The 144179-nt window shown below is 36.8% G+C and overlaps 1 long non-coding RNA gene across 1 annotated transcript; it reads left to right on the top strand.

Moving 5' to 3' along the window:
* Positions 1-30507: 30507 nt before the first annotated feature.
* On the top strand, positions 30508-110550 carry LOC117087895. Its single transcript, XR_004438940.1, has 3 exons — positions 30508-30554; positions 31557-31605; positions 110476-110550. It is a non-coding gene; the product is annotated as an uncharacterized LOC117087895 (long non-coding RNA).
* The last annotated feature ends 33629 nt before the right edge of the window (positions 110551-144179 follow it).

Here is a 144179-nt window from a genome sequence, read left to right on the forward strand (position 1 = left end):
TTGTGTAGATGACAAAATGCAGGACCTGCCTGCTCAGTAAAGGCAGCCATTTAAGAAATGCTGCAAGGTTCTTTTACTGGAGAGTGTGAGACTATGGATCAGAGTGTCCAAATTATCTGGTCAGTCATTTGAGGATGAAGCATGGAGGTGAGTAACAAGAAGATAATAGCATCAAATAGGGATTGATGAAGTAGGAAAAGACAGAAAGAGACAGTAGACAGAGCAGGAGCCTGGGAGGCCAGATTTCCTTTGCTGAAGTTGGGGATGTGATACAGAAACATCTTCAATTTGGTTTTGTAGATAACCAAGATGCACAAGAGTAGGCAGGCCAGGTGAATTGTGCAAGATAGATTTTTTTCCCCTTTTTTTCATGTCTCATCCATTTTACTGGGTAGGAAAATACTTGATAGGAGGGGATTGCAGGTGGGTTGTAACAATAGGCCACGAAATCACACAGACCAAAAATCAATGCAGGTTCCGAAATGTAGCGCCTTGGTAAATGTACTCAGCCGCTCTCTACCTTGGTTTCCTCATTTGTACAAAGATAGTTAAAAATTGTAGACACCTTAAAAGGTTATTGCAATTAATAATTACTGGACTTCAGTAGTGACTCAATAGCTATGGTAAAACAGCTGATAATAAGTCAGCAGACTCTCAAGAGTCCCTGTACCTTGATTATTGACAAATGCATTGTTTCACATCTTACTGAAGGACATGTGTATGGGGAGAAGATGGGGAACTGGTTCACAACATAATCTAAAGAAGATCAAACATCTGTAGGGACAGGTACCCAGTGATAATAATATATATGAAAACACAAGCCATTTTTATTCTTCATCCCAATTAACTTGAGATACTCTAATGATGAAGCACTCGATTGTACTATGACCTCCTTGAGTGAGGTATAGCTTGGTTCCTCTCTCAGGTTTTTTTTCTTTTTAATATGCAAATGTGAGTGTGCGATCTTCAGTGTGTCTGCATAAGCTAACTTAAAATGAATTTAAGTACAGTTTTCTGAAATATTTCTACCAAAATAAATTACTTAAAATTTTGAAAAAGGTTATTGTGAAAATAAGTCAGTAATATTTTCTATGTTCTTAACACTGAGTCCGGCACAAAATAAGTTCAAATAATGTAAATTGCTATGATCACCAGATGTATTATTTAGGTTCCTACCACTTTGCATAGCATCTTTATCACCTGGACTTATAGTGGATATTAAACAAATACATATATTTACATGTAGTTTTTTCTACATTAGGTCATTGTCTATATGTATATATGTCCAATAACTTACAATTTATGTAAAATACATTCATCACAACATTGCAAAAAGTTCATCAGAACAAATGAAATGCACTAGATTTTTATAAGTATAAATCTCATAATTCAAAATTGTAATATGAGTAGAAAACCATGTATTTACTCAGAGGACCATGAAAGGAATAAGTGAGAAATGGAAAAAGACTCAGTAGCTGGAGACTTGTTCATATGCAAATATTACTTTAATCCAGCATAATCAGAAAGCGCTGTTTTCCATTTATCAAAATGTATGTATTCAGATGTACACATTTGAGCTCAGCCAGTCATATGGCACACACTTTGTAAAACAATTGGTTTATGGTAAAGAGGAAGTCTAGGACCAAAGAACAATGCAAAGGACATGGGTATGTGACAATTTCAAAACTTTGAGAAAGAATCTTGCAGCTAAGCTGCTGCAAACCAATTTTACCTCAATAGGACACGCTAAATCATGGCTTATCACCACCTCCACTGTCACCTTCCTATTTAAAACACCTTCCTTGGACTAATTAAGATATTTAATCAGGTTATTTACCATGCCTAGTAAACCCTGGAAAAATATTTGTGCCATGAAGGTAATCACTCATCAACATTCTGAAATGTGTTGATCACAACAAGCAACAAAGAGAGGAAATGTGTATTAATGACTATTTCTAAGACAAAGGGATGGTGGTAGATTATTTGTAAATATGTCAGAAAATGTTATGTAGGTTTCCATCATTTTAACAAGAAGATAAATATGAATAAACTATATCTGCAAAAGACTTCTGCCAGTGGGGACAGTAGAAAATACATACATATCACAAAATTTTCCTGAATTAGTTAGCTTTATGTTGTGTTATTAGAGTTTAAATTTATAGGTAATCTTGTATACAAAATGCCAAATCCATTATAATAATATTAAATAACTTAGTGTTTTGGATTAAAGTTGAATACAAATTATATATATTTGAATTTTTGATTATCCTAAAATTATATCATAAATCTGATAATTTATAAAATTATCAGTATAGATTTTATAAATTTTGAATTGATCATTAAGTTTAAAGGCATAATTTTGCTTATTAGACCAGTGTGTAACTTCTTATAATACTTTTAAGTACAAAAGAGATCTTAATTTTCATTTACTTGTAGAGTACAAAAAGTACAACTATATTCTAACATTTTTCTTAGTCAGGAAATGAAAACAATAAACTTACATTATTTTTATTTCTGTCAAAGGGAAAACATGAACAAACAATACATTTATATCAGAGGAAAGACGATATAATCTCAGCTACTTTAGTGCCTTCATTATAATTTTATTCTCAATTATCCTATATTAGATTATGTTAAAACTTTAAGCGGAAGTCTCATTATTTTGGAGACAGGACATGAATCCTTTATCAATAATAAAATATAGGATATATTTGAGAATTTTCTTCCATTCAGAATGAACTGCAATATTTTTCCTACCATAAATATAAACAATACACATTGCAATGTGTCTTGCTTTAGTTTAGAAATAGCTATTTCGTTACAATATACAATTTTTTTGCTGTTTCATTTTTATTTTTATTTAAACTCTTTAGCACTCTAACATCTTGTTATAAAATTACAAATAGCAGTTTCAGATCTTTACTATATTAAGTAACTCTCAAAGACCCAATTGATCTGAAATATGAGTCTCAGGACTTGAGATTTTTACATGATTTACATTAATTGTACATGATTCATATTTACAGCAATTTAAACAAAGATTATAATGAATACACCACTATTATTTTATTTTTCATTCTTTATGTTTTATCATTGGACTTCTTATTTCTTATTAGTATGTAATATTTGCACATATTTTTGGTGAACATGTGATATTTTGGTACATGCATAATCTGTATAGTGATCCAGTCAGGGTACTTGAGGTGTCCATCACCTCGAGTATTTATCAGTTTGTGAGAACATTTCAAGTCCTCTCTTCTACCTATTTTGAATATACAATAAATTGTTGTTAACTCTGTCACCCTACTCTGCTATCAAGCATTATAACATATTCCTTCTATCTAACTGTATGGTTGTACCCATCAACCAACCTCTCTTTAGTCATTCTGTACAAATAAATACCCTTCCCAGGATCTGATATTAACCATTCTACATTCTACCTCCATGAGATCAACTTGGTTAGCTTCCATACATGAGTGAAAACATGGAATATTTGACCTTGTGTGCCTGGCTTACTTCACTTAACTCTAGATTCATTCATGTTGTGGCAAATGACATGATTTCCTTCTTTTTTATGGCTGAATAGTATTCCCGTGCGTGTGTATTCCTGTATGGTAATGTGTGTGTGTGTGTGTGTGTCACATTTTCTTTATTCATTTGTCCATTGATGGACATTTAGATTGTTTCCATATATTTCCCATTGTGAATAGTGCCACAATACACATGGGAGTGCGGATGTTTCTTTGATACATCAATTTGTTTTCCTTTAGATGAATACCCAATAGTGGGCTTGCTGGATCTACGGTATATCTATTTTTAGATTTATTTTTTCAGAAATCAAAATCCTTTTCGCAGTGACTGAACTAATTTACATTACCACCAACAATGTATAAGAATTCTTATTTATCCTACCTTCACCAGCACCTGTTTCTTTTTGCCTTTTTAATTATAGCCATTCTAACTAGGGTAAGATAATATCTCATTGTGGTTTTGATTCGCATTTCTGTGATGATTAGTGATGTTGAACATTTTTGTCATTTGTGTGTCTTCTTTTGAGAAAAGACTGTTCATGTATTTTATTCATTTGTTTAAAATTAGAATGATATACATAAATATACATAAATGTATATTTATGGGGTACAAGTGTAATTGTTTTTACATGTATAGACTTCATAGTGATGAAGTTAGGTCTTTTAGGCTATCCATCACCAGAATAATGTACATTGTACCCATTAAGTGATTTCTCATCATCTGTCCCCCTCCTACCCACTCTTCTGAGTTTTCACTGTCTGTCATTCCAAACTTTACATCTGTGTGTACAAAATATTAGCTCTCACTTATGAGAACAGGTGGCATTTGTCCTTCTGTGCCAAAGTTGTTATACTTAAGATCATTGTCTCCACTTCTCTTTATGTTGCTACAAATGACTTGATTTCACTTTTTATGCCTGAATAGTACTTCATTGTGTATACATCTCATAGTTTTTTAATCCATTTTTCTATGGATGGTCAGTTGGTTGATTCTATCTTTGTTATTGTAAGTAGTTTTGCGATAAACATGAGTGCAGGTAGCATTTTGCTAACATGATTTTTTTTTTCCTTGGGTAGATACCCAGCATAGCATTGCTGGATCAAATGATAGTTCTATTTGTAGCTCTTTGAGAAATCTCCTTACTGTTTTCAATACAGATTTTATTAATTTACATCCCTACCAAAAGTGTATAAGACTCACTTTTCTCCACAGGCTTGCCAACATCTGATAATTTCTTGTCTTTTTAATAATTACCATCGTGACTAGTGTAAAACGTTATTTCACTGTGGTTTTAATTTGAATTTCTCTGATGATTAGCAATGTTGAACATATTTTCATATGCTTGTTAGTAATTTGTATGTTTTCTTTTGCAAAACATTTATTCATGCCCCTTGCCCACTTTTTAATGGGATTATTTAGGGGTTTTTTTGTTTTTTTGTTGTTGTTTTTTTTTTGTTTTTTTTACAGTTGAGTTTCTTGTATATTCTGGATATTAGTCTTTTATGAAGTGAACAGTTCGCAAATATTTTGTCCCATTCAATAGGTTGATTCTTCATTTTGTTAATTTTTTTCATTGCTGTGCAGAATATTTTAGTTTAATATACTTCTATTTATCTATTTTTGTTTTTGTTTCTTATGCTTGTGAGGCATTAGCCAATAAATCTCCACCTAGACTAATTTCCTAAAGTGTTTCCCTGTGTCTTCTTCTTGTTTTATAGTTTTAGTTCTTACATTTAAGTCTTTATTCCATCTTCGCTTGATTTCTGTATATAATGAGCAATAGGGGTCCAGTTTCATTCTTCTGCATATAGTTATCAAATTTTCCAGGCACCATTTATTGAAGAGTGTGTCCTTTCCCTAGTGTAGGTTCTTGACACTTTTGTCAAAAGTCTATTGGCTATAAACACATCAATTTATTTCTGAGTTATCTATTCTTTTTCATTCGTGTAGGTTTCTGTTTTTATAGCACTACTATACTGTTTGGTTACTATAGCCTTGTAATATCTTTAAAGACAGGGAGTGTGAGGCCTCCAGTTTTGTTCTTTTTGCTTAAGATTCCTTTGCCTATTAGGGCTTTTTTGGTTTCATGTAAATTTTTGGATTTATTTTTTTTCTATTTCTTTGAAAAACTGCATTGGTATTTTGATAAGGATTGTATTGAGTCTATAGATTGCTTTGGGCAGTACAGCCATTTTAAAGATATTAATGAGCATGAGAAGTATTTCCATTTTTCATGTTCTTTACAATTTCTTCCATCAGTCTTTTGTCCATTTCCTTGTAGAACTCTTTCACCACTTCAGTTAAATTTATACCTAAGTATTTGTTTATAGCTATTGCAAATGAGATTTCCTTCTGGATTTCTTTCTCAGCTAATTCATTATAGGATTATAGAAACACTACTGATTTTTGTATGTTGATTTTGTATCCTGTAACTTTACTGAATTTATTTATCAAATCTAAGAATGCTTTGGTAATGTCTTTAGGTTTTTCTACATGTAGGAGAGGGATAATTTGACTTTCTCTTTTCTAATTTGAATGTGTTTTATTTTTTTCTCTTGCCTGATTGTTCTGACTAGGACTTCCAGTATTACACTGAATAGTAGTGGTGAAAGGAAGTATCCTTGTCTTGTGCCAATACTTAGAGGAAATGCTTTCACCTTTCCCATTCAGTATACTAGCCTTTATTGTGTTGAGGTATGTTCCTTCTATGCATAGTTTATTGAGAATTTCTGTTATATGGAAACACTGAATTTTATCACTTGCTTTTCTTTGTCTATCAAAATGATCATATGGTTTTTGTTTATCATTCTGTTAATGTGATATATCACATTTATTAATTTGCATTTGTTGATCCATCCCTGGAATTGCACATGATCATGGTGTATTATCTTTTTGATGTGTTATTAAGTTTGGTTTGCTAATATTCCACTGAGGATTTTTGCATCTATGTTCATTAAGAATATTGGTCTGTAGTTTCTATTTTGTTGTTGTTGTGTCTTTGTCTGATTTTGGTATCAGGATATTACTGGCCTCATAGAACAAGTTACGGAGAAATTCCTCCTCTTCAATTTTTTGGAATAGTTTGAGAAGAATTGGTGTTAGTTCTTTGTAAATTTGATAGAATTCAGCAGGGAAGCCGCCCAGTCCTGGACTTTTCTTTGTTGTAAGAGATTTTATCATTGAGTCAAACTAATTACTTGGTATTCATCTATTCAAGTTTTATTTTTTCCTGATTCAATCTGTGTAGAATGTATGTGTCCAGGAATTCATCTACTTTCTCTATATTTTCCAGTTTTTTGGTTTATAATTGTTCATAGTAGCCTTGATGACCTTCTGTGTTTCTGTGTTATCAGTCGTAATGTTTTCTTTTTCATTTTTGATTTTGTTTATTTGGATTTTTCTCTCTCTTTTTTTTTTGATTTGTCTATCTAGTGCTTTATCAATGTTGTTTATCATTTCAAAAAACCAACTTTTTAGTTGAGACAGTATTTTGCTGTGTTGGCTATGCTGATCTCGAACTCCTGACCTCAGGTGATCTGCCCACCTCGGCCTCCCAAAGTGCTAGGATTACAGGCATAAGCCACTGCACTGGTCTGTTTTTGTTTGTTTGTTTTTTATTAAATCTGATCATTGTAACAAAAGCAGATAAACCTAAAATATTATATTGTTTTCTTTTCTCATAATTTACTTAACAAAAGCGGGTAAACCTTTAGGTTTACTATATTGTTTTATCTTCTTATAATTTAGTTAAAAGAAAATTGTTCACTTAAAGCAAAAAGCATAACAATGTCAGTTAGGGTTTATAATGATAAGCAACTATTGCACAGAAGAGAAGGGAGTCTTGAATCGGTAATTATACTCTTAAAAGGTTATTACATTTGTGATGTGGGAAGTATCAAGATAAAGTCTAAAGCATTAGAAGGTACAATAGAGTCTAAAGAGTTAAAACTGCATTATTGCTAAGCCTAGCTAAGAAATCAATAGAGGAAATAAAATGGTCACTAAAACATTTTTTATGAATCCAAGCAATTCATTAAAGAAGCAACAGAAGAACAACGAAGAAGGGACAATTTGAAAGTATTTGGTTGGGTTAAAATCAGACATATCAATGATTTCATTAATAAAGTAAGTGTACTAAATGCCTTAAATAAAAGCAAAGATTGTCACACTGAAAAAAAAGGGCAAGATCTAACTCTTTCTGTCTACAAGAGATGCATTTTATCCTTAAATAACAGATGAATTTCAAGTAACAGGGTGGAAAAAACATATCATGCAAATATAGTAAGCATAAAAAATAATCTGGCATGGCTACATTAGTCAAAGCCAAAGTAGACTTAATGCAAAAAGTATTAAGGGAGACAAAGATAAAAATTACATAGTGATACAGGAAGCAATGCACCAGGAAGACAAGCCATTTCTAAATAGCCCTTCACCAGAAAAAAGGTAATCAAAATTCATTTGCTGAACTCTCAGAACTAAAGTAATAAATAGATAAATCATCAAAGATAGCCAGATATTTTAACATCCTTGTTTCAACAATTAATGCAATTAATTGACAAAAAATTAAGAAGTATATAAAAGAACTAAATAACATTATCAACTCACTAGATGCAATTGTCATGTATAGAACATCCCAATCAAATTCCACAAAATCCACATGCTTTTCAAGAACCCATTGAATGTTCTTCGATAGAGACCCTATGCCTGATGATAAAACAAATCTCCATAAATTTTAAGTTTGAAAACTTAGAAAATACTTTCTGAAAAAGTAAATTAATAATCAATAACATAAAAATAATTATCAAATCTTCAGACATTGCCAATCAAGTAAAAGTTTTTAAATGATCCATGAAGTCAAACAGAAAATTTCAGTGATGATGATCCATGAGTCAAACAGAAAATTTCAGTGGAAATGTGGAATATTTTAAATTAAATGAAAAGGAAAAAACAAGCATATCAAAATCTCTAAGTAGTAGATACAGTAGTCACAGCTTTAAAATGTCTATATTAGAAAAGACAAATGCTTCAAAGCAATAACCTATACTTTCACCTTAACTTCAAAGTCAAAAGAACCTACAGCAATTTCTGAAGTAGCACAATAGAAGTAATGAATAGCAAAAGACAATGCTATAGAAAGCAGAAATTATAAAAAAAAATTTTTTAAACTAGATTTTTTAAAAAGATACATAAAATTAATTAACATACAGAAAGAAAAACACAGAACAGCTTACGAACAACTAGAGTAAAAGTAAAAATATCAGTACTTATTCTACAATGTCAAAGAATAGTTAAAAAATGTTATAACCACTCTATGCTAATAAATTCTACAGAGCAGATGGAAGGAGAAATTCCTTAAAAACAAATTACTAAAATTGATGGCAGAAGAAATAAAAGCTCTGAATATCCTAAATTCATTATGTAAATCAAAGTTGTTTTTAACAAAATTACCAACAAATAAATATAAATGAATTTGAATGTTTTAAACAAAGAAGAATAAAATATCAGTTTACTCAAACTTTTCCAGAAAGTAGGGATAGACACTTTCCAACTATTTTATGAGGCCAACATCACCCTTACACGCCAAGTCTGACAATAACAATACAAAAAAAGAAAAATTAAAACCATTATTCTTTAAAAAGCTGTATGTAAAATCTAAAAAAAAATTAGTAATTAAAATCCATAAATAAGTAAATAAATATCTACATGTAGATATCTAGACATATAAAATGAACCATAACTTTTAGTGGAACTTACATCAAAAATAACAAAATTTTTCCAATATTCAAAAAGACATCAAGAGCCGGGCGCGGTGGCTCAAGCCTGTAATCCCAGCACTTTGGGAGGCCGAGACGGGCGGATCACGAGGTCAGGAGATCGAGACCATCCTGGCGAACACGGTGAAACCCCGTCTCTACTAAAAAATACAAAAAACTAGCCGGGCGACATGGCGGGCGCCTGTAGTCCCAGCTGTTTAGGAGGCTGAGGCAGGAAAATGGCGTAAACCCAGGAGGCGGAGCTTGCAGTGAGCTGAGACCCGCCCACTGCACTCCAGCCTGGGCGGCAGAGCGAGACTCCGTCTCAAAAAAAAAAAAAAAAAAAAAAAAAAAGACATCAAGAAAATATACTGTATTCTCAGAATAGAGGGAAAATGTTACTTTCGATCAATTTAATAATACTAAAAAAAAAAGCTCTTGACAAAATTCAGTATGCATACACTATCAAAAATATCAGCAAACTAGATAAACAAAGAAACTTTCTAAACCTGAACAAGGTCATTAAAAATAAGTCTACACCTAACACCATTCTTAAGGGTAAATGACTGAATTATTTCCCATGTGATTAGAAATAAAGTAATACGGCAAGGTGCAGTGCCTCACGCCTGTAATCCCAGCACTTTGGGAGGCCAAGGTGGGTGGATCACCTAAGGTCAGGCGTTCGAGACCAGCCTGACCAACATGGCGAATCCCCTTCTCTGCTAAAAATACAAGATTAGCTAGGTGTGGTGGCGCCTGTAATCCCAGCTACTCTGAAGGCTGAGACAGGAGAATTGCTTGAACCTGGGAGGTGAAGGTCTCAAAAAAAAAAAAAGAAAAAAGAGAAAGAAAGAAAGTAATACTATCTACTCTTACCATATCTATGCAATAAAGTAATAATAATAATAATAATATCATTATCATCATTTAAAATAAAGATGATTACTATGATTACTGTTAAAGGATTAAAGATTGAAAAGACAAAACTCTCAGCTTCTATTCTTGATAACTCCAAAACAATTCTTTAATGGAAAATCCTTGGGATTTTATAAAAAACCCTGAAACAAGCAAATGAATTTAGCATAGTCACAGAACATAAAGTGAATATTCAAGAGTGAATTTTATTTCTTTATATTAGAAGCAAATTTTCAAAATAACATTCATATATTATCCAAATATGAAATACTTAGAGATAAATTTAACAACATATGTGCATGACCAGTACAATAAAAAGGCATAAATCATTACTTAGATAAATAAATACAATCTAAATAAATATAAATGTATGTCATGTTCATAGATTAAAGACTTGAGTACATTTTCTCAATATTGATCTATAAATTCAGCTCAATACTAATTGAAATCTCAACAGGAATTTTTGTAGGAATTACAAAGTAGACTGTGAAATTCATGTGGAAACACAAAGGACTTCAAATAGTCAAAATAATTTTGTAATAGTATAAAAAGCCCAAGGATTGACACTATCTGACTTAAAGACTTATTGTAAATTATTAATGATCAATACAGAATAATATCAATATAAGAACTGACATGTAAATAATTGAAACAGAATAGAGTCCAGAAATAGACATCCAATATATAGGTAATTGATGTTTAGTTGGGTGACTAATTTAGTAGAAAATATTAGCAATTTCAACAAATTATATTGAAAAAATTGAATATTTCTAACTATATAAAATTGGCTTTAATTGACCTCTACCATATATCATATATACGACTGAACTCACATGCCTAAAATAAACAAAGGAGAAAAAATTTTCAACCTTTATTTGGACAAATACTTCTAATATGCTACACAAAAATTATATAACATTAAAAAATTAAGTTCAACTTGACCAAAAGTAAAATCTTCTATGTTTAAAAAGATGTGCCATCTAAGAATGAAAAGACTAAGTACTAGGTGACAAACATTCTTAGCATATATATCTGAAAAAATACTTAAGCCCTGAATATAGAAATAAATGGAAAAAACATAAAGTAATTGTAAAATGAGAAAACGTATTAAACAAACACTTCATTAAAGAAAATATGCAAATAATAAATACTACATAACAGGATGTTTAATAACATTAGTCATCTAGGAAGTGCAAATTAAGACCCAATGGGATACCATTTCATGCTTGCTAAACTGGCCACCATTAAAGTAGATATGGAACACCAATTCTAGACAGTATGTTCCAACTGCAATCTCATGTGCTATGGAAGGCGTGTAAAATAGCGTGACCACTTTTGAAAACATTTTCGACAGGTTTTCATAAAGTTAAACATACATTAAGCATAGTAGTAGGTCTTCTAGGTATTTACCCAAATGACATGAAAGCATGAATTCATAAAAACCTCGCATGTGAATGTAAATAACAGGTACATGTATAACAGTCCAAACTAACAGTAACCCAAATGTCCATTAAAAGTGAATGGATAAACAAACTGTGGTATATCCATTGAACTGATATTACTCAGCAAAACTAAGAAAAACTACTCACTGGATTAATCTCATAAATAACTATGCCTTTGATCAAAAGAATCTTCACACAAGATTCCAAATTGTATGGCTACATTTATATAAATTCCAGAGCAGGCAAAAGCAATCTATATTGATGGAAATCAGATCAATGCTTCCCTGGTTTGAGGGGTGAGGATGAGAAAGAATGAATAAATTTTCTACAGCAATTGAATTGTTCATTATCTTGATGGAGTTGCTGGTTACATCAGCATGTGCAACTATGAAAAGTACATTAGTTTATACAACTGTATACTAAATGTGTCTGAATTACATTTGTATATAAATTATACCTCAATAGATCACACTTACACATGCACACACATGCACACCATTAGGCTAGACTTGTGACATGGTGACACTTTCCCTACCTAAGACAAGAGCTAAAGTGAATCCAGTGTCTCACTTTTCTATAATCAAACTGATCTGTGTGTTTTTATCTTATTCCTATAGTTTAAAAAAGTCAGAAGCAAACCCTTAACCACTTAGTCTTCACGACCGTACAAATATGTTTTCATAGCTTCATGAGATGGCTGTGTTTGAGTTCGTTCATTTTTAATTGGCTTTATTTTCTGATTTTACATTCTGGATTGGGAAGAGACCTATCTGGAAAGTGGCATCTGCCCAAGGTTCAGGAAGTATGGATCTTCCATGGAGTAAGAAAAATCTTTTACCATGTGATTAGAAATAAAGTAATATGGCAGAGCACGGTGGCTCATGCCTGTAATCTCAGCACTTTGGGAGGCCGAGGCAGGTGTATCACCTAAGGTCAGGAGTTCCAGACCAGCCTGACCAACATGGTGAATCCCTGTCTCTACTAAAAATACAAAAAGCAGCCGGGCATGGTTGTGCCTGTAAATCTTTTCCTTGTCTTACTCCATAGGAGTAAGATTCCTGCATATATGGAGTGCAAGTTGATATGTAGCCTCTGAGCAATTTCCAACTTTTTTTTTTTTTTTTTTTGAGACGAAGTCTCGCTCTTGTCCCCCAGGCTGGAGTGCGATGGCCTGATCTCGGCTCACTGCAACCTCCGCCTCCCGGGTTCAAGCAATTCTCCCGCCTCGGCCGCCCGAGTAGCTGGGATTACAGGCGCCTGCCACCACGCCCAGCTAATTTTTGTATTTTTAGTAGAGACAGGGTTTCGCCATATTGGCCAAGTTGGTCTTGAACTCCTGATCTCAGATGATCCACACGCCTTGGCCTCCCAAAGTGCTGGGATTACAGGCATGAGCCACCATGCCTGGCCTGCAATTTCCAACTTCCTATAGAACATTACAATATCTGTATTTCTTGCCTTGGAATAGAAAATTTGATGCTCCTATTTATTTTCCAAACAAAAAGTATGCGGTAAAGCAGACATTTCTACCACGCTTCTTCATCTAGAGTTTTTAGTACATCATATGCAGGAACGTTTCCCTCCAGAAAGCAGAGGACTATTACCAAGATTTTTTGAGGGGGCGCTTTGTTAACAGTGTTCTTCCTGAAGTTACCTTATCTGACTTGATCTCAGGTAGCAAATCCTAATTTTTAAAAAGATACACAGATTTAAACTTTCAACAAACAGCAAGCATTAAAAACAAGGACCAGTTTTCAAGATGGTTCATAGTATTTGCTTTAAAAGCAAAAGTGAACTGCATGGTAGGGGAAAAGCCATGCTTTTCTTATTCTTTTTTTCTTTTTGAGACAGAGTCTTGCCCTGTTGCTCAGGCTGGAGAGCAGTGGAGCAATCTTGGTCACGGCAACCTCCGCCTCCCAGGTTCAAGTGATTCTCCTCCCTCAGCCTCCAGAGTAGGTGAGACTACAGGCGCCACCACCAAACATGGCTAATTTTTGCATTTTTAGTAGAGACGGGGTTTCACCATGTTGGCCAGGCTGGTCTCAAACTCTTGACTTCAAGTGATCCGCCCAACTTGGCCTCCCAAAGTGCAAAGATTACAGATATGAGCCATCGTGCCCCAGATGCTTTCCTTACTCTTTTAAGGATAGTGAATTTCTTCTGTTTGAGTAGGAAGTCTTTATGGATCAAGCACTGTCTTTTTCTTTCTGGTGTACCACATACGATTTTTCACTGTTATATAATAACAAAACCATCCATAAAGCACCTACTATGCAAAGAAGACAGGACCTTAGCCTGGGCACATGCCCCTCCATATTTTTACTTTTTTGAATAAGAATATTATTTAAAGATTCTGTGTTTTCAGGGATTCTGTGTGAGTCAGTTATGAGATTCAAACAAGTAAATGAAATTCTGCTGTGATGAAGTTCCACAATATTGCTACTAATAGCAACTCACAAGTATTGAACTTGAATTATATATGTTGCCACATTCCAGGCACTATTTTTCCATATCTAACTGATCCCACATAAAACCACAAAGATGATTTTCTGTTTTCTCTCCCTCTCTCATTCTGGGAAAGGGTCACATAGGGAAAGTAAATTTTGTCTCTGGTTTGCTTATGGAAATGCAATTTAAATGATAGGAAAGACATTAGAGAAACTCTGAAGATTTGGAGAAGTTAACCAAATTCCATTCTTATAAATTAAAGATGATAATTCCTACCCCACAGAGTTATCACAAAGAATACTTGAGATAAATTCTGTATGACATTTATTACACTAATTAGCAGTATGCACAGAACTACAAACATGATATTCTTTCCTATTTCTCCATTATTAACAGTAAAAATTATACTTGATAAATCCTGTTTACCATTATGATATAAAATTAAGAAAATATCCCTTTAAATCCAGAGATACTGATAGAAAAGTTATTTTATTTTCAATTTCTTCAGAAATAAAACATAGCGTCACTTTATTCAAATCACAGCCATCACTCATATCTTGGGAAGTAATCATCACAGCATAGACTCAGTTTATTCCCCCAATGGCACAGAGCTCCTCTGTAACTTTATGATATGTGAAAGTGAACTGTTTACACTGCCAGTTGCTAACATGTCCCACATTTGTGGACCCCTACGTGAATGGCTCTCTTTTGCTCTCACTGAAATGGAAAGACCCCCAACAAAGTAAACTATTGGCATATATGTCAAAAGCTGTGTCATTAAGAGTCTTAAAATGAAGGAATACTATGCAGTCATAAAAAAGAAGAAAATCATGTCCTTTGCAGGAACGTGGATGGAACTGGAGGCCATTATCCTTAGCAAACTCATGCAGGAAGAGAAAACCAAATATCACATGTTCTTACTTCTAAGTGGAAGCTAAATAATGAGAACACATGGACAGAAAGAGGGGAAAAACAGGTACTAGGGCCCACCTGAGGGAAGTGGGTGGGAGGAGCGAAAGGTTCAGGAAAAAAAAAAAAAATCTGTTGGATACCCAGGTGACAAATTAATCTATACAACAAACTGTTGAGTCATGAGTTCACCTATATAAGAAACCTGCACATGTACTCCTGAACCTAAAATCAAAGTTAAAATATTTATTTAAAAAAGAACACCCAGGCTGGGCATGTTGACTCATGCGTGTAATCCCAGCACTTTGGGAGGCCGAGGCAGGCGGATCACTTGATGTCACGAGTTCGAGGTCAGCATGGCCAACATGGCAAAATAACGTCTCTACTAAAACTGCAAAAAGCATGGTGGCACATGCGTGTAATTCCAGCTACTCAGAAGGTTGAGGCACAAGAATCGCTTGAGCCCAGGAGGTGGAGGTTGCAGTGAGTGGAGATTGCCCCACTGCACTCCAGCCTGGGTGCTCTGTCTCAAAAAAAAAAAAAAAAAAAAAAAACAGCCCAGTGTAGGCCCTATCTCATTTCTGCACGCTAACGGAAAATACCCTGTAATTTTCTTTATACAAGACCAACTTGGATCCTAGTTCTGATTGACACCAATATAATCATTGTAATACAAAAAAACACAAAGGGGATTCTAGTTTAGCCAGACTTGTATTATTGAGATACAAGAGATACAACTACGACTTATTTATTATAGTATTTCCAAAGTAAAAGTCAAGACTGATTACAAGTTATGGACGTGTTTCAGTAGAGTATGTGTCAATCTGGAGATAATTTCAATGTATTTACTTTTAAATATAAACCTATTATTAATGATGGAAGTGTAAATACTGTGTATTTATTACATGTCTTTATCTTCATTTATTTTAACTGCTATGCAACTCTGTACTTTTTCTTTCATTTTTATCCCTTCTATTAACTTCTCCTATGTAGATACAGAAAATATTTTATAGATGGTTTATCCTTTCAGTTATCGTTTTATTTGGTCTTGGCTGAGTGGGATATCCTAAGCCCTCAGTAAAGTATGTGGAAATGTTTCAGCCTCTCAAAGCATGAATTGAAATTGTTCCATCCTCTTCAGATATTCTGAGTGATGGCAACAAGTGTTATCATCCAGCACCATTGATTCAGTTCTATACTCATGTGATTTGAATGGACTGAAGGTATATTTTTATATTGTAAATATCCAGTCCTTGTCTTCTCCAGAACCAGGTAGGAACAAAACAAGATAATGATTAAAATGTTTCCTAGATGCAGATCTCTAAACCTATATATTAAGTGAACTTTTTTGAATGTTTTCCTGTTGGCCAAAATCTTAGAAAATGAAAGGAATATAATGTATCTGTAGAAAACAATAGGCATCTCCTAGGAGAGATGCATTTGAGAAATTCTCTCTCATAGCAGTATGATTTGAGAAAAATGACATTTAAGATTGATGGAATGTAAGTTTAGGCTTGTACAACATTATAAGTGAAATGGGAAAATGTTACCAATTTTAAAAAGTATATGTTTTGCTCTCAATTAGCAATATTAAGGAATGCTGCTAAAATAATAATTGCCAATTATTGAGTACTGAGTAATTTCTTAACCCAATTCTAATCACTCTTTATACATTCTCGTGTATGTATTTGTATGTATATACCTCTTTGTGTATAAACAAACAGATACATATATTTCTCAAAATCATGTAGCTGCTGTGTAACAGAGGAAGAACCAGAACTTACAACCAGATCTGTCTATACCAAACACCTATCACCAATAGATACTTGAGTCGTTATCTATAACATAGATTACAGGTAACAGACACCTCTGTTATAGGTAATGACTCAAGTATCCTCTACTCTTTCCACCAGGTAATTTATATCTTGTGCAGTTCAATTTCCATTATAGGTGTGGGATCTTGTTTGACTGATCTCTTAGATTTTTCAGAGATCCCCTTTAGTGTTGTGGTTGTCGGTGCCACACAGCGATTGCACATAGAAGCTGAGTGGACACTGGTGGTCCAGGCTTGGTATTAACAATGTGATGATTCTATTCAAAAGGAGACAGGAGAATTCTGCTCTGCCCTGGCTGCTTGTCAGTCTGATCAGTTTCCTCAAGGCAATCATCCATGGGGCCAGTCTCCTGGCATGTCTAGTGCCACTCCTGGACCCATTCTTTGGCTCTGGTCCACAAGTCTTCTACTGTATATAATAATACTGCAGTAAAAGTCTCCAGTCATGGTATCTTTCAAAATAACAAGGAAGGCTGAGGCAGGCGGATCACAAGATCAGGAGATCAAGACCATCCTGACTAACACAGTGAAACCCCATCTGTACTAAAAATACAAAAAATTAGCTGGGCATGGTGGCGGGTGCCTGCAGTCCCAGCTACTTGGGAGGCTGAGGCAGGAGAATGTCGTAAACCCAGGAGGCAGAGCTTGCAGTGAGCCGAGATTGCATGCACCACTGCACTCCTGCCTGGGTGACAGAGTGAGACTCCATCTCAAAAAAAAAAAAAAAAAGAAAGAAAATAACAAGGAATAGACTTAGATTTTGGTATGTTAGATAACTAACCTAATTTCTGGCAGGAAGAAGCTCTTCACGTTTCCATGAATTTGAGTGAATTTTAGTGGGACATCCACATAGGACAAATACTACTCCTGGAATCCTTGAATAACTCTGGGTGCTTTCGGATCCCTGGGGAGGCAGGCCCGACCAGTCACCACAAATGTGGTTGCAAATATATTAGGTTCCAATGATAGAAATGCAAAGAAATTTTGGTGACCAATTATACGTGTGATCCCCAGGTAGGTTACCCATATAACCTCTGTCTACTTAAGTAGTCATGTCTTCTACTTAATGCAGTTGCATCACATGCATTTGCATCATATGCACCTGCTATGCCTAGCATCTTCGGGGTAGGGTGCAAACAAATCATTGAAAAATCAAAGAAAAAAATGGAACAAGAAAGGTAATAAAGTTTTCTTTTGTTGATTAATTTGGGACAGTGTTCATGACTTCATTCATATATATATATATATATTTTTTTTTTTTTTTTTTTGAGACAGAAACTCCCTCTGTTGCCCAGGCTGGAGTGCAGTGTGGTGATCTCTGCTCACTACAAACTCCACCTCCTGGGTTCAAGCAATTCTTCTACCTCAGCCTCCCGAGTAACTAGGATTACAGGTGTGCACCACCACATCTGGCTTTTTTCTTTTTTTCTTTCTTTTTTTTGTTTTCCATTTTTAGTAGAGACATGGTTTCACCATGTTGCCCAGGCTGGTCTTGAACTCCTGACCTGAAGTGATCCACCTGCCTTGGCCTCGCAAAGTGCTGGAATTATAGGTGTGAGCCACTGTGCCTGGCCCATCCATACATGTTTTTATGGAAAATGATGGCATATTCAAACAGAGTAATTAAGTAAAGTTTAATGAAAGACTGTTTATTAAAGACTATTACTTTAATAAACATTAAAGTAAAGTTTAATGAAAGACTGTGAGGTTGGTAGAACTAGGGGTGGTGTGGTGCCAGGGACAATTAACATTGAGAAGCCCTTAACACCCTTCATTACACACAGGATCTGATTTTCCAACCATATTCCTGTCAACCAGAGATTTTCCCTAAATAATGTTGTAGAGACTGGCAAACATATCAAAAGACTTTGACTAAATAGAGATCTGGGAAGTCAGAGGTTTCTTCCCAGGTCCTTCCTTCCAGTGCTGTCTGTAGTAGACAATTTTAGTGTAATGTCATCCAAGTTTATCCATGTTGCCGCATTTGGAAGGATTTCCTTCTTTATAAAGCTACATAATATTTCATTATATTTTGTATATATCATAACTATCATAATTATATGATGAAACATATATTAATGACATAAAGCACCATTTCTTTATTAATTTATCCATGAATGGACACTTAAGCTGTTTATAAATCTTTGTTATTGTGAATAATAAATACCGCAATGAATTATAGCATCTTGTTAGTTTCCAATTCTGGATTGGAGATTGATTTAGCTTTCTATCTTTATCTCCTTGGTATCTACCACATTTGCTCTTAATGAACATTTGTTAATTACTGAACAAATATGGAAGCATCTGGAAGCTATTCCATGATTTTTCCAATGAATGTCAGACCCAGTATCACTCCCTTGAAATAGATTCTTACTCTGCAACTCTCCTCCCCTGCATTACCAGGGTGGTGGTGTAGTGAAGTTTGGGTCGCACCTTAGTTGTTTGGCTCATGGTCTGGTTTGCAAGATGAGAAAATAAAACATCCTTTTTCACTCTTACGCACTCTCTCTTGAGGTCTCCCTTAGTGGTTAATGTATTTCTTTCAGCTGAAAATATAAACATAAAAATAAATGATCTTATTAGCTTGTAATTTTCATCTCCTGGGGCTGCTTTTAGTGCCTAAGGGAGAATTTTTCCCTCTAAGAGAAGTCTAAATTGGTTCTGTTGCCCAATATGAGCCACATGCTCCAGCAAATATCTCTATCAATGACTAATAAGATAGCCCATCAGTAACTATATGGTGAGTGGAACATTCATTCATACATAGGTACCTTGTCTGTTTTGCCTGCAGTAAATTCCTCTTTTAGGGAATTTTTGAAATTACGCCTTTAAAGGAAAATAAGGTCTCTAAAGATAGCCAAGCATCAAGAAATATTGCAAAATAAAATTGTATTCTGTTAGATATATATTCTTACAATGGTCACATTTTATTTACTTTTCTAATATTCTTATTACCTATTCTGTCTGACAGGCAGGAATTCAAAGATGTCCTTGTCTCTTATCATTTGCTGAATGTAACATTTACCTGTTCTCCAGCAAACAGATACAAATAATTTATTTCTAAGTCAAATTTAATAACATGTGCAAAGTGCCAAGTCCTGTGTTCATATATAAAATCAGGGAAAATGTGCTAAGCACTTTAAGGCAGGTCGACAGAATTGTATGAGAGTTTGGAGGAAATCCTGCCTTGAATTGTAGAATAAATCGATGTTTTAAGTCAATAAGACACAGGTTTCAAGCCAGGATATGTATTTCCTAGTTGGTAACTTTGAGCAATATGATTGCTTTGCCTGTTTCCTGAACTTAATAATCAGAGACAATGTTTGGTATAAAGAATTGTTCTGACACTTACACATTGTTGGTGGGAGCATAAATCAGTTCAGCCACTGTGGAAAGCAGTTTGGAGATTTCTCAAAGAACTAAAAACAGAATTACCATTCGACCCAGCAATCCAATCCATCCTATCACTGAGTATACATCCAAAAGAAAGTATGAATAAATGTTTCTACCAATAAGATACACGCCCTCATACGTTAATCACAGCACTATTCACAATAGTAAAGACATGAAAGCAACGTAGGTGCCTATCAACAGTGGATTCAATAAAGAAAATGTGGTACACTGACACCAAGCAATACTTACACAATTATAAAAAAGGAATGGAATCATGCCCTTTGCAGTGACATGGATGCACCTGGAGAAGATTACGCCAAGTGAATTAACACAGGAACAAGAAACCAAATACTGCATGTTCTCACTTACAAGTGGGAGCTAAACATTGAGTACGCTTGAACATAAATATGACAATAATAGACACTGGGGCTCCTAGAGGGTGAAAGGAGGATGAGGGGCAGAGCTGGAACTACTAATATTGGATACTATACTCAATTAATGAGTGAGGGATTCAGCTGTCCCCAAAGCTCAGCATCATGCAATATATGCCATATACCCATCTAACAAACCTGCCTATGTACCCTCTGAATCTAAAATAAAAGTCAAAACTGTATTAGAAAAATGTATATTCTGAGACTTAAAGAAATGTTATTTTCAAGGAACCTGACAGAGCACTTGGCCTGTAGCAGGTGACCAGTAAATGCCAGATGGAATCTCCTTCTTTCATTTGCGGGGCTAAGAAGACATTTGAATTGGTTTTTGAAGCATGTGTCAGATTTCAAAGTAGAGACCATGTTGATAGAAAAGATTTCACAGTAGGCTTGTTTGATATAAAGGTTCTTTATTAGTTTCTTTATTTGTTAACATAATAAGTTGTTAGTGTGGAATACCAGATAAGACTGCAGGTATCCAAGAATGCTGCAGTATAATCTCTTATATTTGACTTTTACTTGTTCTCACTCTCTCTTTCTTTCTTTCTCTTTCTCCCCCACTTAATTGACAAAAAAAAAAAAAAAACACACACACACACACAGAAGAAAGGAAGTGACACAGCTGAGAAAAAATAATTCTCTCTTAAAACTTTGTATAAATATTATGAGTCAAGTCATCACTGTAATTATCTTGGTGAGCAAGCATTATAAACCATTCTATTTGAGAGAGCTCAATAACCATTTATATCACTTTATTAGAGACATAATAATTGTCCTCTCTTTTCTCATGCCTATGACCCACTGCCTAGCTTGACCTCGTAACTATCACGCTCAAAATGTTTGCTAAGTTAGTAAATTTGGGATTGGATTTAATTTTCCTTCTCTTCTTAGGTTCATTAAACGCAAGCCAGTTATACTATTGTCATGAAAAGTCTAATGCTGTTAATTTCTGATATACATGGTAAATAGGGTATTTGCATTCAGCCAGTGTTTGGTCTAACTTGCTGTCTCTTCAAATGAGTATTGTATGGCGAAAGTCCCTTCAGAACTAAATAGCATTGATTTTTTTTCCTCTTACAAAAGCAACAGCGAATATATAAACTCTCCTTCCTTGGTGAAATGTTTACATGCAAGACATACTGCCTGTGTCTGTTTCTAAAACACATACTCCCAGCCCATTAGCTGTATATTTAAATATTTTACAGATTCTATTTTTCTACTAATTGACCTTCTGACTAAAGCAATTTGTGATCAGTAAAATAGTCAGCAAAATTAATGTGTCAATTTAATATGTTTAAAGAGTTTAATCAAAGCAGTTCTTCTCAGTGGAAAGCTATCTGCTACATTTTAGGAAGTTAGCAAAATGTTGATACTGAAAAGACAGGATAGATAAAAGATAGAAAACACACACAAAGAAACTATAGTAAAATATCAGTCATGAATACAAATATATTAATATGAAGAAAATCCTAGAAAATCCTTCTCATTTGTAGGTACAGCTACATCTATATGATTTCTCTCTTACCAGATGAAGTTTGCTGCCCCTCCAAAATATTTTAGTGTTTTAAAATCTGTCCCTAAACATCTATGTAGCTCTAGATGTAATAAGAATAAAAAGGCCAATGTCTATCTCAATTGATGTAATATATTTCTCATAAAGGTTTTTCTGTGTGTGTCTGTGTGTGTCAAAGGATAAATATGTTAACTCCTACTTAATAGTACATCATTAGTGACAGTCAAATCAAGAAGAACAAAAAACAAATTTGTGCCAATGCAATTTTTAACACTATTGCTTAAATTCTTAATAATATAATTGAAAAGGAATAAGGAAACCAAAGAGTAACATGAAAAGACAAGTATAAGAATTTATAAAAGATTATATATGTATATGTATAATTATATTGTGTTATATATAATTATATATATAATTTCCATATATATGTTGACATATATACATATTATATTCACTTGAAAATTAGAGAAAAATAAATATAAGCCCAATAAATTCTCACTTCCATAATAGAGGTGGACGTCAATACCAGGCCAATTCACCATGTATGGAAACCTGAGGGGGCTGATTGCTCACATCACTGGGTTTCAGGTTCTAAATTATTTGAAAAGGAGACACTAGGGTCAAATATATAACAACACATGTTCTGGTTTATACCTAAACTCACATGGAAGTTTCTCCCTGAAAGAAATTTGCGTCTGCAATCATAGTCAAAGCAGCAGGACAAATACTGGCTTCCATCCACTGCTGTGACCATTCTCATAGGCTGACAGAATAGTAGAGGAGATAACATTTATCTTTGACCTCTGGGTAGGCAGGACCTCAGAAAGCCAAAAGACAAAAATCACTCATGAGCTCCTACCAAAGAATTTCTCATCAACTTATCACCTGATGGAAAGGAGAGAAAGAGAGAGAGAGAGCCAGAGAGAGAGAGAGAGCCTGAAAACAGAGAGCTCACTACTTTTCTGTCTTGGGAGACTGATATGGTTTGGCTGTGATCCCACCCAAATCTCACCTTGAATTGTAATAGTCCCCACATGTCAAGGGTGGGAGCAGATGAAGACAATAGAATTACGCGGGCAGTTTCCTCCATACTGTTCTCGTGGTAATGAAAAAGTCTCATGATAGCTGATGGTTTTATAAATGGGACTTCCCCTACACAAGCTCTCTCTTGCCTGCTGCCATATAAGAAATTCCTTTGCTGTTCTTTTTGTCTTCTGCCATGATTGTGAGGCCTCTCCAGCCATATGGAACTGTGAGTCCATAAACCTCTTCCCTTTATACATTACCCAGTTTCAGGTATGTCTTTATTAGCAGTGTGAGAACAGACTAATACAGAGACCTATCAGGGAAAATAGAGTTGGGGCAATAGAAGGTCGACCCAAGCATCCCCTGCTTTTCCACAGAACTCCACTTTGTGCATGGTGAAGATATAAGAAATGTTGACAATTTTATAAAATTCCCTCTACTGAGAAACAATCAACCATATCCTTACCCAAGAATGGTATCAAAATGTACGGGTTCTTGAGTCCATCAGACCCTGTGTAATAGATTCAAACGTACACACATTGTTTAACATGTCTCCCATTAAGAAGTGGGGTCTATATCCCTTAACCTTATTTTATTTCTGGGCTCGACCTATGACTCTCTTTTGACCAACAGAGTATGGCAGAAGTGAGGCTATATCTTAAGTCTTTCGGAATTCTTACTCTGGGAGAAATCAGCCATCATGTAAGAAGTGTGACTACTCTGACATTGCTATGCTGTGAGGGAGCCCAAACTAGTTACATGGAGAGAGAAAGAGAGAAGAAAGTATATGTGTGTGTGTATAAATATATATGTATATGTATATATGTATATATGTGTATATACATACACATATGTATATGTATATATGTATATATATGTGTATATATACATACACATATGTATATGTATATATACACATATATGTACACACACACACACACATACCTGGAAGCCTTGGCTGTGAGAGTCATCCTAGCCAAGATATCAGACAGGTAAGTGAAGAAGAAATATTGGGAATTTGAGACCTAGCAGGTACGATGTGGGGAAGAACTGGAGATAGAGCCAGAGCAAGGGCTCTAAGCATATGATCCCAATGGAGCCATCTCCGACATTTTCAACTCTTTAAACCATGCCAACTGAGGCCTTCATCATAGTGGAAAAGGGATAAGCTGTTCCTATTGCACCCTGCCTCAATTCCTAACCCATAAGATTGTAAGCATACTAAAATGAGATTTGCTTCATGCCACTAATTTTGGAGATATTTTGACATATGGCAATAGGTGACCAGAACAGATGAGTTTGAATTGTTGCTTCACTACTGCTATGGACTGAATTTTGTAACCCCAGAATTCTAACCCCTGATGTGACTGCATTTGGGCAGTTAGCTTTCAGAAGGTAATTAAGGTTGAATGAGGTCATAAAGGTAGAGCCCTGATCTAATAGGATTAGTGTCCTTATAGGAAGAGCTATCAGAACTCTCTCTGTCTCTCAATTCCTTTCTGAGGTCAGGCGTGGAGAAAAGATCATGTGAGAATAAAGCAAGAAGGTGGCCATCTGCAGGCCAAGAAGAGAGGCCCCACCAGAAACTGATTCTCCCAAACATTAATCTGGGATTTCCAACTTCCAGAACTGTGAACAATAAAATTCTGTTGTTGAAGCCACCCAATCTATTGTATGTTATTATGGCAATCCCAGCAGATTAATACAACTACCTATTTACTACGAGATCCGGGGCAATTATTTAAACTTTCTTAGTCTTTATTTTCTCATCTGTAAAATGAGAAAAAAAAAAGATACTGGTTCTTTCTCATGCCACTGTTGTGTAGATTAAATGAGATAATGTATGTGAAATCCTAAACACAATACCTGATACAGAGCATAAAATAAATTTAATTTAATTATTATTTTTCAGTATGTTATGCTGCTCAAAAAGTGAAGAGTCATGAGAAGAAATAGAACCATAACACTAGTAGACTTCATAATAAAATTTATACTGAAGTCAGAAATACTCTTACTATGGAGTTTCAAAGCAATTCCACATTAAAATAGTCTGAAAAATAGGCTTCATGATACCATAGCAATGTTTCAATTACATACTAACAGTTAACGATAGCATTATATTGCAGAATGGCTTTATGCCTCTCTAAAAGGGATAGCATTGTTATTTCATGGGGAAACTGTGACCTTGGTTTATTCTGATGAATGTAAGAAAGGAAGGAAGGAAGGGGTAAGGAGGAAAGAGAAAGAGAAGAAGGGGAAAGAAAAGTAGGGAAGAAGGGATTCTACCAGGGAAAAGTCATATTCAATATGAAAATTCATTCGATATGTGCATTTGGAGCTTGAAAAACGAAGACCATTTGGCTCAGTAATTATCATTTAAAACTTTGTTCAAAAGAAATATAGAAGAGTCTTTTTATAAAAGGATATTCATTATAGTATTACTATATCAACAAAACACTGAAAATCACTTGAAATATTCAACAATAATAATTTTTGGTTAATCTCATAAAGAATATTATTATTTCATCATTTATGTTTATTTAGAGTGAATACATAAAAATGAAATAATTTAAAAATCAGTATGCCTAATAATAAACATAGGTATGTGAAACTTATACATAACTATGATTGGGAAGTAATTACCAAAGTATTAGCAGCGGGTTTTCAAGGATTAGCAAAATTATTGGTAATTTGTTTTATCTTTTCCCTCTTCTATATTTACCAAATTTCTATCATGAATATATACTTATTTTATATTATAAACACATAAACAAAAACCAAACTCTCTCTACTTTCACTTAAGCAATAGCAACTTACAGAGTCATAAAATCATTTACTATAGACCTTATAAAACAAAACCCTGAGTAAAATTTCCATTGTTGTTTTTTCCCCAGTAAAACTTATCTCTCGTCTTCGAAAACCTTTCTGACAGCTTCATTGGAGATGTTAAAAAATAAAAAGATTTAAAACGGAAAAAATATAGCTTTTCTCCTTTCTTCATCAAGGTGTGTCGGGAGAAATCTTCAGAGAATTTTAGTGCAGCTCAGATTAATCTTTGTTTTTACCTCCAGATAAATAACTACATGCTACTGTCAATCATATTAAGCTATGAGAAAAAGAAGATTCTACTGAGCATATTCTCATATATTTCATTATTCATTTCCAAGGTACAGCAACATTTTTAAAGAGTTGTTTATTCAACTCTCATGCAGCCCATGCATTACTTGACATCAGAACTTAAAACTATACGTGTTGCTTGAATCAGATGCCTACAATATTCTAGGGGATGGATAGACTCGACTTCATTGATCTGTTTCTGTCGCCCCTCTATGCCAGGAATCCTCACTTTGAATTAACCTTTCAGCAAACACAAGCAAATATTTGTAGAGAACTTTCTTGCCTGTCCAGAACTGTGACAGTCTCTACGGAAACAAAATTTCGGGAGATATATATTGGCTGCCAGATTTTAGCAACATGATTCTGAGATTACTTTGTAAAAATTATTTACAAATCCTTGCTAATATAAGTGCAGAGGAGACAGATAATCTTTAATGAGCATGTCTTTTCTCTGTATATGTTACACTAAAGATATTGAACTTGTCTTGCAAATGATGTCTTCTTTTTAATTAGTTACTGCTTTTGAAGGTCGAAGTGTTGCCCTGTCTTTTACAGGGCTATACTTACTTTCTTTTTGTCACTATTTAAAGGTGTCTGAGCAATTAGCCTCGCTGTCCAAGCTTGTGTGAAATCATACTTATTCTTGCACAACTAGGTACTCAATCAGGAGCATAGATAGGGTCTGATTTGGAAACTACCTCATAAAAATCTAATCAGAGACCCGCAAGTGATTCTCACAGATGAACAGTGTTAAGACATTAATCTGCATTCATGCCCAAAATGTAGTTGAAAACTTCACTATGGTAAGTCACTTGGAAAAAAAAATGTATTTAGGCACTTGTTACAATTGTGAAAAAGTTAATGCTAGGACTGCTTTATGAATAAAGATACTTTCTACGATATTAGTGGGCAACAGTAAGAGAGGAATGTCATATTGCTACTGCCCTTCCTCTTTCTTTCCAAAGGGATTGGAGGTGGGACTTAAGGCTGTTATAATATATAGTCTTCCTGATCCTCATCGGCACTTCAAAGTGTCCTCCAGAGATGTTCTTTCTTAATATCTCTAGGATTGAGACAGATACAATGCTCTATGATACACTTAGGCCAGGGAATTTACTTCAAAACCATAGATAACTGTTGTTTAGCTCAAAGGGCTAGAAGTAAGAAAATGAGGTCCCGCTCAAGCCTGTAATCCCAGCACTTTGGGAGGCCGAGACGGGCGGATCACGAGGTCAGGAGATCGAGATCATCCTGGCTAACACAGTGAAACCCCGTCTCTACTAAAAAATACAAAAAACTAGCCGGGCGAGGTGGCGGGCGCCTGTAGTCCCAGCTACTCGGGAGGCTGAGGCGAGAGAATGGCGTAAACCCGGGAGGCGGAGCTTGCAGTGAGCTGAGATCCGGCCACTGCACTCCAGCCTGGGCGACAGAGTGAGACTCCGTCTCAAAAAAAAAAAAAAAAAAAAAAAAAAAAGAAAAAGAGGTCCCTATTCTTACTCATGAGTTACCATGCTTTTTGTTTTTGGCAATGAGTCCACTTAGCCCTTCTGAGCCTCAGTTTCACCGTCTGTAAAATGAGGGTAACAGAGGTGGTAGCAGCAACATGTGCCTGTAGTGTCAGCTACTTGGGAGATCGAGGTAGGAGGATCCTTTGATCCTAAGAGTTCAAGTCTAGCCTGGGCAATGTGGGGAGATCCTGTCTCTATTTAAAAAGATCTATTTATCTCCTATCTATCTATCTATCTATCCATCTATCTATCATTTTTTAAAAATAAAAAAGGAAGAAAGGAAAAAAATAATATAATAAAGATAGCTCCTTCAGGCAATCTAGGTATTTGCAGATGTTAAATGAGATCTCAGCTTAAAGCCACGTTGTAAACTGGGACTCACTACGTCATTGTGAGGAGATTTAATTAGGTTTACTATTAACCTGTCTTCTCCTTGGTACACTGTAGTTACTGGAAGTTATACAAATATTTTAAAAAATGGAAGAACCTCTCAAATAGATATTATATAAGAAAGATTCAATTTGGAGATCTCCTTTTAATAGGGCAGAATGTAATGTTTGCAAACCAAAGTGAAACTGTTTGCCACACTGCATTTCCTTTTCAAGCCCGTGCTTGAACCATCGGCACTCACTTATGAACCCTAATCACTGTGGGTGGAGAGCAGAGTGGCTGCATTCTGCCATTGATTAGAATGAGATTCAATTATCAAATGAAGGTTTATTAAAGCATTAAAGCATGTGCTTTTTTCACTAACCTCTTCTCACTACCTGGCAATTCTCCTTCCACGAGAAACACCGCCTCTGGCAGCATTATAGACAATGTTAACTTTTTATGTGCGTGGGGGCTGAACACAATTTCTAGCCAGTATGTGAAAAGTCTGGAAGAAAAACACTTTTATAAAAGGAAATGAGTTTTAAGATGGAAGAATGAGATTTCAGTGTGACGGGGTACAATTTCCTGCCTTGAATAAAGGAACAGAGCACCAATTCCTTCAGAGTTGCAGGTGACCCCAACTTGGATGGAGGATACAAAAGTAATCGCCCTCCTCCACCGTGGAATGGACCCTTCATTTTGAAACCAGGCTGGTGTGCTGATTAGTTCTGCTAAGTGACTCTGAAGAGACCCATTTGTTTAGCACTATGTGTAATTTTAAAGGAAAGGACATGTCAGCAGCAGGAAGGAGAGTCAAATGAGGTCACTCGTGAAATAGCAGGAGAAATCCACGGGTGCCTCTGCCTTGTTTTAATCTACTCCATCACTACTGACCTCTGCTCCTGAAGACTGATGCACCAGCTAAATGGAATCTTCATTTTCTCATTCCACGAATGACCAGGCCGGCTCCTCAATGCCCTCAGAAACAGATATGCATTTCTCTATTGCTGGGGACACCACAGTTAACCCTTAATGGTATAAGGCAGTTTTCACCTGCAGAGTCTCCGTTGGTACCTGATGGTTCCCTCATAGAAGGGAACCTCATATCTCCGATATGATTTTGCTGTCTGTGCATGGTAGAATAAAGTGCATGCCACTCTTGTAGAAATGGTAGAATATCCTAAGCTGACACTTTTGAGGTCCTAAACCTGACAAGCCAAGAAAGTAACTGAGCACACTGCCATTTTACAGATTACTCTCAAACTTAAATTGGTTTATGACCTTAAAATCAGGTCATAACCTGTCCTGTTTCAAACCAAGTCAATTGAATCAGATGTCATGTAAAAACAGCAGTGTGATACATGCTGCATTCTTGACTCTGATACTTTTTGTGTAAGAAGAGAAAATAATAATAATAATAAAATAAACTCCAAATGGTGAGCCACATTGTTCCCTTCTCCACAATTCCAGGATATTGAAAATGTACCAGTATCATGGTCATGATCATCTTAATTAAAAGTCTCTGGTATAGGTTTTCTTCCCATCAGTTTAAGAACCTGTGGCCAAAGACCTTTCCTTATTCATTTCCATTTTCCCAGGGTTGTAGCAGAAGGTTAATACGTGGCAAGCGCTCCAAAGTTTGAACTAAACACATACATATTAAAAAGAATGAGTTTTCAGAGTATAAACACACAAATTAAATAGGAAACTGAAGTTACCACTCACATAGTTTTATGTGCTATAACCTTATATTTTCTGTATAAAACTCTGATCTTCCCCGTCTGCTATTTACTGCCTCTGGTTATCAGTTTGTGGAGCACTTCTTTGTGGAGGTTATGATGGGCCTCACTGTTTCTGGCATTTCTGAGCCACTTAAAAGGGGTTGAGTGTTTTGTTTCTTTATTACTATTATTAATAACCAAAGACTAAATATCAATAAAGACCAAAACGAGTGAAGAAAGTGGCAGCCTTTTTATTTGCAAATATGCACGCACTCTCGGGCGAGGTTCACTAGTCCGCGGAAAAGGGGCCAGGGAAGTCGCGCTGGCGCTCTCGGGTGACGTTCTCAAGTCCACAAGTAAGAGGGGCCAAGAAGGTCACACCGGCTCCTGCCGGCGGCGGATTTTTATGCATTGTTAAGGGAAAGGGAGGGGCCGTGGGTGGGACAGGGGCGTTTCCATAGGCGTGGCTAGGTAGGTTTCGGTTTTCCCAGATTGACGTCACGTGGCGCATGCTCAGTTGATCTGCATTTTCCCGGGCGCGGGTATGTTGGTGAAGAAGAACCCGGAAGCAACAGGTACTGCTCCATCTTGTTCACCTTCCTCCATCTTGTCCCTTCTCCCTCACCTAAACATTGAGAAATGTAAGTTGTGTGTGGGTCAGAGTCAGAGGGTGGGTAGGTCGGTGGGGGTGTAAGTTCTTTTTAGTTGCCTATTTTTCTCCGGGAACATCAACCAAAAACCAATATAGGGATTCACAATTTAGTTTTTCATTTCCTTCCTTGTGGCATTCAATCTGTGTTTCAGCATTTGCTGGGCCATGTGGCTTTCATAAATAAATCGTCAAGGATTTGAGAATGGAAATATCCTCCAGATGAGGAATGCCTATGTGAATTCTGTGCATACTGCATGTGGAGGCCACCTTTGTGGAAGGAAAAATAGGCACATAGAAAAGACCCTGGTGTATAAGTTGCCATGGGTAAGAGTCAAATCCAGCATCTGTGACTCAGCAAGGTTAGCATAATCACTTTGGGCCTGGCTTTCTTTGTCTATACAAATGGAGATAATACTTGCTTTGAGAAAAGGATTTGCATGTGTATGAATTTGTTTTTAGTGGGCTGTAGGGCACAGGGTGGTAAATGTCACCTTGGGGTATGGTTTGCCCCACCTCCCATGGAATGTCCATTCACATTCTAATCTTCCTGGAGTGGTTTTATGGAACATTTTCTTTTTCTTGGAGTTGCTCTTGCTGCCAGCAGCCTCTTCAGGTCCACTGCTGACGGGCACCTCTTCAGAAGAGAATTTGTTCTTTCTGGGAGATGCTCCTGTTGTTTGCCTCTTTGGGATCCCTACCTATTTCTTCTTTGGGTGAAGATTTCTTCCTAGGAAGACTTGTGCTGCCAGTGGCCTCTTCAAGATCGCTGCAGATATAATTTGGCTGTGTCCCCAGGCAAACCTCAACTCAAATCATAAACCCCATAATCCCCACATGTCTAGGGAAAGACCTGGTGGGAGGTGATTGGATCATGGGTTGGTTTACCCCATGCTGTTCCTGTGATAGTGAGTCAGTTCTCATGAGATCTGAGATCTGATGATTTTATAAGGGGCCCTTCCCCCTTCGCTGCTCACTCCTCTCTCTCCTGCAGCCTCCTGAGAAGATTCAGCTTTGCTTTGCCTTCGCCTTCCACCGTGACTGTAAGTTGCCTGAGGCCTCCCTAGCCATATGGAACTGTGAGTCAAGTAAACCTCTTTCCTTTATAAGTTATCCAGCTCAGGTATTTCTTTATAGCAGCGTGAAAGCAGACCAATGTAGCTACTGTCCAAATCCTCCTTGGAAAAGGTGTTTTTTTCTTGGATTTGGAGAAAGAGGTAGATGAGTCTTCCATTCCATTCTCCCAAGGAGCCTCCTGAAGCTTTTTCTTTTTTCTTCTTTTTGGGTTTTTCACTTGACTCCTGAACCACTGCTTCCTTCATGACTTCCAGATTATTTCATGGAATCTGGATTCCACAAAATTAAATGTTCCAATGCCAATGTACTTGTTTATCATTTCATTCAGTATTGTCAGCCTTTAGAATACTCTAAGCTTTTTGTGAGTTGAAGAAGTAGTGGCATGGAAAAGCAAACCTGGAACCTACTCCTGTGTGGTTTATGGTTTAGCTGAAAAAAAAATAAAAATAACAATAAATATAAATATATATATCAGCTATTGTATAATGACAATCAGAATACATGTTTGGGAGAATGAAAATAGATATTATGGAAACACAGACTGTTCACATGGAAAAGTCTCTAAGGAGGCTGACCTGAAAGAGATAACACAGCTGGTCCCCTTTCCCTAAGCCAAGGTGAGGTGTGCAAAATGAATGGACACATTCCAGATGACTAGGAGTAGGGAAAGTGCTTCAATCAAAAAGGCCAGCAAGAGTGAAGGCCCCAGTATAGCACCTTATGGTGGAGGCTGAGAAAATAAATGGGCAATACGGCAGTCAGGTATCAATGGAAGGTGGACGGTTGCTAGGCACGGGCCAGCCCTCGTAGGCTTTGTAGACCATGTTGAGTATTTTAGTCTTTATATCAAGACTGTATAGCAAATGCTCACTCCCTTTCAAATGCACTTGCATTATGCTTCTCAGTTCTAAATAGAAACACAAATGTGTTTCTTCAGTCATATTTATGTGATTGTTTCAGTCCAACTGAATGATCTACAGTCCAGCCTTTCCATTCTGAGCACTAGTCTTGAAGGAAATTCTTCGTGTAACGTTTCAAAGCAGAGTGTTCCTGGTCTTTTAGAATCCCAGAATTGGAAAGGTTGTGCACCATCCTCTTCCAAGAGTCCTGTGACTGGTTGGAATGTGCTGAGCACAAGAGGACCGTACTATCATGCAGATTTCCTGGGTCCAGATCTTCTTCCTCTGCCATTTGGTTTCTTCTCCCCTACTATTCTCTCTCTTCATCCTCTTTCTGGGAATCCCCACAACGTTAAACTGAACAATCAACAGTAGAGCTATTTTATCATTCCTCTATTATGGATAGAGAAGACTAATAACATAAGACAAACAGGACACATGAACAAATGAAAGCGTAAAGAAGGATTGGGGAAATGAAAATGGAAAGCTGGGCACCAGAAGAATTGATCTTCCAAAATCCTAAACCTACTTAGGTACCAAATCTAAATAATTCTATCATTTTAACCTTTTTAAGAATGTTCCCTCCTCCCGTCTTCACTGCTATTACCCTTGGTCAGACTCTCATAATTCTCCCAACAATCTCTGTTATAGAACTTTGGCCTTGTGTCAATCAAGCTAACCCATATTCCTTATGCTGTCAGTTTATTCTTTCTGCAATACAAACCAGATCCTGTCCCTCCCCTGCCTAACACTCCTTGATAGCTACCTTATAAAATGTGTTGCATTCAATACATGGACTTACGCTGGTAGATCTGAACAATGAGAGGCTGTAATGGATTACATTATGTGGTGTGAAAGAGCCCAGTGCAATGGTGACTCTGACCTTCATACCTTCTTTTTTTGTTGTTGTTGTTGAGACAGTTTTGCTGTTTTTGCCCAGGCTGGAGTGCAATGGCACGATCTCGGCTCACCGCAACCTCTGCCTCCTGGATTCAAGGCATGCGCCACCATGCCCAGCTACTTTTGTATTTTTAGTAGAGATGGGATTTCTCCATGTTGGTCAGGCTGGTCTCGAACTCCCAACCTCAGGTGATCTGCCCGCCTTGGCCTCCCAAAGTGCTAGGATTACAGGCTGGAGCCACCGCACCCAGCCCCTTTCGTACCTTCTTATGCCCAAACAGCAGTGGACTGTGGCATTGTGGTGGAGCTCACAGGATTATATTCTATCTTAATGAAGACGATTAACCCTGGAATTGTGCTAAGCACTTTATGTACATTATTTTATTCTGTTTTCATGACGATGCTTTGAAGCATGTGGTGTTATTATCCTGTCAATGAAAAGAATCAAACTGTAAAATATTTGAAGAGATTCATTCTGAGCCAAGTATGAGTGACCATGGCTCGTGACACAACACTCAGGAGATCCTGAGAACATGTGCCTGAGGTGGTTAGGGCACACAGCCTGGTTTTATACGATTGTGGAAGACATAAGATGTTAATGAAATACATTTAAGATGTATACTGGCTTGATTCAGAAAGGAGGGACAACTCAAAATGGTGGCTTTCAGGCTATAGGTAAATTTTTAAAATTTCTAGTTGACGGTTGAGTTGTCTGAGGACCTGGGATCAATAGAAGGAAAATGTTTGGGGTAAGAGAAAGGATTGTGGAGTCCAAAGTTTTGTTCTAGAGAGGAAAGCTTTTAGCTAGCAGGCTTCAGAGAGAATAGATTCTAACATGTTTTCTTACTGGATTTAAAAAGATGCCTCACTCTTAGGTGATTATCTCCTGAATATGGAAAGAAAAAAAGGGGAAAGGGGATTCTTTACCGAATGTAGATTTTCCCCACAAGAGACAACTTTGCAAGGTAGTTTCAAGATATGACAAGGAAATATATTTGAGGTTAAAATATTTTGATTTCTTTCTTTATTTGTTATGTGATGTTATACCAGGGTCAGGTTGGAAAAAAGGCCACATTATATAGGGTTAAATAAACCCCTCTGATGAGACTTTATAGTTTGTAGGGTATGGCCCCTCAAACCCCTTAGATAGGAATTTGAGCAAGAAAAAAACAAGTGAGACTTTAGTTCTCAGTCCTTACTTTATAGATACAGAAACTGAGGTTCGGGTATTGCTAAACTTCCCAGGGTCACACCATTAGTAAGTGACACAGTCTTAATTTAAATACAGACAGACAATCTCCAGAACATAGACGGTTAACCACTGTTCCATGTCCTAATCATTTCTATTTTTTTAACTTGTAGACAAGGGTTAATGTGCTAAAATCAAACTGGAGGTTATAAGCCATATAATCAAATATGATTATACCACTTCACAGAAATTATCCCTAGTTTTACTGACTGCAAAATTATTTGACTTGAAATAAGTTGGTAATATGGTTTGAATGTGTCCTCAAGTTTATGTGTTAGAACCTTAATTCCTGAAGCAACAGTGTTGAGAGTTGGGGCCTTTAACAGATGATCATAAGGGCTCTACCTCCACTAATGAATTAACATTGCTGTGGATCAGATTAGTTACTGTAGCAGTGGGTTCCTGAATAAAAATATTGAGTTATACCCGCTTTCTGGCTCTCTCTGGAGGACTCTTTTGCCATGTGATCCCTTCTTCCATGTTATGATGAAGCCAGATGAGGCCCCATTAAATTGAACTTTCCAGTCTCCAGAACTTTGAGCTGAATAGAATTATATTTATTATAAATGATGCAATCTGTGGCAGTGATAGCAACACAAAATTGATAAAGACAGAAAATTGCTGTTGAGACATAGGTCTGTTACTGTAAAAAATTCCTGAATATATGGAAACAGCTTTGGAACTAGGTAATAGAGGCTGGAAGAATTTGGAGCAGTAGGCTAGAAAAAGTGTATATTGCCACAAATGGAACATTAAAGGCATTTCTGGTGAAGGTCTATGCAAAGAGAGGAGCTGTAGGGAGAGCCTAAATCTTAGGGATTACTTACGTGGTTGTAATCAGAATGTTGGTAAAAATATGGAACGTAAAAAAAAAAAAATTCTGATGAGGTGTCCATGAGGGCATGGACAAAATCCTGGATTGTGTCCATGATTTTCCTTTAGGATATCTTATTGGAAACTGGAGTTAAAAACTATCCTTGTCATAAAGTGGCAAAAATCTTGGCTGAATTGTTTCCATGCCCTTGGGCTTATGGAAGGTAGAATTTAAGAATAACGAATTAGGAAACATGGCAGAAGAAATACCTAAACAGGAAAGCATTCAAAGTGCTCCATGGTTACTTTTGGCCACTTACAGTAAAGTGAGAGAAGAGATAAATTATTTACAGATGAAATTTGAAATAAAAAAATGAAGCAGAATGGAAGGATTTTAAAAACTCTTGAGCTGAGCCATGTAAAAACTTAAAAAAAAAAAAAGGTCTGGTTGTGGTGGCTCATGCCTGTAATCCCAACACTTTGGGATGCCCGAGGTGGGAGCATCATGAGGGCAAGAGATGGAGACCTTCCTGGCCAACATGGTGAAACCCTGTCTTTACTAAAAAGACAAAAATTAGCCGGGCATGGTGGCATGTACCTGTAGTGCCTGCTACTCAGGAGGCTGAAGCAGGAGAATCGCTTGAACCCAGGGGGCAGAGGCAGCAGTGAGCTGAGATCGAGCCACTGCACTCCAGCCTGGTGACAGATCGAGACTCCGTCTCAAAAAGAAAAAAAAAAAAAAAAATCACGTGCTGGGGAGAATACTAAGGATGTGGCCAAGTGGCTACTTGCTAAATAGATTAATAGGGATAGAAGGAAGCCACGTTTTATTCATCAAGACAATGAGAGAATGATCCCAAAGGCACTTCAGAGATCTAAAGACAAGCTAGGACCCTGAGGGCAAGTTTTCCAGAGAGGCATCTGTGGGACCTCAGCATCACCATGCCCATAACCTCAGGACTCTGCCGCACACATCCAGGCACAGCACTCCTTGGCTGCCCCAGATGTGGCTCAAGTGAGCTCAGGTGCATCTCCTGCCCAGCTCCAGAAGTTGCACATTAAACCTTGGCAACATCCTCCTGGGGCTTACTCTGCAGATGCATAGATTACAGGAGCTGTGGAGGCAAGAAAACCTCTGCCTAGATTTCAAAGGGTATATCAGATATCCTGAGGGCACAAGCAGATGCTTCTCATGGGGCGGAGTCACCACAGAGCATCCTCACTAGGGAAATGCATAGTGGAGTAGTGGGAGTTAGGTAGCCCTGAAGACCACAGAACTGTGGAGCTACCAGCGTGCAACTCCAGCCCGGGAAAGCTGCAGGTGGGAGACTCCAAGCAGTGAGAGCTGCTGGGTGGGCTGAGTCCAGCAAAGTCTTAGGGGCAGGTCTGCCTGAGCAGTTGCATGCTCAATCCTCACCTCAGTGTGTTTAGGATACGGGACACAGAGTTGAGGGTGATTATTCTCCAGCTTAGAACTTGTTTTCCCTGTTTGGTTTTAGACTTACTCAGAACAAGCTACCTCTTTCTTTCTGCCTATTTCTCCTTTTGGAATGAGAATGTCTGTCCTATTCCTGTTCCACCATTGTATTTTGGACACACCTAACTTGTTAATTTCACAGGCTTGAAGAAATTAGCAACTGTATGAATCATGCCTTGAGTCTCACTCATGCCTGATTCAGATGAGGCTGTGGACTTTGGACTTCTGAGGTGGTGTTGGAATGAGTTAAGACTTTGGGGCTATTGGAATAAAATGAATGCACTTTGCATGTGAAAAGAGCATAAATTTTAGGAGTCAGGAGTAGAATGCTATGACTTGAATGTTTTCCCCAAGGTTTAGGTTTTGGAAACTCAAACCCCAATGCAGCAGTGTTGAGAGGTGGAAACTTTAAGAGATGATTAGGCTACAAGGGCTCTACCCTCATGAAGGGATTAATTCTATTATTGCTGGAGTAGGTTAGTTATAAAGAAAGTGGGTCCCTGATAAAAAGGTTTCATTTGACTCCCCTGGTTTCTCTCTCATGCACCTTTGCCATGTGATAAGCCTTCTGCAGTGTTATGGCACAGCAAGAAGTCCCTCAACAGATGCAGCCCCTCAGCCTTGAACTTCCCAGCCTCCAGATCTGTGAGGCAAATACATTTCTGTTCATTAAAAATTACCTAGCTTTAGTTATTCTGTTATGGTAGCAGAAAACAAACTAAGACATTTGGCTATTACTAGATCCTTGACAACTCTGTTATACTGAAATTCTACTTAAAAAGGCTTTGAACAACAGGATCTAAAATTAAGCCATGCCCAACCAGCTGCCAAATTCTCCAAGCCTCTTGATTAGTTTGCATCTTTCAGAAAGAATATTGAGTTAATGCTCATGTTTCATCCCCTACTCCACAGAAGAGTCTTACCATCCCTTTGAGATTTTGCTAAAAGTCCAACACACTGTCTTTCAGGAGCATTATTCTATAGTCTTAGTAACATGAACTGAATAAAAATGGACACATTACAGAGACTTGATTCCTCCAACAGTGATTGGAAATAGATCGAAAAGGCTGAGGCACTAACTCAACTAGCCATTCCATCATCAGCTTGTCTCAGGGTAGTAATAAACTTCTTGGTCTGCTAAATTTATGGAGTAGAAGTGTGAGCACAACCTCCCAGTGGTGCCCATGGCTTTGATCAGGTCAGTAACAGTGGTCTGGAGGTCTGCATGCTGACCATTATAAACACTGTGTACTCTCACCAATGTGCTGTCATTAGTGATTGCTTCCACGCTAGTTCCTCAGCTGAGAAGATAAATTTGGCTGCCTTAGGAGGATATTTTGCATGAGATTGCATAAGAGTATTTCTTACGTAGAAATATAAGATAAAGGGTTTAACTGCCAAATACCCTCTATATTTATATATTCCACTAGCTAAGCCAGCAACTATGGACTATAAAAGAGCTAGACTAGTGCAGTCATGAGTCATCCTCTTATCTAAGTCAAAGTATTACTTCTCCCCTTGCAAGGTAAATGGTGCCCTATGCTATGATGAAAAAAATAAATAAATAACCCTCAGGTTATGTTACTTGTGAAATGAATAAGTAAAATGTTCAAGCTTCATTCTATATTTACAGTGAATGTCATAATGTAATTGACTTTATGACTTTATGTCAAATTGGAAAGACAAGTTGTACTGGTTCTTGAAGGACCACACTCTCTCCATCACTAAAACTTTGCAGGTTCTATTCCAATTGCCTTGATCACTCCTCTCTGTATTGCCTAGTTAACTCCTATTCATTTTCTTGGAGAAGCTTTATCAGATCTGGCTGACTAAATCTCCAGGCCCTACCCCATATGAATTCTAAGTTCAGTGTAGTCAACATATTTGGTGACTCCTGGATTTATGTCTGTCTCTCTTTGCTCACTGTTATGTTCCTCTAGCATAGTTTTCAGCATGCAGTGGAAAAATAGTAGGTATTGCAAGAAAGAATATAAGAAAAAAATACTAACAATATTTTAGAAATTAAGACATATCCTATTTTTTCAAAATGTCTGCAGACAATTGTCTTTCTCAATTCTAAAACTATCCATTTATTCTCTCATTTTTTCCAAGATATTTCTCAGTCTTTCAGTAATTCCTAGACATTTGCTGGAACCTGGGTCTACAATGGTAAATAAAGGAAACAAATATATTTGTATTTTTTGTTTATATTCTTTATTTTTAATGCTTTTTTCTCATTCTCTCTTTCCTTCAGACAGAAATAAAAATATATATTTATTTACTAAAATAGATTGATATTAATCATAACACTCTATTTATGTATCAGTGTTTTATGGCAAGCCTTATGTTTTTTCTCTCCAAAAGTCCAAGAAATTAATTCATAGAAATTGATGTTTAAAAATTGCTCAAATATCCAGAAAGAATTTCCTTTGGAAGGAGCTCCTGGTTTTGTAATTGTTTGTCAGGATACATATGTCTTTGACATGTCTTATCAAAAAACAAAACAAATAAAGATCTCTTTCGTAGGCTAAGAATGATGTATTTTAAGTGACTTATTTAATGTTAAATAGGGATTTTCTCAAAGGATCAGAGCCTTTGGAAACCATTACTAGACAGTAGATGTAGTATGAGGAAAATAAGCATATGCTATTGAAAAATGAGGCATTTGAATATTCAATGTATGCATGTATTTCACGTATGTGATACGTTAGTACATAACAGGATTGTCTGGAGAGACAGTCGGGTGTCAGAGGATAACCTTGGAATTCTTGCAGCAGCATGTTGAATAAAAGCCAAATGTAATAAAGTACATCTGGCTTGCTTTCTAGAGAAATCCAAGAAATTAATTTTTCTGCCAACTAGACCCAATTTATATTGAATCCTTCCATACAAGCAAGTTAAGATTGATCCTAGGTAGCTTTTACTCACATGATTTTTATTGGCCAGTTGCTTGTTTAGGGGAAATAGAAAAACAGCACAGCACAGCTCTAATAAGAGTTTACTGAGTTTGCACACCTTTATGGCACAGCAAGTCCCACCACAGGCAGTATAGTAAGGTGATTTGACACTCCAGCCTGGAATATTCATACTTATGAACAAAAATAGCTCTGCCTGGCAGCCTAAATATGAAACAGTCATATGCAATTCAACCACAAACCACATCTGCTCAAAATTTTAGTAGAACACATAAAATGGAATCCATTTCACATTTGCACAACAGCTGGAACATAATGCTATGACTTCAATGCCTTAGACCAGAGGTTCTCAAAGTACAGTACCTGGACTAGCAGCATCAACACCACATGGGAACCTGTTAGAAATGCAAATTCTCAGGCTCCATCCCAAATCTAATGAGTCAGAAGCTTTGGGAGTGGGGTCCAGCAATCTGTATTTTAGCAGGCCCTTCTAGGGATTCTGATGGACACTCAAGTTGGAGAACACTGCTCTAGATTCAGGTAAACCAAGTTAAGTTCTGCCTCTGCAGTATTATTATCATAAATGCCACTTTAATTCTTTGCTCCCCGTTTTTATTTCTAAATTAGAGATGCACTAAATCAGCCTAAGGTTTATTAGAGATGCATGTAATAGAGCACAGTCAGACAGGATTGGCTTCAACATCTGGAATTCCGTATGTGGGAATTATTGTTTAACAATAATAAAAGCTAATTTTTATTGAGCAATTAGTAGGTGCAAAACTCTATGCTAAGTGCTTTCTTTATCTCTCTGAGTCCTCACAAAAATACTGTAAGATAACCTTATCCCCATTTTGTAGATGAATTGATGAGATTTAGAGATGTTTTGTCAATTTGGTAATTGGGATTGATACAAAGGATAATGAAGCTTACTTCAGAGGTTAGTTTGCAAAATACTAGTTAAAAATAATTCTTTTCTACCTACAAAACCTCTATAATCCTGAATAAAATAGAATAATACCAGCAACCTCATAGAAAGTTGGTGAGTCAAATGAGAGAAGCTGGATATTTAACATACTGTAGCTGCTCAAATCCTAAATTATTCTTTTCTTTTCGCTCTGCGAGTATATGATATGATATGATGATACAATGACATGCATATTTAAAAGGTGATTAAAAAGATTATTGAAGCAAAAATTTAGAAATGCCACCTCCCTCTACCAATTTTACTTTTTACATATTTTGCAACCTTCATTTCACTACACTGTAAATTTAAATATTTTGGAAAAGCTTGGAGGGATTTTATGTTTACCAAGCAGGAAGACTGCTGGGAACACACACTGAGGTGGCTGCCTGTGATCCCCATCTCCTGATAGTATACTCTCATATAATACCGTCTCCTTGAGTATGGGTGAGGGTTTTGACTTGCTTCTCACTAAAAGAATATAACAAAAATGAGGAGATGCCACTCCATGATGATGTTATATGAGATTACCACTTTCATCTTGCTAGCTGACTCGCCTTATAGACTCATCCTTGATGGCTTTTGATGAAGCTTAAAGCTGCCATGCTTTAAGCTTCCCTATAGAGTGGTTTGTGTTGCAAGGAACTGAGAATAGCCTCTGGCTGACAGACAAAAAGGAATTGAGGTCCTTAATCTGACAGCCAGCAGGAACCGAATCCTGCCAACAATCACATTAGCTAGTAAGCAGATCCTTCCCCCAATGAGCTTTCAAATGAGATCTCAGGCCTGGTTGACACCTTGATTGCAGTCTCTTCAGACCCTAAAACAGAAGACTCAGGTTAGCACAGATTTCTTACCCATAGAAACTGTGATGTAATATGCATATATTATTTATTTAAACCTCTAAATGTGTTATGTAGCAATAGATAATACAAACACAAAATAATTTCAACTGTAGACCATGTGATAGCTGCTACACTCACTTCTTTCATTAAGTCTCTGTGTAGTACACTGTTTGCAGGGAATGCTGGAAATCAGAATATAATTAGGCAAAAAGAGAAGTGATTTTCCTTAGCATTAAAATAAGAAGATGGCTGGACGTGGTGACTCATGCATGTAATTCCAGCGTTTTCAGAGTCAGAGGCAGGAAGACCGCTTGAGGTCAGGAGTTTGAGGCCAGCAAGGCAACAGCCAGATCCTGTCTCAACAAAAATGAAAATTTAAAAATTTGCTGGGCTTGATGTTGCATGCCTGTGGTCCTCGCTACTTATGAGGCTAAGGCAGGAGGATGGTTTGAGCCCAGGACTTCAAGGCTGCAGTGAGGCATGATCACACCACTGCACTCCAGCCCGAGGGACAGAATGAGACCCTGTCTCTAAAAATAATGAATGAATAAGTAAATGAAATAAAAAAAAGATAATGCTCTCTATATAAGACAGAGAAAGCTTATGGATTATTAGAAGGCTGCTGATAATAAAACTACAGAGCCAAGAAAGTGGTTAACCAGGCCGGGCGCGGTGGCTCAAGCCTGTAATCCCAGCACTTTGGGAGGCCGAGACGGGCGGATCACGAGGTCAGGAGATCGAGACCATCCTGGCTAACACGGTGAAACCCCGTCTCTACTAAAAAATACAAAAAACTAGCTGGGCGAAGTGGCGGGCGCCTGTAGTCCCAGCTACTCCGGAGGCTGAGGCAGGAGAATGGCATAAACCCGGGAGGCGGAGCTTGCAGTGAGCTGAGATCCGGCCACTGCACTCCAGCCCGGGCGACAGAGCGAGACTCTGTCTCAAAAAAAAAAAAAAAAAAAAGAAAGTGGTTAACCAACAGAAATTTGATCAGCCTTCTCCTGGACTGCACCTTCTCACCTGTTCTTCAAAGATCTCAGCCAAGGATCCTGTCCTCTGGAAACTTGCCCAGAGAATTCCATTCTGACATGACCCACTTCTGTGATCACGTAGAGCCTGGTTCCGCTCTTTCATCTAGTTGTATTCCTGCCTCCTTCATTTCATTCACCAGATACTGAGCTCTTTGTCTTTGCCTCTTCCTTTACCTTCTCCTGGCTTTTCTTTTACTCCTCCTCAACTTCATTCTTTACATGAGATTCCATATATAACACATGCTCAATCCCTGATTAGCATATGTAAACTAATTTAAGAAAAAAAATCATTGATTTCTTCAATATTTTTCTATAGAGGAGTCCAATAGGTGGGTGCTGGTGTCAGATTCAGCTAGTTCCAGGTGCTTACACTGTGTTGTCCTTCATTGTCCTTGTGTCTTCTTCTTGTTCTTCCTCCCACTTGTCCTCCTCACTGTTTCTGCAACTCTTTTTGTTCTCTTTTTTTTTCCTGTCTTTCTCTGACTTTTTTCCCCAGTCAAATTCCACATTTGTCTCCATTGTCTTCATTCTCAAGAAAAGATTTGCCACATAGCTCAATGCTGCCTCCACCAACTCCAGGATTACTGCATCTCCTAAGCTACCTTTTCTTCATTACTGTTCTTAAACATTTCTGTAAAGGACTTATCTTCTCTCCAGTTATATAATATGTATTAGTCTGTTCTCAGGCTGCTAATAAAGACATACCCAAGACTGGGTAATTTATAAAGGAAAGAGATTTCATTAACTTACGGTTCCATATGGGGAGGCCTCACAATCATGGTAGAAGGCGAAGGAAAAGCAAAGTCACGTCTTGCATGGTGGCAGGCAAGACAGAATGAGAGACAAGCAAAAGTGGAAACCCCTTATAAAATCATCAGATTTTATGAGACTTATTCACTACCAAAAAAACAGGATGGCGAAAACTGGCCCCATGATTCAAGTATCTTTCAATTATCTTTCAGTTGTCTTTCCCTCCCCCAATACATGGGAATTATGAGAACCACAATTCAAGATGAGATTTGAGTGGGGAGGTAGCCAAACCCTACCATCATGTGACCACCTCTGGGTGAACTGTTTTGTCTGAGGGGATAATCTCCTCTCTGGCCAATCTTGGCAAAGCCTCTACCTTGATCAGTTGAGTTACATGACTGATTGACATAAGAGAGTGTCATGGAGTCATTGCAGGGGATTTCCAAGAGGAAAAATGTCAGTACAAATTCAGAAAAAGTAGCAGATGGCCATGAAGTAATAAGTGAAAATACAACCAGCTTCAGACACAGCCTTACATCCCATTTGGTATTTATTGAGGCTCATGTTCTCAACTCTTTAGTTTTCTGTTTTTCTATACCTATGTTCTCCTGCCCGTCTCTCTTAAGAAAAGTCCCAGGCTATCTAGAACCTAATTTCATGATAAATGAACTCTTCATCACTCAACACTTTCAAAGATTACTTCTCCAACTATCCCAGCTTTTTATTTTTTTACTTTTAAAGCAATTTTGTATATCACAATTCCTGAATTTTCAGTCAAATTCCTTTTCAAAGGAATCTCCCCTCACCCTTCCCTTCTCTTCGCAAAGTCACTGTTTGATCCAGTTACATTTTTACATATAAACGTTTTAAGCAGCTCCAGTTGCTGATTTTCCAAAATATAGAAACACAGAATATAGAAATGATCAATGATAGGGGCATTTGACAGAAACTGTTAGAACTGAGCAACAACCCACTGATCTATTCTTGCCATAGAAGTGATTTGTTTGGTTTTATTTATTTAACTTTTATTTTAAATTTGGGGTTACATGTGCAGGTTTGTTACATACGTAAACTTGTGTCATGAGGATTTCTTGTACATATTATTTCATCACCCAGGTATTAAGCCTAGTATCCATGAGTTAATTTTCCTCTCCTTCCTCCCACTCACTCTCTGCCCTCTGATGGGCCCTAATGTGTGTTGTTCCCTTCTATGTGTGCATGTGTTCTCATCATTTAGCTCCCACTTGCAAATGAGAGCATGAAGTATTTAGTTTTCTGTTCCTGCATTAGTTTTCTAAGCATAATGGTCTCCACTCCATCCAATCTGGGTGATCTTTAAGCTGGACCATGAAGATTCCATATAGTGCAGGTGGCTCATTCTTTTCATCTTACATTATTACGCAGAGTTGCTTGTGATTTTTCCTACACCCCTTCTCAATCCTTCTTCTGTTCCCTCTGACTTCTCCATCCAGACTACCCTTTGTTACCTATCCTTCAAAGACTAATCTGGCTCCCCTCGCCTGGTACACTGTCTCAGGAAACTCTGCTCTGAAGCGAGGAATACTCTTGGGTGATTCCATGTAACCTGACCTTTCTCTTTAGTCCAGTTGGCTTTCCATCTTCCTTGTAAAACTGTTGAGCTTCAAGAGAATAAGCACTGTGCCTTTTGTCTTCTTAGACCTTGAAATTAGCAGCATGTATAGCACATAGTAGGTGTGTAAATATTCATTAGGTTAAAAGAATCCATAGCACCATGTAACTTGTGAGAGATACAATATATTATAGCATTTTATTCTAATTTTAAAATAATACTTGCTTGCTACAGAATCTTTGGAAAATACCACATAGTATAAGGTATAAAGTAAAATCAACTTTTACTTGTGGCGTGCAGAGACAATCACTGTGAACATTTTGTGCATTTATTTCTAAGCATTTTCTTAGTGCTAAAATAAAAATGGAGTTATGGTCTATAACACTTCCCAGCTTGTTTTTCATCACTCTCTATGCAGTATAGGGTCTGTCAATGGCCTTTTTTGTTTCCACCCTCTCAAAAATGTTCAGCCTTTTCTTAAAAAGCCCTCACCCTTACTCCTCCTACAGAACCCTTGCCGGTACTCTTCTAGTCAATAACTCAATTGCCCTCCCTTTGTGACTCCTTGAGACCTTGAAGTTGAGTTATTTATTACTTTCTCTGTGAAGGCCCACTACCTAGTATATGCATTTCTTCACATACATTTTCTTTAAATATGTGTTCACGAGGTATTTCACTCTTTCCACACGGAGCATCTCACCTTTACCTGTCCTCTTCCTCTGTTCTTTCTGCTCCCTTTTTGCCCCTGCCACTATCGTCTTTACATGTGATTTGATATATATGATTCACTCAATACATGAATGCAAAATAAATGAACTATACCAGGAGCTTCTTTCAGTTCTGTACCTGATATAGATGAGGAAAGAGAGGCACGTGCAACTGACGTCAATTGCCCAAGGACACACTGGTATGCTTCTTTCATTTTCTTGCAGGAGAAAAAAAAAATCAATAGTCTGCAGTGTCTTTCCAATAAATTAAACACACATGAACCAGTTTTACATCTAGAGTGGGAATTTCCAATATTGATGCTCCAAAATAAAATTGAGTGCTCCTCATCGCTGAAATGTCTTCACACCAGTGAGTTCACGCTTCCATCAGCCAAGAGCTGCAGTTGGACATTCCCTTAGGATTGGCTTCACTTCAGGATTGGCAACTTTTCCAGGAACAGACTCACCTTATTCTCTGAACTGGATAATCTACATAGAGGCTGAGGTGGTTTGTATCACTGGGTGTGTTAGTCTTAAGGCCAAAAAAAGAAGCCAAGGAAGAGGCCTTGTCAGATAAAAGCTTCGTTCACACTATTTTCCTCCCCCTTCTCCTGACTTCGCTTTGCTGAACTATAATTGTACCATCTTCTCCTTGAGGAAGACAGAAAAATAAAAGCTCTCACTTGTGCAGATAAAGAGCCTGTTCTCCCCGAAGTCATTCCAGCAATGCACAGCAGAGCTTCCCACAAACATGAGATAGGTGCGATCCATCTACAAAGAACATTTTCCAGATGCTGCCTTCTGTGCTTCTGGGTTGTTTTCTTGTTTGTTTGTTTGAGAAAATGACACAGAAATAAAGAAAAACAAGAGGTACATGGGTTTTGCTCACCCAGTAATATCCAATAGATAATTCTAAATGGATTTTCCTGAAAGCAACTAAAGAGAGCTTGTACAGTTGCATGTGGAAAAAGAAAGTGCAATCATAGAGTCCATTAATAGAATCTGTAGGGCTCAAATGTTGCATGTCCTATTCTGACAGGGTGTTATTTTAACCCATTAACAGAAAATAAACTCTTTGGTATGATGGTATGATCTGTGTTCTCAATCCAAGTCATCTCTTCAATCAGTCAGCAATGTTTATTGAGTGCCTACTGTGTTCACAGATGAAAATGTTCAGTGGCTTTTTGTTAGGATGTTCACTTAGTGCTATTGTATTCGTTCAAGAATATGAATCCAGGCCGGGTGCGGTGGCTGACCCCTGTAATCCCAGCACTTTGGGAGGCCAAGGCGGGCAGGTCATTTGAGGTCAGGAATTCAAGACCAACCTGGGCAACATGGTGAAACCCCGCTACTACTACAAATACAAAAATTAGCTGGTCATGGTGATGCATACCTATAATCCCAGCTGCTTGAGAAGCTGAGGCATGAGAATTGCTTGAACCTGGGAGGCAGAGGTTGCAGTGAGCTAAGATCGCACCACTTTACTCCAGCCTGGGTGACAGAATGAGACTGTTTCAAAACAAACAAACAAACAAAAAAACCACTGCTCTATTTTATTTTTTACAGAAAACAGTTTCTACAACCTAGGGATAGTAACAACAAATGCTACCTCCGTCATAGACTTCCCTTTCTGTCATTTAATATTTTTTCTCCTTAATTAATTGAAATTCCTTGAATGACAGTAAAACTTGAGTGAATTATTTTCCTGGTTAGTGCACCTTTTCTCAAACATAGTTTCTCAGAACTCAGTAAAAGTATGTGATTTAATTATAGTTAGCAGGGTAGAATAAGCAATATTGCATTTGTTTGCTCACATGGTTATTTATTTGTTGATTCAACACATATTCCACATATATTATTTGTCATGGTCAGATCATGTGCTCCAGAGTGGAGATATAAAGGTAAATATGGCATACATGGTTTTAGGGGTTCAAAATCTAGTGGGAAACATAAGTGAATATAAAACTAACAGACATTATTGCACAAGGATAGCAGCAAGAACAAGGAAGGAGCTCCACTATGACCAGATTGGAGGGAGATGCCCAGAAATACATCCAGAGCATATCACGCCTGTGCTACTGTGGACAGTTTGAGAGTTTATGTCCCTAGTGGGGCTAGTGCTTGGCTTCTAGAATGGTGCTATGACATGGAGCAGTTTGTTGTTGCTTTTGCTTAGTTTTCTTTAGATGCAATCGATATAGAAAAAAATTGCACGCATTTAATGTAAATATTTTGACGAGTTTAGACATATGCATACGTCCATGATATCATCGTCGTAACAAAGTACTATACATATCCATCACCTCCAGAAATGTTTGTGTGTTCTTTTGTGCATGTATGTTTTTTTGTAAGAGCACTGAACATCTATCCACTCAACATACAGTATTTTAAAGTTCGCAATACTGTACTGTTAACTATAGGTTTTATGAGATACAGCAGATCTCTAGAACTTATATGTCTTGTATTACAGAAACGTTATACTCACTGCAAAGCAATTTCCCTTTTCCCCCTCTCTCCCGTCCCTAGGAGCCACCGTTCCATTCTCTGCTTTTGTGTGTTTTTAGAGACCTCATGTAAGTGGAATCATGAAATACTTGTCTTTCTGAGATTCACTTCACTCATTTCACATAATGCCTTCAAGGTTCATCTCAGTTGTCACAAACAGTAGAATTTCTGGCTTTTCTAAGACTGGTTAATATGTCATTGTATGTATATGCCATACTTTCTTCATTCATTCATCTGTTGGTGGACATTTGTGTTGTTTCCTTATCTTGGCTAATTGGAAATAATACTGCAGTGCAGCCACTATGAAACACAGTACTAAGGTTCCTTAAAAAATGAAAACCGGGGACGGACACAGTGGCTCACGCCTGTAATCCCAGCACTTTGGGAAGCCGAGGCGGGCGGATCACGAGGTCAGGAGATGGAGACCATCCTGGTCAACATGGTGAAACCCCGTCTCTACTTAAAAAAAAAAAAAAAAAATTCTGAAAGTTGGCTGGGCATGGTAGTGCATTCCTGTAATCCCAGTCATTCGGGAGGCTGAGGCAGGAGAATCGCTTGACTCCGAGAGGCAGAGGTTGCAGTGAGCCAAGATTGCGCCACTGCACTCCAGCCTGGTGACATAGCGAGATTCCTTCTCAAAAAAAAAAAAAAAAAAGAAAAACAGAACTACCATATAATTCGGCAATCCAATTTCTGGGAATATATACAAAAGAATACAGCAGATATTTTTGTTTATTTGTTTTAACAAGGACCCAATGCAATGATAATGGGGAGGTTAAGAGTATCTGGCTGAGAGATTGATCTGTACTCTGAATTTGAATTCTGTTCTCCTCACTTGACACCTTCATGACCTTGGGCAAGTTATTCAATTTCCCTAAGTCCCATTTTTAAATATGTAATATATAGATAATAATAGTGTTTTGATTGTGTTGAAGATCAAATTCAAAATAATGCAGTTAAAGTTTCTTGTTCAATGACTACCTGGTACACAGACAATAGGATGTAGCAAATAGGAACAAAATGGTAATGAATATAAAAAATGTAAACACAAGTTATAATCTTACACTGATGAGAAGGCAAGATTTGTTCAATGGTAACAGAGATTTAAAATGAATCTGCACAACAGCCTTGCCCAGCATACTTGTAGAACATCCACATATTTAGTTTGCAGGCTAATTTTTCCATGCAGCCTTCTGAGTTACTCATTAAAGTTTCTGTCTGAAAAGAGAACAGAAGAAAATTGTATCCAGCTAGTTCAAAGTACGTCGCAGTAACTTAAGACTTGAGGAGGGTGAATGGCCTGGCAAACCATTTGTAGTAGCTCATCATAGGCTTCTTAAAGATCTGCGCCATTTTTACTAACATCTGCAATCCTATCTTTTAACACAAGCCTCAGACACAGAAGGTGAGAGCCCATGATTACTGAATGAATAAACAATCTAAGTTTTTGCTTTAATTTTGTTCTAATTTTTGAGTCACATTGTGAAAATGCAGTAAGGCTGAACCATGCATCCAAAACAAAGATAGAACGTAAAGAAATAACATCTATTAAAATACTTTCCTCATTAGGCACACATTTTTCTTTTCTCTTTTTTTTTTTGAAACAGAGTCTGGCTCTGTTGCCCAGGCTGGAGTGCAGTGGTGCGATCTCGGCTCACTGCAAGCTCCCTCCAGGGTTCACGCCATTCTCCTGCCTCAGCCTCCCGAGTAGCTGGGACTGCAGGCGCCCGCCACCCAGCAAATTTTTTGTATTTTTAATAGAGATGGGGTTTCACCGTGTTAGCCAGGATGGTCTCGATCTCTTAACTTCATGATCCGCCCACCTCGGCCTCCCAGAGTGCTGGGATTACAGGCTGAGCCACTGCGCCTGGCCAGGCACACTTCTAATGCTTTAATGCAGCTTCAAAAATTTCTGCATAAAAAGGCTTCTGTCCACAATTTTATTTAAATTATTGGCTTATAGTTAAGCCCCATGGTGGAGTAAAATAGTTTTAATGTTTTCTGCATTTTTTGTGTGTTTATGAGGATTAAGAAATGGTTTGCCAATACTTCAATTAATATTGAATGAAATAATGCAGTTGGCGTTGGTTTTTCTGGTATTATCATTTTATTACAATTTATGGTGTGAAACTTATAGCACTCATGAGATCAATCATTGGGATTGGAAATGGGCTCACCACATGGAATAAAACACACAGCCAGTTAGTATATAACGATAGCCTCAAGCTCTCCTAATCGTGTGCCTTTCTTTCCACTCTGTGCTGTCTTCCTATTTTCAGCCTTGAGAGCCCTTTCATATGATTTTTGCCAATAAAGGATGGCCTCTAAGCTGGCACTATCCCTACATTACGATGGTCTCTCATTGTAAGGAAACTTCAGGCACTTATTTCTAAGTTGGCTCCTCTGAGGCCAAAATGTTTCTTTGATGCTAAATAACACATTTTGTGCCACTATACATGTTATAACACTTTTTTTTTTTTTTTGAAACGGAGTCTCGCTCTGTCCCTGAGGCTGGAGTGCAGTGGCGCAATCTGGGCTCACTGCAAGCTCCGCTTCCCGGATTCAAGTGATTCTCCTGCCTCAGCCTCCCGAGTAGCTGGGACTACAGGCGCCCGCCACCACACTCAGCTAATTTTTTGTATTTTTAGTAGAGACGGAGTTTCACCGTGTTAGCCAGGCTGGTCTTGATCTACTAGACCTCGTGATCCGCCCGCCTCAGCCTCCTAAAGTGCTGGGATTACAGGCATGAGCCACCGCAGCCAGCCTATAACACTATTTTTTTTTTTTTTTGCAAAGGCCTTTTGTGATGTTTGATAATTTTTGTAAAATTTGCTCTTCCTGTATTTCAGTTGATAAGAAAAATATACAATTTGAACATATATACACTGGGGTTCTGTATCTGTTTTCCCAGTATGTGATTTCCCAGAATGTTTATTCTTAATTAAGACAATCTCTTTAACCCTTACCATTAACTGAGGCCCACTTTGATTCAATAATAAAGATCAACGTCCCAATTTTTCACCCAATGAAAACAGAATCTTTAGCCCATGGTTGCCTAATATTAAGATTTTGAGGCACTTGGATTCTATAGGAATATTTCATATACCTTGGAGTTTATCATTATGTTCTCGGTGGTAAAATTTTTAGTAGTAGATAGAGTAAAAGGACAAGATAGGTCAAAACAGGGAAGGTTCTGTGAGTGACAGTAAAAGGATTTAAAATTAGGACTTGATAATTTTATTAATTTAATAAATGGAAAAGTAAGTGCTTATGTCTTAATACAGCCAATTAAAATGATCTTATGATATCTCTTGCTGCTACAGAGTGAGTGATGGAGTCTCTCTTTTGTGGGTAAGCATAACTGTCATCAATTTTAATGAGAGTAATGTGTGTGTGTTTTTTTTTTAAGTGGAAATTAATGAAGTGAGCACATTGAAACTTTGCACTGGCTGGAATGGAGTAGTAAAAGCATCATCTCCTAGGTCAATAATGCACTAATCTGGAGGCCATTGTGTACCAGGTGCCATGGACAATGATTACCAATGAGTTATTGAATCAATAGGTAAATCTCTAAAAATGAGTGGCATTGGCACTAAATTGGAAGTTAACTCTCATGATCACTAATATTTCAAAGACTGCCATTACTTTCATAAAAAGGCATATCTCATTTTATACAGCAGTTAAGAAGCAAAATTTATTTTATTACACTGAATAAGGTAGCACAAAATCATGTTTTCTTCTGATGAGGATGGTAACAGAAAAACTTCATCCGAATTAAATTTGAAGGAGTTTAATTGAGCAATGAATGATTTGCAAATTGGGCAGCCCCAGGAATCACAGCAGATTCACAGATACTCCAGGGGTGTCTCGCGGTCAGAACAAATTTATAGACCAAAAAGGTAAAGTGACGCACAGGAATTGGACGTGAGGTATAGAAACAGTGAGACTGGTTAAAGCTCGGCATTTGCCTTATTTGAACACAGTTTGAACACTTGGCAGTCTATGAGTGGTTGAAGTATGGCCTCTGGGATTGGCCAACACTCAGCTATAGTTACGGGTGCATACTATTAAATTCAGTTTTCAATTTTGTCTGACAATTAAGCTAGGTTACAGTTGATCCTCAAGGACTCAAATATAGAAGAACAGAGTCCTTCTCAGGCCATATTTAGTTTGCTTTAACAAGGAGATAACACACTATGCAATCTTTGTCCCTCTGGGATTCCCCTTGTGTAAGAGTACTCAGTCTCTCCAGGGCACTCACAAACTACTTTCATTCCAAAAGTCTGGGTGGAGCCTTAGAACAAGTATTTTAACAAGTACTTCAAAGGGTCGGGATGCACGTTTCCGAGGATTCCTATTATGAGCCACACTTCTAGCTATGTGGGAATTATTATTATTGTTATTATTATTATTATTATTATTTTGAGATGGAGTCTCTCTCTGTTGCACAGGCTGAAGTGCAGTATCTCGACTCACTGCAACCTTCAGCCTCCGGGTTCAAGCGATTCCCCTGCCTCAGCCTCCTGAGCGATTCCCCTGCCTCAGCCTCCTGAGTTGCTGGGACTATAGTCACAGGCCACCATGCCTGGCTAATTCTTTGTATTTTAGTAGAGATGGGGTTTCACCATGTTGGCCAGGATGGTCTCTATCTCCTGACCTCGTGATCTGCCCGCTTTGGCCTCCTAAAGTGCTAGGATTACAGGCTTGGGTCACCTCGCCAGGCCAGTAACTATCTTTATAATGCAAACCTGGTCTACATCGCCTCATCCATTCTGTTCCTCCCTTCCCCGGGAACACCTTTTAAAATGAAAACTGGCAAAACCGTTATCTTAGATGTTATACATTGGAGACCTATGTATTAAGATATGCTTAGTTGGGCCTACACAGTTAAAAAAACAATTTTGAATATGTTACCAATGTTTAAATATGGGAGATTTCATAGAAAACAACAGATTTAAAGCTGCTTTTAAAATATGATTCCAACAGGACTAATCCAGGCCTTTGGGCATAAAACTCACCATACTTTATCTGATACACTAGTTCCCAACTCTTCCTTTTAATTATGCCAATCTACCTCTAGATTTTAGCTAATGGGAGGCCAGATATTTGGGGTTTCTGGAGCCTCTACAAAATATTCTCCCCCTCATGTCAAACACTCCCTTCAATGCCTGCACACAAATTTCAAGTCGAGCCAAAGCTTCAGTTTTCCTCCAAACACATTTTCTTAGTGTTGTTTAATTTTTAACTCTGCTTTCCTATAGGTTTTGCAATGAACGTCCAGCCTCCAAAATCCCAAGATAAGTTTGTCTTTTCTTTGAAATGCAGGTCTCAGACAATTAAAGTAGTGTCAATTTTTCCTTCTTTAAATTTCTATTACCATTGGTTAGTAGTGTTTAAGTCAATTTCTTAACAAATGGTGCTGTTTATCTACTTTAAACTTTACAGACCAGCTGTGGTGGCTCACACCTGTAATCCCAGCACTTTGAGAGGCAGAGGCAGAAGGATCACCTGGGGTCAGAAGTTCGAGACCAGCCTGGCCAACATGGCAAAACCCTGTCTCTACTAAAAATACAAAAATTAGCCAGGTGTGCTGGCAGGCATCTGTAATCCCAGCTACTCAGGAGTCTGAGGTAGGAGGATAGCTTGAATCCAGGAGGTGGAGGTTGCAGTGAGCCGAGATCATGCCATTGCACTCCAGCCTGGGAGACAAGAGTGAAACTCCATCTCAAAAGCTTTACAGAATTGGGGCCCTAAATTAATTACCTGTATATGCCTAAGGCATAGACTCAGACCAGGCATGTTTTAGTTGCACATCACTATTAAATATGGCTGGATGGATGAATCTCTTATTATAAACATACTTGGTACCTGTAGCTTCTGTGGGCTGGCTTCAGTTTTTATTATTATTTCACATAATCTGCAAGGGATGCAGAAATCAGAGTTTTCATAAGTGGTGGAAAAACAAAGATTAAAGGAAGAAGGAAACTTTGTCTAGCATGCTAGTTATTCACATTCCTTCGGGCATTTATGAAAACAAAATTACATGCAGAAACTGAAGCATATTTATATTATACACCATGTAAGGGGCAAAGGAAAGAGAACCAGAATCTAAGATAAGTGACTGTAACAAAGTAAGTTCTCAATTAATATTATTTTAATGATTAAATGAATAGATGTATAAATTAATGAATTTTAAGATGAATCTGCTTCCAGATGTCAAAGAACGCACATGCTAACGAGGACATGGTCAGGGTCACCATGACTAATTGTGCCAATTAGAAAAAGTTTCCAATTAATCATAAAATGCAATCTCTTTGGGCAAATACATTGCAAAACATGTGCCATTTTATTGTACTAATTAGGTTCAGCTCATGCCAAAGAGCATTGTCCAAATGCCAGGACTACATTTGAGCATCCCTGACTTGTCATAAGATTCCATACAGGGCACAACCTTCATAGTTGTATGTTGTAGCCCTGTGTGTATTTATGAAAACAACTGATGTTAATATTTTGTAATGAGCTCTGACAATAAAGTGTGTCCCAAGGGGCAGGAGGAGTGCAGATAAAGGATTCTTTCTTTAGGACAAGGAGTCAGTGAAGGTTTGAAGGCATTATCTGACATCTGAAAGTCACCGTGGAGGATGAGGAGAGGTTAGGCAGTCCTGGGACACAGGAAAGGGCATTCCAGGCAAAGGGACTCAGCATGTGCTTACACACAGGAGGTGTTCAGGGAATCTTGCCAAAAGAGTGCATGAGCAGGCATGGATTTAATACATTTTAAGTGGATGTTATAGGCAATGAAGGAAAGCACATGACCTAGACTTAGATAACATAATAATCCCAACATATAATTAACTCCTATTGAATAGTTATAGGTGCCAGGAACTATTGTAAACTCTTTATATACTTTGGCTAAGCCACTCCTCTCAACAACTCCATGAAATGTGGGATGAAAAGTACCCATAATCTAGATATTTTCTATGCACCTTCTAAATTTTTAAATGCCTGTGAGTTGAGTTCTATCGTTACTTTACAAAAGGACAAATCATACATTTTCTTTCTTCTTCTCCTTTTGTTTTTGTTTTTGTTTTTCACGGAGTCTCACTCTGTTGCCCAGGCTAGAGTGCAGTGACACGATCTTGGCTCACTGTAAGCTCCGCCTCCCAGGCTCAAGTGATTCCCCTGCCTCAGCATCTTGAGTAGCTGGGACTACAGGCACCCACCACCACATCTGGCTAATTTTGTATTTTTAGTAGAAACAGGGTTTCACCATGTTGGCCAGGTTGGTCTCGAACTCCTGATCTCAGGTGATCTACCTGCTTCGGCCCCCCAAAGTGCTGGGATTACAGGCATGAGCCACTGCATTCTGCCATACATTTTCAATTCTATTTGTTTTATCTAATCCTAAACTGATGCTTACAGTGATTAAGTGACTCGGCTAAGTTAAAACATCAAGTGGGTGATAGAATTGGCATGTCTAACCAGATTCCTGCTACTAGCAAACAGGACTGGCCCATGTATTAAACAGACAAATCACTGATAAGCCTTTGACTCCGTTGAATGACGGGTCTTCCTGGGTTCAATCGTCTGTAGCCAAGGTGAAAAATCCTGGAACAAAACACAGTTGCTAGGGCACAAGATTTGCTAAGAAAAATGAGCACCAATCATCGGAATAAGCAGGGGAGATATTTCACGTGGATTCCCAGTGGGTCTACAGTAAGGGCAAGATGTTTTTATTTTTCATATAAGCTGTGGTGATAATTTAGAGAAACAGCTGTATTTGAAAATCATAATTTTACAACACTGTAACCCAGTCCTGTTAAAATGCTCTCCATTGTATTTAGATGAGAAACTCTATTAAGTTTACTTCAAGTTGAAGTAACTCTTACATTTCACCCCTGTTGGTCATTTGGTGAAATAAAAACATGCACCCAGGGAAAATTATAAATAAAAGTACAGTAGCATGGGTTTAGGTTCCTAATAACTGGAAATAAATTGAAGTTGTTTGGAAACTTTAAGAGAGAGAGAGAGAGATAGATAGATAGATAGATAGATAGATATGTAAATAGATTAGAGATCTTCTACACAGTATCAGCAGAGGTTACATTACTTTGAATATCTACCGGGGAGCACAAATATGGATAATAACTAATATATTTTGATCTTTATAAAAAACCTTTTAAGATATAAAAGTATTTATTATTACTTCCATTTTTGGGATGAGAAAATCAAGAGTTTCAGTTTAAATGGCAATCCCTAGGAAATAGCAAAACTCAGAATGGCTCTCAGAACGTTAAATGTTGAATCTCTGCAAATAGCACCACTTCATGGTGAAGAAGAAGAAGAAGAAGAAGAGGGAGAGGAACAGAAAGAGGAAGAAGAAGGAGGAGGAGGAGAAAGGAAAGGGGGAAGAGAGAAGAAGATGAGGAGAAAGAGGAGGAAGAGGAAGAGAAAGAATAAGAAGAAGGAGGAAGAGGAGGAGGAGAAGAGGGAGAAGAAGAAGGAGAACAATGTGGAGAGGAGAAGAAGAGGAAAAGAATTCTTGACCTTTTTCTCAGTTTGAAACTTGGCAGCAGTGTTAGAACAATTATTATTTAATGTGTCAAACTTCAATAAATGAGCAATAGTTGGTCCTTTAACATAACATAGAGGCTGAATATCATGAAATGGATGTCTGGGATCATTGTTCTATTCAAACTGTCAGGCTTCAGGCGATTGAATTGATATGCTTCTCTTGAACTTAGTGAAATGTTTAGAATACTGTTTATTCACTCAACAGAAAAATATTGAGTCATCTCTTGGTTCCAGCTGTAATAAAAGATACTAGATAGGAAGAACCTATAGCCATTGATTTTGAAAAGCAAAGAGGCTAATTGGAGACACCATAAACATATGAGTGAATGAACCATACAACCTGACTTGTAACAGAGAGGGACATGTGGACTTAGTCTGATTCCATAGAACAGGGAATGTTCTGAACTGAATGTCAAATGTCAGCTAATGCAAGTTAACTCAAAAGGAGAAAGAAAACTCATCCTTGTAGACAGGGGAGTAAATGCAAGAAACAGATAGATGGGTGTATTTGAGAAACCTGAACAAGGATAACCAGTTGTTCCCTTCCTAAATAATAATAGAAAGTGCTTAGATTTATTTGTAAATATTTGGTATTTATCACACACCTATAATGTGCATAGCACTGGTTTGTACAGGTCCCTGAGGAGCAAAGGGCAAACTTCAAATACTCCAGAAGTAGCACCTGTTCCCATGAAATATATGAAAAAGAAATTGCAATACAGGATCTAAAATCAATGCAGCTCCTGGAGAGAAAGGGCATCAGGTGCGTTAACAGCAGCTTTCATCTCTCAGGAGCTAGCAGTGTAATGGACTATGACAGGGAGTGATGCCTGGAGATCTGTAGGAAACACTAAATGTCAGAAGAAACAGACTCAGGAGTCTTGCAGCAAAAGGAGAAACTCATGGTATGATAGGGGCTTCATGAACCCAGAATTTTACTACTAACAAGTGCTTTGACTTTAGACAAGGTTAGAATATACTCCTGGGACAATTTTTTTGTGTATATTTCCTTGGGACTGCACTGCTCTGGGCAGGATGGCCATGAAGGAAAGCGTTAGCATAGGGAGGGAGGAAATATAAGAATTGGGAAAAAAAATAAATGTGCTTTAATTCCTTCCAGCATTCCTAAACACACATCTACGACAACATCTCCAATTCTTGAATTCTGGCTCTATGGCCTAGATGAACCAAAAAGCATTGCTCAAGAGCTCTGATACATTCAATGATCTGAGCAGTGGTTTAATGTATAGTGAGAAAAGTTCCATGGCTACATAGTGTGCACATGGGAGGCTGGTGGATGGATGTATTTCAATTCTTAGTTGTCCCTCTTTCTGTGTCTTAGTTTTCTTCTCTGTTAAGGGGCAATGATCATGGTGGCTCTCACATGCTACTGATGTGAGGATGTAATGATAGATGGTGGTGAAATACTTAGTAGAGGGTCTGCCACACAATAAGTGCTTCATGAGTGTTAAATCTTCTACTAGTGTTTGATATTCTCTTTTCCCTCTCTTCCTCTCTCTTTAAAATAAATCCATCTGGATTTTTAATATAAATTGAAATACCTCATCAGTACGGCTGCGATTATGGAAAAGCAGGGTGGAATAAGTCATACAGTGTTCATTGAGATTCCATGTAAGAGAGAGAGAGAAAGAGGGGGGTGAAGATGAAGAAAAAAAAGAAGAAGAAGAAGGAGGAGGAGGAGGGGGGGGGAGAAGGAGGAGATGAAAGGAGGTAGAGATAAAGAAGAGGAGGAAGAAGAGAAGGAGGAGGAAGAAGAAGAAGAAAGAAGAAAAGAAGAGAGAAGAAGAGGATGAAGAGGAGGGGAAAGAAGAAGAAAATTGGCCTGCTTTGTTCTTGTTTTCTATAATTGTACCCTACAGCAAAATTCCTTTTTTTCCTTCCACAGATATTAATTGAGTCAGTTCTATGTCCAGAACCTGTGACAAAGCCTTAATTTATAATGAAAAATCTGCTACAGTTTGTCTTTAAGAATCAGTCTGAAACATAGCTACAAAAATGGACTGATAGATATGATGAGGACACATAAGGAAGGCACATGAGCAATTCCTGGCCTGTCAGGTAATGTAGTTGCAGCTGAAATGGAGTCTGAGAATTGATGACTTTCAGCCAGGTAAATGAGTAGGTGGCAGAAAATGAATTAGGTTTTAGATGATTGGGTTTGCAAAGTTCAACAGAGAACATAACTTGCTTTGGAAGGGTGGAAGTAGTATGATGCAGTGAAGATTGGAACACAGGAGTGATGAGTGCTTGGGGATCAAAGCAGTGGCCATCTCAGGAAGATCTTATGAGACAGAGATAGAAGTTTGGAGTTTACACTGATAGCAAGAGAAGGTTTTCAGAGAAATCACTTGGTCAAATTGCCTCTTAAATTTGATAGATAACTCTTTGGTTCTCTGTAAAGAAGGGAGAATTATACAGGGAACATTTTGAAAATTGTGATGAAGGTTTAGCATAGCCCACACTTGGGACAAATGGTGGTTGGAAAGAAGCCAAGTATGTGAATTCAAGAGAAATCTATGAGGCAAAGTTAATAGTATTCAAAATTATGTTGGTCACAGAAGTTGAAAAGAAGGAAGAATGACAGATGACACAAAATATATACATATGTTTCTAAGACAAATTTAAGTACAGAAGAATTGAGGTATCATCTCTCTTTCGGGACGCATAATTAAGGAGAGTTGTTAAAATAGAGTATTCAGATAGTAATTTTCAGCACATGTGGTTTAATGTTGGAGATATGTTTATTAAAAACAGATTGCCTCAGATTATATAAGAATATCATAAATGGAAATCTTGAAATTCAACTATAGGACTTGAGATCCTCTCTTTTTTTAATTCTATATTGTGTGTTTTTCTCCCAGAACTGGAATACAACTTATTTGTTTTATTCAGACTGATGGTTATCTCAATATTGTGATGATCCTTGTAAATACCTAGAAATTTCTCCAGATTAAACAAAGCTCTAGTTAAACAATCTTGCATACTCCTTACTTTAAGTCAGCACTACATAAATGCCAATTCCTAAAATAATTTGCCATGTGAGGAGTCTTGACCTTACCTTGAAACCACAAAGGTAAGGTTTTTCTCTTCTTGTTTATTTTCAAACACTATCAAAATTTCTCTGAAAAGTGGATTTTTTAGTATTTGAAAATGCTTTGTTCAGATATTTTACTTCATTTATTTAAGTGTGGCTGAATAATACTTCTTTTGATTTAGGAACAAATAACTCTGATCTTGCACTCTCCATGGCCCATAAAACTTCTGAACAGAGAATAAAGGAAATGGTCATTCATCAAGTTACCTAGGGGAAAGGGAAGAGATTGCCAAATTACCTCTCCAGTCTGTGTTAATGCTGAATGTCCAAACTATGAACTTTTTAACTATGTTGCTATTCTTGTATTCAGAGGTCATTTTTATAGAATGACCGCTAACTATTTGAAAAATAAACCTGAATCCATAGACTTTGTGGAGGATAGAGGTAAAAAAAAAATTCAAATAGTATTTGCTAAAATAAGAGCATGTTTTTTCTGATGATAGGTGTGCCATTTTATTTCCCAAAATAAAGCCCCTGAGTACTGCCCTAGATTTTCCCAAAGCATATTCAACAAAGAACTCCTTAAGGCTCTACTGTGTGCCACACAGCAGAAGAATATAGGGTTAAATGATAGGGTTTTGTTATGGTTGGTCTATGTCCCCACCAAAATCTCACCTTGAATTGTAGGTTCCATAATCCCTATGAGTCATGGAAGGGACTGAGTGCGAGGTTTTTGAATCATGGGACCGTTCTGGTGATAGTGAGTGAGTTCTCAGGAAATCTAATGGTTTTATGAAGGACGTTTCCAGTTTTGCTTGGCACTTCTTCTTCCTGCTGCCCTGTGAAGAAGGTGCCTTTCTTCCCCTTCACCTTCTGCCATGATTGTAAGTTTCCTGAGGCCTTCCTAGCCATGCAGAACTGTTAGTTAATTAAACCTGTTTTCTTTATAAATTACCCAGGCTCAATTATGTCTTTATTAGTAGCATGAGATTGGACTAAAGAGTAAATTGTTACCAAGGGAGTGGGGTGCTGCTATGAGGATACCTGTAAATGGGCAAGCAACTTTGGAACTGGGTAACCGGAAAGGATTATAATAGTTTGGAGGGCTCAGAAGAAGATAGGAAAATGTGGGAATGTTTGGAACATCCTAAGGACTTGTTGAATGGCTTGACCAAAATACTCATAGTGATATGGACAATGAAGTCCAGGCTGAGGTGGTCTCAGATGGAGATGAAAAACTTGTTCAGAGCTGTAGCAGAGGTTACTCTTGCTGTTCTTTAGCAAAGAAACTAGGGGCATTTTGCCCCTGTCCTGGAGATTTGTGGAACTTTGAACTTGAGAGAGATGATTTAGGGTATCTGGTGGAAGAAATTTGTAAGTGAGAAATCATTCAAGTGGAATCAGAGCATTAAAGTTTGGAAAATTTGCAGCCTAACAATACAATAGAAAAGAAAAACCCATTTTCTGGGAAGAAATACAAGCCCACTGCAGAAATTTGCATGAGTAACGAGAAGTCAAATGTTAATCTCCAAGACAATGGGGAAAATGTCTCCGGGACTTGTCAGAGACCTTCCAGCAGCCCCTGTCATCACAGGTCAGAGGCCTAGAAGGGAAAAATTGTCTATGGGGAAGGCCCAGGTCCCCTGTGCTCTGTACAGCCTCAAGACATGGTATTGCATGCAGGTCCCAGGTGCTTCAACTCCAGCCATAGTTAAAAGGGGCCAATGTATAACTTAGGCCGTTGCTTTAGAGGGTTCAAGCCCCAAGCCTTGGCAGCTTCCATGTGGTGTTGAGCCTGTGGGTGCACGTAAGTCAAGAATTGACGTTTAGGAACCTCCACCGAGATTTCAGAGGATGTATGGTAATGTCTGGATGTTTAGGCAGAAGTCTGCTAAAGGGGACAGAGCCCTCATGGAGAATCTCTACTAGGACATTGAGGAAGGAAAATGTGGGGTCAGAGCTCCCACACAGAGTCCCCACTGAGGTACTGCCTAGTGGATCTGTGAGAAGTGAGTCACTGTCCTCCAGACCCCAGAGTGGTAGATCCACCCTCAGCTTGCACTGTAGGTATGGAAAAGCCACAAATACTCTATTTGAAAAATAAATCTTAACCTGTGTACTTTGTAGAGGATAGAGACATTCAACACAAACACTAAACACCAGACCATGAAAGCAGCTGGGAGGATGACTCCACCCTGCAAAGCCGTAGGGGCAGAGCTGCCCAAGGCCATTGGAGCCCACCTCTTGCATCAACATGACCTAAGTGTGAGACATGGAGTCAAAGGAGATGATTTTGGAACTTTAGGATTTAATGATTGCCCCATTGGGTTTCAGACTTGCATGGAGCCTGCAGCCCATATGTTTTGGCCAATTTTTCCCATTTGGAATGGGTGTATTTACCCAATCCCTGTACCCCCATGGTATCTAGAAAGTAACTAACTTGCTTTTTACAGGCTTATAGGCAGAAGTGACTAGTCTTGTCTCATAAGAAATTTTAGACTTGGACTTTTGGGTTAATGCTAGAATGAGCTAAGATTTTGGGGGACTGTTGGAAAGGCATGATTGTGTTTTCAAATGTGAAGACATGAGATTTGGGAGGGGTCAGTGGTGGAATGATATGGTTTGGCTGTGTCCCTACCCAAATCTCATCTTGAATTTCCGTTCCCATAATCGCCATGCGTCGCGGGAGGGAACTGGTGGGAGCTAATTGAATCACGGTGGTGATTACCACCATGCTATTCTTGTGATAGTGAGTTCCCATGAAATCTGATGGTTTTATAAGGGGCTTTTCCCCCTTTTCTTGGCACTTCTTCCTGTTGCCCTATGAAGAATTTGCCTTTCTTCCCCCTCAACTTCTGCCGTGATTGTAAGTTTCTGGAGGCCTTCCCACCCATGCAGAACTGTGAATCAATTAAACTTCATTTCTATATAAATTACCCAGTCTTGATAATTGTTCATAGTAGTGCAAGAGCAGACTAATGCAGATTTCTCAAGAATTTTTATTTTATTTATTTTTTAAGTTATTGCCAATGGTAGTGTGATAAGATTCTATTGCAGCACTTTTTGAAACTTAATAGAGATACTATATGTGAAATAATAAAATCAGCAAGAGATATCACATGTGAAAATGCTCAGCATATTGTTTTGCACCTTATATTAATAATATTAATAATAATAAATACTAATAGTTTTGTAATAACATATATTGGAAACTGAACTGTGATTGTTAGTTTTATGTGTCAGTTGACTGGGCCGTGAGGTGCTCATATATTTGGTTAGACATTGAATGTGTCTGTGAGAGGAATTATGGATAAGATGAACATTTGAGTCAGTAGACTGAGTAAAGAAGATTAACCTTTCTAATGCAGTGGACATCATCCAATTAGTCAAAAACTTCAATATAACAAAAGGACTGACCCTTTATCACTAGTAAGAAGGAACTCCTCTGCCTGACTACCTTTGAGCTGGGACATCTGTGGGTTTTTTCTATTTTGCTGTTTTGTTGTTGTTGTTTGTTTTCCTGCCTTCAGACTCAAACTGAACCATTGTCTCTTTCTGGGTGTTGAATCTGCCCATCTTTGGACTGGAACCACGCCAATGTTTTTCCTGGTTCTCAGCCTTTTGGACTAAGACTGAACTATACCATCAGATATCCTGGCTCTCCAGCTTACTGACTACTGATCTTGGGACTTTACAGCATCTACATTGCCAATATCTTATAATAAATCTCTTTCTCTATATGCATATACATCTTATTCATTCTGTTTCTTTGGAGAAACTAATATATTAATATATTGTAAGTACTTGGACAAACACTTCATAAGTATTTATTTAATTCTTAACATTGGCAGTAAATAATGTAATAGTTTTCAAATTTATAGATGAGAAATCTGAAATGTAGGGTTTAAGTAATTTGTCCCATGCTACATAACTGATTTTTAACTCATACCCAATGGTTCAAATATTGCTGTGTTTGAACATTATGCTAGACACCTATTTATAAGCTGCAATACATATATGATATTTATCTTTAGCTTGTACTTGTGAAGTGACAAAGACTCTTCTGAATATGGCTCCCCTCAATATGCAGTGATTAAATCTGTTTCCCAATTAGTGAACACTTTCAAATCCTAAGGCAATTGATGGCATACTGTTTATAGACAAGAAGTAAGTTAAACACACACACACACCCCAACCCACTAGGGCTGGTGAATGTGTCAAAAGGTTCTCTCTAACATGCAAGTGTATATAAACAGTCAGACTGTCAATATGAAACATTGTTGCAGTATTGCTAAATGATATTTATTCAAGCTCTTAGAAAAATTGACTAACACCGGTTAATACTTTTGTATGTTAGATAGATACAGATATCTAGATGACAGATAAATCGATTGATCAGCCTGTTTTCCTCTCCTTAGGAAATGTCCATCCAGGCTTTCTAAGGGTGGTCAGCTTACTACAGTTCCAGCTGAAAACTATTCACATGTGCATTCACTTATCCAATCAACATTGATTGGGCCTTTCCATGTTGCAATCACGTTTCTAGACACTGAGACACAGCAAGTGGTGTGCTGCTAAGTGTTTAACAAACGGTTCTCCAGGAAAAACATATTTGTAGCTTTTGTTGATTCTTGTAGCTTAATACCACCTAAAATGACCGATTTTAAGCTACTGGTGTGATGTCAGCCAGAACACAAAATTCCCAAAAGTTTAACAATTCACTCTCATGACTCATACAAGCCAGCCCCAGCACATGACTGACCCAGTGAGAACAAATCAGACAGTCATTCTCTTCTGAATGAACAGCCTAATAGAGAAAAAAATAAGAACATGTCTGAATAAGGAGATAAGAAAATACCAGGTAGTAATAATTTATACAAGGTAGAAGGCATTGGAATGGTGATGATGAGAAGACATTCTCAGAACTGAAGATATTGAAAATTAATTTGGAAAAAGTGAAAGTTTGTTGTTCTGAAAATAAATTATTGTAGTGTACTTCCAGAAAGCAGTAATAGCTACTTGAGAGGTCCTATGACCCACTATAGTATTAAAAAAAGTAAAAGAAGAAAGGAAAGAAAGAAAACAAGAAAGCAAGAAAGAGAAAGAAAGAAAGAAAGAAAAGAAGAAAAGAAAAGAAAAGAGAAAAAAGAAAAAAGAAAAGAAAAGAAAAAGACAAGGCAGGCCCATCTGGTTGGATGTGGATTTCACCCTTTTGCTCCAAGGGTACTTAATAGTTTCATTCTGGCTCTGTAGTTACTGATGTGTTTCTTCTTCTCTCCTTCATAATTCGTAAGTTCCTTGAAGGCATGGCTTAGCTGTGATTCAAGTGAGTTTACTCCTTTTTCTGGTAGAACATTTGACAAATATCTCCTGGATAATGAAATGCAGATTTTTTCACATTTAGTACATGTATCGCTAGGACTTGAGACTGTTTTTGGTGGTACCTAAACAGACATTGTGGATCAGCAAATTATGTTTTGAACTGAAATGGAGAAAGTTGGTTTGATGGAATGCCCATTGTAATTTATTTTCCATTCTTTGATTGAAGAATTGTTGACCATTGTTGAGTATTGATTTCCTATAGCTGTTCACCCTGGAACCCATTACCTAGAGTTGGCTGTGTGAGAAGCAGCTGAATGGCAAGTCAGAGTATGCTTTTTGAAGTGGTTGGTCTTGTGGTTCAAACTGGATCCCATATTTTATATGGCTCTATGCTTTCTTCAATGACTATACATTGTCAATCATGTGATCCCTCTTTTTCCTGAGATTTAGCTATTCTTGTGCATGACAACTTAACAAAAGGGGAGCACACAAGGCTCCAAAGGTGAAATGTTTACTCCGCATAGCCTATATTTTAGATCATACCATTGCAAATACAGTGTCCAAATGGGGTGGAATTCTGCCCATCTGATTGAGAGAAAGAGAGAGAGAGAGAGAGAGAAAGAGAGAGACTTAAGATTGTTAATTCTCTTGTCCTTTATAAAAAACTCAGTGGACAAAATCTCAGTTCAGAGCTCAGAGTTTTAATTTCAGTCCTTCTACACCTCAAGTTTCAGATCCTGCCTGTTTATTTTCCTGCCATTGTGCTTCAGTCCTTTTCACATCTACAGTGGATAGAGTAATACTTTCTATAAGTAATATATTGGAGATTTTAAGTAGAAAAATTGTATAGCAAATATGCAAATAACTTAAACCTGAAAAAATCACAAAGTAGACATAATTTTTAGCTAAATATTAACATAAGGAACCAACATTTCAACCAGAAGTAGACATAATAAAATAATTCTATAGCCAGATTGTACTTTCTCTTAGTATCTTAACACTATGTACTACTGGTAATGGCAGTGATGGTAACAGAAGTAGAATTAGCAGCACTATAGATGAGTGACCACAGCATCTAACATTTGTTTGTCATTACTATCAGTTATTATTAAGTATTACTAATTGATAATCCTGGCCCTGCCACATAGTAGCAGAGTCACTTTGTGTAACTTACATAATCTCTTTAAGCCCTAGTTATTCATCTATAAAATGGGCATAATAATAGTACTGGCTGTGTGTATGTGATGTGACTTGAGTATTCATTAGTTAATACATGTAAATAGAACAGTTCTGTCACACAGGAAGTTTCCAATAAATGGTAACTTATCAATTAATAGGCTGAAGTAGTATCTCTACTAATGAATTTTTGATGCATATTATTTTATTTCCTTATCTAACTGCTAAAAATCAGAGTGACTATGTTAAAAAAAAAAAAAAAAAAAACCTTGGATTTAAACTCAAATGTGTCTGAGCGCAAAGCCTGAGGGCTAATTCTTGAGCTCTTCTGGTTTATGAACTACAGGTTATTCTCCTTGGCTCTAAGTCTAAAAGACCAAGAAAGAATGATTGAAAGCAAGAGTGATGGAGCTCCACTGAACTGTATATGTGACATAATTAGTGATCTTGGTACACCTTATTTGAAAGCTGTGGGCCAGTACTACAAGGAAACACATATCTATGTTGACTACTCCATAATTGAATGCTTCTAAAGTTGACCCATTGTTAATTTAAAGATCTGCTTGGCAAAAAGAGAGCTCTGAGACAAGTCTAAGCATCATGCCAGAGGGCATATTTCTGCATGAGTTCCCTCAATGGTTGATCTGTAGTTCTCATTCTGCTTCCCATGTTCTTGCCGAATGAGGTCTTATTTTTATAGTTACATAGTATGCTGCATTCTCCCATGGATGCTAAAAAAACATGATTTCTATTGTTGGCATTAAGCTATAATGCCATGTAAGCTATAATCGTGTAATTGGAAACAGCTGTGCACACAAGAAATATAATTTAAAGTAGCTTAATTAATACATCTTCATTGACAAATTTCACTCATAATACTGATAATATTGTATGATTCTATAATCAAAAAAGGGAGTTTCTGAATGCTGGCCATTTTCACATTATTTGGTCAGCTTTTTTCTAAAGAAAACTGAGAAGTATATATTGAGTGTAATTTTATCTGATCTTCCAATTCTTTTCCTGACTTCTTGCTGCAATTCCCTTCTCTCCTCAAAACCAGAGGCTAATAAAATTACGCTTCAAAATTTGTCTTCATGGTGCAGTGGATGTTGTTGCATGTACAGCCATCCCCATTTCAAATCTGAGGTGCTCATTCCCCCATCTTCCGTGTTGGTGCCACTCCTAAAATTGCATTCAGCTGAAGAGAATTGCTTTATCCAAGGCCATGGCCCCTTTTTGATGGGCAGCCTATACCCAGTGACTGGTCAATTGTAAGTGAGTATAAAGGCTCTCTTTGCTTGTCTTCATGTGGTCCCACTTGGAAGGGTCATGCCAGTAGTGGGAATGGCTGCAACCCTAGTTTCAACTGTATCACAGATCAGTTCTCCCTCTTGCCAGTCCAGCTTCCTTCACTCCCCTGTAGATGTACACCCTGAAAACACTGTCTGCTGTAGAACTCCACCATAGCATTTGGGTTGTTTGTTTGTTTTTTGCTGTTGTTGTTGTTGAGACAGAGTCTTGCTTTGTCGCCCAGGCTGGAGTGCAGTGGCGCGTTCTCTGCTCGCTACAAGCTCCGCCTCCCGGGTTCACGCCATTCCCCGGCCTCAGCCTCCCGAGTAGTTGGGACTCCAGGTGCCCGCCACCACGCCTGGCTAATTTTTTTTTTTGTATTTTTAGTATAGGCGGGATTTCACCGTGTTAGCCAGGACAGTCTCCATCTCCTGACCTCGTGATCCGCGTGCCTCGGCCTCCCGAAGTGCTGGGATTACAGGCGTGAGCCACTGCACCTGGTCACAGCATTTGTTTTTTGAGGAACTCAACCCAAGATAGGTTTTAGACTAATTTCTACTTTATATTATTGCCCTTCCCTTAGCTTTTTGACGCCTTTCTGTTTCTTTGCATCTCTGATGCCGACCCGTTCTCTATTTACTGCTTGCTTTTTGACTCTACCTTTTAAAATCTGCCTTTGGTTCTCATGAATTCTTGTGGACCCAACATAGTAAATGTTATTGTTTACAAAGTCCTTATTCTAAATTCAACCTATTAGTTTATATCAAACCTGGACAGTGATTTACTTTAATGAACCAACTTCTTTTTATTAACATTTAAAACATGCACATACACACACACATCACATCACACCCACTCCCACACAGTATATACACACCACAACATACGCGCGCGCGCACACACACACACACACACACACACACTGTCCTACCTGATTGAGTATTGCAGCATGATTTATTAGAAAGAAATCTTACTGTCTGAAAATTTGAATAACTTTAGAAGATAGCATTTTAATTTTTAGAAAATAAATGACAAAACACGTTATTTTTATTAGGCACATACTATATTCTAGATAACTGTCTCATACCTATTAATTAACTTACTCTTCATCCCTAGCTCCTCAAATATATATCATTATTTTTTCCTATTTTACACATAAAAATATTGAGAAAGTTATCTTGTTGCTGTATTTCACCAGAAGAAAAAGGCTATTCAGTATATTTTAACCTGTTTTTTTTTAAATGAGATCATTTAAACATGGTAGAAACAGATTTTCTGTAAGACATTTGTCTCAAAATGCTGTTAAACTATTTTAAATTCTATAAAAAAATGATTAGTATACACTTTGCTGTAAAAAGTTCACATTATTGAAAACATATGCTTCTGAATGAGCATTTGTCAAGTAAGCCTTTATGTTTTTGATCTTTTTCAATGCAAAGTATTTTTAATGAATGACAGTATATCTGCATGATAAACTTTGTCATTAGCTAATACTACAGTTCAAATTCAATTATAATTTCCAATCAACGATCTGAAGTTAAAATGCTTATTCAAATGCTAGGGAGATTACTATTCTGATATCCTTGACAACACCAGTACTCCAATTTAATACTCTCACTTAAAGGAAAATTTATTTTATTTAAACAGCAATATATAATTTTTGTACATCTAACTTTTTATTTTAATGTAAACAGTTACATTAATTGTTACATCCCAAGTCTTAATAGAGTACTATGAACATACTGGTTTTAGGTTGGATTTATACGGCAGTTGAGAAATTTTAATAAAAATTTGTTATGATTTAAGAGTCAGGGAAAAAGAAACAGTAATGGAAATCAGAATTTCTCTTGTCAATATTCTAGCCTTAGCAGTTTTCTTTTCGTTTCAAGAAAATTCTATTCACCCCCAGAGATTCACCCCAACATTTTCTTCTGTAGTGCCGTAACTGGCACTGATTTGGATAGTATGATTGACGTTTCATCTATTCCCTGACAAGGGTGGCAGAGTCACATCTCAAGTACCTTTTGATGGTGACAAAAATTAGCTAATATCACTGCATTCTGTTTTACTTCAATGCTTTTAAAGATGTTTCCAATCTAGACTTTGATGATGCATAGCCAAGGCGGTCACACACTGTGAATTTCTAGGTGAGGCTTTGATTTCACATATGCTTGCTCTTTGTTCTGGTATTAGGGAGACCACGGGTTTCAGTTTTTAATGGAGTCAACTCCAGCAGTTATGCACACTTTATACCTAACTGAAATTCTGAAGCGGAATTAGAAAGGACGTAAAGTAAAGGAAAAGGGTTTTTTAGAAATAAAAATGAGAAATTAGCTAAGAACAAAATTTATTGATGTTCTTATGGGGTGATCCAATGGTAAAAAAAATTATGGTCACGGACTTGTAGATGAAATATTCCAGCCCTCATCATTATTAGAGGTAGGGAGTAATTTAGAAGGCTCAGCTATTATTTCATAATTCCGAAGGTGTATACACCAAACAGCATATGATAAAGCCTGAGTTCCACAGACTAAAGTGTGTGAAGATGTCTTTACCCAAAGTCATTAAGGACCTGTAAGATGACTATGACGCTGTTGCCCAACCACGGACGTATAGGCTAAGAGGAGTGTTGAATCAGAATACAAGTGGTATTTCTAATATTAAATAGATAAAACTACACTTTTATGCATAGTGCCTGAAACAAATATTTTCCATTATTTAAGATATATTGGAATGGAGGTTGGTTATCTCTACATAGTATTTCTACCAACATATTATTAGTCTTGAGAACATCAAACTTAACAATTGAGACCAGATGGGTCAAAGGTAGATACTTACAGAGCCATTCACATTTTTTCTATCCCACATATTGTAGTATGTTATGGGTTGAATTGTGTCCTTTCAATACTCATTTCATGAAATCCTAATCTTTAGTACTTTAGAAAATTACTTTATTTGGAAATAGGATGTTTACAGAAGTAACAACATTTAAATGAGGTCGTTAGGATGTACTCTAATCCAACATGACTAGTGTCCTTATAAAAATGGGACATTTGAAAACAGAGACACAAATATAGGTACAAAAAGACGGCTGTGTGAGCATGAAGGTGGCCATCTACCAGATGAGGAGAGAGGCCTGGAACAGATCCTTCCTTTGCAGACCTCTGAAGGAGCCAGCCCTGTTAAAACCTAGATTTCAGACATTTTAGCCCCCAGACCTATGAGATACTTGTTCAATCTATACAGTTTGTATTCTTGCGGCATGGCAGCCCTAGCAAACTAATACACATGTTGGTACCAAAAGGTACAATGCTGTTGCAACAAATACATAAATGTGCAGAAGTGTCTTCAGGGCAGGATAATTGACAGAAGTTGAAAGAGTTTTGGCATATCACACATAAAAAGCCTAGGTTGACTTCAATAAACTATTGATAGAAATGTGGATATTAAAGGGATGGTGATGAGGGCTCAGAAAGAATGAAAACAGAGCAGCCAAGCTCCATTAATGTGAGGAGCCAGGAAAACAGGCAGGAACTAATTAGCCTTGCACTGTTACTTTTCAGCACCACATTCCAAATTCTTCAGTACTGGACATTACATGGTAAGGTCCAACACAGTGTTTCCTCTCCCAGCTACCTCATGGGTTGAGTGGGGGATGGGAGGTGAAGGGGAGTAGTTCTTTGAGGGGTAATTTATAATGGCAGTTTCTTAGTGTTTACAGCTCTTTACCATAGAGGGCATCTCTTACAAACCCATTAAATACTTGGGACTTTCTTGATCCAGTATTTTTCGGTTTTCCTTATAAATACTACCTTATTAAACAGATGAAACTCCTTAAGGAAAATGAGCGCATACTCAAGACATTTAGAACAATAACCATTTTAAAAACAAATAAGCATTCTGAATTAACTATTTCACCAATTTAAAAATTGTAGAGCCTATGGATAAAAATATTCACCTGTGTTAAACATTTAAGATGTCAGTAATATGAGGCAAGGACAGAAAAACGTTAAAAGATAAATCTTACATGTAAAAAATGTAATATAGATCAAGATATTAGAAATATATATTGAATTGAGGGAATATCTTCTGAGAAATATCTCAGAAAAAGGCAAGGCCAAAAAATGTATTACTTTTTCTTCTTTTGAGATGGAGTCTTGCTCTGTCACCCAAGCTGGAGTACAGTGGTGAGATCTCAGCTCACTGTGAACTCTGCCTCCGGGGTTCAAGTGATTCTCCTATCTCAGCCTCCCAAGTAGCTGAAATTATAGGCATATGACACCACATATGGCTTTTTTTTTTTTTTTTTTGTATTTTTAGTTGAGACAGGGTTTCACCATGTTGGCCAGGCTGATCTTAAACTCCTGACCTCAAGTGATACACCTGTCTCAGCCTCCTAAAGTGCTGGGATGACAGGCACAAGCCACTGAGCCCAGGCAAAATGTATTAATTTGAGAGAATATCTTCTGAGAAATCTCTCCAAAAGAAAATATGAAGAATATATTAAAAGAAAACTTAGAGGTACAGAAACAGAAATATAACCTCTCTCATCCAAAGAATGTGATTCAAAGAAAAAGAGCACGGAGGAAAATTAAAATGAAGAAAAAGAAACATTTAAATAAATAATTTAATTACTTTTTTAGAGTACTAATACTTAAGAAATAAAAGGCAACTCAAATTGAAATGTCTTGTCAAGAACCGAGGAAGTGATAAGGAAAATGCCCATACCTAGACCTACTTCAGAGTGAAATTCAAGAATATTTAAAAAATTATGTGCATGTTAAAATTTTTATGGAAAAAAATCACATGCAAAACAACAAGATTAAGGCTAAAATAATTTCTAACAATATTGAACACAATAAAGCAACAGATAATTATTTTCAACAAATTAGAGGAAAAGAAGGGATGTGTTAACCCACATGGTCATGCAATTGAAGTCACGTTAAAAATATTTACAGCCAGATAAAGTCTCAGAAGTTTTGTCACATGAAAACTGTATTAGTTCATTCTTGCACTGCTATAAAGAAATACCTAAGACAAGGTAATTTATAAAGGCAATTAAAACTTAATTGGTTGATGATTCTGCACCTGTTACAGGAAGTATAGCTGGGGAGGCCTTAGGGAACTTTCAATCATGATGGAAGGCCAAGGGGAAGCAGACACATCTTACATGGCTAGAGAAAAAGGAGAAGAGAGTGAGTGGGGAGGTGCTACACACTTTTACTAACCCGACCTCATGATAACTCACTATCAGGAAAACAGCACCAAAGGGAATATCAATCACCTCCCACCAAGCCCCTCTTCCAACACTGGGGATTACAATTTGACATGAGATTTGGGCAGAGAGACCCAAATTCAGATGATATCACATTACAATGGTCAAAAGTATTTTATAGAGTAATAAAATAGGATGACACAGAAATTAAAAAGATGCTGCCAGAGATATATGAAGTGAAGATGCCCAAATAACTCAATAAAGTTTGTAAACCAACAGACATAAGAAGAGACTGTATCTTTAATAGACTAGAAAATAAATTAGTACTTTTTTTCTAGGAAGAGTCAGATGATAAATATTTAGGCTTTAGGAAGCAAATAGAATATATACAACTTCTATTGATCTATTAAAATAAACAATTTTTTTTTTTTTTTTTTTTGAGACAGAGTCTCGCTCTATCGCCCAGGCTGGAGTACAGTGGCACAATCTCGGCTCACTGCAAGCTCTGCCTCCCGGGTTCACGCCATTCTCCTGCCTCAGCCTCCCTTGTAGCTGGGATACAGGCGCCCGCCACCACGCCTGGCTAATTTTTTGTATTTTTAGTAGAGACGGGGTTTCACCATGTTAGCCAGGATAGTCTCGATCTCCTGACCTCATGATCTGCCCGTCTTGGTCTCCTAAAATGCTGGGATTACAGGCGTGAGCCACCGCGCCCGGCCTAAAATAAACAATTTTTAAAAACAACTATATTGTCTTTGTTGAAACTACTCAACCTCTGCCACAGTAACAAGAAAGTAATCATAGACAATTTTTAAATAAATTGTCTAGCTATTTTGATAAGCCTTTACAAAAACTCACAGCAGTCAGGGTTTGACTCAGGCTATTGGTTTCCTAATTTCTGGTCTCAAAGATGTCATCACAATGAGAGTTGAAAATGTGAGTATAACATGAAATCTTACATTGTTATAAAATTACTTTCTTACTACTAAAGAGTGTGAATATCCATTTACACGTGATAAAATTAAGAGAAAAAATTTTACATATTGAAGTAATAAGTTAATTTCAAATTATTAATAATTGAATATAAATGGACTAAGTGCAATGAATATATATGGACTAAACTCAGAAGTTAAAAGAGAAAGATATTAGGAAAAAAATCTCAATATACAATATATACTAAATAAATAAGGAAAACATAGGGAATCATAGCAAAGAATACTTGTAACTTTATTAATATCATATAAAATGAACTTCAGACAAACGTACAATATGTAAATATCATAATGTAACAAATATTCTGAACAAGGCAATCAATAACTTTAATAATATGAACAGAGTAGTGCTTTCTATTTCTCAAGTTCTCATGTTTCCTTGAAATATTAACCAAAAAAAAAAGGTAACTTTTCCCCCAATTATCTACCACTGGATATTAAATCACTCAAATTCAAAGGTTAAAAGAACAATAATTGTATTATCTCTCATGATGCTAGAGTTGGTACCGAGGGCTGGAACCATGTAAAGGCTTACTCATTAGCATTTGTGGCACTTGCACTGGGAAAATTCAACAACTATGAGCTAGAACAATAGTGGCTCTATAAGCTTCTCCATCTCCATGTAATCTCGCCATGTGGTATTTCCATCATGGAGGCTCAGAGTAACTGGACTCCTTTCTTGATAACTCAAGGTCCAAAGGTTTGTGTCCACAGAGACAAAAAGAGGCAGTCAGAAGTTGTATTGATGATTATGATGTAATCTTGAAAGTCACAAAGACTATGCCCTTTATGTTCTCTTCTCCAAGGAAGTCACAAAGGCCTGCCAAGGTACACTTACGAGTGAAGTGTCCAAGAATTTATAAGCATGTTTTAAAAGCACGATAATGTTCTAGGTCATAGAGAAAATTCTAGTACATTTCATTGAATGGATAAACAAACTGATCTTGGAACATGAATAATTAATATTTGAATAATTCATATATTCACAATATTAACATTAAAAATAACAATAATTTATTTTCAAATTATGTAGAGAATCTATGCCTGATAAAATTAATTTATTATTAGTGGGGGAGGTGTGGCAAACAAAGCAAACTGCTTGGTAAAGGAAGAATAGAGTTTCCTTAATCTGACAAAGAAATTAAAAAAATATGAAGATTAAGTGTAATCTCAAGCAAAAAATTATTAGGAATATTGCCTATAAAATCGGAAATGAGTCAGGGTGCCAGTATAATACTTGTATTTACCATTTATCTGTAATTAAATTAAGGTAAAAAAACTCAATGTTTGAGGTTGGAAAAAACATAAAACTGTTAATACAGGAGTTATTAAGAAATTATTTTTAGGCAGCCAGAAAGGGTGAAAGTACTCAGTGGAAATTTCCTTTAATAAAAAGCAGCTGCCAGACCATTTCTTCTCTTACAAAAAGCAGCCTGAAATGTCAGGCATAGATATGCAGACCAGGAGCTTTTATATGTAAATGCCGTCAGCTGCACCTGGAAACCAGGTGCCTTCAATATGGCATCTCTCGCCCTCTTTTCCTTGTCACCACATGTGCAGGTGTCATGACACCCTCCAGGTAAAACCACATGTACTGGCATCATGGCAACCAGCCAGGTAGAAGCCATATTTGCATCACAAAAGACAAGGGTGCGAGGGTCAGTCTTTTCACGGGCTATGTAAATGGCACACCTGGTCAAACCAATCTCCTGGGCTCTATGTAAATCAGTTACCTCCTCCTCAAGCCTCTGTACAAAACTGACTGCATTCTGCTGCAAACCAGAGACCCTCTATTGGACAACCCACTGTCTCAGCATGAGGAAGCTTTTTCTCTCTATAGTCTTTTTCTTTTAAACTCTGCTCCTAAACCCACTCTTCATGTGTCTCCGTGTCCTGAATTCTTTCTCGACTGAGACCAAGAACCAGAATATCTACCCCAGACAACACAGCCATTTCACTATAATTATTTACAGAAGATATGATTATTTATGTAGGGACTACAAGAGATATTCAGAGTAATTGTAAAAAGTAATAGGAAATGTGGATAGGGTAGGTGGGCATCATACTAACATGATGGAAGTGGTTGAATTTCTATCAAAGAGCTAGAAATGATTACAAAATACAACTATAAGACAGAATGTATGACAGCACCAGAGGATATCAAATGCAAAATAAATATAGCAAAAAGGTATAGTACTTCTATAGATAAATATGTAACATTATATTCAAAAGATCTGAATAAATGAGAAAATAATACTATGTACATGGGCAGGAAGTTTCTAGCATAAGGGTCTCTATTTTACAGAATTAATCCCACAAATTCAGTGTCATTTCAATTAAAATACATTGTGGCTTTATGATGTTACTTGACTCTGAAGTGTAAATGGAGAAGTACAATAATAATATCAAGATGTTTCTGAAGAGGGTAGGGATTGATCAGCATCAAGTAAAGCTTTGCTACACCTTGGTAAGAATTTGGAGTACTGTATTTTTGTGATTATTTTGCAATGAGTATACATTTTGGGCTCATTTTGGGATTGCAAGGAGTTACCTGTTCTTTCTAGTTATTTTATAAATGAGGCAAGAATAGACAGAAAGTAACCAAAGACTCCAGCAATTACAGAGGCAATGGTGAGAACTGGTCAAATCTGACATATGATTTGCAAGTGGGTTTACTGATGTTTTGGATATGAGATGTGAAGAAAACAGAGGAAACCATCATACATTGTCAGTTTGGATCCTGAGTAACTGGGTGAGTAATGATGTCATTTTTTGAAATAGAGAACGTTGGGAGAGGGCAGGAATTTGGAAAAGGATGAACAGTTCTCTTTTGGCCATGTTGAGATTTCCAGTAGATAAGAAACAGGAAACCAGGCAATTAGATATATGAACCTAGAACTTAGGGGAGAAGTAGGGGATAGGGTTTACATTTGATAGTCACCTGGGTCCTGTTTATCAACCAGCTGTGCTAGTGCTGTACAGGCAGAAGGTGAGGTTCTAGCTCCTCTCTCTAGAACTGACCACCTCCCCATCTAGTGCATGTATCTGTCAGGGCTTGCCTCTAGAGAACCCGAGAGAATAAAAAGGTATTAAATATCCAGATTATTAAAAATACAACCCTTTAGCCTAACAAATAACATCGTCTAATTTCTACTGGGTTTGCATTAGAATTGTGCCATGAGGAAACATCCGTCTATAAAGTTTTGATATTTTGTTCTTTTGGTTACTTCCAAATCTTTCCTTAAAAACTGAGTCCTTATCCAACTTTATCTCTTTGGAAGAATGATGATCAGAAAATCACAGGTTCATTCTCAATTTAATTTACAATTTCGCTAGACTTAACGCAGTTTTAAGTGGGATGATTTGTGCTCTCAATTAGCTGTGTCTAAAATATTCTTCTGCCACCAAAATGATTCCTAGAATATTTACATTTAATATACTTTTTAATAGGTTCCAAATCACAGAATATTAAATGTGTAAACTTCTTGGAAAATAAATAACATTACTAAAATGGAAAGTGTATACACTTTAATTGCATTATCTAATTTCTTTTAAATATGTTTTAGGAGAGAATGTTTAACCTAAAATTATACAGTGGTGCCTGCATCCCTGTATCTAACAGGATGTGTCTCAAATTTATCTTAAGAATATAGAAACGCTGCTTAAAAAACAAACAAATAAACAAACAACAACAACAAAAAATCCGTGCATAGTAATCCTGATACAGATTTTTTAAAAAAAATCTATATTTCTCACATATTTTCTGCAGTTGTGTTTACAAAGTATCACTAGTTCTATGCCCTTGAATAGATTTCATTTCTCACCAGATCAGATTTCCACATACATAAACTTGGAAATGACAGTGTCTGCTTTTTCAATTCTGTGTTAGTCATATAGGTTGAGAATGGTGAGAAGAGCTGGGTGCGGTGGCTCATGCCTGTAATCCCAGCACTTTAGGAGGCATAGGTGGATGGATTGCATGAGTCCAGGAGTTCGAGACCAGCCTGGGCAAAGTGGCAAAACCCTGTCTCTACAAAAAATACCAAAAAATCAGCCAGGTATGGTGGTGAATTCCTGTGGTCTCAACTCTTCAGGAGGCTGAGGTGGGAGAATCACCTGAGCCCGGCAGGCAAAGGCTGCAGCGAGTCACTATCTCGCCACTGCACTCCATCCTGGGTGACAGAGTGAGACCGTATCTCTCTCTCTGTCTCTCTCTCTCTCTCTCTCTCTCACACACACACACACACCACACACACACACACACGGAAGAGTGAGTGGTGAGAAGAGAAACTAGAAACTTATTCTTTCCAATACACACACTGTTTAATATTGGATTAAGTTAATAAATAATTCAGAAATTTATAGAAAGTGGGAGGCCTCCTAGCATAAGGATCACATCCAGTATACCTAATGTTGGCTTCCTTGATTCCTAATTGCTGAACAAGAGGGCTCCTGATGACCCTGATAATGGGACATCTTTGTAGTTCATCTTCAATTTCTTGTTTAGTCACAGTCCTTCCTTCACTTGGAAATTTTCATCATCACCCAAGAAGCAATTATACAAGAACTTACTCCTCCTGCCTATTAAAACACATTCAGCAGTAGCTAAGCTGTGTTTTGTGGGAAGAAGAGCAAGTCGCTGTGCAGGTGTCCTGGGATGTCGCACTGCCTTAATAATGTTGGTGAGCCAGAAAACTTGAGGCCATGAAGAGTTTGTTTGAAGTGTTTTAGTCCTTAAACAATGCACTTCAGGGAATTTGACTCAAAAGTTTGAATAGATGTATGTTATGCAGAGTGAATGGTGAGGCGTAGTACACAAAGGTCAATGTGAAGTGAGACTGTCGAGTCAATTTCCTCATGCTTATAATTATTGTTGGGGTTGATAATAATTTGCAAATGACGTTAAGTACAGGTATTTCTTCCATCTCCAGGTGAATATTTAGGTTTGTTCTTCATGGCACATGTATTTATGACTGGTGAAAAGTACAATTAAAGGTCAGTAGATGTAATTGTAGCAGTAAGGTAATGCCTGCCTAAGCTTCACGTTTACTGTGAACAGGTAAATGGCTGCATAAATAAATGGCTGATTTTAATGAAAATGTAAATGAGTTTACATATATAACTAGTTAATATTGTTAATTAAACTAAAGATTTTCCACAGTTTATCAGTCACAGCTTTTCCACAGTTTATCAGTCACAGCTTCAATAAATGAAATCACTTAATTGGTGCATGTGTCTTATTTTTCTTTTAAAAATAGGCTCATGAGGACTTTAAAAAATATAAAGTGAAAAGAGATAATCATTTTATTCATTAAGGAGTGGGAAGTGTTTAGGAGTTTCACTATATATTCCAAAGGGAGATGCTGGCATTAATGAATTTATTAGTTGTACATATTTAATTACTTTTACTATACATCTTATTCACATTCTAAAATTATTTTTCTGGTTATGATATAAGAAGTGTTTAAGGATTTCAGGGTATATCTTAAGAAGTGACATTGGCATAAATAAAAGCAATATTTTTGAAAATCGTTATTGTTGTTCTAAAATGATGCTAATCTAATGTAAAGTTATGAACAGAAAAAAATAAAAATAGAAAGCAGAAATAAAAACACTACAACCGAATTCCCCAGGGAGAATACTACATGAATTAGTGCATTGTCCAAAGGTCTTCATTTGTGTCTGTGTCAGTCTGTCTTTGTTTGTCAGTCTTTGTTTGTCCATATCTGACACTCTGCTGCCTTCCCCTCTTATATCTGTCTGTATCTCACTTTGCGTATGTCTTATCTACCTAATTGCCTGACCTTGTATCTCTCTATCTTGCTTTCTTTCTCTGCCCCTTTCTCTTTCTCTTTTAAATGTATGTTTATGTGTGCAAGTAAAGTTACAATTATATATATTTTGGCAACTTTCATTTTTTATTTAACAATATTGCATAGACCTATGTAAAATATTTACTGAAAGTATTTCTGCCTTTATCCATGGGAGATACATTTAAACAGCTGTAGTGGATGTCTGAAACGTCAAACCTTATATATACGGTGCTTCTTCATGTGTATACATAAGATGATAAAGTTTAATTTATAAATTACACATGGGAAGAGATCCATAACAATAATTATAAAATATAACAATTATAACAATATACTGTAATCAAAATTTTGTGAATGTGGCCTCTTGCTCTTTTTCAAAATACCTTATGGTACTGGACTTACCTATTTTTAGACCTCAGCTGACGGCAAGTAACTTAAAGTGTGGAAAGCAAAATTGCAGATAAGAGGGGACCGCGGTGTATGTAAATTATCACTAGAAATTGAACAAATGCTGACTATTTTAGAAAAGACATATGTATCAGCAGCACATTATACACATATAGAAAGCCATAGAAAACATATGAGGACTGCACACCTCAGCGCTTTATCAAATGCAAAGATGTTCTACCGACAATTCAGACATTTAAGTAATCACATGCAAATATGGAATTGGTAGTTTCTGAATACCCCAACCCAACATGCATGGCACTGCATCTCATTGTAGTTGTATTGATAATAGGGTGTTTTCCTGATTATTAGGAGAGTTGAGAATCTTCTAACACATACTACTATTCAATTGTCATCTTCCATGAATTCCCTTTTTATTTGTTTACAACAACATTTTTTAGAATTTCTTTCTATAGTGATTTTTACAGACAATTGTTAATTAAATTTACCAAAGAATGTTGACAGTTTTTGTCATTGGTGCTTTAAAGGGAGGCCTTCTGGGTGGTAAATTCTATTTCTCCTCCTCTTCCTCCTCCGTTTTCACTTTCTTCATCTTTTGTCTCCATCTTCTTTCTCTTCTCCTCTTCCTCTTACTCCATTTCTACTCCCCCTTCTTCTCAGAAATCCCCAAATTTTACCTTCATTTTTTCTTGCACCTTACATTTTAACTTTATAGTTGTATTCTACAGTTTTATTAGTATGTATTTGGATGCACACAATATAGTATTAATCCTCTTTAGACTCATAGTGTCATTTCAATTCAATCCGGCGTGTTTTTCTTCATTTCTGAAAAAAAAAAATCAGCTTTTTAAATATTACGCCTTTTAATTTCCTCTGTTCTTTTCTCAAATAATATAATTCTGCAGTAACAGCTCAATCTCTCCCCCATGTGTCCTTAATTTTAGTCCTGCATAGTGGACTCTGTGTTTGCTTTTCACCAATTCTATCCTCTGCTCTGTGCAATATCAACATTGTTTTTGCCTTTTATTTCAATTACTGTATTCAACATTTAGAGCATTTTGTTTTTGTCTTTTTCATATCTTCATATATTCATGTTCTTTTGTACTGTTCTTTTGTGGTTTCTTTCTTTCTTTCTTTTTTTTTTTTTTTTGATTAAATTACCTCTCCCTTTCTCTGAAGATTTGGGACATCATTAATTTTAAGTTGTTTTATGTCTGTTTTTGATGGATTCATTTGTTTCCTCATGTATTTAATGTTTGTGATTCTTTACATATGTTGACTTAATATTTGTGATCTTTATGTTAGTATGGTTTATATTTTTTGTAGGCTTATGTTGACTAAGACTCAATCAGTTTCTCTCCCCCTCTCTGTCTGTCTCTCTCTCTATCCTCATTATTTCCTAGGGGTTTTGTCAGGGCATCCATCTTCCTCCTTCCCCCTCCCCTTTATGGCAGTCCTGCTTCTGAGGTCAGAATCATGGCATTTCCACTCCTCTTTGATAATGGGGATGTGACATAGGCTGTCACTCTGCCCATGCGGATTGATCAGTTCCTGGCTGTGAGGCTGCTTGTGCTTTCCATCCTCTTTTTTTCTATATTACATTAGCCAAAGCTGCAGCAAATTGCAGCTTTCATCAGCATCTGTTCAGGGTCAGAGATGTGCCTTTCCAGCCTGTGGTCTCAAGTCATAAAGTCTGATTCCAAACCCAGCCATGTGTTGGTCTCTTTATTCCCTATTGCTTGACAAAAACCAACAGTCTCTGCCATAAATGTTTGCTTCTGAACCAGGAGCCATGCAAGACCCCAGAGTTAGCTCTGCTTGCCTTATTACATTTCTTGCCTTACTGCCTTTCTGTTCTAATCTGCTCTGTGGAAGTGGTTTTTGTTTTTTCTCTTGTTGAATGCTACAGTGTCTTTTCAAATTTCTGTTTCATAGTTTATATAAAATTGCTAGGATGTGTTTAGTGCTGGCTGCAGTATGGGGATTTAAAATCTGAATTTGGAATGTTTTTCTGGCTGTAATTTAGGAATGCCCTTTGAATGCACTTATAATAATGTCATTGCTTCCACTATTTTTCTATTGTTTCACGTAAGTATTTGAAGTGAAACTTTCTACATTAAAAATAGTAAAAGTTTCTTTGTTGTGTGTGTTTTATCCTAACTATATCTTATGTAAAAGGGTTTAAAGACATGCAGCTTTTAAAATTTTTAAATGCTTTTAATGTTGTCAGACACCAATTTTTACTTTTATAATTTATTGGCTTGATGATTTGCATAGAAAAACTTATTTGCAGGAAAATAAGAAGATAAGACTTCTTCTAGTTTGTTTGTTCAAATATTTTTTTGTCTCTATAATTTACTTTGATAAATAAAAGAGTGACACAAGAATTCTCTCTCCCTATGAGGGTTTACCAGTATACCAACATAATTTTTAGTAATTCATTATTTCTCCCTTTTTTTAAAGTGAGAAATAGCATTTTCTCATGTGCTAAGTTTGCATACATATTTGTTGAATTTTTGGACTTTATTATCTTCTTTCGATTGATCTATTGTGTATTTTTTGGTGCTATAGCTTTATAACTTATTAAAATATTTAAAATATCTGGTAATGCCTTGTTATTCTGTTCCTTCATTCTTTTTTCTTCCTAGCTAGTTCTACAATGTTGACCTTTTAAATAAATGTTTAAATTTAGATTAATTTTTCATGTTTCCCCTGCAAACGTTTTTATACTATTGTTAAAGCAATATAAGCAGCAGACCGTTAACCTGCTTTTGTTTCTGTACCAGAACTCTTACACAAATATATGTGAATTTAACTTATAAACATTTATTGTAACTGACTTGAAAACAAAACAAAAGGCAAAGAAAGAGTTTCAGTCAATCATGAACAGTCAGCTAACTACAGAAAGAAACCTCCCATCAGACCATAGCCAAATAGGGCAAATGCATCACGACACTATGTTCAAATAAGGGAAAAGCCTAGCTCTAGTCAATCAAGTAATTTCTTGCCTTTGCTTCCATGTTCAGTCTACTAAGGCTCACTGCTTATGTTACTGGTATAAAGCTCTCTGAACTTCTTCTGGTTCTGACTGCTGCCCAATTCATGAGTTGTTCCTTACTCAAATACATTGTTGAATGTATTTTTCTAAAGTTTTTCTTTCAATAAAATTCATGACAAATTCATTTAATGTACATATCAGTGTAAGAATTCATAAGTTGAGTATCCTTATACAGATTTTAGATCTCTGTGTAACCAAGTTGATCTTTATGCTCTTCACTACATAAAGAGTATATGCAATTCTTGAGGTTAGTAATTAATTATTGAATGATCTTTATCATTATGAGGATTTTATTTCTTCTTTTATATTTTTAGCCAGCTGTGATTTATGCATAAAGAAACCATTGGTTTATTTCACTCATTTAATAGTCAACAACATCAGTGCATTCTCTTAATATTTCAATTTTTAAAAAATTTATTACCCATGTATTTTCCAATAATACATTTCTATAATTTCAAAATGATTATAAACATGCCCACTTTTTTTCCAAAATATGCCAGTTAGATTTCTTTCTCTTTCCTATTTTCTTCTCTAGTCCTTTCAAACTAGTGTTTAACACTGTGGTTATTATGAACACTTGCATCTTTATTTTTACCATAATAAAAATATTTTTACATTTCACAATCATGCATGATGCAGATTATTGACCTTTAAATTTTTAAAAAGTTTTAATTCCTATTAAGATGACGATATTATAAAATCTACCAAAACCACATCATTTTTACAGTTTGAATTAAACCTCAATTGGCCATGATATATTACTCTATTATGGGATTCAATATGCTAACAGGTTATTTTTCATTTCCTGTTCAGAGATGAGATTGGAATCTAGTGTTTTTACTTTTGTGTTATATTTAGCAGGCATTGGTGTTTGTGAGAATACACCATTTGAGAAATATTATTTCTGCTGCCCTACATGGGAATAGAGTTTAATTTTGAAAATGACTTTATTCGGAATGAAATTATACAAAATTGAGACCCACTGGTTTGATTTTAGAGTTATTCATGAAATAATTCCAAATAAATGTAGAATGTGAGGGAAAAGGAAATTGCTGCACAGAAAATTTTAATTAATTATACTCAATAACAAATATTTACTATGAATGTTTTATATACCAAACACTATTCTAGGATATGGGAATAGAAAAAAAATAGTATTTTTGGACAGGCGGTTCCAGCTTTTAAGAAGCTTACATTCTAGTGAGGGGCAGTGAGAGTAAACAAGTAGACTGATACCACTGTTTTAAAGTTACTGTATTTATATATAAACTCTTACAATAGAAAATGAGCCAAGTAAGGTGAGTCAAAGGGAATGAAAGGTGAAAAATGAAGGATGACATCCATTAAGCTGTTCAGGAGAGGCCTCCAGAGGTGATATTTGAGCTGATATGTCCAAAGCACAAAACAAAATTACTCAAATGGTATTTTTATGAAATAAAAAGGACAAACAGGGCACTTAAAATTATCTCTCCTTTCTGTCTTTGGCACACACAATAAATTTTAAGTTTCTTTAGTAATAAATATTTAAAAAGATTTTCATGTATGAGACACAAAGATATGAATGTTTCTGGTATTTACACCCGAATCTGTGCATGCAAGAAGCAAAAGCCATCAGAGTGAGTCCCTTGGCAAAGTTTACACATATTTCAGCAACGCAGCTATGACTCAATATATTTAGAGACTCATCTCTGGATATTACTCCTACAGTTTATGAGACATAAGAAATTGTGCTTCGCTATTTTGTATTCATACTGGATTGGGACTGCACATTAGCTTGACAACAAGCCCAATTTGCCAATCTTGGCTCTGAGTGACTAATTTTAGATGTTCACAAATGTTAGCGATGTTGCATCCAAACAATAATAGTTTACATAATTGTTCTGGCATCACAGTATAAAATGGGATGCTTCTTCCCACTCCAGGTACCAAAAGAATGATTTGTAAAAGCTTTTAGGAATACCTCAATAAGGAATCTTCCCCTCAAAAATAAAAATAATAATAATAATAAAATAATTCTAATTATAAGCTCTTGAAGGGAAGAGTTTGTGTTTTCTCATTCATTTTTTAACCCTTAGTTTTAACCTGGCCTATTGTTTGGAGTTCTCAGTAAATATGTGTTCAGTGAATGAAATATTCTAATTCTATGTTTAATAGCAATTGAATTTGTTGAGAAGTTACTGTACCCTGCAGAGTAAGCTTTGTTTAATATACCGCAGAGTAATCTAATGAATACATATTTATTCAGATTACAAATAAAGCAATTTAGGACTACAGGGAGAGAGATCTGGTTTTTAACTATCTGAATATTGCAACTAGAATAGCTTTGGTGAATTCCTTTGCTAGGAGGGGCATTGCAAGTGAGTCAACCAGTATTTAAAAAACATTAATCATAGATCTTGCTCTAGGAGTTGTGGATACAGCAATGAGGGCTAATAGGTCCTTGCCCTCAAGTAACTTCCTCATATTCTAATGTCCTCATTGTCTCATATTCTCTTTTCTCTCTTGTTCAATATTTACAGCTTTAAAAATATTTCCAATCTAGTCTTCTTTCTCTGCCTGGTGTAATTACTTCTTCTTTTAAAGATAGAGGGATACTTTCAGGAATCTGAGTTGAAGCATACTAAATATATAAATAATTGCAGATATCTCATTTTCTTTTCCAGCTACTAGTCATAGTTTAATCTTTAATATAGAGAGATATTTTCAATAGAACATAAAGTATTTACAACCATTTATCTGTTGCTTAGACAATAGCATTCTTTTGTAGTACTAGAGCTTCTGGGGAGACAGAAATCACTACCGAATGGATGATTTATGCAAACCCTCAGAGTGAAATGACCTATGCTTATGCAATCTGTCAAAAAGTTCTGATGTGAGAGATTCTGATGACCTTAGTAGAGTGTGAAGAAAAGGAGAATAGAGCTGAGAATTTTCTTCTAAGTAAAGATAACATGGAAGCTACAATTCTGTAAGTCCCTCCTTTGTGGTTGCCTGGATCCCCCTCTCATATTCCTGTCCTGTTGTGGTAATCATCAGTGACAGCTTGTGATAGTTCATTGTCTTGTGGTGATAATTCTTTTTAATTGATTCTTATTTATTACTCATAGGCTTTAGAAATACTAAATCCTCAGTCAGGTAATAAATTTTTGTTAATAATGACAGTAACAAATAGAACAGTTCAACTCTCTTAAAATTAGCTTTCTGAAAACATCTGATTGTCTTGAGCAATAGTATCATCCGTCATCCAAACACCCACCTATTCATTTTCTTATTCTTCCTTGAAACAAATATTTAACTTCCTATCAAGCACTGGAAGTTGTGTAAATAGTTCAAGGTTCCCTACAGAATTGATTGTTCATTAATATGTATTAAGAATTTTGAAAGGGAACAATCCAAATTTGTATGTGTACCTTTATGTACCTCATAAATAAATAAATTCTCTTCACTTTATCAAACTTATTTGCCTATTGTGCTCTTCCACAATCCATTTTGCTAATGTGCCATGGGCTTGGACTATGTTAAAATTTGTTCATACAAGTACATTGTGCATTTGAAGGCAATTCCTTTCAAATTATCACTTATCATTATGGAAAACTACAACCCAAGATGCACTCATACAGAGAGTATTTAGGAAATACATCTGTTTTGAGTCTCTTGAAACTGTTAGATATTGCTAGTGTGGCTTCTTAGATTTGTTTGCTAAATTAACCAGGTATAGTAATGAGAACAATAGACCGAGTGAAAAGTGTGTGGCAATTAATTTCCAGACATCTGGGAATCATCCACTAGTTTGCAAGCATCCTGAGGGAAGAAACACTACCTTATTCAAAGGTATGTACTTCCAGGGCAGGTATGGTGCTGAAGATTATTTGCTGAATTGAAGTCTATTGAAGAAAATTGCTATGTATCTCACTGGGTTTGTCTCTACGTAAAATGAAAACACTATTCTCAATGGCCAGAAACATATTCTCTCATTGCCCTGCTGACCAATCTGACTTCTAATCTCCTAAAGCCAGACCTTGAGTTTAAATGATTATGAAAATAATTATAAGTGGCTATTCATTTACTTCCTTAGATAACACCAAACATAATTATGTGTGGGAAATTTAATACACACAATTGCATCCTTGAGTTTTCAGTTTTACATTCCCACTAATCTTATTCTAGTTGTCATGCCTGTGCTCTTTCCTCAATGTTTTAGAGAAAACGTCATTAAATCACAACAAAGAGAACTTTTTTTTCCTTAGAGGAAAATTGTTCTCATGCCCAAAGGTCCCAAGCCCAATGCAGATATCAATCATTTCAGGCTTCGAGAGCATAGACTTACTTTGATTTACTGATTTTTTTCTCCTCGATTCCCTTATAACCTTTCAGTGAGATTATACAAGTTATTTTTCATTATATGCCATACTCAGGGAAAAGTCCTCTGTTTATGCAACAATCTTTATAAGACAAAATTATTTCCTCTCATTGCTTCACAAACTCACAAAAAGTAGCCTGATTTCAGAAGCCCAAACATTAAATTTCTCGGGCTCAGGTGTAAATTGGAATTAGAAAAGGTGTGAAGCAATATAACTAAATTTTTATACTAACAAAAGAAATTAAAAAGAAAAGAAAACTCAACTTCTCCATATTAACAAACTCATAACCATTCAAGTTGAATTCGACTTTTGGGTTAATTGCACTTTTGAATGCACGCTTGATTATGAGAGATGCAAATTAGACATTTGTATTGTTCTGACTTTTGTACCTGGGGAGTATTCTGTTTGTCTGAAAGAAGTTTCTGTTTGATATTAAGTTTTTTGGAACTGTTCTATAGCATCAGAATTTTTAGATTTGTGTGTCTACTGTTCAACATGCAGGCAGGAAACAGCATGAAATGATTGCTTAATACTCTAATGTCTTTAAATTACAGTCTTTATAAAGCTGCTTCATTGAACTGGTAGATGTTTTTCATCATTTTATTAGACAAATTGGCTCACATTGAAAATGTATAGTATATTAAGTCCACAGAGCTAAAATAGTCAACTAGAGTTTGTGCAATGATTATGAACATCCCAGTATCTAATTTAAAATGTTATCATTATAAATAAATAATTGAAATACCCAAACAACTCATGTTTATTATTCAAATTATTATTTTTCTGTGCACTTGCCACATTATTTATTCATTTAATAACCAGAGCTTCTAGGCCTATGCATGTTTTTATGAACAATCATAAAATGTTGCTTTGTGATATACAGAGCCAAAAATGTATTTCAAGGTTACTGTTTCTCAACAGCTAGTAGATCTTAATTACTAGTTGTGTGAAACAATGTCTTAGATATGCAAGTTTTTATTTTCAGAATTGCCTCATATGTATTCAGTGATTCAGACTTCTAGCCAAGTGTTCTTATAGAAAGATGTAAATTAGTTTGTACGAGCATTACGGTAGAAGAATCTGATCTATATTTGCAGAACTTCTCAGTGACGAATAAAGCCTTGATGTGAGGAGCCTGTGCTATGGCAGTTTGTGTTTATTAGACACAAATTATTCCATTGAATATACATTTATTTGTATTCATTGAATATGGACTAATTATCTACTAATAGTCAAGCACTGTTAGTTGTGGCCACATACGTAATCACATTCAAATCTCACAACTGTGTGAGAAAGATGCTACTATTCCCAAATATAAACACAGCAGTTTATAGTGAAGAGGAGAATCTTCTTGGAGTCCAAAAACACGTAGTTTTTAACTAGTATTATCACTTACACCTTATACTGTATAATTTTGGAATTGGTAGTCAATGTCACCGAGCTGATGTATGTGAGGTTGACCACATCACCTCACATATGGGAGATTCCGTGTAAAGAGATGCGAATGTTAATCTTTAGGGTGTTTCAGATATAATTTTAGATAAAGTAGCCTAACACACGCGGAACACTTTGGAGAACTTGTAGTATGTAGGAGAGTATCGATAAATGTTTGTTTCCTCCCGTACTTCTCCCCATCCATGGCAACCATTCAAAACCAGATGATGACTTGCCCACAATCATACATCACGTGAGTGGCAAATCCACAAGTACAACTTTTCATTCTAAGTTCAGAGCTTTGGTCAGTGGAATCAACTGCCTGCCTACTGTGGGATTATTGGTTTTTTATTTCAACATTTTAGATTTAAATATTCTGTATCCCGTCCATCCTTTTTGAATGGTGGCAGTGCCAAAGAATTGATCATTTTTAACATAAATACTATTTTTAGGAAATAGAAGAAATTTTTCTCTACCTATCTGTGATAGTTAATTGTATGTGTTAACTGGACTGAGCCACAGGATACCTAGATATTTGGTTAAACATTATTTCTGATGTGTGTGTGAGGGTGATTTTGGATAATTGGAACCTGTAGACTTGAGTAAAGCAGATTTTACTTTCCAATGTGAGTGGAACTCCTTAAATCTGATAGATGCCTGAGTAGAACAAAAGGTGAGGTAAGAGAGAATTTCCTTTCTCTACCTGACTGCTCTTGAGTTGAGACATTGCTCTTTTCCTGAATTCAAGCTAGAACTCATACCACCGACCCTCCTTGCTCTCAGGTCTTCAGACTCATACTGGAGCTATACCACAAGCCATCCTGGCTCTCCAGCTGGCACATAGAAAATTATAGTACTATACAGATTTCATAATTCCATGAGCCAATTCTATATATATATATATATATGTATAAACAATCTATTGGTTTTAGGGAAATAGTGTTGGAATAAAATAATTCCACTCAATTCTCTAAACGTTTTTGAAATAACGATATTTATTAGACATGACTTCATATACGGCACCATGTTCTGCACTATTGTTATAACAATGCCCTAAAGTCAATGAGATTCCTAATATCATAGAGTTTACATTTTCACTGAAAAGATAGTTTGTAATCAAATAATAACATACACTAAAATAATAATGCAAAGTAGCATACGATAAGTTCCACAAGTAGAAATATAATGAGACATGAATATAAATATATTGGGGACCTGACCTGGTCTGAGAATCCAGAGAGAATTCTCTGGAAAAGACTTCTGCAGTGAGTTGTGTAAAGTAAGTAAGAATTAAGTAGACAAATTAGTTGGGTAGCAGGGGTTAAATGAAGCATAGGTTAAGCAGATACGAAGACCTAGAGGCATGGTAAAATATAGTTTGTTGGGGAAAAATAAAAAAGAAAACTAAAAGAAGGCTAACAGACTTGGCTACTCAGGGAGCTGATGTGGGAAGATCACTTGAACCCAGGAGTTCAAGTCTGCAACGAGCCATGGTCACACCAATGTGCTCCAGTCTGGAAGACGGAGCAAGACCTTACAAAAGATCCCTTGCGGAAGGGTGAGGTTTTCATTGAGTCTTGGTTTTGCCATTTTCCTTAACCATATAAATGAAGAGCTTTCATATTCTCCTACATCTTTACTAGAAAAGACAGCATTCTTTACATTATTTTCAAAAATAGAGGCATTTGACAAGATCTATTAGAAAGAGGTTGTGACTGTGTCTGTCTTGTTTTTTGTTTGTTTATTGAATTTCTTTTTCTACATGTGAAAAGCGCTCCAGACACATTTTCTCATGTTTTGGCTCTCAGAATTATAAATTTGAATCGATCTGTTACTTTCTAAATTATAAAAGTTTGGTATTATCAGAAACATTTTTTGTTTAAAGTAAGGCCAAGGGCTAACAGGGTTTCTAAGTTTTTATAACTTACAGAGACATATTTTATGGCAAAATTTAAAGATCCAATTTAATAAAATTACTTTACTGAGTTCCAAAATCAGCCAGCTAAGGCATTTAAATGGGAGATATCAACTATTAGATATAAGCCTTGTTAGTCAAACCAACACAATTCAATAATTTTGCAATTTCATTTTTATCATCAATTATATCTTAATTTCTGGATGAGGTGATTAGCTAGCAAGGAATGTTGGTTAGAAGAAAGATAATGAGGGTGACTGAGAGACAAAATGGTCTCCTGAATTACATTATCAAAATATTAGAGAGTTCAAAAGGAAAATGAGAACACTTAACTCTTTTTCCCTGTTAGGCAATATGGCACTTTATGGACTTAAAACTATTTCAGAGGACTGTCACTTTAAAGTTGAAACTTGCTGGTAGATTCTGAAAATACCTCTTGTGTCATCTCAAAATAATACTTCAGAAAATTCTCCAAAGAAACCCAACAAAATCTAGACCATAACATTATGTACTAAAATTGAGAGCTGGCTATTCCTAAATTTGAGATGGTTGTCTGCACATTGTAATGACAAGGCAGATTAAGCAAAAATAAAATTATCAACAGCAAGGATCTTCTCTCTACATTGTCAGATAATTCAGTAATCAACCAAAATTAGGAGAGAAATAAAGGGACTTTGGTGAGACTAGTGGTTACTGGTTTCCTAAGAAATATGTAGTGCACATGATGAATAAGACATTGTTGGGTGACGTGGATATAGAAAACATGCCAAATCTTTATTTTTTTCTGTTCTGTATTAGTTTGTACTCTACACATTCAGAGGATCAGTTAGAGAGTGGGGCAAAGGTTTTCTTTCCAGCCCCCAAAGGCAAGCAGGTGAAAGGAGAATTTGCATCTTGTACCTATTGGAAAAAAAATATTAATCTGGATATATATTTCCTTATTCAACAAGACTGAATAAAAGAACAAAACCTAACAAATAAAACTTGAAAAACAAGAGAAAAAGAAATTGATAGTCAGGTGAATATGCTTTTGTAGTGGACATACTGGAAACCACAGAATTTTGTAGGAATATGTTTGTCACTTTTAAGAAAAGACAAGAAGACAACTTCTTGAAATTATCATACAATGTTACAAAAAATAATGACACAGAAGAAAAGGCAACATGATAGTTGTATTGGGAAAAGGAGAATTAATGATGCCTGAGCCACCTTTTTTTACCTTCTACCAAAATATCCATGCAACACAGGTGAACAAATGCACAGTTCTACTAATTTTGGGAGTTAAGAATATCATGTTACTAGAATCAGTTTCTAGTAACCAAATTGTTAAGACACAATAGGGGCCCAGAAAGAAAAATGGTTAAGAGTTTGTACTTGAACCTAGATAATTAAAGTTCTAATTTGGAGGATTTGCTTCGAAGTAGCCCAATTTGCAGAATTTGCCTTCCAGGACAAGCTCATTTTATATATATATATATATACACACACACACACATACATACACACATATCCCTATTGCTTTCTGACATGTGAAGGTAGAGGCAGGGTACAAGGCTGAGACAGGGGTTACCCAATAATGGTGCACATTGGTGGTTTTGAGCAGTGAGTAAAAAACAAAAAATATTTCAATGGACTCCCATTGTTCCTTGTGCACAGTCAATAGAATATACAAAGGCAAGAGAAGATCTTTTCTTGATCCAGGAAAGCTACATTTTAGAGATGAAAACTAGATACTTAGAAATTGGATGAGGTTTTGTGCATATGGAGGCAGAGGAAAATTATACTGGAGAACTTCAGTAACCTGAGAGAAAGCCAGGCCTCTCCACCCATTCTGCTTAAGGACCTCCATAGAATAGGCACCCACTTAATTAAGGATCCATAACAAGATATGGGAGGCAGAGTAGCATTAAACTTAGGAGAAATTTCTGCAGTCTAAAGGAAGAAAGCCTTTAAAGTCACAAAAGGCACAGTTTTGATGAAAATTTTCTATACAAATAGGAATGAATTGTGGAAAGAAAATTATTACCATACAGCATACAACATAAAAATAATATTTTAATTCTGTCATATTAGTGTGTACTGGAAACTCCTGGAGCATAAATGCTTTGACTTTATCTAAAACATACACTGAAATACATTAAGTATAAGTTACCTCTAAATGATTTACCTTCAGTGGAAGCCCATATTAAAGCAATTCACAGGAAAACCATCTTATTAAGATTCTGCCACAGGAAATTGAACTTATGGAATGTTAAAATTCATATAATGAAATTCATTCAACACATATATATTGGTTTTTTTACTCTAGGTCAGACAGTGGTAGACACTGGCGAATTAACTATAAATGGGATATGGCACCTATGAGAGGCAATGTGACATTTTTCTAAAACCTAGAAGGCAGAAGCCTGCCTTCACGTTCTGACTCTGCTACCTTCTCTGCCATTGTGACCATGGAAAAATTATTTAACTTCTTTGTACCTTAATTCCTCATTTGTAAAATAGTGATAATGTTTTTTATATTTTGTATATTCATTTGTACTTCATTATATTCATTTATATATCTATATTGGTGTATATCTGCATATCTATGTAGACATGTACATAGTGTATATCTACATATCTATGTATCTACATGGTGTATATCTACATATCTATGTATCTACATATATGTAGATACATAATTGCACATGATTATTCTTACTTATCCATACATATGATTATATCATTACCTGGAACATAGGAAATATATTAATTATTAATTATTCATATGTATATGTATATATGTGTGTTGTGAATATATACATGTGTATGTATCTATACACAGGTATCTATATACACACGCATATATAGATACACACATATAGGTATCTACACACACACAAATATAGATATCTGTATATAGATCACACACATATGTATATGTATATGTGTATGTGTACGTATATGAGAGAGACAGCTAAGAATTGTATTCAGCATGTTTTAAATGCCCTGGAAATATATAAGAATAATCATCTTCCTTAAATATCTTATAATTTAGGAGGTGAATATGGTGTTTATATTTTTAAATATAAGATTATGAATTGTAATGGGTACAAACTGTTGTGGGATATCAGAATGTGTCATTTTATTGGGGAAGTATGAGATGATTTCATAGACATTGAAAGGTTTTGGTGTGGTGCTGGTTCTTTTGATTTTTCCAAATGAAAAAGAGGAACATTAGTAATTAAAGAATGGGTTGTGGAATATTCAGGGAATTGTTATAAGCTCAGTAAGACTCATAAGACATTCGGGAGAAAAGTAACTGACTTGAATCTATGGTGGATATTAGTGACATAGTAGAAATGTTATATTTCCTTGAAGTTGTTTGAAGTTTCTTACTGTACTCTGCAAAATCATTAGAGGACTTAATCAGTCTAATATCTGTTCTCAGTAGTTTATCATACTGTTGAATTGATTTGACATCAGTGTTCTTACCAGGAAAAAAAAATCTCCGTCAACTTTCAAAGATGGGCTTAACATTTCTTCTTACTCTTAAAATTGCTATTATAAGTTCGCTAAGTTAAATTCTCTCACTTTGCTAAGTCAAATTTATTTCATGATTTGTTGAATGGTCCATGTAAGATGTTATTAAATAAGGTCTTTTAAACAGCAAGTGTTTAATACCTTTAACTTATTCAACATATATTCAATAAATGAATATTATGTTGTTTTAAATATTGAAAATATAAATACAGATAAAATATGTTCTCTAGCATTGAGGAAACCATTGTTTTAGAGACCATGCTTGTAGGTGATCTCTAAGGATCTTTCTAGATATGAACTTTGATAGTTCCACACAATTTTTAGTGTGATAAGAGGATTTTATCAGACAAGTATCAGTATTCAGTGATGGAATATATTATCAAATAGATTTGATACCAATTTTTTTACCTGGAAACAAATCCATGCTAAGCTGTTAAATATGTTTAACATTTCCCCTTACGATTAAAACTTTTTGACTCACCAAACTTTTGAGTTTGACTCAAACTATTGATTTCATAGTCTTCCTGTTCTTCTTTTTTTTTCTTCTTGAGACAGAATCTCACTCTGCCACCCAGGCTGGAGTGCAGTGGTATGATCCTGGCTCATTGCAACCTCTGCCTTCGAGATTCAAGCAATTCTCCTGTCTCAGCCTCCCAAGTAGCTGGAATTACAGGTATGCGCCACCATGCCCAGCTAAAATTTTTGCATTTTTACTAGAGAAGGGGTTTCATAATCTTGGCAAGGCTGGTTTTGAACTCCTGACCTCAAGTGATCCATCCACACTGGCCTCCCAAAATGCTGGGATTACAGGTGTGAGCCATTACACCCCGGCCCTAATTTAGCTGTCTTCTTTACATAGTTTCTGCTTTATCTGAGCACAGATGAATATAAAAACATGACTGAATGATAAATGGGGAATTTATGACTCTCAAGGAAGAAGTAGCTCAATGACAGATACCTAGAATGCAAAGAACTGGAATGGGACAAATTCTAAATTGGAAATTCTAATTTCCACTAGAAGATCTTTTGCCTGTCATCTTCTTTGGTACCATTCGTAAGTGTGAACTTTGGCAATTTCTTTTCTGTATTTAAATATATTTTTAAAATAATAGTAAATGTTTAAATTAAATAAAGAACATAATTTTTCTTCCTGACCACTTCTTGTTCTCAGAGCCAAATCTCAGTAGTGAAGTATCCACTTATATCATTGTTTAAAGTTAGTGCCAGATCTTCCAGGTTTCAGAGCGATTCTAGGAATCCACTGTGACTCTCTCTTTTGAGAAATCACTGGACAGTAAGACATGTCCACTTCTGCTGCCATCAGACAGGAGCAGACATCATGATGAATGTGAGGTGCTAAAGGAGTGTGCTCAGATTACACAGAGATATGAATTGAGGGGTATTTTAGAATTTACTAGTCTTCATTCATTTTCCAATCTGAAAAGCACTGTTTGAATCCATATTTTTTCTTATCTTTATCTATTCTACTTCTCTTGCTCTTATTCTTTCTTTAATTCATCAGACATTTGTAAATTCCTGCCAAAAAGCAGAACTATGTTGGATAGGAGGGAGGGTGATGATAACTATATTAATGATAATGTACTGGGTGGGCACAGGCATAAGAATCAATTTCTCTGTAACTATGTGATAAATTCAATAACAGAGTGGCTTTCACCTTTTTACCTTGCAAGTCTGTCAATTTCCCCCAACAGCATGTATCCTAGGATTCTCTTTGAGACATGACTATTACATCATCTGCTGAATGCATACTTTGAGTCATCTGTACTTTGTCTAATTACCATTATGATTCTTCTTCACTTGTACTAATAATGTACAGGGTGATTTCTGTGACCGTCAAGTAAGGAAGCTGAAGTTTTGAAATGGGATAGTGTTCCATTCCTCCTGAAGTTTGATGTCCTAGTTCATGTTTTTACTGTTCTCTGATGAGCAAGGCCATCCAGCGCTAATGGATTATAATACATTAAGTAAACACATGGTTAAAATGTGAGGTGGAGTAGAGGATAAAGGGCATGAAGAATCAGGATAACTTTATTGTTAGTTCTGTGGGCATCCTTGGGCAGATAGGAAAATCTTTCTGGGTCTCTCTTCATCTGTAAAGTGTGGGTAGCCAGTGCTTTTCCTCTCTTTCCCATGGGCATATATTGAGAAAAGCTTCTGAAAGCATGAATCCACATTGCATTCCCTGCATCTAACACAGACATTGTTACTGCATATGTGTTTTAAAACTATGTTAAATAAATGAGTAATATATACTTTGAAAAGCAAAAAATGCTGTATAGTATACATATAATGGATTATTAGTACTTTATTTACCGAGAGTTTGTGCACTTAGGGATGTTTGGAATAGCTGTAAAAATGGCTTCTCATACTTTCAACTTGGTAAAATGGATATTAAATCAGTTCAAGGGTAAGAATGACATTATGCAATGAGGACTGAAGCTCTGGGATCTGATATTCATGCATGGAGGTTCCCACAATAGCCAGGGGCATGGCACCTTCATGTATCAAAATAATGGAACAATGTTGACAATAATGAAGATGAATCACATGATTGTAGGCATTGATAGACTTGTATTTTCAACCGTGAAAGTGTAGGTGATCCTAAGTATTGGCCAACGCAGCTTCAAAACCGCTCAATAATTATACATCCAACTATATAGGAAATAAATGTATATACTTATTCTTCTAAAAATGTTTTCCAAATGGATTGTGGACATCACTATCACCTGGTGCATTATTAATAATTAAATGAGCAGGATAAACTTTGATGTTCACATTTTGTTTTTGTTGTGCTTTTGTGGGCTCTGTGGAAACTAAATCTTTTCTCATGAGTGTCTTGAAATACCTAAGTGATTTTCATCACCCAATACTTGAAGCTTAGAATAACTATCTTATCAACTCCTAGCTGTCTAAACAGTGATTTGATATTAGATTCTCCTGTGTAAAAATACCTGGTGGACCAACATAACTTATCTAGGGAGAATACAAATGTCCTTAGCATAGCTTAAACATTCGTCTCATGTTGACTTCAGCTTGACTGTTCAGGTATGTTATCTCAGTTAACCTTTGCCCCATACCTAGGAGTGAATGGCTATTCAAACTACTGGCAGAAGGAAGAGTTCCTACCATTGATAGAGAGACTTTGCTGGCATCAGAGTAAGAAGATGAGCATTAGCAAAAAGTGTGGGCTAGTGGAATAGCTTGATATCTGGGGATTCCAAATGTAAAAACAAAATGTGTGACCTTCTAATTCTGGAAAGATGGAAGAGATGTACTTTGCCCTATTCCTCCCACTAATTATAAACATACACCCTACAGCTTATATTTAAAACAAATGTGAAAAGATTCTGAAAGCTGAAAGGAAGAAGACAAAGACTAGGGATTTCAGGACTTAAGGAATGACATGGTGGCGAGTTTCCTGATTTTATTTTTGCTCAATAAATTCCAGAAATGGAAATGAAGATGCAGGTAATCTGGAAATGTCAATACATAGACAAAATACTATCTCAAAAAAAAATCTACCCTTTCCAGTAAAAAGACCAGGAAAAAGGCAGCCAAGGAAGACAGAAAACATTCAGTAATAACTGTCCCACTGCAGCCAAATAACTCATATGCACACAAACCCATGCACACACTCTGAGACTCCACCCCCAACCCCACCAACAAAGGTAGAGTGAAGAGCCTAGACTTCCATCCTTTCCAGGTTGAAAGAAGATGCTCTAACCTTTCTGCAGAGAAATTTGAGAAAGTTTCAGAGTTTTCCCCATTGCCCAGCAGTAATAGCCTAGACTTTGACTCCCACCTGGCAGTAATGGTGCAACCCATTCTCCCCATTGAGGTGGTATCAGAGGAGATTGAGTAAAGAGTCAGGATATTCCCCACTGTCCATTGATAATCATACCACGTCCATATGTGTTTCAGGTCATCTGAACAGAGGATATCACTAGCAGTATACTCAAAAAAAATCATAATGGCACCAAAATTTCCAAACTTGACAAAATATATGCACCCACAGATTTAAGAAACTGAATAAACTCTAGACAGCATAACCCCACCCCCACCAAGAACCACACAAAGATACATCATACCCAAACTTGTGAAAACTAAGGGCAAACTAAATGAAAATATTGAAGGCAGCAAACAACTTGCATTTGGGGGAACAATTCAAATGACAATAGATTTGTCACTGGAAACTGTGAAGGCCAAAAGAAAGTAGCACATCAATTTTCAGGGGGAAAACTGTCAACCTACAATGCTTTCAAAAGAAAGCAGGGGGTGGCCATATCAATATCAGATAAAGTAGACTTGAGAAGAAACAGAGGAAAATTATATAATGATAAATGATTAGTGTCTCAAGAAGATATAACAATCCTAAATGTTCATACACCAGGTGACAGAGTTACAACATATTTAAAAAAAAACAAAAAACAAAAAAAACTGACGTAACTTCAAGGAGAAATAAACACATTAACTATTGTAATGAGAGACTTTGACACTTCTATCTTTATAATTAATAAAACAACTAGATAGAAAATTAGCAAGGATACAGAATAAGTCAACTACAACATCAATCAATAGGCTCTAATTGCCATTCGTAGAACACTCCACCCAACAACAAAACAGACATGTTTTTAAACTTTCCTTGGAAGGTATTTTAGAGTAGACCACATTTATTACATAAAACCCCATCCAACAAATTTAAAAGAACTGAAATGACATGCAATGTTACTAATATTTGACACACAGTGAAATCAAACTAGAAACTAATAATAGAAAGATAGGAACATCTCTAAATCCTTGGAAAGTAAACAACACACTTCAAATAATCCATGGACCCTTGGAAACTAACAGCACACTTCAAAATAATCCATGGGTAAAGGAAGAAGTCCCGAGGGAAACCGTAAAAAACAAGAGCAATGAACTGAATGAAAATAAAAATGCAGTACATAAAAACTTGAGGATCACAACTAAAACTGTCTTGAAAGGGAAGTTTATTATTCCAAATGCATACATTAGAAAAGAGGAAGCCTCGAAACAAACTCTAGGCTCTCACCTGAAGGTCCCAGCACAACAGAAGCAAAATAAAGTCAAAGCAGCAGAAGGAAAAAAAAAATAATGAAGATAAAAGCAAAAATATCTGAAACTGAAAATGGGAAAACAGTAGAGAAAATCAATGAATTGATGTTCTGTTTTATGAAAGAAACGTAAGTAAAATTGAAAAAACTGTTGCCTAACAGACAAGAAAAGAGAGAGAATACACAACGTATCAATTTCACGAGTGAAAGAGAGAATATCACCATAAACCCTGTAACAAATAAAGGATAATAAGAAAAAAACATGAACCACTCTGCATACATTATTGCATTTGTTTTCTCCTTAAGCTGCAACTGCGAGTTGTCTTACTCTCTATTTCAGGGCCTGATGGGATAGTCATCAACATTTTTATTCTTGCTCTATTTCTAAGGATGTCTTGATTCCCTTCTCAACCCCTACCCCCTATAAATGAACCTAATCAGAAAGCCATTTATCTCTCTTAATCAAGAAAGTCTGTTCCTCTATTTCTTCAATGCCCTCTTGGTCTTAAGCAGAAAATCCAAAATCCAGATTTCCAAAATCTAAAATCAGAATCCAGAAAATGAGACAATTGGGAAAGTACTTTTCTCACCGTCCAAGTTCACCATGTTCTGTAGCCCTACAAACACCCTCAATCAAGCGCGTCGGAAAGCATGAGATTGCACTGTCAGGAATGTCAGTCACGGCTTACTTCACTCCCTGGTTCACTCCTCCTCATCTTCTGATGGGCTCATCGCTTTGTAGTATTCATTAAATTATTGTCCATCTCCTGTACTATGAGACTCTTGATGATAAAAACTTTAAGTTTTTTATTTTGCATATCAACACCTCAGCATATTGCATTTTATGTTGGTTCACAAAGGAAAACACTTCCAGGAATTACTCAAGGAACTTCTCAGAAATACAGATTATCAGGCTTGATCATGAGATTCTGATTCCATACAACTTGGAAGAGGCACAGAAACCTGCATTTCCATAAAGTCTTCATGAGATCTTAGTGCAGATATCCCAAATTTAAGAAGAATTAGTCTAAAATAATGAAAAGTTAAATAAAGAATGAAAATAAAAAATTAGCTGTATTCATGTTATTATTCATTATAACTCCTTGTCCTAAATCTAAAAGTAATTCCAGCAAAACAACTGTTTAAAGTTACCTCCCAAAACATAAATGATGTAAAACATCAAGACTATGTGTTAGCTGTAAAGGAAATAATAAGGCAAAATGTTGGTTGGTTGGTTAGTTTAATAGTGAAGCTTCTTTGAACACTTATTTTTCAAGTTGATAGCTTCCTAACACTTAATTATTAACTAAACTCTTAACATCTCCACTGCTTCATATCATCTTCACAATAACATCTAGAACTAGAAAGGCGAGGAATAATTTTTCTTTCAGATACATGTGAAGAAAATAAAGCTTAAAAAGGTCAAGAGACCTACCCATTAAAGCAAATTAATCCCATCAGCTTATTACAGTAGTTATTTGTGATTTTTAATATGGGAAAATCAACCTTTTTCAGGTGCATACATGTATATCCATAGCTACAATCAACATAAATGTATGTTTAACGCTGTTGTTTTGTATTAGTTTTTCATGTTATTGCAGACTTTATAATTTTTATTTATCTTTTATTTATATATTTTTATTAGTTGATACTCATCCATCCTGTTGAGGAAACATGATTTATTCATCCATTTACCTGCTATTGATCATTAGTTCATATCCACATTTTAAACTGTATTTTAAAAATATTCTTATAATGAACATATCTGTGCCCAAGTACCTATAACTGTGTGTGTGTGTGTGTGTGCATGTGTGTGTGTTGTAGGCATTTGAGATTTGAAAGCAGATAGCCTGACTGGAACATGAGAAACTATTTTTCTAATTTTAATTGTAAGATTTCAGCCAGACAGAGTAAAGACGCTGGTTTTTAATCTTTCACCACAAACCAGAAAATTCATCATTTGAATGAAATATTAAAATCCTCAGCAAATCTTCCAGTTTTCTTCTGCAGCATATAGTAGAGATCTATCAAATTTAAAGTCCCAGCTTTTCTCAGAAAAATATGTTCATATATATTCTCCATTAATGAAGAGGTCTTATATACATACAAGTATGTTTAGAATATCTAGGGGACTATATGTGTTACACAATATTTTTGCTAAACCTTAGACCAAAAAAAAATCAAATTTCCAAATTCAAGATATAGGTAGTATGGAAAAAGCAAAAGTTATATAATAATTTGGGAATGAAAGGAAATATTTATACATAGATTTTTGACTGAGACTGTTATGTCTCGACCACAAAATAGGTCTTTGGGCTTTTAAAAGCCAAAGATTATATAGGAAACACGATAGATATCTAGTTTCTAAAACTATTAATATTCATAATTATAATTTGCCTTTTGGAAACTGGGACTCTAACAAATGCTAATAGTGAGACTCAAAACACTGAGACACAGATAAAATTGGCAATGCACGCAAATCAATCACACAATGCCAGGCTTATTGTTGAAGTTTGCTATTGTACCTGCAGTAAAAGTTAGATGTTAAAATTGCCGAGATAATACCGAAAATATGAGTCAGCAAGCAGAGTTCCCTAATAACACACTTTACAAAAAATGTTTAAAAATAACGTGAAAAGATGAGGTTTTGCTCTGTTTTATTTTGTTGTGACATAACTTCCTTATCTAGAAATAAACTAACATTGAGATGGGTTTAATAGTTAAGATATACACATAGAGTTGGTTTGGAGGGTCTGTGAAACAGATTTGATCTCAAAATTCTTTAATGAGCGTGGTTTCTAAATTGAGGTAAGAAAAGATCAAGAGCCCAAACAGTAAGCACCATTGAAATAGAGAGATCATAATTAGTAATTTCAAGGAGAATACAATCAGGAAGAACTGGATTTCCAAAGCTGGCCATTAGTAAGCAATGTGAATTGAAATAACCCTAACACTGGAATTAACTATGTACTACATACAACTTAATTTTGAAAACAAACTTGCCTAAACACATGATAGAACAATGACAGCAGGCAGGCCTTGAGAGACTGAAATGTTGTGAAAAAGTAAATACAGGGGTAAGCTCTACATTCATCCCATCCTTTCCATGAGGTTTTGTGCCAGTTTACCGCAAAGTGCAATGAAACTCAAGGAGAAAGCTCAGTCTTGGTTACTGAGGAAACAGAGAATAGAATTCCAAATGCCAAATAAACTGGGTATAGTTGCAACATCTTTGATAGAAGAGAACTGGAAAGAAGTGAGGCAAAAATTCTGTGTATAGTATCTTCTTGAGGAACTGGCCAATTCCAAACCTGCTCCAGCATGAAACAGGACGAGGTAACCCAGAATAAACCAGCATCTGGAAAACCAAAGAACTTAACAGAAATGTTAGCATTCAGTTGTCGATGAGAAGAGGAAGGTTGGCGTTAAAGCCCTGCAAATGTAACAAGAACATGGTGACTACAACTTAAGAATAGAGAGAAAATGGAAACAGACCAGCCTGAATAAAGCCAAAACTAACCCACAGCAGCAGCAAGATAATCAACTGGTTCTCTCTGCCAGCTAGGAAAAAATAAAAATAAAAAAGTCTTTTTTGAAGTAGTGTTGTTCATAGCGTCTACAGTTTTTAATTCAAAATATCTAGCATCCAATAAAAATCTATGGAACTAAGATTGTCAGAATACAATGAAGACATTAACTGCTGCATATGACTGTTGGATATGACAGTGTCATCACATTACACCAGAGAAAGCCTGTGTATTTGGAATTGGGACACTACATATATTTTTTTCAAGACTGATTTTGTGACCTTGAGCAAATTGCGTAACTTCTTTCTTAAAAAAATTAAATAAATTATAAAATATTTTAGAAATGAGCATCACAATCCCTACTTGTCCTTTCTGATAAGCTGCTGTGGAATCAAAAGTTTAAATTGCATGTTCATGTCAATTATAGAACAGAATTTCTACAGTTCCGTTATCTCCTTTTTTTTTTTTCTTTAGTTCTTCTAAAAAAATGGGATACATGTGCAGAAGACGAAGGTTTGTTACATAGGTATACATGTGCCATCCTGGTTTGCTGCACCTATTGACCCATACTCTTAAGTTCCCTGTCCTCAACCCCTACCCCGCAACAGACCCTGGTGTGTGTTGTTCCCCTCTCTGTGTTCTTGTTTTCAATGTTCAACTCCGACTTATGAGTGAGAACATTTGGTGTTTGGTTTTCTATTTCTGTGTTAGTTTGCTGAGGATGATGGCTTCCAGCTTCATCCATGTCCCTGCAAAGGACATGATCTCATTCCTATTAATGGCTACATAGTATTCCATGGTGTATATGTACCACATTTTCTTTATCCAGTCTATCATTGATGGGCATTTGGGTTGGTTCCATTTCTTTGCTATTGTAAATAGTGCTGCAATAAACATACGTGTGCATGTATCTTTACAGTAGAATGATTTATATTCCTTTGGATATACACCCACTAATGGGTCAAATGGTATTTCTGGTTCTAGATCCTTAAGGAATTGACATATTGTCTTCTACAATGGTTGAACTAATTTACATTCCCACCAACAGTGTAAAAGCATACCTATTTCTCCACACCCTCGCCAGCATGTACTGCTTCCTGACTTTGTAATAATTGCTATTTTGACTGGTGTGAGATGGTATCTCATTGTAGTTTTGATTTGCATTTTTCTGATGATCAGTGATGTTGAGCTTTTTTCCATATGTTTGTTGGCTGTGTAAATGTCTTCTTTTGAGAAGTGTCTGTTTATATCCTTTGCCCACTTTTTGATGGGGTTTTTTTTTCTTGTAAATATGTTTAAGTTCCTTCGAAATGCTGGCTATTAGACCTTTGTCAGATGGGTAGATTGCAAAAATTTTCTCCCATTCTGTAGGTTGCCTGTTCACTCTGAACAGTCTCTTTTGCTATGCAGAAGCTCTTTAGTTTAATTAGTTTCTTTTTGTCAATTTTGGCTTTTGTTGCAATTGCTTTTGGTGTTTTTGTCATGAAGTCTTTGCCCATGCCTATGTATTGCCTAGGTTTTCTTCTTGGGTTTTTATGGTCTTGAGTTTTACATTCAAGTCTTTAATCCACCTTGGTTAATTTTTGTATAAGGTGTAAGAAAGGGGTCCAGTTTCAGTTTTTTGCATTTGGCCAGCCAGTTTTCCCAGCACCATTTACTGAATAGGAGATCCTTTCCCCATTGTTTGTTTTTGTCAGGTTTGTTGAAGATCAGATGGTTGTAGATGTGTGGTGCTATTTCTGAGGTCTCTGTTCTGTCTGCTCCATTGGTCTATGTGTCTGTTTTGGTACCAGTACCATGCTGATTTGGTTACTATATCCTTGTAGTATAGTTTGAAGTCAGGTAGCATGATGGCTCCAGCTTTGTTCTTTTTGCTTAGGATTGTATTGGGTAACAGAGTCTTCTTTGATTCCACATGAAATTTAAAATAGTTTTTTAAAATTCTGTGAAGAATGCCAAAGGTAGTTTGATCGGAATAGCATTGAATCTATAAATTACTTTGGGCAGTATGTCCATTTTCATGATATTGATTCTTCCTATCCATGAAGATGGAATGTTTTTCCATTTGTTTGTGTCATCTCTTATTTCCTTGCGCAGTGGTTTGAAGTTCTCCTTGAAGAGGTCCTTCACATCCCTTCTTAGCTGTATTCCTAGGTATTTTATTCTTTTTGTAGTAATTGTGAATGGGAATTCATTCATGATTTGGCTCTCTGCTTGCCTAATGTTGGTGTAAAGTAATGCTTGTGAATTTTGCATATTGATTTTGTATCCTGAGACTTTGTTGAAGTTGCTTATCCATTCAAGAAGTTTTTGGGCTGAGATGATGGGGTTTTCTAAATATAAAATCATGTCGTCTGCAAACAGAGACAACTTGACTTCCTCTCTTCCTATTTGAATACCCTTTATTTCTTTCTCTTGCCTGATGGTCCTGGCCAGAATTTCCAATACTGTGTTGAATAGGAGTAGTGAGAGAGGGCATCCTCATCTTGTACCAGTTTTCAAAGGGTTCCAGTTTTTGCCCATTCAATATAATATTGGCTGTGGGTTTGTCATGAATAGCTCTTATTATTTTGAGATATGTTCCATCAGTACCTAGTTTATTGAGAGTTTTTCATATGAAGGATGTTGAATTTTATCCAAGGCCTTTTCTGCATCTATTGAGATAATCGTGTGGTTTTTGTCTTTGGTTCTGTTTATGTGGTGGATTACGTTTATTGATATGTGTATTGAACCAGCCTTGCATCGCAGGAATCATGGTGGATAAGTTTTATGCTGCTGGATTTGGTTTGGCAGTATTTTATTGAGGATTTTTGCATCAGTGTTCATCAGGGATATTGGTCTGAAGTTTTCTTTTTTTGTTGTGTCTCTCCCAGGATTTGGTATCAGAGTGGTGCCATAATTCTCATTCATAACTCATTCATAAAATGAGTTAGGGAGAAGTCCCTCTCTTTCAATTGTTTGGAATAGTTTCAAAAGGAATGGTACCAGCTCCTCTTTGTATTTCTGGTAGAATTCAGCTGTGAATCCATCTGGCCTTGGGCTTGTTTTGGTTGGTAGACTATTAATTACTGCCTCAATTTCAGAGCTTGTTATTGGTCTATTCAGGGATTCAACTTTTTTTCTCTTTTAGTCTTCGTAGGGTGTATGCATCCAGGAATGTATCCATTTCTTCTAGGTTTTCTGGTTTATTTGCATAGAGGTGTTTATTGTGTTCTCTGATGGTAGTTTGTATTTCTGTGGGGTCACTGGTGATATCCTCTGTATCATTATTTATTGTGTCTATTTGATTCTTCTCTCTGTATTAGCCTAGGTAACAGTTTATCTATTTTGTTATTTTTTTTCAGGAAAATAGCTTCTGGATTCACTGATTTTTTTGGAGGATTTCTCGTGTCTCTATTTCCTTCATTTTTTCTCTCTTCTTAGTTATTTCTTTTTTTTTTTTTTTTTGAGACGGAGTCTCGCTCTGTCACCCAAGCTGGAGTGCACTGGCCAGATCTCAGCTCACTGCAAGCTCCGCCTCCCGGGTTCATGCCATTCTCCTGCCTCAGCCTCCCGAGTAGCTGGGACTACAGGCGCCCGCCACCTCGCCCGGCTAGTTTTTTGTATTTTTTAGTAGAGACGGGGTTTCACCGTGTTAGCCAGGATGGTCTCGATCTCCTGACCTTGTGATCCACCCGCCTCGGCCTCCCAAAGTCTTCTTAGTTATTTCTTGTCTCCTGGTAGCTTTTGGATTAGTTTGCTCTTGCCTCTCTAGCTCTTTTAATTGTCATGTTAGGATGTCAATTTGAGATTGTTCTAGCTTTCTGATGTGGGCATTTAGTGCTATAAATTTCCCTCTTAACACTGCTTTAGCTGTGTCCCAGATATTCTGCTACATTGTCTCTTTGTTCTCATTGCTTTCAAATAACTTCTCAATTTCTGCATTAACTTCATTCTTTTTTTTTTTTTTTTTTTGAGGCAGAGTCTCGCTCTGTCGCCCAGACTGGAGTGCAGTGGCCAGATCTCAGCTCACTGCAAGCTCCGCCTCCCGGGTTTACGCCATTCTCCTGCCTCAGCCTCCCGAGTAGCTGGGACTACAGGCGCCGGCCACCTCGCCTGGCTAGTTTTTTTTTGTATTTTTAGTAGAGACGGGGTTTCACCGTGTTAGCCGGGATGGTCTCGATCTCCTGACCTCGTGATCCGCCCGTCTCGGCCTCCCAAAGTGCTGGGATTACAGGCTTGAGCCACCGCACCCGGCAACTTCATTCTTTACCCAGGAGCCATTCAGGGGCAGGTTGTTCAATTTCCATGAAATTGTGTGGTTTTGAGTGAGTTTCTTAACTCTGAGCTCTAATTTGATTGCACTGTGGTCTAAGAGACTGTTTGTTATGATTTCAGTTCTTTTGCTTTTGCTAAAGAGTGTTTTACTTCCAACTGTGTGGTCAATTTTAGAATATGTGCCATGTGGCACTGAGAAGAATGTATATTTTGTTGATTTGGGGTAGAGAGTTCTGTAGACATCTACTAGGTCCACTTGATCCAGAGCTGAGTTCAAGTACTGAATATCCTTGTTAATTTTCTGTCTCATTGATCTGTCTAATACTGACAATGGGGTGTTAAACTCTCCCACTATTATTGTGTGGGAATCTAAGTCTCTTTGTAGGTTTCTAAGAACTTGTTTTATGAATCTGGGTCCACCTTTATTGGATATATAGTCAGAATAGTTAGCTCTTCTTGTTAAATTGTTCCCTTTACCATTACATTGTGTAGTGTCCTTCTTTGTTTTTTGTTTATTTGTTTATTTATCTTTGTTTAAAGTACATTTTGTCAGAGACTCAGATTGCAACCCCTGTTGTTTTTGTTGTTGTTGTTGCTTTTTGCTTTCCATTTGCTTGGTAAATTTTCCTCCATCCCTTTAGTTTGAGCCTGTGTGTGTCTTTGTATGTAAGATGGGTCTCCTGAATACAGCACACCAGTGGTTCTTGACTCTACTCAGTTTGCCAATCTGTGACTTTTAATTGGGACATTTAGTCCATTTACATTTAAGGTTAGTATTGTTATGTGTGAATTTGATCCTGTCATCATGATGCTACTTGGTTATTTTGCACACTAGTTGATGCAGTTTCTTCATAGTATCATTGGTCTTTACATGTTGGTGTGTTTTTGCATTGGCTGGTACCAGGTTTTCCTTTTCATATTTAGTGCTTCTTTCAGGAGCTCTTGCAGGGCAGGCCTGGTGGTAAGGAAACCCCTCAGCATTTGTTATCTTGAAAAAATTTTGTTTCTCCTTCGCTTATGAAGCTTAGTTTGACTGGATAGGAAATTCTAAGTTGAAAATTCTTTTCATTAAGAATGTTGAATATTGGCCCCCCCATCTTTTCTGGCTTATAGAGTTTCTGCTGAGAGGTCAGCTGTTAAGTCTGATAGGCTTCCTTTTTAAGTGACCTGGGCTTTCTCTGCAGCTCCCCTTAACAGTTTTTTCTTCATTGTGACCTTGGAGAATCTGATGATTATGTGTCTTGGGGTTGATCTTCTCATGGAGTATCTTAATGGTGTTTTCTGTATTTCCTGAATTTGCATGTTGGTGTATTTGCCGGGTTGGGGAAGTTCTCCGGGATAATATCCTAAAGTGTGTTTTCCAGCTTGTTTCCATTCTCACCATCTCCTTCTGGTATTCCCATCAATTATAGATTCGGTCTTTTTATGAAGTCCCATATTTCTTGGTGGCTTTGTTCATTCCTTTTCATTCTTTTTTCTCTATTCTTGTCTGCATGTCTTATTTCAGTAAGGTAGTCTTCAAACTCTGATACCCTTTCTTGTGCTTGGTCGATTTGGCTGTTGATACTTGTGTATGCTTCACGAAGTTCTTGTGCTATGTTATTCAGCTCTAACAGGTCGTTTATCTTCCTCTCTAAACTAGTTATTCTAATTTGCAATCCCTCTAACCTTTTATCAAGGTTCTTAGCTTCTTTGCATTGGGTTAGAACATGCTCCCTTAGCTCAGGATTGTTTTATATTATCCATCTTCTGAAGCCTACTGCTGCCAATTTGTCCATCTGATCCTCCATCCAGTTGTGTGTAGATGGAGAGACGTTGCAATCATTTGAAGGAGAAGAGGCACTCTGGCCTTTTGGGTTTTCAACATTTTTTGTTTATTCTTTCTCATCTTCATGAGTTCATCTAGTTTTGGTCTTTGAGGCTGCTGACACTTGGATGGGGTTTTTGTGGGGGCCTTTTATGTTGTTGGTGATGTTCTTGTCACTTTCTGCTTGTTTGTTTGTTTCTTTCAATAGTAAGCTCCCTCTTCCATAGGGCCACTGCAGTTTGCTGGGGGTTCATTTCAGGCCCTATTCATCTGATTTGCTTCCGTGCCTGGAGATGTCACTCAAGGAGGCTAGAAAACACAAAAATGGGTGCCTGCTTCTTCTTCTGGAACCTCTGTCCTCAAGAGGCACCAACCTGATGCCAGTAGGATCGCTTCTGCATAGGGTGTCTGACAACCCCTGTTGGAGGGTCTTACCCAGTTGGGTTGCACAGGGAGCAGGACCCATTTAAGAAAGCACTTTGTTCCTTGGTGGAGAGAGTGTGCTTCACTGAGGAGAAACCCACTTGTCTGGGCTGCCTGGATTCCTCAGAACAGGAGGAGAGGGTAAGTCGTCTGGCCTACAGAGACTGCGGCCACCCCTCTCTCTAGGGTCTCAGGCCCAGGGAGATCCGAATTCTGTCCCTGAGTCTCTGGCTAGAGTTACTGGAGATCCTGCAGGGAAGCCCCACCCAGTGAGGAAGGATGGGTCAAGTTTAGGCCTGAAAAGGCATTCTGGTAGCAGTCTGCCACAGCCAGTGTGTTGGGCTGTGGGGAGAAGTCTTGGAACTAAGCTGTCCAGCCTCCCTGCCTCCAGCAAGAGAGAAAGAGAAAAAAAAAAAGCCCGGAGCTATAGAATTTAGTGCCACCCTTCTCCCGCCCAGGGAGCTTAGTGTGTTGGCAGTTGCCAGTGGTAATGCTGGCTGCTGCCCCTTCCCCCAAGGAGCTCAAACTGCTTAGCCAGCTGGTGCTTGTTGTCTCTCCCCGCAGGAATTCAGCAGGCTTAAGCAGATTGTAGCTGAGAGGCTATAAGAATCTGTATGTTCCAGGGTTGGGATGCTAGGCCCCAGTGGCTTGGGTTCAGGAGAAGAATCTTCCAATCCATGGGTTGCATAGTTCCGTGGAAAAAGCACAGTGTCCACGGCTGGGTAGCACGCTCACTCACTGCCTTCCCGGCTGGAGGGAGGAGGTTTCCCTTCCCCTTGTGACTGTCAGGTAGGCTGTGGCAGCACCCTGTTCTTCCTTCTTTCCGGGAGTCAGGCCAGCCTTCTGGTCAATTTTGATGAGAGAACTTGGATATCTTGGTTGCCGGTGAAGGATTCACATGCTTACTACGTTTCTTTTTTGTGTTTTTTGTTTTGTTTGTTTTTCCAGTTGGAGCCTCAGAATGCGGCTGCTTCTCGTCAGTCATCTTGGCCCTGCCCCCCACTTATCTTCTTTTTATGGAGGCTGAAGGTAGGATCCCACTGGGGAAAAGGTGGTTCATGTCTATGTTGCTAGCTCAAGACAAAGCCCACTTCAGAACTTATGCCCAAATTAATACTTCTTTTTCACATATTCCATAAGAATGAATGATTGTGGTTGATTGTGGTGGTATCCTCGTTATCTGAATGTAATCAGATTGATGTTTTCAAAACACTTTATTCAACCCAACTCAAGGGGTAAACCAGTTTCTGGATGGTTAAATGTATAGAGATAAAGAATCATGCCCATTTCATCTATTGAACAAATATTTGAGTACTATCTTGGAACAGGCATTGTTCTAAGTGCTCAGGATACATCATTGAGAAAAACACAGTAATTCCTGCCCTCATGGTGCTTGCATTCTAACAAAGGAAAACAGCAGGTATAGACATAAACACAAAAATAAGAAAGCTATATATTAGGACATGATAAACGTTGTATGGTAAAATAGATAATGCAGGATTTGGTCATGACATAAGTGAAGGTAGAGATTGTCAGCCATTTTTAATAGGCTTTTTAAATATTACTTCATGCAGAAGGTGACATTGTAATTTGAGGCAATACTTGAAGGAGGTAAAATGTTTGAAAAATGATGAGGATATCTAGTGGACAGGAGTAATCCATGCAATGTTTCTGAAGAGCAGCCAAAGTGTTAGTGGCTGGGGCAAAGTGAGTGTGAGATTAAGACTAGAAGATGAGACCAGAGGGTAACAAAGGGGCCAAATTACGTAAGGTCTGATAGAATTTGGCTTTTATTGTGAGTGAAATGAGAAGCTGTTGTAAGATTCTGAACAAAGGAACAACATGATTTTATTTAAACATTTAAATAATCATCCAGTTTTCTATATTGAGAAAAGATTCAGGGATAGGATGGGACAAGAATAGAAGCAGAGGAGGCTGGAGGTTGGCTAGTTGCGCAGACCCACGCAGCTTATCCTGGTGCATGGAACTATGATGGTGACAATGAGAGTGGGGTAAATTTTTGGTTCTAGTTACTTTTTGAAGCCAGAGTCAATAAGATTTCCTACTGAGTAGTCTGTGGAACATGAGAGTAGAATGGTGAATCAAGAAGGAATCCAATTTTACTGGCCTTAGTATCTAAAAGGAACTTCCAACAACTGCGTTGAGAAACACCACAGGTAAAGCAACTTTGAAGAGGAAAATCAGAAGTTGTCTTTGGGGCATATTATAATTTAAAAAAATATTAAATAATTGGATGGAAAACTCAACCCATTTGTCATTCATTTCAACATAAAAAGATGGAATACATTGATTGTTCTCATTTTAGCTTTCCTAAGCATTCCCCCAAGCAATACAGGAAGTGAACTTAATAGAATCAGTGATATTTATTGCTTTTTTAACATAAATCTTCACATGCTGTATTTGAAATGAGTAGTGTGGTCCCTTGCAATTACTTTTTTATTCCAACCTGTTCAAATATTTGAGTGGAAAATGGTCTTATCGGGTCATCATGGAGCCTTTGCTATTGCTGAGCTAATAATACGTTTTTTGAAAACTCCATTTAAATGGTGCAGATGAAAATCTATGCCTCCTCTCTATGTCACTCCCAAACACATTGGAAGATGAACCACAGGGGAAGCCCATATGTTAGAAAGGCATGCTTCATTTAGCTATTGCAACACACTGGCTGAAGGGTGCTATAGATGGAGTTGCTTAGAAAAGATTACATCTCTTGGCTTCTGGCAAAGGAAAAAAAGCATTAAAAAAGGCTGTACTGAGGGCTAAGAGCTTTATTGAAATTCTACAGGAGCCTTACCGAAATGGTGAGCTTTTGACTTGTTATCAGGTACCAGCATTTGGGCATCTTGACACTCTATAATTGAAATTCATTGCTTGACCTTTAGTCTATAAAAATGGTATGCTGTCATTAGCACTGACTGCTTGCTGTATTCTCCTGTCACTCCTTAGACCAGCTTAAACCATCTCAGATGAAATAGCCTATTTCATGTCAGACCTTAGAGTTTGCCACTATTAAAGTAGAAAGCTAAAGCAATGTTTAGCAATGTGGTAAAGACTAATGCAGTAGAATTGCTAGAGAAGTAGGAGTCTTTTTTTTTTTTTAATTCCCTTTAAAAATTAATGCTCTCTGGTAAAGGTACCATCTCTATTACGCTACTCCTGTCAGAGTGAGAACCATTACTTTCTCTAATTGCATTTTAATTTAACCTGTGAATGCCACACTGTCTACCTTACATTTGACAAAGTATTCGAATGTTAGTTCACAAAGAAGACAAGTTAATATAAGAATTACAAGGTAATATTTCACACTCATGATGTGAAGAATTGAGGCAATTATGTGGATATGTTAGAAAAAAAAAAACATGCTGCCATAATTTTTTGAAAATTTTAGGTAAGAGAGAAATTGATGGTTTTGGGTGATATAACCCACACTTTATTCTGAGAATGACTTTATTTGTCACTTGATGTCATCAGTTCCAGTCCAACGGTCAGAGAGATGTTAGTTTTTCTGGGTATCCATGTTATAAGAGTAGTCACCTCATTAACTAAAGAAATGGGATGACCGGGCTGTTGACAGCTACAACTCTTGAACTGTCTCAGATCACCTAAACACATAGAGCTAAAGAGGATTCATCTTCTTGGTGACTTAAGAAACTAAATTGTAAAAACATTGAAAATCATTCTACTTCTCTCTCTCCAACTAACAGACTTTAAAAACATCATTGTGAAATAATTGTGAAAAAATCAAAGTGCAGTGTTTAGAGTGATGGAAATATTTATCTCAAGTCAATACTGTATTCTGTTCTAGGTCATTCATAAACTTAACATGTGCACAACTGCTGAGAATTATCTTTCCTCCCTCTCCTCCATATTTAAAAGAGCTTTTTATCTCTTATTTTCTTAAACAAGTCAAACAGCATTGGATTAATACTGGAATACCAATATCGATGCCTTGGTTTATTTTAAAGAATTTTATTTATTTTTTCATTGTAATTTGTTTTTATTGCAATAACTTTGGGGATATATGGGGGTTTTGGTTACGTGGATAAATTGTATTGCGGTAAAGTCTGGGATTTGAGTGTACCTGTCACCTGAATAGTATGTATTGTACCTAATAGGTAGTTTTTAAGCCTCACCCTTCTGTCACCTTCCCCGCTTCTAAGTCTTCAATGTTCATTATACCACTCTGTATGCCTTTGCATACCCGTAGCTTAGCTCCCGTTTATAGGTGAGGCCATGCAGTATTTGGTTTACCATTCCTGAGGCCATTCAGTATTTGGTTTACCATTCCTGAGTTTCTTCACTTAGGATAATGCCTCAGTCCCATCCATGTTGCTACAGAAGAAATCATTTCACTCTTTTTATGGTTGAGTAGTATTCCGATGCCTATATATACCACGTTTTCTTTATCCATTCATCACTTGATAGGCACTTAGGTTGATTTCATACTTTGCAATTGTGAATTGTGCTGCAATTAAAATATGTGTGCAGGTGTCTTTTTGATATAATGACTTAATTTGTTTTGGGTAAATACCCATTGGTGGGATTGATTGATCAAATGATAGATCTACTTTCAGTTCTTTAAGAAATCTCCATACCATTTTCCATAGAGGTTATATTAATTTACACTCCCGCAGGTAGTGTGTAAGTGTTCTCTTTTCACCACATCCACGTCAATATATGTTGTTTTTTGTCTTTTTAATAATGTTCATTCTGATTGAAGTAAAGTAGTATCTCATTGTGCTTTTAATTTGCATTTCATTGATTAGTGATGTTGAACGTTTTTTCATGTTTGTTGGCTATTTGTATATTTTCTTTTGAGAAATGTTTATTCATGTCATTTGCTCCTTTTATTGGGATTATTTGTTTATTTCTTACTGATTTGTTTGTGTTCCTTGTAGATTCTGGATATTAGTTCTTTTTCAGACTCACAGTTTGCAAATATTTTTCTTATTCAGTGGATTATCATTTTACTCTGTTGATTATTTATTTTGCTGTGCAGAAGATTTTTAGTATAATTAAGTCCCATTTATTTATTTTTGTTTTTGTTGCATTTGATTTCAAGGTCCTAGTTACAAATTCTTTGCTTAGGCCAATGTACAGAAGAGCTTTTTCCCTAGATTTTCTTCTAGAATTTTTGTGGTTTCAGGACTTACATTTAAGTCTTTAATCCATCTTGAGTTAAATTTTGTATATGGTGAGAAATAGGGATTCAGTTTCATTCTTCATGCAGCTGTCCATTTGTTCCAGGGCCATTTATTGAAAATGGTATCTTTCCCCCAGTTTATGTTTTTGTGTGCTTTGTCAAAGATCAGGTGTTTGTAGGTATTTGGCTTCATTGCTGGATTCTCTATTCTGAACCATTGGTCTGTGTATTTTGCTTGTACCATGCTTTTTTGGTTAATGCAGCCTTGTGGTATAATTTGAAGTCAGGTAATGTGATGCCTCCAGATTTGTTCTTTTTGATTAGGATCACTTTGACTATTAGGGCTCTTTTTTGGTTCCATATGAATTTTAGGATTTTTTTCTAATTTTATAAAAAATTACATTGATATTTTAATAGAAATAGCCTTGAATCTGTAGATTGCTTTGGTCAGTATGGTCATTTTCATGATACTGGTTTTTCCAGTCCATGAGTATGAGATAGATTTCCATTTGTGTCATCTATGATTTCTTTCTTTCGTGTTTTCTAGTTCTCCTTGTAGAGATCTTTTGCCTCCTTGGTTAAGAATCCTCATATGAATTTTTTTTTGTAGTTATGTAAAAGGAATTGAGTTCTTGATTTAATTCTCAGATTGGTCATTGTTGGTCTGTGTCAGTTCTATTGAACTGTGCACATTTATTTTGTAAACTGACGCTTTGCTGAATTCATTTATCAAATCTAGTAGTCTTTTGGAGTAGGCTGTAAGGTTTTCTGGGTATACAATCATATCATTGGCAAACAGTCGTAGTTTGAGTTTCTATTTTCTAATTTGGATTTTCCAATTTTGGCTATTAGGGCTCTTTTTTGGTTCCATATGAATTTTAGGATTTTTTTTTCTCATTTTTTAAAAAAAGACATTGATATTTTGATAGAAATAGCCTTGAATCTGTAGATTACTTTGGTCAGTATGGTCATTTTTTGTTATTTTTCTTTTTTTTCTCTGTTGCTGATGGCTCTGGCTAGGACTGTCAGTATTATGTTGAACAGAAGTGGTGAAAGTGGTCATCCTTGTCTTTTTTCAGTTCGTAGGGAAAATGCTTTCAGATTTTCCCCATTCAGTATGATGTCCGTTGGTTTATCATATATGGCTTTTATTATTCTGAGGTATGTTCTTTCTATGCATAGTTTGTTGAATGTTTTTATCATGAAGAGATGCTGAATTTTATTGAATGTTTTTTTCTGCATCTATTGAGATAATCTTATGTTGTTTTTAATACTGTTTATGTGATGAATCACATTTATTGACTGGCATATGTTGAGCCAAACCTCCATTCCTTGGATGAAACTCACTTGATCATGGTGAATTTTTTTTATATGCTGTTGGATTCTGTTTGCTACCATTTTGTTTAAAATATTTGCATGTATGTCCATTGGGACTATTGATCTATAGTTTTCTTTCTTTGTTATATATTTTCCTGGCTTTGGTAACGGTGATACTGGCTTTGTAGAATGAGTTGGAGGAGGATTTCTTCTTCTTGATTTTTTAGAATAGTTTCAGTAGGATTGGTACCAATTCTTTGAATGTCTGGTAGAATTTAGTTATGAATCAGTCTTGGGGTTTTATCTTGGCAGATTTTATATTATTGATTCACTTGCACTGCTGGTTATTAGTCTGTTCAGGATTTCTGTTTCTTTCTGATTCAAGCAAGGGAAGTTGTAGGTTTCCAGGAATTTTTTCATTTCCTCTAGATTTTCTAGATTGTGTGCATAGAGGTACTCATAGTAGTCTCAAATGATCTTTTGTATGTCTCTGGTATCAGTTGTAAAGTCTCAATTTTCTTTTTTAATTGGACTTACGTGAATCATCTGTCTTCTTGGTTAATACAGCTATTGTTCTAGCAATTTTGTTTATTTTTTCAAAAAACCAACTTTTTATTTTATTAATATTTTATATTATTTCAATTTTGATTAGTTCTGCTCTTATCTTTGTTGTTTCTTTCCTTCTGCTAATTTCAGGCTTAGTTTGTTCTTGTTTCTCTAGTTCCTTGAGGTGTTCTGTTAGGTTGTCAATTTGTGATCTTTCTGACTTTTTAATGTTGGTGTTTAGTGCTATAAACCTTCTTCCTAGCACTCATTTGGCTGCATCACAGAAGTTTTGATATTTCTTTCAATGTTATCAGTAATTTCAAATTTTTTAAAATTTTCCTCTTGATTTAATTGCTAAGCCCAAAATCATTTGTAAGCAGACTGTTTAATTTCCATGTTTTTGTATGAGTTTGAGTGTACTTTTTGGAATTGATTTCTACATTTATTCCACTATGGTAAAAGAAGATAATTGATATACTTTAGATTTTTAAACATTATTGAAACCTTTCTTGCGGCCTATCATATGGTCTGTCTTGGAAGATGTTCCATGTGCTGATGAAGAGAATGTGTATTGTGCAGTTTTTAGGTAGAATGTTCTGTAAATATTGTTAGGTCCCTTTGTTATTGAGTTCAATTTAAGTATGGTGTTTCTTTGTTGACTTTCTGACTCTCTCATTTGTCTCATGCTGACAGTGGAGTGTTGAAGTCCCACATTATTACTGTGTTACCTATTTATTATTTTATTGCTGTTTATTATTTTCTTAAGAGACAAGAAATCACTACTACTATTTATCTAGTTATAATTATTTTATGACACTGGGAGCTGCACAGTTAGGTGCATACATATTTGGTATTGTTATGTTTAGTTGAATTGATACTTTTATTATTATGTAATAACCTTTTTGTCTTTTTGTACTATTATTGTTTCAAAGTCTGTTGTATCTGATATAAGAATAGCTACTTCTGCTCACTTGTGGTTTCCATCTGTGTGGAATGTCTTTTTCCAATAGTTTCCTTTAAACGTCTAAGAATCTGTATATGTTAGGTGGGTTTCTTGAAGACAGTAGATATACAGTTTGTGCCTTTTTTTATCCACTCTGCCAATTTGTATCTTTTAATGTGGCATTGAAACTATTTACATTTGACATTAATATTGAGATATGAGGTACCGTTCTAGTCATAGTGTTGATTGTTGCCTAGTTGCTTTTTTTCTTCATTGTTTTACTGTTTTATGATTTGAAGAGTTTCTATACTGGTGTGTAGTGACCTTATGTTTCAACATTTAGAACTTCTTTTAACATTTCTTGTAGGGCTAGTCTAGTGGTGACAAATTCCCTCAGCTTTTGCTTGTGTAGGAAAGACTTTATTTTTCCTTCATTTATGAAACTTAGTTTTGCTGAATACAAACTCCTTTACTGATAGTTATTCTGTTTAAGGAGACTAAATATAGGACCCCAAATCTTCTGGCTTGTAAAGTTCCTGCTAAGAAGTCTGCTGTTAGTCTCATAAGTTTTCCTTTATAGGTCTCGTTGCAATTTTTTTGTCTCGTTGCAGTTAAAATTCTTTCTTCAATGTTGACTTTAGATAGCCTGATGACTATAGGCCTTGGTGATGTTCTTTTTATAATTAATCTCATGTGAGTTCTTTGAGCTTCTTGTTTTTAGATGTCTAAATCTCTAGCGTGGCCAAGGAAGTTTTCCTCAATTATTCTCGCAAACAGAATTTCCAAACTTTTCACTTTTTCTTCTCTGTCAGGCACACCTATGATTCTTAGGTTTGGATATTTTACATTTTACATAATCCCGTATTTCTCAGAGACTTTGTTCATTTCTTTTATTTAATGTTTTCTTTATTTTTGTCTGATTAGGTAAATACAAAAGATTTATCTGCAAGCTCTGAAATTCTTTCTTCTACTTACTCTAGTCTAATGTTGAAACTTTCCTCTGCATTTTGTAGTTTCCTACATGTGTGTTTTACTTGCAGAACTTCTGATTGATTTTTCGTTAAAATATATACCTCTTTAGAAACGTTTTCTTTTTATATTATGAATTGTTTTGTTCATTTCTTTATGCTGGTTTTCAGCTTTCTCTTGTATCTCATTGAATAACCTAATAATTATTCTTTTCATTTCTTTATCTGGTATTTTAAAGATTTCATTTTGGTTCATATCCATTGCTGGAGAGTTAATGTAATTTTTTAAGGGGGAGTTCTATAATCCCATTTTTTCATATTGCTAGAATTATTTTTCTGGTTCCTTCTCATTTGGATAAATTTTTTAAAATTGATTTTTGATTACACTGGGTTGTTTTTAAAAAATTACTTTTCCTTTTGATGATGTGACATCAATTTTTATGATTTATCTCCTAGCTTTGATTCAGTGCATTCAGTGACAAATACTCTATGTGAGTTCCTTGGTTATAGAGAATCTTTGTGCAGTTTCTTTCTCAGATACTGGTTGTAGTAGCAATGTTCTGGGTGTGTGAGTAGGTTCACTGTCTCCTGTGGGGCCAGAATGGCAGAGGTCTCATGAAACTTATATTGTTCGCCAGTAGTGTGCACTTTTAAAACTTCTTTTCCCCAATATTTTATTCATTGGATTGAACAGTTTAAGCTTCAGGCCTTCAGGAGGTGTCCACAGGTAAAAATAGACTGTGGCTATAGCAGGGTAAATACAGTATCCCAGTGATGGGAAGAAATCCCAGCTTTGGCAGCAGGAGCTGGCAAAGCTCTCACTGAAGTGCTCTGAGGTCTTTTCACACAGAAGGGAGGGGAGCCACCTCAGCTCCCCTTCCAGGCCAAGATTAAAGAAATCTACCTCCCTGTCACACTGCTGACCCAGTGTTATAGCTATGCAGATTGAGTAGGCAACCACTTTCATCTTCAGGAGTACTGATGTTCCATTTTGAGATGGACTGCGACTCTACCATTCAGTCAAGCCTGAACCTGTAAGGCACTGCTCCTGCAGTAATGCAGTCGCCCTGAAGTTTTCCAGAAAGGTCCTCTACAGATGCAATGATGCCAAGCTTCTGGGGGAGAAGCCCCGGCTGTATCTATAGTGATGGGATGAAGAATTTCCCCTTTTCAAGACCCTTCACAACCGCAAGGGCTGCCTGACTGTTGGGATAGAACTACAGTCTTTCTCCAGAGTCCAGCACTGCACCTGTGCCTTTGCTGAAAGAAACTTTCCATAAGCAGAATGTTCTGGGACTCAAGGCCTTAAGTCTGGTTTCTTTTGTCCCATAGGGTGCTCCCTTGATGTGTTGCACTCCAACTTCCCCTATGAGTAGCAGTCCCTGAGGGCCAGACTACTGTGAATCCTGCTGTCCTTCTGTGTATAGCTGCCCTATGGGGCTGCTATACTCCAGATTGGTGCTGGAGAATGTCTGCAAAGAATCCAGTGATGTGAAGCTATAAGAGTTGAAGGACCCTGAGCAGAACAAAGTTTCACAATGAGTGCACACTCAGTACAATGCCTGCTACTACAGCTCGGTTCTGGGGGGAAAGACAAGAACCTTTTGTGAGCCAGATAATGCACTCAAGAAGGCCCCAAATTGTTGCCTACTTCAGCATTTGTGCTTGTGCGAGCAAGAAAGTCTCCTTGATCTTGGCAACCAGCAGTCTGCCACAGGGGCTAGAGAGTCGGAGAGGACTCCCACCCACCCTTTCCATGGAATACTAAATCTCTCAGCGTTTGATCTCTGCCAGCTTCATGTTACTTTCTTTTGTGCATATGTGTACATACTGTGACTTCTTCCAGTGAACTCTCCAATAGACTCTAGCACTCTCCTGGTAACATTCCATTTGGGCTGTGATTATACACCATTAATTTTGGTTCTTCTTTCTTAGGAGAATTGGTCATCTTTGTCTCTTGCCAGCCAACTAGAGAAGCTCTCTAATGCCTTAGTCTGTGAATAGGTCTACAGGATGTGCTGTGGCTTGGGCTCCACTCTTAGCTCCAATGTTGGGTGGAGCTGGACCGAGCTGACACTTCCTCTAGTCTCCCAGCAGTGAGTACCAGCATCAGCTTTGCTGGGGGTGGCAGGTAACTGGTGTAGACTCTGAAAGATTTTCTTGGTTTTATATAGCCTTAGTGTATTGGCTTTCTCAAGTGCCAGCTGTAGTTGTAATATACCGGGCACATGGACAGGCTCAAGACCTCCTGGTTAGCCAGGGTGATGTAGGCAATTGTAGTAACTGTGGTTGCACAGAAGTTTTCTTCATCCTAAGCTCTGTGTTATCGTGCCTACAATGCTGCAATGGGCTGTGCTAATTGGCCTTCGGCAAGGAGGTGGTTCTTGCAAAAGGGTGCCAGCTGGAGTGGCAGCAGTGGGATTTGTGCTTGCCTTATGTTACTTAGGGTAGGTAATCTGGTGTCTTAGGCAAGGGGTGGGGCTTTGGAGCTCTCAAACATCCCTCTCTATTGTATAACATTATTAGGACAGGTGGAGGGGCAAAGTTGGGTGGAGGCTGGGTCAGGCAAGGTGTGTCCTGGCTCCCCGTGTATGGGTACAATCAGCGGTTTCAGTGGGGATCAGAGGGCAGTTCCTTGGCTGCTGGGGTAATATTCCAAGGAGAAGCACAGCACAGAATTCTCTGCACTGGGAAAGAGGGGGTACCAAGCAGCTACCCCACTCAGCTCCCATGTATTTAATAAGGCAGGTCTCACACCCGAGGTATTCTGCTAGCAACAGCTAGCTGGGTTCCAGGCAGCCTGTGCTTAGAATGCAAAACTGCCCAAGGCCACAAGGCTTCTCCAAGGAGACAAAAACTGTCAGCTTTCAGGCCACACCCCTCCTAATTTACTAGCAAAGCAGGGGCACCCAGCTCCTGCGTGGCTACAGCACATTTTTTGCTCATTCCTTAGTTTTGGACAAGGGGTTAGTCACCACTCAAGATCATATCATAAATCTCAGTCGGAGCTTCTCTCAGTTTCTGACCACCACCTGAGTTAGCCAGCAGACTTCCAGGAGTTCTCCTATTGAGACAGAAAGGGGGAAGGGAAGTTCTGGGAAGGGAAGGGAGTGGTCCCTGGTCAGGGTTTCACCCCAGGCCTATGCCCAGGGACCTAGGTGAGGACAGGCACTCCTGCCTTTGCGCCTAAATGTTGCATTTCCCAAGACCACCTTGGCCTGCCATGTCTCCATCCTTTGCCTATAAAAACCTCAAGACCTTAGTGACTGGACGTTGAGGGAGCACGCCGATGGAAGAGCATACGGACAGATGCCCGCACACTGGCAGGCAGTGGACTGGCAGAATGACGTGGAGTTTGGCTGGGGCAGTTGGAGGAGAGCCCAGGCTGTTAAGCGGCCCCACTCCAGGGGAAAACCATCTCCCTTCTGGCTCCCCCATCTGCTGAGAGCTACTGCCACTCAATGAAACCTTGCGCTCATTCTCCAAGCCCACGTGTGATCTGCTCCTTCAGGTACACCAAGGCAAGAACCCGGGGATATAGAAAGCTCTCTGTCTTTGTGATAAGGCAGAGGTTTAATTCAGCTAACACAAGCCACTGCCAGATGGCTAAACTAAAACAGTATCCTGTGACACACGCCCTCTGGGGCTTCAGCTATAAACATTCACCCCTAGACACTGCTGTGGGGTCAGAGCACCACAGCCTGCCCTTCTGTATGCTCCACAAGAGGCTTGAGTAAGGAGTCACTGAAGAAGCTAGCCGCACCCCCATCGCGCACCGTGTGAGGGGGATCAGGGAACCTGACATTTCACTATGAGTTAGTATCGGGAATGGTTTCCCTCCCTGATGGGGTCTGGGAATGCATGTAAAGCGTGTCCCTATTCTACTTCTCATATATTTAGCGCAGCTGATTAAGTCAGCACCAGTGAGGTGCAGGGGCAAGGTGCTGTCACGTAGCCTTGATTACCCGGCTCCCTAGTGGGACTGTACCTCATGGAGACAGTCTCTCACCCTTTCATGCTCTGGAGACACAGCTCTCCGCCTCGCTCACAGTGTAGGCTGCTGCCCACCACTTCTTTCAAAGTGTCTGTGTTTTCTTTCAGTTTTTCTGTTGAGTTCCTGGATTGCTTTTGGCTTGAAAGTTCACAATGCAAATCTCTACACACTATTTTGTCTTTCCAAGTAGAAAAGACAGACTAACAATGCCTCCAATCCACCTCTTGGAGGGAAATAAAAGCCTTGGCTTAGCTATTAATGATCACAGTGATCCTAATATGGGTCCCCTTCTTACCTAGTCCCAGAGTCTTTACACTCTAAAATGAATAGGTTGTATTTAGTAATCGAACAGATATTGTTTTCTCTCTTAAGCTCTGATTCTCAGGATTTCCAGGAATTGTTTTTTGTCCTTGACTAGTGAAAGAATGCTTTGACTCACCCTCCCCATTACTTAAGTAAACTTTAGTGGGACATCTAAACCTATGAAACATGCCCCAGCGGAGCCATATGGTGGTTCTATAAGGACTCTGACAACGTTCTCTATGGTATCCCTTCTGAAATTGCCATCCTTGAACCAATAACCCACGTGAAGATGAAGACTGCCATGAATGACGAAGCTTTATAGATAAAATGTGATAAAACCATTGGATTTTGCTACCTAAAGAAGAAGGGGGAGAAGGTTGGTATGTTTTGCTGATGTGGTGCTGAGAGAGGTGACTCCCAGGAAACAAGGGTGTTCAAGAGATTGTGCTACAATATATTTCACTACAATATATTTCACTGCACTTAAGAACACCTTAAGTGCAGTGAAATCATACTTTGTTCATCTCAGTGTCCCTACTGTCTAGAATAGCACCCATATTACAGTGAGTGTTCCATGAATGTGTAGAGAAGAGAGAAAAAAATAAACAGAGATTAAAAAAGAAAGGAAGTGAAGGTAATAGAAAGGCTGAGAAGAGAAAGGAAGAGAAGAACTCAGCACAAGTCATCACACTTTCTTTGTAGTAATCCATCCTTTCCTAAACCAGAAGACCTTGACATTGCTAGACTTGACCAAAGGATATTCTTTTTTTCGTCTGTCTTCTTATCAAAGACATTCATCAGCTCCTGTACAGACCATCGTTCCTCCATCAAAACGATGAGAAAAACCTGGATCTGATTCAGAGACCACCTGTGTTTCTCACATTGCCTACTTGAGAGGGTGCTCTTCTAGGGATGACTAATCTTCTGAGTGCTCTTTTGCCAAAATACTACTCTGGTTCCCAGTTTCCTGTGTCAAATTACAAACAATTTGTCATTCCTGCAGTCACACTTTTCAGACCTGTCAGTTCTGCTAAAGAGTCATTTCATCAGTACGGTTTTCCACTCCCTAAGCAACGTTTGGACTTTCTACTTCCATGCAAGCAATTTTTCACATCTTAAGTTTTCTCACAAGTTTCAATTCAAAAACAATCTTATTCTGCTTTAATTCTTCTTTCGTTGGAAATGTCTCTGTAGTCAGAGGATTAATGTCCAAACTTCCGCTATTACATCTTTTCTCTGTTTTGACACAAAAGGACTTCCAGCAGAATCAATTATGCTTTATTTAAACTTTGACAACAAATTTGTTTTTGAATTATGTGTAAAAGGGGTAATGAAACTGCTGCTTGTGTTGTTGACTGTGTCCGTGGTGTGATAAATAGTTTCTCATCTTTTCTGTACCCCAATGCCAAAGAGATCAGAAAGAATAGGAAATGGGAAAGGACACTAAACCTAGAGAAGTGATTGGATTGATCTCTGACATTTCCTCTTCACACACACACACACACACACAGACACACAAACACACACAGACACACACACACACTTCACTGCATCTTTTAGATAAATCAATCAGTTTATTTGAATCGTAAATTCCTTTTCCATGGAGATTATATTGTATGTACTATCTTTCCTACGAGATAGATTAAAAAATAAAACAACTAAAAATACTCTGAACTCTCTTGTTGAACTAAAATTTTATGTAAATGAGTTAGTAAACTGAGTTTCTACTTTATAAATAATTAAAATTCATACTATAGTGGGTGTTTTCTGTTTATTATAACTGCTAATTCTTTTAAGTAACCTATTTCTAATTATTGAAATTCTTTAAATTGAGATACACTTGGACCAGCATTCCAAACTTGTTTATAAGTGACAAACATATTAGTGGGATATTGCCAGTAACTCTTCTAAGTGCAAATTGCAGCTGTCGAATTCTTCTCTATTCTATAAACAAACATTCCTGGGGGTACTTTGCCACCTTACAAATACAACTCCTTGTAAGCAGTAGAGTTGCATGAGATAATACATGCACAGGATAACACAACTGTACTTAAAAATACCTATATATATATTCCCATAAGAGCAAGGTGATAGCCATTTGGAGGCTTCCAACAGAACAACTGGTACAGAAACTACTTTTGCCTTAAAATCATCTGTGCATTCAAGTAATAATAATAAAAAAATGATAAAAATAATAAAAAAAAGAATGTTTGCCAAAGTTTGGAGGGAAGCAAAGGAAATGGTAGCATGCTTGAATGGAAAACATCATTTACCTAGTACTGAGAAGACCTGTGGAATTCTTAGCTACAGCAGTATTCAATGTGAATTCATTTCAACTCTCAGGCTTCAATCTCCTCATCCAGAAGATTGGTAGGGAATTGAAGAAATTACAAATCTACCTTTGGAAAACTTTAAAATTAAATTTTTTAAAAGAGATGATTAAAATGTCAACAGGACTGTCTAATTAATCAGTTTATTTGAGTGAAATTCGCAACTTCAAATCACACAAATTACTTTTATAATTTAGTTTTAAAGAAAAAAGCATATAAGCTTCCAAGTTGAAAAAAAAAAGTATTCCAAAGGGCTAAATTCATGGGTAACTTCTGAATTCATGAAATTGTGTTCGTTTTCCAGTATAAAATGAATGTGACCAAACAGGACTGATCTATTTAGTCTGTCAATTACATTCAAGCACAATATAGATAATATTATAAATCAGAAAATTCTACAAGATTATCTCTTCAAATATCGAGAAGTTATCTCAGTGCCTTATACAATGGTGCAGTGCATTTAAAATCTTATAGCCTGTTATAAAGAGTAGTAACTACTAATTGGTAGAGTGTGTATATTATCTGATCAATCAACTCAAGATTCCAAAAAGATATTTCAGCTCTAAATAATAAGATTAAAAAAGAAACAAATATTTACTAAAACTAATTACCTGTCACCTACTTATTTGTCATTATCTCATCTAACCTTCATGGTAATCCTAGGTTTATCTTTATTTTAATGGTAAGAACATTGAGGATTAGAGACATGAAATCATTTGTTCTAGGGCTCACAATCTGTGGGTAAATGCTTGAAATTGTATTCTAGGAGACAGCTCCATCTGGCATAAATTATCAAATTTGTTTTGATATTAAAATGGTCTGCACCACACTTTCTAAAGGTAAGAAAACACAGCTTGACTATCTTTACATTTTTATCATTGTCTCGGCCATTTGTGATTTCAAAGGGGTGAGGTTTTGCAGATCTTTTTAATCTCCTAGGATTGGGACTCTGATGTTGGCAATGCATTCGATTCCTCACCATCATAAACTTCAGACTCTGTAATTTTCTGTAGCTTTTATCTTCATCCAATTTTTCAAGCAGATGCCAGTTGCATAAGTAGTATCTACAGCCATTGCTCAGCAAATTCTTCCTCAATTTTACAGCATCAACTGCTTTCTATGTTTCTTACTTATGGTCAAGTTTGTAGGAACCATAATGTTGAATTTAGTCCAAAAAAATGCTCATCCACACCCTTGTACTTCTGTGCTTGAAGAAAACTTGCAGCACTGATATATTGCCTGTACATTGGAGTTTCTTCTGGCAGGAAGGATACAGATAACTTTATTGGAAATACAAAGCTTCATTGAGCTCCTTCCCTCAGAGAGACTCACAATAGCCTTTCCCTGAGACAACTGGATGCACTCCACTTATAATCCTTCTTCAACAATGTTATAAAAAGAGGTTTAACAAAGAGAAAGAGTGTCAACAACTATTAGACCTATTTATTGTTGTTGGAGGCTAATAGGCCTAATCCCTTGAGCTATCTAATGAATCTTCAGCAGGCAGCATAAAACATCAGGAATATGTCTATAAGGAATAAACAAATAAATGGTGAGATTCTATTGTCTCCCATTGTTCCCATAAACTACCAATCCTTTCTCATAATACGTGTAAATACATTATTGAATCTACTCTTGGAATTAACGGCTGCATCCAGTCTCATCGTACTGATACACAAGATCACATTATGCTAATAGCCCAGCATTAGTGTTTATTCTTATTCTCTCAATTATGTTATTTCCTTAAATTTTGGCCCTTATTTTTATTCTATCACCAGGCTTGTGACCCCTTGACTATATTGACAAAGCTGTTTCTTCCTACAGATTTATTCTTATGGGTACCTTCCCAGAAAGAGAGAGTGTGTGTGTGTGTGTGTGTGTGTGTGTGTGTATGTGTGTGTTTCAGTGGTGGCAGGTGTAAAAATTATAAAGTTATTGTTTACTCAGAGCTTATGATAAATTAGAAAACAGTGACTCTATATAAAGGGAATACTTGGAATTTGATATCAGGCAATCATAGACTTGAGTTGGCTTTAGAAAACATTTTCTGTAAATGGCTAGATAGTAAATATTATAGGCTTTGTGCACCACATGATATCTGTTACAACTATTCAACTCTGCTGTTGTGCTGTGAATGTGGGCATACATAATGCATATGTGAATGGTCATGGTTATGTTCCAATACAACTTTATTTACAAAAACATGAAGTGGGTCAGATTTGGCCTTTTGGAAGTATTTTACAGAAACTTCTCTTACAGGAATTGGGGTTCAGGGTTGTATGACATCCTGTTTCAAGAAAAACTGGGTCACTAGATCTGTCTTGGGGCAAACATGTTTAAAGTCCCAGACGACAAATAGTCATTTTCCAGTCAACAAAAAGGAGAGTGTGATGCCAATCTATACAAAATAACAAGTTTATGTGAGTTTGGAATATCTGGACAGTGCAAGTAATTTGATTTAGCTGTAGAACAGAATTTGTGTGGGTAACGTTAAGAAGACCAGATGGGGTTTGATGTAGCCAATAAATGATATTCTCTTGTGTTCCTCTTGAATTAGACACCATTAGGTTAGATAACAAATACATTGAAATGGATCACTACATATTAGTTTTATTTTCTTTTTTTCTTTTTTTTTTTTTTTTTTTTTTGAGACGGAGTCTTGCTCTGTCGCCGGGGCTGGAGTGCAGTGGCCGGATCTCAGCTCACTGCAAGCTCCGCCTCCCGGGTTCACGCCATTCTCCTGCCTCAGCCTCCCGAGTAGCTGGGACTACAGACGCCCGCCACCTCGCCCGGCTACTTTTTTTGTATTTTTTTAGTAGAGACGGGGTTTCACAGTGTTCGCCAGGATGGTCTCGATCTCCTGACCTCGTGATCCGCCCGTCTCGGCCTCCCAAAGTGCTAGGATTACAGGCTTGAGCCACCGCGCCCGGCCATTAGTTTTATTTTCAATAAAGGCTGGAGTACAAGACAGCTTATAAGTACAATCAGCACTGGGTATTTCAATATTTCTTCAACTTTTATCACCAAAGCACCCCAACACACACACACACACCACACACACACACACACACACACACACACACACTCTTAACAGGAACTTTGAAATGTTTGAAATGTACACAAAAACCAGAGTCTTTGTCTCCCAGTTGTCAGGGATGGGGGTGTGGTAGAGGGAATAATGTAACTGTCAACCAAATTCCTTGCCTTGGGGATTTGAGATTGATTTTTTCCACCAAGTGCAGAAAGGTGAACTAGTGACTGTGCTTACCAACAGAGTGACTGCCTATGTCCACAGAGAGTAAAAACAAGTGGAACAAGAGGATAGAAATGTCCAGGGGGGGAATATGTCTTCCTAGAGAAGAAAAACTAAATATCCCCTACCACCTACAGCATGCAGATGTTAAATATGAAATCCCTTGAGAAGTATATTGAATAATTTATTCCTTGCTACATCCGATATAAAAAATCCTAAAGTAGATAAATTGTTAAAATGATTTATATTGTTAATTTCTCATAGCAAAAATTTTATGACTTTGTGTTAAATCTATTAACACAATCCCTGTTACTAAATATCTATCCAAGTGGTGTGATGATGAGAAAATGCCATCCAAAAACTCCAACCTATCTGAAACGATTTAAAAGCAAGCAAAATAATCATAAAAGATCTAAGAGTTACTACTATTCTCTTAGACATCCATTTAAAGTCCCCAAGGGAAGCTTTTAATTTAATGCTTCACATTAAAAACGAGCCTTGAATTGTGCATTTGCCTTTGAGCCACTGCAAATAAATAAAAAGTGTGCCATACATCTTAGTCAAGTATTCTCCATTAACAAATAGATCCAAGTACCTCAGCCTCATTGTTTGTCCCCTGGATTTCAGAAGAATTTGTCACATTTACTCCCAGTCGCCACAGACTGAAATTCTGGAGCACTGCCATTAAACATATATCATAAAAGATTTTTTTTTTTTTTTTTTTTTACTAGATCAAAATTCCCATTTTCCCTTCAACAAAATAAGGTGATGAAATTCCTTAAGACTGCTAAGCTTTCCAAATCCAAATCTTCACGTCACTGGTTTTAAAAATATTCAGGAACTCTAACAGCTGTGTGTGGCTGAAATGCAACAGACAAATCACAGCTCTGGCATTTTGCAGTAGGCAAAAAAGGTGCTTATTATAAAAGGATGCTCTCTCTGTCCTATAGGAAATGTGAGTATAAGTATACTAGCGCCTATTTTTTGTTCATTTATTCATTTTTCAAACAATTTTTAATGTCTAAAAAGTAACAAGAGATAAGCACCTAGATGGAAATACAAACATGAAAACAAACAAAAACATAATACAAAATGCTAAGCATCAAAATATTATCTAAATAACATAAATTTCTAATAGTAATATTTTCTTGGAAACAAGATTACATAGAAATAATGGTTTCATCTAGTTTTTCATTCATTTACCAAATATTTACTAGTGGCTCCTGTGCCAGGCACTTGCTAAACTCTGGGGATGAAACAGTAAGTAGAAAGAACTTTTATCCTCAGGCACTGTATAATTCAACACAGTGATTACAATCTTTTACTTTCTAATCACACACTGAAGAGCAAGATATTTTTAAATGGTAACAAAAATACATATATATGTATTTGTGAAGAAAATGTATACATTTACATCCTATAATATAAATACTCTGTAAAGCATTTGCCATATGCCAAAGTGCAATAAAATACATAGTAAGATGGAATTGTCTTTAAAATATTGTTTTATATATTAACATTATACACGCTTTGATATCACTATTAATATAATGAATATATTTGTGTAGGTAATTGTATCATACCACTTCTTCAATTAATAATGTGTTTAGTGAGAACAAATGTGTTTGTATATGTTTTTTTTAATGCTTTGAATGTATGATAGAGATATTTAAAGATCTGATTCCAATTACAGTTTCTCTTTTATTAACTTTAATGTCAACAATAAGCCCAACAAGATACGTTTGTGTGTGTGTTTGTGTTTGTCTGTACACGATACCTAAGCTCATGATATCTGTTCCCCATTTATGTAATTGGGAGTGGGCTGCACTTTATAAATGCCAGTTTCCTATGATATTAAACAATGATTGGTTTTAGAATCCAAAGAACTTTTAGAAATACTTATTAAGAAGAAATTATATTTTCTGTGTACTTGTTTCTTATCCTTTTTTTGGTAACGTACGTATATGAAGGTTTAACAGAAAATACATACATTTACAACAACAACAATTCCATAACTATGGGGAATATTTCCAAACAGTTGGTTTTGATTCTCTTTCAGTCTGAATTTAATTTTTAAAGCATTAGATTTATCGTTTACTGCTTAAAATATCACCTATATTTTAAGACTTTTAAATCCTTAAGTGTTCCCCATATTGTCCTCAGCACCTTAGCAGGCTAGTGTAGGGCTGCAACACTCATACCCAGGGAAAGGGGAGACAGGTCAAGTGCTGTAGAATGGAGAATAGAGTCTTGAAAAATAATCTCTAAAAATTAAAAAGGAGAAGGTCTAGGATGCAGTGTAGTTCCAAGGGAAAGGATTGTCTGTGATTATATGAGAAAGCAGCCTCCACAACCTCAGACTATAGGGTGTAGCTTTGAGCAGGGTACTAAGAATAGCACATGTCATGGGGAATGGGGCAGTCTTGGGAATCTGCGATTCTCCAGTGAAAGAAAATGGTACCACTGGAAGAGTCAGGGAGCTAGTGTCCTATAGGCTGAAATGATGCAACAAGCTCTCAGGTAGTACCCAATTCAAGAGTTGATTTCTGTACCCAGAAACAGAACTAGTACTTTTGTTCCCCAGGGTGCCTTCAATGTCAGCAGCCATAATTGTGTTACCTATTTGCTCTCATGGAAGCTACTATCTCTGACATGAATGTCTGCCATTGCAATTATCTATTCAATTTCCTTTTCCAGATAAAGAAAGCCTTCATGAAGGGCCAGGTCTGTGTATGACTCTCTCCAAGCCCACTTCTTTTATTTAAACAAAAAACAAAAAAAAAACGGTTCCAAAATATTTATTGGATTGACAATTTAAAAATATTTTCATTGATAGTTTGGATTTTCTATTATTGAATATAAGATACTCTTCTTAGAGGTAATCTACCTTGAGAGTACTTCATCAGTTTTCACTGTTTTAGTCAATAATGACAAATACATAAATATAATTATACCCGTAGCAATACCAACTGACATGGTTTGGCTGTGCCCCACCCAGATCTCATCTTGAATTGTAGCTATCACAGTTCCCATGTGTTGTGGGAGGGACTGGTGGGAGGTAATTGAATCATGGGGGTGGGGCTTTTCCTTGCTGTTCTAGTGATAGGAAATAAGTCTCATGAGATCTGATGGTTTTATAAAGGGGAATTTCCCTGCACAATCTCTCTTCTCTTGTCTGCTGCCATGTGAGACATGCCTTTCACCTTCCTCCATGACTGTAGTCTCCCCAGTCACGTGGAACTGTGAGTCCATTAAACCTCTTTTTCCTTATAAATTACCCAGTCTCTGGTGTGTCTTTATCAGCAGTGCGAAAATGGAGTAATACACCAACAAACTCAACCAAATAAGCTTAAGCAAAAAGAAAAATTTTCTTTAGCTCAGGTAGCAGACAGATCCAGGTTGAGGATGTGACTGGATACAAGGGTTCTGATAACATCAACAGATCCAGTTTCTATCTCCCATTTGCAATTATTCAGGTTGACCCTATTCTCCTTGTGTTGTGAAAAAAAGTGGCAAAAGAAACTTCAATTCTACATTGTCAAAATTGGAAATCTAGTGCAGAAAGACACTTTTCGAGAAGGACCAGCAAATCTGATCATATGTCTATGTGTCGTGGATTTAACCCTGAAACAATCACTGTAGCCACAGAATGGTATTATGCTTATTTAGGATCAATTCCTAAACAAAAATTGAAAGCTATTGCTATATAACTAGGAAAATGAATGCTGCTGAAGTACCAGCATAATATCCCTTGTAGAATAGAAAAATAACATCTTTAAACATATATATTGTCAAGCGCTAAGTTTCTTTGTAATTGTCATAATTCTTCCAACTTTCTGCAGTTGCGGGTGTTTTTCACTAATGATGTTTTACTGCCAAATACACCATATGTTGATATTCTCTAACAACCACTCTTAAGAAAAGGAGATCTAAGGGGGCAGCAAGAGCCATTTAAACCCACTTACACTGAAACTGGATTCTTTACTGTCACACAGCTGACACTGACATATGTGCTAGAATTCCTTTCTGAAATGATGAAATTGTTTTGACAAGTCTTAAAGCTAGAGTAATTTTTACAACTCCAATGGCTATTATTCCCAGAATTCAGTATGATTTGCAGCTATCTATAACTCTCTTGATACAAAAAATTACATAGAAAAGGAAAAACATAAAACTCCTTTCATTCTGTTGTATTTACCTCAAGCTTTATGTACTTAAACTTTTTGTTAACTCTAATCTTAAAATACATTCTAAGCTTCAATAATTCTTTGAACTTCAATATAACCAGTTTATTTTTATCATATTATGGTAAGAACACCTAGCATGATATCTGCACTCTTAGCAAGTTTTTGAGTGAACAATACTTTATTTTTGATTATAAATAGGTCCAATATTGTGCAAAAGATCTCCAAATCATATTAATCTTTCTTGACTGAAACTTTAAGACCATTGATTAATAACTTCCCATTTCTCCCTATCTCAGGCCCCTGATTTTATAAATTTAACCATTTTAGATGCCTCATATAAGTGGAATTATGCAATATTTGTCTTGATGTGACTGGCTTATTTCACATATATAATGTCCTGAAAGTTCATTTAAGTTCATATTTCAAACTTTTTTATTTTTAATGCTGAATAGTATTCAATTTTACCGTATTTTCTTTTTAAATTCTTTTTATTTTATTTTAAGTTCTGGGATACATGTGCAGAACAGTCAGATTAGTTACATAGGAATACGTGTACCATGGTGGTTTGCTCCACCTATGGACCTGTCCTCTAAGTTTCCTTCCCTCAACTCCTACCTGGCAACAGGCCATGGTGTGGGATGTTCCGCTCCCTGTGTCCATGTGTTCTCATTGTTCAACTCCCACTTGGGTTGAGAATATGTGGTGTTTGGTTTTCTGTTCCTATGCTGGTTTGCTGAGGATGATGGCTTCCAGTTACATCCATATCCCTGCAAAGGACATGATCTTGTTCCTTTTTATGGCTGCATGGTATTCCATGGTGTATATGTACCATATTTTCTTTATCCAGTCTATCATTGATGGGCATTTGGGTTGGTTCCATTTCTTTGCTATTGTAAATAGTGCTGCAATAAACATATATGTGCATGTGTCTTTATAGTAGAACGATTTATTTTCCTTTGGTTATACACCCAGCAATGGGATTGCTGGGTCAAATGGTGCTTCTGGTTCTAGACCCTCAAGGAATCACCATACTGTCTTCCACAATGGTTGAACTAATTTACATTCTCACCAACAGTGTAAAAGCATTATTTTTCTCCACAGACTTGCCAGTATCTATTGTTTCCTGACATTTTAATAATTGCCATTTTGACTTGTATGAGATGGTATCTCATTGTGGTTTTGATTTGCATTTCTCTAATGATCAGTGATGTTGGGCTTTTTTTTTATATGTTTGTTGGCCACATAAATGTCATCTTTTGAGAAGTGTCTGTTTACATCCTTTGCCTACTTTTTGATGGGATTGTTTTTTGTTGTTGTTTGTTTGTTTTTATTTTTTGTAAATTTGCTTAAGTTCCTTGCAAATTCTGGATACTAGATCTTTGTCAGATGGATAGACTGCAAAAATTTTCTCCCACTCTGTAGGTTGCCTGTTTAATCGAATGATAGTTTATTTTACTGTGCAGAAGATCTTTAGTTTAATTAGATCCCATTTATTAATTTAGATTTCATGGAAGTTCCTTTTTTTTTTTTTTTTTTTTGTCATGAAGTCTGCCCATGCCTATGTCCTCAATAGTATTGCCTAGGTTTTATTCTAGGAATTTTTGTATGGTTGTGGGTTTTACATTTAAGTCTTTAATCCACCTTGAGTGTTTCCTGTTTAAGGTGTAAGCAACGGGTCCAGTTTCAGTTTTCTACATATGACTAGCCAGTTTTCCCAGCACCATTTATTGAATAGGAGATCCCTTTTCTTTACCTTTTCATCTATCAATGAACATCTAGGTTGTTTCCACATCTTGGTTGTTTTGGCCAGTACTGCAATGAAGATAGGAATGCTATTATCTCTTGGAGAACTTGATTCTCATTCTTTTGGATAAATAACCAGAAGTGAGATTGCTGGATTATATGGTGGTTCTCTTTTTGCTTTTCTGAAGAACTTCCATACTATTTTCTATAGCAGCTGCACCATTTTGCATTCCCATCAGCAATGTGCAAGGGTTCCAATTTCTCTACATTCTTGTTGTGTGTGTGTGTGTATGTGCGTGTGTTTTAATACCCATCTTGACAGGTGTTAGTTAATATCTGGTAGTTTTGATATACAAACAGAAGATTAGTGACCTTGTGCATTTTTTATATACCTGATAGTCATTCGTATGTCTTCTTGGGAGTGATGGCTATTCAAGTTCTTAGACCATTTTTTTAACTGAGTTGTACATTTTTTCATTATTAAGTTTTAAGAGTTCCCCGTATAGTTTGTATATTAATCCCTTATCAGATGTATGAATAGCAAATATTTTCTCCCATAGTATGGTTTATCTGTTCACTTTGTTGATTGTTTCTTTTGCTATGTAGACAATTTTTAGCTTGATGTAGTCCCATGTTTGTTTATGTTGCTTGTTTTTGGTGTCATCTATGAAATCATTGCCAAGATCAATGTCATGAAAGATTTCCCCTGTGTTTTTTTCTATTAGTTTTATAGTTTCATGTCTTATGATTAAGTATTTAATCCATTTTGAGTTGGTTTTTGCATATTGTATAAGATAAAAGTACGGCCGGGCGCGGTGGCTCAAGCCTGTAATCCCAGCACTTTGGGAGGCCGAGGCGGGCAGATCACGAGGTCAGGAGATCGAGACCATCCTGGCTAACCCGGTGAAACCCCGTTTCTACTAAAAAATAAAAAAAATTAGCCGGGCGAGGTGGCGGGCGCCTGTAGTCCCAGCTACTCCGAAGGCTAAGGCAGGAGAATGGCGTAAACCCGGGAGGCGGAGCTTGCAGTGAGCTGGGATCTGGCCACTGCACTCCAGCCTGGGCGACAGAGCGAGACTCCGTCTCAAAAAAAAAAAAAAAAAAAAGATAAAAGTACAATTTCATTACTTTGCATCTGGATATCCAGTTTTTCCAATGCTATTTCTTGAAGTAACTAAATTTTCCTTATGTGTATTCTTTGCCTCCTCATTGAAAATTAGTTGACTGTATCCATAAAGTTATTTCCAAGAACTCTATTTTATTCCAATGATCGTTACGTCTATGTTTGTGCCAGTATCATACTGTTTTGATTATTTTCGTTTTATAATTTTTTTTTTTTTTAAAGAAAAATGTGCCACCTTCTGCTTTGTTCTTCTATATCAAGGTTGATTTGACTATTTATGGTCATGTGGATTTTGAATGTTATTTCTGTCTTTTGAAAAATATCATTGGAGTCTGATAGGGATTAAATTGAATATGTATGTTGTTCTGAGTAGTGTGGACATATGAATAATTCTGTTTTACAATCATGAACATAAGATGTCTTTTCATTTCCTTGTGTCTTGTTTAATTTGTTTTATCAGTGTTTTGCAGTTCTTATTACTTAAGTCTTTCATCTCTTTAATCAAGTTTTTTTTCTAAGTATTTTTTTGTTGTTGTTTCGGTGCTATTTTAAACAGGAACGTTTTCCTGATTTTCTTTTAAGATTGTTGGTTAGTTTATAAAATTGCAACTGATTTTGCATCTTGAATTTGTGTTCTGAAATTTTACCAAATATTTTTATTAGTTCTAACCTTTGTTTTTTTCTTTTTTTTTTTTTTCTTTTTGTCTTTACTGTTGTCTTTATATGAAGTCATATTGTCTGCAAACAAGGACAATTTTACTTCTTCATTTCTTATTTGGATGCCTTTTATTTCTTCTTCTAGCCTAATTGCTTTGGCTAGGACTTCCAGTACTTTGGTGAATACAAATGGCAACAGTGGGCATCTTTGTCTCATGCATAATCACAATTAAGTATGGTGTTAGCTGTGGGCTTTTTATATGTGGTCTTTATTACTAAACTGAGGTAAGTTTCTTTAATTCTAAGGTTTTAGAGTGTTTGTATCATGAAAGATTGCTATATTTTTTCAAATGCTATTTCTACACCTATCGAGACAATGGTATGATTTTTATTCTTTATTATGTTAATGTGGTATATCATATTAATTGATTTTTCATATACTGAACCATCCTTGCATACCAGGAATAAATAGCACTCAGTCATGGTGTATAATCCTTTTAATATGCTGCTGAATTCAGTCTTGCTAGTCTTTTCTTGATAATTTCTGCATCGATATTAATTATGGATATTGATCTATAGTTTTATGTTTTTCTGGAGTCTTTGTTTTCCTATGATCTCAGGATATACTGACCTTGTAGAATGTGTTTAGAAGTATTACTTCCTCTTCAATTTTTGGAAGAGTTTGAGAAGGATTGAAATTTGTTCTTTAATTATTGATGTAATGCATCAGTGATGCCATCTGGTTCTGGACTTCTGTTTATTGGGAGGTTTGGATTACTGCTTCAATCTGTTTAGTTGCCATTAGGCTGTTCAGACTTTCTGCTTCTTCTTGATTTTGTCTTAGTAAATTGTATCTATTTTTCTAGATTATACAGTTTGTTGGTATATAATTATTTATAGTAACCTCTTATAATCCTTTTTATTCTTTTGGCATCAGTTGTAATGTCTTTTCATTTATTTCTGACTTTATTCATTTTAGTATTCTATCTTTCTTAGTTAGTCTATTTAAGGGTTTGTCAATTTTATCATTCCTAAAAACCAATTATTATTGCTTCTTGGTCTTTTGACTAAGATTAAATGTAAAAATCAGCTCAGCTTCATTATTTTTGTTTTCGATATTGGAAAATATTTTGTTGCGTTTGGCTTAAATGTTTGTTATTTACTTGCTTCTGCGACCTTTGGACTTAGTTTGTTCTTGTTTTACAGCCCTTGATTATAAAGTCAGGTTATTTGTGATTTTTCTTATTTATTTTAGAGAATTGACTAGCTTTTACATTTTGAAATAACTTTAGAATTACAGGAGTTACAAAAATGGTACAAAGAATTCCTGTATACACTTCAGATGCCTCAAATGTTAACATTTTGCCACAGTTACTTTAGTCTGTTTTTTTCTGAAATATTTGACAGTGTGTTGCAGACACAATGCCTTTTTGCTATGGAAGAAGTCTGTGTATATTTTCCCAAAAACATAATTGCAGTACAAAAATCAAGAAATTAATATTAATACAGTGCTACAAACCTTATTGAATTTTTTCCAATTGTCCCACTGTTGTGCTTTCTACTTTTTTAATGTAGGCTTTTATCACTATGAACTTCACTCTTCATACTGCTTTTTCTGCATCCCATGTTTTGTTATGCTGTGTCGTTATGTTTGTTTGCTTCAAAGTATCTTCTAATTTCCTTTTTAATTTATTCGTTGATCCAATGGTTATTCAACACTGCATTACTTTTCATTTATTTATGAATTTTCCACTTTTTACTTTGTTGTTGATTTCTTGATTAATTTCATTATGGTTGGAAAAGATACTTGGTATGATTTCAATCTTCTTAAATTTTAGACTTTTTTATGACTTAACATGTCATCTTTCCTGGGAATTGTCTCATGTTTGCTTAAGAAGACTATGTATTCTGCTGTTGTTGAGTAGAGTGTTTTGTATATGTTTGTTAGATCCATTGCTTTAAAAATCCAGCTTAAAATAGTAAATTTGGCTTACATGGATCTAAATAATCTGCAGTATACTTTTCTCTGAGGCATAATTTCGAGTCATTCTATAATATCTCATTATATCCCAGTCATCCTGGTCTTCTCTTTATTTTCAAACAGTCTAAGCTTATTTCTACTTATTTCTGGGGGCATTGTATGTTCCATTCCTATAGTTTAGATGACTCCTTGCCATCATTTAGAATTAAATTGTAAAGCATTTACATTGGGACACCTTTCTTAGTGTTTCATAATATCATTGTACCCTGAACTTTTCGTCTGTAGCCGTTGTACAACTGTAAAGACATTATTTTATGTCCTTGTGCATGCTTACTTCCTGCCACTGTTTTTGTTCCTCCCCTTAAACACCTATGCAATCCATTTCAAATCCCTTTTGACTAATGGAGTACATTTTATTAAGTGTTTGATAATTATTTTTAGCCTAAATAAATGAATAAAAAAATTAAAGATCAAATGACATAGTATGTTTGCCAGCATGTTTTAATGCAAAAAAAGTGGAAAACCCAATATATATGAACAAGAATTACAAGATAAAACAGGCTGTGTTTTACAAAAGACATTAATACATTTTTTCCTCTAAAAGAATTTGCATTTTTCCAAAGATAAGAGAAAGATAGAGAATACGTTTTATTTTTTTCTCATAAATTATAATGTGGAAATATTTTTGTAGAAGAAGAAATGAAAGCCCTTATTTTCATAAAAGTATCCTAAATGTACAAAAGGGATCATTGAGTTATTACATATTTTTTCAAACAGAGTCTTTGACGGACGAATAGTTGACTTATTTGAAAATTTGTATTAAACATCTACTATGATCTAGGTGCTAAAGGAGACTTTTCTACAATAATAAACAGCATGCAACAAAGCAGAGATGTAAGAGAGAGAGCCTGTCAGAATAAGGAAATGAGAGTTTCCCTCTGGAAGGGGAATAGAATATGAGGCTTATTAAGAGAAGGTCAGTGAACCACTTGCCTATGAAAAACATGAAGAGGCAGAAAGGAGGATAAGCTTATTTTAGAGCTTTGCGGACTGAGTTACCAAGTATAGTTAGAAAATAGGACTGAATCCAGCTTGTCTAACCTGAGACCACGGACCACACGCAGCCCAGGACAACTTTGAATATGACCCAACACAAATTCATAAACTTTCTTAAAACGTTGTGAGATTTGTTTTGCTTTTTTTTTTCTTTTCTCAAGGAAAGCCAACAGATTGGATACCCCTAGAAATGGCCAAGTTAGATATATTTTGCATATTGGACATCATTCATACAGGATGCAAATGGACATCCCTTCGACTAGTGGTGCCTTGACTAATTACTTAAACCTCATTATGATGGATATCCAGGTGAACTAGCAGCTCTCAGTGATCTATCTGCATTTATTCATTTATTTATTCATTTATTTTACTAATATCTGTTGAGTTATCTATTAAATGTATGAGTCTAAAATATATGCTAGAAATAATCAATAAACAAAAATGTGCTGGTCCCTGGATATTGTGCAATTTATAGTGGAAAATGGAAGAGTGTATTGTGGGAGAAAACTGACACGGACTTTTCTCTATCCTCTGGAGTCCTCCATTCTGCCACCTACGGAATTCTGTGCTAGTCTATGAAACTGAATTTTAGGTATCCAGAGGAGTATTCCTTCCTCTTGACTGTTTTCAGAATACTCTTGGCTGTTTTCTAAGGGTCTTCCAGTGTTTACACAGAACATACAGGATCTTCCTGCCCCAGGAGATGGAGGACCTGGTATGAGTCTTGCAGCATTGTGACCAATAAGAGTCAGTTTCTAAGAGAGGCAGTCTTCTCTTGAGAACTCCAGAGCCAGTTCTGCAGAGGCATCAGCAGTCTCACGGATGATTCTGGTGTTATTTTGTAGGCATCCAAAGCCATCTAGAAAGGAGAAAGAAAATACCCAGGCCTGCTCTGCAGAGGACTTTTGTGACATTATAGATATTTCCCAAAATTCCAGTGGAGGACTTCGAGAAGTGGCCCAAATCACTGAAGCTGGAATGAGTTAGGGGATTTGTATTGCATCTATTGATAACATTGTTAGAAATTTGAAGAGACAGCCAAAGAAGAAAGGATATTCACTTATACTCCCCAGGTGCTAAAATCGGTATTTGCATTTATAAATATAGCTTCCAATGTTTTTCAACCTAAAAATGAGTTCAAACCATAATACTTTTGCATTCTGCCTTTTAAACTTACTATTATACAAAGAGAATTGTTCATGGTTTTTCCAATTCATAATTACCATAGTGAATGTCTGTGCTATTTTCTCTTTTGAAGACAAATAGTAACTTATTTAAGGTGTTCTCTACTCTTAGGCATTTTAACAATTTCTATTTTATATGATTATAATTAGTCATGCAAAGTAAAATATAATGTGCATATTATATTACCACTTTTGCGATTATTTTTAGTACCCTTTCCCAGAATTTGATTCATTAGGTCAAAATATTTTTAAGTTTGCAAGCCAAATCATTTGCCAATAAGGCAGGCTATTTTTAATACAGCATCCTTATCAATTAAATATTAATTGTTTGAAGTTTGCCAGTTGAATAGATGTTAAATGGAGCATGATTACTTTAAAAACTTTCGTTTTATAAATTTACTAATGGTTTCTGGAATATAATCCATTTTACAAACTAGAGTTTCCTTTTAAACATCTGGAACTTGATGCATCTCATAGAAATCTCAGTTTCTCCTGTTCCTGGAACTACTTACCTGATGAAATTTAAATGTTTTCCCCTGGTGGGTTGCCTTATCTGTCCTGTTAACTCTCATTACTATATCTCTGAGATAACCTCCAAACCCAAAATATGTGGAAAGCTATCCACTGAGGTAATCCTCTTGTCTATATGTTTCCGGATTATTATTTTTCATTTATACAAATATCACATGTTCCTATATTCAGACAGGAAATAGTCATGCTAGAAGGAGCATTAGACTCAAAAATAAAATAAGCAGGTGAGAGGAGCCAGGATGGCCAATTAGATGCAGCTGGGAACAGCTTCCCCTACTGAGAGACCAGGCTATGAAGAAGACAAGCACACACTGAACAGATCTTGAGAAAGAAGGCACTGAGAGTGGATGGATGGAAGATGCATATCCTGGGCTGAAAGGGGAGGAAGTTTGTAACCCTGCACAGGGTTGCTGAGCACCAGAAGTTGTTTCTGGCCCCAGGTGGCTGCTGGGGAAAGGGGGAATAAAATAGGTGTACAGTGGCCCACTCTCTCCACAAACCTCCAGAATCCTAGCTGCAGGAGACCCTATGACCAACATGGACATTTGAGCTGTCAGGGAGAACTGCCTGGAGAGTTGGCAAAAAAAAAAAAAAAAAAAAAAAACTCCAGACTGCATGGAGCCCAGAGAGCTGGATGAGGTGGCACACATTCCCCAAGGCTTGTCATGCTCCTCTAGGTGGCTTTAGCCTCGTTGGTTGCCTGACCTGGACAAAGCAGGTCTATCTTGCTCATGGAACAAGGCTGATCTGATCTGAGCCCCCACCCCCCATATGCCAGCCTCTTCCAGGGTTCCTGACTGAAAGTACTTGCTTTCAGAGCAGCATTAACTGCCCAGTCATAACACATTCCAGCTGCCACCATCATAGTTCTTTCACTGGCAGACTGTGCCTAACAGGATTGCTGTTGCAGACAGAATTCCACCACTGTGCACCCACTGGCTGCCTTCCCCAACCACTGTTGACCAACTGCTGCCCAACCAGCCAAAGCACCTTTGCCAGCACCCCCATTGGAGGTTGTTGCCAACAGACTGGGAACACTTTGGCCCTTACAGCACAGCAGTTGCTCAACCTCAGTGGGTCAGGGAATAAAGCCATGGGCCAAGTACCAAGCCCCCAGGATATTAGAGAATACAGCTTAGGAGTGTGGAGGAGAGCTTGGCCCTCTAAAAATCATTTAGAAATAAAGCCAATTGACTAACCTCAACTTTTACCACAGTCAAACCCTCAAAGACATCAAAGAATATAAAAGCAAAAAGCCCCATCTAAAGGATAGCACCTTCAAACATTAAACACTAGATAAGGGGGAAAAAAAAAAAAAGAAACATGCACAAGAACACGAGCAACTCTAAACTCTACTTACATTTGGATGTAAGAAGACACTTACATCTAAATGATCACACTAGCTTCCCAGCAATGGTTCTTCACCAATCTGAAATAATTGAAATGACAGGCACCAAATTGAGAATCTGGGTGTCAACAAAGCTCATCAAGATTCAGGGGAAAGTTAAAACCCAATCGAAGGAATCTAAGGAATCCAAGGAATCTAGTAAAATGATACAAAAGCTAAAAGTTGAAGTAGCCATTTTAAGAAACAACCAAACTGATACTCTAAATGTGAAAAACTCACTGCATTAATTTCATAATACAATTGTAAGTATTAACATCAGAATAAACCAACTTGAGAAAAGAATCTCAGAGCTTGAAGATTGTTTCTTTGAATCAACTCAGTCAGATAAGAATTATACAAAATAATTAAAAAATGAAGAAAACCCCTGAGATATATGGAATTATGTAAAGAAACCAAACCTACAACTCACTGGAATCTAAGAAAGACAGAGAAAGAGTAAGCAACTTGGAAAACATATTTGAAAATATCATACCCAAAAACTTCCCCAATTTCACTAGAGAGGTTAAAACGCAAATTTGGGAAATGCAGAAAACCCCTGGGAGATATTACATCAGATGACTATCACCAAAGAACAGTCACCAGATTATCCAAGGTCAGTGAAAATGAAAAAAGTATTAAAGGAAGGTAGAAAGAAAGGATAGGTTATGTACAAAAGGAAGTCCATCAGACAAGCAGTAGACCTTTCAGCAGAAACATTACAAGCTAGAACAGACTGAGAACCTATATTCAGTATATTAGTCCATTCTCTCACTACTATGAAGAAATATCTGAGACTAGGTAATTTATGAAGAAAAGAGTTTAAATTGACTCACAGTTCTGCAGGACTGGGGAGGCCCTAGGAATCTTATAATCATGATGGAAGGAAAAGCAAACATGTCTTTCTTCACATGGCAGCAGGAGAGAACAGAATGACAGTAAAACGGGGAAAACCCCTTATAAAGCCTTCAGATCTCATGGAAACTCACTTGCTATCATGAGGACAGCATGAGGGTAACAACCCCCATGAACCAATTACCTCCCCCTGGATCCCTCCCATGACACATGGACGATTATGGGAACTGTGATTTGAAATGAGATTTGGCTACACAGCCAAAACATCTCATTCTTCCCCTGGGTCCTCCTGAATCATGTCCTCACATTTCAAAACACAATTATGCCCCGTCAACAGTCCCCCAACATCTTAACTCATTCCAGCATTAACTCAAAAGTCCAAGTACAAAATCTCATCTGAGACAAGGCAAGTCCCTTCTGCCTATGAGCCCGTAAAGTCAAAAGCAAGTTAGTTATTTCCTAGATACATTGGAGGTACAGGCCCAATAAGAGTTGGGCTCTCACATCCTTGCATAGCTCCTCCCTTGTGGCTTTGCAGGGTACAGCTCCCTTCCCGGCTGCTTTCATGGGCTGCTGTTGAATGTCTGTGGCTTTTCCAGGTGCACAGTGCAAGCTGTCAATGGATCTACCATTCTGGAGTCTGGAGGATGGTGGCCCTCTTCTCACTGCTCCACCAGGCAGTGCTCCAGTGGGAACTCTGGGTGTTCCAATCTCACATTTCCCTTCCACACTGCCTTAGCAGAAGTTCTCCATGACAGCTCTGCTCCTGTGGCAAACTTCTGCCTGGACATCCAGGTATTTCCAAACATCCTCTGAAATCCAGGCAAAAGTTCCCAAACCCCAGTTCTTGACTTCTGTGCACTGCAGGCCCAACACCATCTGTAAGCTACCAAGGCTTGGGGCTTGCACCCTCTGAAGCAATGACCTGAGCTGTACATAGGCCCCTTTTATCCATGGCTGGAGTTGAAGCAGCTTGGATGCAGGGGATCATGTCCCAAGGCTGTATAGAGCAGGGGGCCCCTGGGCCTGGCCCACAAAACCATTTTTCTCTCCTAGGCCTCAGGCCTGTGATGGGAGGAGCTGCTGTAAAAGTTTCTGACATGCCCTGGAGACATTTTCACCATTGTCTTGGA

Source organism: Trachypithecus francoisi, unplaced genomic scaffold (genome assembly GCF_009764315.1).
Source record: "Trachypithecus francoisi isolate TF-2019V2 unplaced genomic scaffold, Tfra_2.0 Lachesis_group10, whole genome shotgun sequence".
Classification (NCBI taxonomy): domain Eukaryota; kingdom Metazoa; phylum Chordata; class Mammalia; order Primates; family Cercopithecidae; genus Trachypithecus; species Trachypithecus francoisi.